Below are 144179 nucleotides of genomic sequence, written 5' to 3'. Positions count from 1 at the left end.
AAATATATGGCTGTTGTATCAACAGGTCTTAAAGGTTATGCCTTTTCGAAATTTCACTGACTTTAAATGGGATCTTAATACATGCAGAGGTGGTTTTTTGAACTGGATATCCATGCTCACACAGATACTGGACATAACGCTATGCTTAAGACATTTACAATTTTGATTGTAGGGAAATTCAGCATTCCCATCTACCCTTGCATTCACAGCTCTCCTGATACATCCTGCATTGATGGTGCTTACAATACTGTCTGCGCTACACCGTGTTTCCAACAAAGGGAGCAAAGAGAGATTAAGTATTTTTTCATAGATTTTAGGCCAGAAGAGAATTTTTAAAATCTCATTTACTGTAAAGCCCAGCCCAAATAACTGCATGCAATGGAAAAATCATTACCAGCATCTTGTAGAAACTTCAAGGATGTAGTTGTACCCTTTCTGACTAAAACTTCCAGTTTATCCTTCTAAAGAAGCTGCTCACGCACCCCTCATTTTATGGAAATTTGCTTGGGCAATGTTTTGTCAGGTACTTAGTGTAATTGGGAGGGGGAAAAAAGCTATAATAAATCTAGGACTATAAAATCAAGCATCATAAATTAGTTCACCTTGATCAGCTACTGCACTCAATTACTCCAAATGATTACGTTTGCCCCAGGCAATCTTTGCTTTGGCCTTCAAGAACTGCGAATGAGCAGCCGATGGCTCCTTTTCTCTCTTCTCTCTGGATGATTTTTCATTGATCAGAGGATCCTCTACATGTGGGGTGAGCTGCTCTGGACAAGGATGTTTTGCTCTCCTCTGAATGCGTATAGCTCTGTAGTACAGGGGCTGAAAACAGGGTCGCTGCAACTGTGGATGCTCGTGCAGTGGTGGGCACAGACTTTCTGGGCAGCGCTGATGGCAGGAGGAACCACGACCATTTCTGCCTAGGCACGGCTCTGGCACCAGGGTGTGAGTCCGCACTTGACTTCTCAAGGTTATTTTTGCTGTGAAATTGTTTGTTAGCACAAAACACAGTATCTGCAGGGAAAAGCCAAGGGTTTCCAAGCTGTCAGTGGACCTGTCAGAGGTGTGCACCCGTACTGGTATTTTACTGTGTGTGGCTGAAGATTTATTGCTCACTTATGATGGTGACACTAACAACAGCCTTTGATATCCTTGGTGAATTCCCTGGAAACATCTAGATATGTGTCAGCTGCATAATGGTAGCATGAGAAGTAATCTGGAAAGTACTTCAAAACCCCCACACTACTGTGGTGGCCAAACACAGCAACCACAAAACAAAGTTCTTTGGAGATGTATAATTTCCCTACTATTCAATTTTGTACTTCTACCATTTAACAAACAAAAACCACTGAATATGCTGCACTTCACAGACATCATTTAATTGTATCTGTTAGAGCTAATTAGGCTTTGTGTTCAAGCAGTCCCACCAAAGACTTAAAATCCCATCTGACTGGGCACTCTATAAAAACACAGCACCAGACCTTAGCATTTCATAATGTTGGATGAAAAGTGAGTTGCCCAAGGAAGCCTGTAGCTGAACTGAAAATTGAACTGAGCTCTCCCCAAAGGCTGGTGTACTCTTTTTGGAAGAACAATAGGTACCTTCCATTCCGTACTGAGCCTGATGGCATAGACCCATCTGTAGTCTGAGTGTTATCTCCTAACTGTCCTGGGAAGTGAAAGACAATAGCTGGTTCTTTTTCACAGTTTATGGGAAATAAAAAAATCTCTTCATAGTGCTCATGGAACTTTCCACAAGCTGAGATATTCTATCTGCACAGCTATTATTGTAGAAGAAAATACTTCAGGCATTTTCTTAAAAGTTTTAGCATTGCTCGCTCATTTTTCTTTTCTTTTTGCCTTCAATTCCTTTCTGTCATAAGAATAAAAAAAATCCATTGAAAATGGAACATTTTCTTTAATCCTACAAAGAAGGACTATAATTGATTCAACTATAAAATTTATAGGCATGGAATCAATGCTTATTATAGTCAAAACATGCCAGGTCACTTCTCTGTGGCTGCTTTAAAGCTGTTCCGTTAAGTATAATGTCAAGTGAAAATACTTTAGTCTAAACATGAAAAGGTTAGATTATATTTCATCTCTACAGCTCTGCATGACTGTTAGTATCTGATTTCAGGGTTTCACACAGAAGACCCTCCATTGTTTTCTTTGTACCTTCTCTCTAGGGCAAAACTAACTTCTGACAGTCACAGTAAGTAGCTGCTATAATGTAGATATTAATTTAATTGGGAGCTGTATTACTCTTTAAATAGTTCAGACTTTGCCTTTACATTTTGATGGTCATGAAAACAGTAAAAAATTGAGTATGAATAGAGCTTAACCATGGCAATGATGGCAAATCTTTTCAGTCCCTTAATTTTCCTGTTCTCAGACATCTACCTTCAGGGCAAATTGAAACGATGCAAGTGTTATATTCAGCCAGCCACTCCTGTAACAACAGCTCTGCTCTTCTGACTGTATAAAACATTTCTACACACTTAGATTTTGCAGTTAATGTACTAAACTTTTACGCAGACAATTTTTCTAAGCAGCACAGTGTTTACAACTCTTCAGTTGGCGTAAAATAATACAGTAATATAAATATAATTGTGGAACATTTAGCAGGTATATTTATTAGAGAGCAAGATCCAGTCAAACAGAGTAGAGAACCTCAAATTGAGCAGCTTTCCATTTCCTTAGTGCTTTGTTATTTCATCTTCACGGTGTGACTGGCATAGGTGTAATGCTCTGAAACAAAGCTGAGGCCAGCTTGTGACTACACGGTGTGACCATGCTCTGATGCAGCAGCATCTCTGTATTTTAGCTCCTAAGCCAAAGTTTGCTCGTGGCTCAACAGGTGTAATTCTTGTTGAACCAAGCAGGAATTCCACAGTTTTAAATAAAAACAGCTCTTGGCCCATTATCCACTTACGTACACTATGCCCAGGGGCCAAGACACATAGAGCTGACAAGTGATTGGGGGTTCCTCAAGAGCGTGAAGCTTTACTACACAGGATTTAAGTAAAGCAGTGTTTCAGACAGCAGGGAGCACATGCCAGTTTCATTTGTCTGAATTTCGTCACTCAGAATAAAGGCCCTTAAAATCACTAGTCACTTTCCAAAAAACCAAACCTCCAAAATTATAAATCCAGCAGTGTCAAAGCCTAAATAAATACATACGTCAGCTGCCAGGATCCTGGATGTCAGTCTTCAAGGCATGTATTGCCCCAGACTAGTCTGTAAATAATTTTTATTTTTATTCGGGACTTTAAAACCACATCACTAGGGGGCTGGACTTGTGGTTCTTCATTTGCATATTCTATGTTTTGACCTAAATTGAGTTAAATGCAGAGGGAGAAGAAACGAGGGTCAAATTTCATTAACAAAATAAAGCAACTCGTGTGAAATCAACGTCTAGTGATGGAAAAATATGCAACCGAACTAAGCCCTTCACTGGTTATTTAACTAAAACAAGGTCTCCTTAATGACAAACACTCCCATCTTCAACTGCATCACAGACACTAATGGAAAATCTTGGCATCTCTCACTGTATGGGAATATGAGGCAGAACTGGTGAGGACTTTTTTCTGCCATCCCCTTGCCAACTGTACATTCCATCTGACTGAGAATTACTGATAATTTTTGGCAACTTCGTGGCTACAGAGGACTCTTCTGTACAACTATTTATTTATCCAGGGCTTCAGGAATTTATTTTTAACAGAACTTTAAAAAATGCTGTAAACACAAAATACGCTAACTGTGTTAACAAAAGGATTCCTACACCAAGCTTTCTCTTTTTTTTTCTTTTCCAAGCATGCTGTGGGGCCAAGTTGCTTGGTTGGTGTAAGCTGGTAGAGCTGCTCTCACTGTGGTGGACGCCTGCCAAATTTACAACAGTTGAGGATCTTTCCCAGTAAAGCGAAATGTGTATAAAAATCCGAACAGAAGAGAGTATTTAGTTGTATGTATATTCTCTCCTTAGTGGTGGTACCAGGGAGCCTTTTACAGCCATGTCCCTGCAGCTACATAAGGGGCAGAGCCCCTCGCAGAGCTCTGATGGCCTACAGAGAGAGAACAGGCCAAGGACATTATTTGCATTTTACAGAAGAAAACTGGAGGCAGAAAAGCAGTTGACACATGACTGAGAGCATCTCTGAGGCTGTGGCTGTGCCTCGAGGGCAGCCTGCAGACCACCTGAGTGCAGCGGGTGTAAACGTGCCTCGCAAGGCCTGATAACCCACCTGGCACTATGGGGTCCAGCATGATGGAGGCGCTGCTCCAGCCTTCCACGGGTTGCCCCTGGCCACAGCCCTGGCCCTGGGAAGTGAGGGAAGGAAGGAAGGCGGAAGGAACCGCAGGCAGGCAGCACGGTGTCTGTGAGGAGGGGACAGCAGTGACACAGAGCTGAGCTTGCTCGAAGTGGTTTCGAACCGCCTGTTTGTCAGCTGGCTTTTGTCTTCTACCAAACCAGACAGAGCCGACTCCAGCGGAGCCCTCGGCCACCTCTATCGGGGCATGCAGACATACCCAGTTGGATTGTGCAGCTTGTCAAAACCCTCTGACAGCGCCGAGGACGGAGCTCTGGCCTCCTGCGTCCCCATCCAGAACGCAGCCTACTATTCCCTAAATGTCCTGGAAAATCTCAGGACCAGATTAGAAACTATTACTTTCACCACAAAAAATTCAATGACAACTTTTTGGTTTTCAGTGACAGAAAGCTGAAATGTTTTAGTTTTGAACGCAGTTCTTCCCCTCCGCTTTTGGGTACTGAAAACCAAAGAATTTTTACAAGCAAACCTGATTTTTTCCTGGTTTGAGCAGAAAGCATGCTACCCAATCAGAGCCTCACAATATTTTCAGAATCTGAACCTGAACATTTTCAGATGTACTCCTGACAGAAAAAAAAAAAAAGCCCAATTTTTGACAAGACCAACCTTTCATTAAAAATCGCAGCAGAGGAGGCAATTCTCTCTGTTTCCTTCCCCTTTGCCACCAGCCCTGTGGGCAGTGCGGAGGAAGCACGAGGCTGTCCCAGCAGCACCGCTTGAGCACAGCGTTGGGAGGCCAGCAGCTGGGCACAGCACTGCCATGGCCCCGTGTCCACACCAAGCTGCCTCGCACGCGGCAGGTTCACCGGCCTTGGCCTCCTCGGCCTCGGCTCCTCAGCAGCTCTTGCCTCCACAGGGCGGTGGGTGAGCACCACCGGGTGCTGCTGCAGCACACGGCGAGTCCAGCACAGGCAGGATGGCTGGGCCTTACCCCCGGCCTCCTTGAAGGGTTGGGCAGTGCGTTTTTTTGCACTCATTTAACTTTCAAGGACTCCTGAACTATTTTTGGTGCATTGTTACAAAGTTTGTGTGAAAATTTGGAGCAGGATTTAGAGCAAACAAGTCAGGCAGTAAGCAGGCGGTTAACGGTGCTCTGCCTCTCCTATGCTCCACTGCAACCAGGAACATGAAACTCCTCAGTCAGGATTCCAGCTTGTCTACCTGACTTGACTGAAGCTGGGCAATAGAGCTGGCTCTGCTTTAAATCTCCTGTGTTCGGTTTTCAAGTCAGTCAACGTTACCTTTGCTTTAAATTAAGAGTACATGCACAGACTATGACTGAAGCTCAGCACAATAACCGAGCGAGCCATGGCTGCACCAGCACATGCCTTAGTGCTGAGTAGCATGGAGGCTGGCTCACACGGGGCTGTGTCGATCTGAAGCAGGAAGAGCATTATCTTACAAAGGAAAAAAAAAATTAAATAAAATTTCTCCTTTAAAAGATTTAATTATTTTTAAATGTAAAATAAAATATCTATAAAGTAACCCAAAGAAATTAAATGTTCCCTTTGAGGGAAATTCTCTCTTTTAAAAATTATCCCTTTTTCTAATAAACTAGTAATTTATGTAATCCTTATAAAACCACTAACACTCATTCTTCTATTTTTAAATAACATTGGAGAGTTTTCCCAAGGCTTATTTTATTTTTATGAGATGGATTAAAAGTCATGATGGGCCAGATTCTTCCCCACGTCTATCTGCGGACAAGTAACACGCTCCTGCCATAATCCCAGGGACTAGAAGCTACGGATGCGTCGATGTGCCTAATTTACACCACTCCATTGGCTGCCCGGGAATAATAGCAGGCTGACAGATTCACTGCTGCGAATGCAACACCATCTGATCTGGAGATTGCTGAACAAGCCATAAATCAAGGGATCTTTATGTCTCTAGACAAACATTTCAAGAAAAACAAGGCTAAAGGTTCTCTATAAGGAGCTATTTGTCCTATCCAGTCTTAATATTTTTATTTCTTCACAACGAGCCTGCATATGGTGATTTGTCTAGACTGCCCAGATAGAAGGAAGCTTTATCCTTTCAAAATGAGTTCATGCCGCATCCCTATTTTTTACCCAGAAGAGGATGATGGGAAGAAACTGCGGCTGAGTCCCCATGCTTCCTGGGGCTCGTTCTTCCAGGGTTACTGGTGTGCTCCAACACATACCTACACGTGCAGAAAGCGTAATCCATCCAGAATTAACTGCACAACCATGACTTAACAGTGCTTTAGTTTTGGATGCAGTTTAAATTGCGTATTAAGCGCAGCAAGGCTGGGTGAATGCACGGTACTCGTAACAAGACAGCATCTTAGATGGCACTGCAGACACAAAGCGAGGGGAGCACAGCATCCTTGCACCACTCAAATGAGCGGTGCATGAAGCCTACTCAGATAAGCAAATCCCTCCCGTGCTCTCATACTTTCCCTCTGCCCCTTATTTCTCACTCAAATAATTCAGATGTTTTAGCCCTTCCAGACAAAACTGGACCTCCAAATTAAAATGTCATCTGTTAGTAAAGAAACCAAGCTATGTTTTTCATTCCTGAGAAAGGACTCACTTATGCTTATAACTATAAGTTGCTAGTGATTAAGCAACTGGTATATTTTCACACTCATTAAAAGAAACATGGTGTGTTCGCTTTTCTAAGAAAAGGCATCTTGTTTGTAATACTGTAATACATTGGGAACACCTTCTAATTGGCTTCTAGTGCCCCTTGCCAAAATTCAGACACAAGTTTGTTTATTTACACAAGGAAAAAAATAAAACATTGTATAATTAGTTGAGCAAAGGACTCCTAAATTCAGCAACTCGGAGGTATGCAAAACTGACAAACTTTTTAAGATTCCGTTTTGGTTTATGAAATATCTCAATAGGTAGCCCAGACTGCATCATGGCTATTGTAGCAATGTGCTGCTCAATGTGCTGTTTGTGTTGAGATGGAAAACTTTGACGTTTGATTTTTATGCAAGTCAATTAACTTGTTTTTTAAAACTGTAAGGGCATGCTTTGCAAATAAGATTACTTACTATAAATTATGAGAACATAGGGCTCCATTCAGACAAAAATGTTACACACCCCTTACACATGCATAAGTCTGCAGAATATAGTTCTGCACCCTGACAACCTATTCAGCTAGGGGTAGGAGCTTATTTTGGTCTATTCCATGGGGGCCTTCCTAAAAAGATATGAACAAAAGGGGATAGAGACTTAATTAGAATGTCTCTCTACACCCCACCTTCCTTTGCACCACCCAGGCAATTCCTACAGGCCAAAACCTCTCCTTATGTGGTGAAGGAAGAATTTCTTTTTTCAGTTAAGTCAGCCCACAGTAGAATTAGCAATGGTATGTCCCCCTAACCACAGTACAGACAGACATTTGGCCATTCCCACCTGTGAGTTCTGCTCTCAACACTCATGCTTAGGCATGGTCTCTTGACTGACTGCAGTCATGCCCATCTGGTAACATAACGCCCATTGTGCTTGGCCCCAGCTCAGATGGGACCCTTAAACCAAGACAGCAGGGAAAAGCTGTCCCTGGAAGAAACAACATTGAGCAACAGAACCGACACGCGACTAGCACAAGTGAAGATGCCAGGGGTATTGCAGCCGGCAAGAATCGTTTTCATTTACTGCAATAGGCATTTAGTCAAGACTTCTCGCTTGCAAAACAGATTCTTCGATGGGTGCACGAGAGCTCAGGATGTCTATTTGGCATTCAAAACACAACATAAAGAACTGCAGATATGTACTTGGGGCCTGAAGGCAACCACAGTGCCAATACATACACAAAGCAAATCCAGAGACAAGTATGAGTCAGAGAAAGAAAAACTGCAGAATTTTGTCCAGGTCCTTTCCACTTTTACACATGCAGAGAATCTTCACCTAAGCAAATCATCCCATTGATTACATATGTGAGGAAGAATTACTTGCATGGAGAAAGGTTACTGGATCTGGGCCCTGCTCTATACATGTTGGGATAAAAAGCCAACTCTTACTAAGTCCAAGATTCGCTCCTATTAGTTCTGAATATTAGGTTAAGGCACAGGAGACCACACAGCAGAGCATTTTGTCTTCCTTGCCAGTCTGTCTAGGTAATGAAGTCATTTTTATTTGAGTTTGATGTTAGATTGTTGGTTCTAATTTAAAGTCTACACCACAGATAGTCCGTAGTGCAGATTACTCATTTCCTTGAAATGTCTTTTACCTATACAAAAAAGTTAAAAACAAGGAGAGAAGCCTGAGAGGATTAAGGGACAAATGGCTCGCCTCCTCCCCTGGAAACATTCTGGGAGAACCCTTCCCCAGCCTGTTTGCTATTAGAGCTCATTTTCAGCTTTGAGTGGCAGCTTCTACCCTTCGAAACAGTTACACACATTCTCAGGAACACTTGTGTGCACATTCACGTTTAGAAAATGACTTTCAGACAAAAGACCTTCCAAAGTCAGATTCCCGTTATTGTGTTCAGAATCAGGGAAGATGCTAGTCTGATTTGAAATCGGCCATGTCATGTACCAGAACTGACCTGCCACGTAAGGGAAGATACCTCCCATTCATCAGGAGAACCAGCGTGGCTACGTGCCTCTGAGCAGCCTTACAATGTCGGGTCAACTGTTGTTACTGGCAAGACACTGCTGTGGAAAGCCTGCAAGAGAATCAGGGACTCATCACTACCAGTATGTGTTGCTATGGACACCATTGAAGAAAAGCAAAATCATTTGAGAAGGAAATAAAAGACTCTTTTCCACCAATAGTGACAGGCACTCTAATAGGTTAGTGATCCTGGTGGAATGCTAATCAACAGCACATAGAGACTTGGAAGTCATGCAACTTTTAATATGCCTAGCGAAGGAGTATAGAAGTAAATTCATGTAATACATGGCTACGCACACAGGATTTATTCTAATCCTTAGTAGTGAAAACACAGGCATCAAATGTTAATGCCATGGATAAATCAGATAGTATTTCTGTCTTACAAGTCTTTCCTCTCCAGGATCTCAGCTGCAAGCCACATTCACCTGAAGAGCTCATCCGCACAGTTCCACTGAACCAAACACTGAAACGGAGCTGGACTCCTTGCCTGCACAGAAGTGAACAGCTTGCCCGACACCAGCAAAGCTCTGCTGATTTACAGCAGCTATGGATCTGGCGTCTCATTTGAGCTGTGAGACAATCTAATTTTTCCATTCCTCACAGCTCTGGTGGATAATTTAAATAAATGCTTGGAGGCCACCAAAAATAATACATTTTCAAAATTTTTGCTGAACTGAAAAGTAAGAAATACTGGTTTAGCACTACACAAAATGTTGTGCTCAATCTTAAAGAGTTTAATCTTGAATGAGATGGGATTTTTGTCTTACATAACTTAAAAAGGAATGGATTTTTTGTAATAGAATTGAATAAGAACTTGGAAAATGTAAAACCATTTAAAATAAAAAAAAAATAATCAACAGGTATTACTCTGAAAACATCAAAACAAAATATGTAGATTAAAAAAAAAAAAAAGTTTAATGATTTCCAAGCTGGAAAGCAGTCACATTTTTCAGCTCATATTTTCAGTCATATTTTTCAGATATGAATCTGTAAAATGTTACATTGCCACTAGGTCACCATTTTTGCCCCAGGAAAACTGTTAAAATATTTTTCACAGCTGTACGAGTAGATAAATCCATTGACCTCAGTAACATGATTCGCATGAGCAGGGCCAGGAGCATTTACTGTTTTAACAGAACCTAAAGTACTCCAAGCAATTTACAGCAGAGATAGAGAAACAGGGGCATTTTCTCAAATCTAATTCAATATAATTTCATTTGCAGTACAATGAAATGAATTCAAAATACTAAGAAGAGGGACAAGGGTTACAGAATAAACTGGAGGGCTGCTCAGTAAAGGCTAAAGGGCAGCAAAATAATTTGAAATTAATATTTGATTCACGCATTGCAGGTACTTTAGCAAAAATAATGCTCAAGAGTATCTGAGGCAGGAGAAAAAATGGGGATGATTGCAATAGGTCTCTTTAATACCTGCAGTAGAACTATTCAGGAATTCAAGAGCTTCAGATCTATTACTCAGTGCCATGGTAAAGCTTTTTTTGTCTTTCAAAGAAAATTAGGTTTACTAGACTGTGCTGCCTATGTGTCTGTATTCTCTCTCAGTTATGAATATTAAATTCCTGATGGTGATAAAGAAACAAACAAACAATAGCTATACTGGGAAGAGAGATCTAGTAGCTCCCACTACGAAGGTAAGCTCAGCTGTTATTAAAAATCAGGGAACTACCACTGCCAGTGGGACAGCCGGACAGGCCGGGATTCAGGACATGCCTCTCAGAGCACAGCTCAGCTTATTCGGAGTTGATGTCACCTGGCTTGCAGCGCGCAGCAAGACAACGCGCCCCAGAAATGGGAGGGTCAGGGTAGTGCTGTCCAGGTTTGGCTCCAGATCGATTTGGCAAACGAGCTCCAGAAATTTGCTTTCAAGACATAAATCCACAGGAAACCAGGTTTCACATGTTCCATGGCTTAATATATTATAAATATTGCTATTTCCCCTCAGTGTTCAAATTATTGTTTCCAATGAGCAGCGCAGCAGGTCATTAGAGGTTACAGCAATAGCTGGCCCAGACTCGACCACAGGAAGACACCTCGCACACTTGGGAAATACATACATTGCATCCTGCTCTGATGGCAAGTCTGCACAAAAAAGAGAAGCCTCCTGCTGCTGCCAGCTAAGAGTTTTCTTCAGAACAAGTGGCAGCACAATGCACAGACACTACAGATCCTGCTGCAAGATACTGACAGGGATTGTTATTCCAGATATTGTAATTAGCAGTGAAATACCTGTTTTGTTCGGCTCCTTAACACCACTGCTTTACGCTATGAAGTGACCAAAGGCGTATGTTTAATTGCAGACTTTCATGTCAGCTCTGGCAAAATTGCAAATTGCAATTCCTGGAAGTTCCTCATGAGTTCAAGAATGGGCAGTATAGCTTCAGAATCCATTTATTTTACAGAAAAAAAAGGATGACCAAAAGAACCCACATTTTGCTTTGCTTTTACAGAAAGCTAAGGAAATTCCATCAAGCTAAACTCACAAAAGAAAACTTGCAATTTCATAAAACATCTGCTATTTGGTCAAAAAATATTTTAATCACAATATTATGAGCACCTCCAGGGAGGATATGTTAACAGACAAAGAGAAACTTCACTGACAGCTAATTACTCTGCTAAAGGCAGAAAACTTTTAGGCAACAAGAAATAGAAAAAGGGACTTCTGAAAATACTTCCTTTATTTTATAAAACTGAGATCTCTGATCAGTATAAAATATGTGTATCTAAGTCAATACATCTATCCACTCCATCTGCAGGAGCTGATGGAGAGCTGAACTAAGAAGGGAGGGGACTCAGGCACTCCTTCAGCCTGTGACGGCAGCACCCACACTGGTGGGAGGCAGGAGGAGGGAAAAAAGTGACGAGAGGGTAACGCTGCCTGAGCTCTACCTCCCCCATCCTCCCTTTTTCCCTACAAATCCACCCTGGCAGAAGATATGGCTTAGAATCTCATTATTTTGCTTTATGATTTCTCTTGCCTGTGAGAAACTTTAAATCCACTTCTTTTTCTCAGGGTTTCAGAGTTAAAAGATTTGAAAATGGGATTTTCTGCAGCTCCCAGGGAAGTTATGTACCTAAATCCCACATTTTTTAGTGTGCATCTATCTCTGTCGGCTCTTTTTGATTTTTATTTTTTTGAAAATCTTACATTAACCAACTATAACCTTCATGGTATCAGATACAAACTTCAGCAGTAAGGCTACATCTGTTGTTTTTCACTGAGTGGAATATAATCATTGACTCCTACTAGGATGTATGAATGTCAGCAACCAAAACTCAAAACATTGTGTGTTGTTTTTTTTTTTTTTCCCCAGTAGGTGTCTGATTGTTGAATAAGATGCCGCATCTTACGCACCCAGTCTTGAAAATGTTAACCTGAAAATCTGTTGGCATCTCTCAAAAGCTGAAAAGTAAGAGAAACCTAGTCTGGCTGTCTGAAAAGTTTCATTCAGATTGCTTTAAATATTTTGTGGATGATTACAGTCTGAACATTTGACTACATGCCACTTCATTAGACTTACCCGTTTTTTTGTTCATACGATAGATGGGAAATTAAAAATGATCTATTTAAAAACTCTGATATTTAATTTCCCATAAGATATGAGAGATATTCAGGGCAGTGTCTGGAAAAAAATTAGGATAATAAGGTGTATAAATCTCTGCTTCATTTGAAACAAAGCATAAAAGCCAACCCCACATTAATTTTTTTGCTGAAAGAACTTCAATAAGTTTTAAAGTAAGTGTTTCATTTACTGCCACATGCCACACATACATGGCAAACAGTTTATACAAACCACAACACTCAGCTGTTCCTGGTTAGGTAAAACAGCCCTCCCCTGAACACCCAAGCTGCTCTCGGTTCCCTCGGGACTCTCCGCTGTAGGGTGCTGGGAGAACTTACATAGGGGTTTGACTTTAATCGGGTGAAGAGTCTTTCAGGGGAAGTACTCGTGACGCCCAGGTTGAGTGTGTGGTTAGGATTTTGTTGGCTCAGACCAAAGTGCTCTGCATGAGCTATCACACGTCACTATCCCTGGCCTGGTGGTCTAGCAGTAATGCCTTCTGTGCATAGTTCTTAGTGAACCTCGTTGACTTTTCAGCTAACTAGGAGAATGCTCCACCGTGTATACATGCAACGTCAGATCTGGCTCCAGGAAGCTACCCGGTGAAAAGGGGCTCTCCACATCCTTCTGAAGCCAACAGCCTATGAGTAGACACAGCAAGACAGAGAATAGGTACCTTAGAGTTCCTAAGGCCACAGAAAAGATTGGTAATGTAGCACTTAAACTTAATTTAGGGCTTGACTATAACTAAGATAGTACAGCTTATTTACAAAACCGTCAAGGTTCAAGTCAATGACCTCATTTATTGTGCATGTACTACCTACAAAACAAAATTTTAGCCACTTATTCCAAAAGGACATGATGAACTTGGAAAGGCACTCAGTTTTTAGAGATATTATTTCAGATGTCCTCACTGGCCTATAAAGTCCCCCAAATAATTTATGCATGTTTACAATTATATATATGCACTATTTTTTAGTCTTCTGTTGCTGTATGAAAGACATAAAGTGCCCTTGGAGGGTCAAATCTATGCAAAGGTCAAAATAAAACTGACTAGATATGTAGTATCTCTAAAAGTCCAAAGCAAACAAGGAGTGGGAGTGAAGGAAAATATTTTCTGCCCATTTTTCACTCACAGACAATATTATGAAGTGTTTGGAATACCAGAAGGTTCATTTTGAAACACAGGAGTGATGTTTACACCAGCCCTTATATAAATATGTGTTGGTTTTATGTACTTGTTTTTCCTAATACTTGAAGTTAAACTCAGCTTATGTACTGCTGAGAAAAGGTGCTGGCTTTTTTTATTGCACCAAACAGGTACAACACAGCAGCTTGGCAAGCATATTCTGAATCACAGCCTGTTCCGTCCTTTGTACAGTGAAATGTGTGGTCAAAGAGCTGCATGACTGGGGTGCTATGCAAGGGTAACCTCTTACCTGAGCCTGGCAAAGTTGCACCACCTTACCTAAAGCAGACCAACCCAGCAAACAGAATGTATGATTAATATAAGATTAATTTACTGGAAAATAATTTGCACTGCACTGTGTAGCAGACACTCCTGATTTAACAGCAGAGTAGGCCCTTGCGTTTGCTGCATCCTCCTCTGGACCATGGCTTGCCATCCAAGCCAGGTAAAAAGATGCCAGGTGTAGGTCAAGTATAAAGATATTACTGTGTGAGAAGGAAAATGCTACATACTATTAGCATTGTATCCATATAAGGGGCTATACTGCTTATATTCTCCAATGTTAACCCCCACCCTCTGCTCAAGCAAACAAACAAACCCCCCAGACAATACACCCTTATTGCTACTAAATCACAAACAGATCAAAGGTCCTCATTCCTGTTTCATTTTGCTCTTTTGATTGAGAAACCTTGCAAGCATGTCAGTTCTGGTGGTGGCTTTGTGATCTGGATCCTGCTTGGTAGGATCTACGCTGAGACCAACAACTCATTCTGCACAGCCCACGATGCAGGCATCAGATGACTGTGGCTTTCAGTTACTACCTCTGGACTGAAGCCAGAAGCCTAGCGGTGAAAAGCTCTTTATACCATTACCAATCCCTCGAGCCACCCAGTCCTTCTCCATTGCATACAGGTTTTTAGTGTTGTGCCTTAAGAACTGTTCTGGTTCTGAGTAACGTTCTTTGTGATGGGAGTCTTGCCACTCCCCCTCTCATGAGGGGAAAAAAAAAATACAAGGAGGGAGTGTGAAACCTATTTTCAAACTCTGTTATGATTATCTGATGCAGCTCGCACTCTTGACTCTCTAAGAGAGAGACGAGATTCCTGGGGAATCTCTGCCTTAGGTGAGGAGCTGAGATGTGCGTGCCTTCGGTCAGTGCTGCTGGCTCTAGCTGGTGGGAGCTCTTGCAGCTCTTGCATCGGTGCAGCCGCACAGTGCCAGAGGAGGCCCTTACAGGGACGCCTGCTCAGCTTTCCGGGACATCTGCAGGCTGCCTGGGCATAAGCACATGCGCAGGTTGGTCTGGTCCTGAGCACTGCTGCAGACCCATACTTAAGGGCAGCATAAATACATCCCAGTGAGGGCAGAGGGCTCCACCAGTGAGCCCCCAGAAGGTCTCCTCTCAGCTGCTTTCCACCCGCAGTATCCACCTAGGGAGCTAGAGGCTAAATACTGCCACCACTGCCGTGCCTGTCCTGCCGCTCACCAAAGTGAGAGGCTCACTGTGAAATCGCACCCATGCAGATTTTTCTTTCAGTACCGTTTCCCTCAAACTCTTCAGAAAGCACATCACATACAGCTGCAGCAGCTTTTCCCGACGCAGGACTAGCTGCAGGAGACTTAACAGTAATACATTGGTACCCAGCCTTCACGAAAGAGCGCTGTAAGCTGCTGATCCTGCAATAACACCTCTACGGATTTAGAGTCTTTAATGTTGATTGCTGAATATTTCTGTTCCCCTCTGAACCATTCCAACAGTTGTTTCAAGCAAATGTATTCATTCCCTTCATTTTAACCATTGGAGCTTCTTGCTGGGAGCAAGGAAGAGGGAATGAAAGGGTCTCTTCAAATTTGCTGTAGCTGCTCTCTTAAAAGAGAGCATTGACATAGATTCTGCAGCTCTCGTGTGTAGTAAGGCTCCCAGAGGACTTACACGCACAGAAAGACTGCAGGATCCTTGTGGGTACTGCAGGAAGAGTGTGGCTATTCTCCTCCCCACGCGATGAGAGTATCGTATCTATTCCTAGCATGGATCTACCAGGTGGCAGCATTCCCCTGCCAACATACCTTTGGTTTGGCTTACCTTGAAAGCGATGATGTTACATTATATGATGACGTCATTATATTTATTTCAACTTTCAGTGAAGATTCCTGGCAAATCTCCGAGCTGGAATATCTTCTTTTTAATGGATCCAAGATCCAGCCAACATGGTGCAGATTACATTTACATAACACAACCCAAGTAAGGTGAACTGCTAGGAATTTTTTAATGGCTGTTGACGTTACTAAATTAAGATTATTTCTCTGTTAAAACTATGGAAGAGGAAAAACTTGTCCAGTATTTATACAAACACTACTGCTCTAATTTCTGGCTGTAGTTATTTTTGTGATGACTACACCATGCACTCAGGCAATCTCGAGAATATATCTTTGTAGTGGTATTTTGAAAAGGATAAAACAAATCAAATATATTTTTTCACTTAAGTACAAGTGCAAGGACACCACCCTTTAATGGCACGTATAACAGTTTTCTGAGTCGGTTCGTTTTCTGCATACTTTCTGGACTAATTTTGAACGAGCTTATTACAAACTTTTGGACAACTTACCTCTGGTCTATATTTTCATCCTTTCATCAGCCGTGTTGCTTTTGGCACTTTCAAATTAGCCTACAACACCATACCTTTCAAGATGTCACATGCTTTTTCTGATAAACAGAAGTATAAGGCATTTGAGAATGCTGCATAAGCTCCTGCTCTGCACTGGCAAAGATAATGCCTTGGGTGCTAAGTCCGGTACCACCAAGGAACCCCACCCCAAACAGTGGGGCTTACTCCACCAGATTTTGAATTAATATGCGGGATGAGAGCACACATTATTCTGGACAAAACTAGCTACAGAGACAAAGGAGGCAAGTCCTGTACACTCCTCCTAAGGAACTACGGCACATAGGTTAACGGACTCACCCGAGGTTATACGTTCTGTGGGGGAGGTGGAAATTAATGAAAATTTCCAGCGTTACACTTTAAGACACTAAAATTGCAAAAGAAACCAAAGAGTAACTAAAAGCTCACTTTCAACCTTTCCCTTCTTTTTTCTTCCCCACAGTGGTCTCTGTGAGGTCTTATGATGCCACTACAAAGATGAGCAAACAAAAATTGGCTGTGTTATGAATTGATTTCAATTTAAAAGAGCCATAATTCAATTTTGCTTTAAAAACATATTACAAAATCTAATATTAAAAAGATTTGCATAGAAACATTCATCAGAAAGATATTTTATTTGTTTGGCTTGAAACACTTCCACTACAAGCCAAACATTTCAACACTAGGGCAGGAGGACCAGAAAGTGAACCTGACCAGAAACAACAGTGAAAACTACTAGTTTATTTTTGCTATACCAGCTGACAAAATTTAGTTATTTATTTAAAAAAATAAAATAAAATCACAGGCTCTGTGGATGGTGAAACTTGATTTTTTTTAACCCAAAATATTCTTGTAAATGTATTAGTACCAGGCCATTACTAGTTGAGAAAGGCTGTATGTCCGTATACCTCCCTGACTGCAGTGACTACCAGGTTAAGAAACCAGACAGATATGGTGATAGATATACCAACAACACACTTATTTGACACTCACGTAACACCCACAAACACACACATCTCTGCACACGTGAAGTTTAAAATCCTCAAGCAAACAGGCAGAGGTGGTTTCCAGATGAAGCCTCTGTTTGCCCCATTGCTCGGATCACAGACAGATAAATCACTGGGTGAGTCCCCTCCCTATGTAGTGGGAATATTACTTTAGTAAAGTTTGCTAATGGGGCAAAGGACCTTGTATTGTAATCCAGTGACATTTTCAACCTTCGGAGAACTTTTGTTGACATTCCCGAGTCCCTGGCTGCCATCCCAGCATGAAATAGTTTCTGTTCACATAATTCTCGTGTTTACCAGTCATGAAAAACTCTTGCTTTTGGCTTTTTTTTTTTTTTAAATAAACTTTTTTTTTTGCAAGTGAAACTCTGTCTAAAAAAATATTGGCCCCAGGCATAGAAGGTTTTGCATAAATTCATATGTGATGAATGGCTGATTTTAATGTTATTTGGGTATTTGTCAGAACCTAACAAATATACATGGTAATGGTGGTTCATAAACTTAAACATCTCAATATCCCCTTTCTTCTAGAAATAAATTACGTTTGTTTGCCCTGCCTGGAGTCCTAAGGTAGCCGACATTAGGAATATTTTAAATGTGATCATCCATCCAGCATGTCTTTCAGGCGCCACGAAGATTAAATGAAAGAATCATAAGATGAAGGTCTTTAACTTTTAATCCTTTTACAATGAACCCTTAGATAGACATGGGGGCAGGGTGCCTTCTATGTGAGTAATAATGCCTCTGTTCCTCTTCACTAGGTTAATGAATACCCTAAATGTCCCAAGATCTGATTTTTTTTTCAAACTATTGAAATTAAAAGCAAAAGAGACGGATGGTAAAACGTACCGAAAGAGTGCAAGAGGGAATGAATATGCATTCAGAGATACGCGAAACAGAGGAAGCAGGGCTGGGCTGTGTCAATGAAAGCCCCACGGGTTACAATAATTAGCATAGATTCGCTGGGAGGTTTTTTTTTTAAAAAAAAAGTTTTTTGATTCCAAGATAAATAAGGAAAAGGCTGTTTCTGCACTGTCAGGCAGCCTTTGAAGAGCACGTGGCGAGGCTGTTTGTGCAGTCGCTATCTCCCAGATACTACCGGCGGCTCCGGCAGCCCGCACGAGCCGAGCGCTTCGCTCACTGCGCCGGGGCCTCCCCGCGGCAGCCCCGCAGCGCCCAGCGGAGCCCGGGGCCGGGGGCGGTGGGGCCGGGGGGCTCCGGGCGCTGGAGCCGGGGCAGCGGCGTCCCGGGCCGGGCCGTGCCGAGCCGGGAGGCGCCGGGCCAGCCGTGCCGTGCCCCTACGGACCATGCCGTGACCGGGAGGATGCCCCGGAGGCCGGCGGGTGCCCGCAGGGTTCCCGGGTTGCCTCCGGCCGGGGAGGCTGTGCGAGGCTGTGCGAGGCTGGCAGAGGATCAGGCTAACGCCGTGTGCGCGCTCTGCAACCCCCCAGAGCCCAAGGGTCAAGTTTCAGCAGTGTCCCACCACAATGGTAGGTGTGAAAGACACGTGTCCCGCTGTAAATGAAATGTCAAGCGGTTACAAAAAAAAAAAAAAAAAAAAAAAAAGCAGCAGCCCGAGGCCGGCGGGCGGTGCGGGTCCGCCCTAGGGGCGCGGCGGGCAGCGGGCGGCCTCACGCGGGGCGAGCGGGAGCCCCCCGGGGCGCTGCGGGGCTGGGGGCGCCGGGGGGGCCCTGCTGCCCTCCGGCCCCGGCCCCCGGCACGTTCCCACCCCCCCGGCGCCCAGCGAGGGGAGAAGAAGGTGGCCCGTGTGTGTGTCCCCCCCCCGGGGGCGGCCCGAGCAGAGAGCAAACAGACTGCGGACGGCTCGTGTTTTAGTGGTTGACTTTAATTCTGCGCTGCGCTTTTACTACAGGGATATAAAGAATAAATAGCAGATACTCTTCATTTACATAGGATAAAGTCATTCAAACTGTTCTCTCTATTTACAATAACATTGTGCTCTAGGCGTTTATTCTTTTTTTTTTTTTTAATCTAAAGTCCATAAGGAGGAAGAAGAAACACACACACACACGCTTTCCGTATAATGGAAAATAGCTTTAAAACGTTTTCTTATCAAAAAGTCTGGTTTGTATTTTTTAATCCTTTTATTAAAAAAAAAAAAAGAAAACACAACAACAACCCCAACCTACTTCGCCAAAGCGAAGCAACTTCTCTCTGGAATATAAATACCAAAAAAAAAAAAAGATACATTAGCAACGATCAGGGTAATAGTCTTAAAAATACAGTAGACGCTGATTATTTCACGTATAATACTGACCTTTTAATAGTATATTAAAACGGTGCCATATATACACACAATATACATTCTCCTACACGTTACAGTGCATTACAACGTTAACCAGAAAGCAAGTGTCTTTTATTTTTGTTGCAGCAAAGGTCCACGTGAGTCCGCCAGGCAAGGGGCGAGAAGGGCGAGGGGCAGCCCTAGCAGGAGCACTTGCACTCCGAAATGATGGGGTACTGGATGGGTATCCATGTGCACCTCTGCCCTCCCCGACGCTGGCACCTCCACCTCAGGATCGTTAAATGCACGGACTTGGCAGGTTTGCAAACCATGCCTTCTGGGACTGAACAAGACCTTTTACTGTAGCAGCTGCCCACTTTGACGTACCGGGGCCAAAAGCGGCTGCCGAGATCGTTCCACGTGTATAGGACCGGGCAGAAGGTCTGGGACCAGAGCCACATCTGCAGCTTCCTGCGCAGCTTCTTGCTCAGCCTGTGCTTCTTGCCCGGCTGCAGCCCGTCGTAAAACTCCAGCCCTTTGATTTCGCTGGGCATCGCTCCCGAGGGTCTCTGCCTGAGCAGCAAGTCCAGCTCGGCTAGATCGTCCACCCCGAGCCGGTCCTCGGGCAGGGAAATAGCCATAAAGTTAGGGTCGAAGTGTCCGCCCATGAGGTTCCTTAGCAAGGTCTCGTTAAGATCCTTCTCCTTGGGGTCGAAGATAGGGTCCGGGTGCTCGATTAGATCCACCAAGGGCAAGTTGTCGCTGGGAGCCGGTCGGATGTGCAGATAGTGCTGGCAGGCGCCTTGATCTAGCCGGAGACCCAGCAGAACCACCAAGGCGTATATAGTCACAAGGCACTGGGAATGATCCATCCTTGGGAGACCGGTGGGGGGGGGGAGAGGGGGGCTGGGTTCACCAAACGGCAGGGGAAGAAGGTGCGAGCAAATGCATCAGAAAACTTGTACGGGGATATCCAAAATAGCGTGTCTTTACGGGGGATCCCCTCCGCTCCCCGCGCCACCAGCAAAGACGGCCCCCGAATATGCCAGGAGAGCAAGCCCCCTGCAAACACGCTCTCTTGCAAGCCTCTCTGTAAAATTTCTCCTGGTGGAGCCGCTCCAAAATTCTGCCGCTGCTGCTGCTTCTCTTCGCCCTCCCCGGGCAGGGGAGATGCCGCTTTTTGTTGCGAATTCTGCTCGCTGCTGCAGCTCCGCGTCGTCTGCCCGTGCGTGTGGAAGAAGTTGTTGCCGATTCTTCCTCCCCGTTCCTCTCCGCCGTTCGCAAAGCAGCCTCCTCAGCAGCAACAGCAGCCACGCACGTTGGCACCAGTTTGTCTGCTTTGCAAGGACCCAAAGCCTTTAAATTTCCTGCACTTTCAGCTTCATCTCCATGGAAACCACAGACTCTCTTCTAACCCACCCCACCCCCCTTAAAAAAAGAACCACCACACACACAACGCAACCCCCACTCCCACAGAAGTCCAGGAGAGCTTCCCCCTTCCCACCCGGCAGACACCCTCTGCTGGGGAAGGCTGCACGCGGGAGCCGCCGCCGCCTCCCCCCCGCCGCCCGCCGCCGCCGCCGCGCCCCGGGAGATGCTGCAGGGGCTGGGGCTGGGCTGGGGCTGGGGCTGGGACGGGGGCAAGGACAGGGGCAGGCGCAGGGGTAGCAGCAGGGGCAGGGGTAGCAGCAGGGGCAGGGCTAGGAGCAGGGGTACGGGTGGCCTTGGCGCCGGTCACCCCATGGGCGCAGCGCTGCTGGCGGCGGAGCGCAGCCTGCCCCGCTCCTGCTCCCCTGCCCCGGCCTGCGCTACCTGGCCGCTGGGGGGGGAGCCCCGGGGGGGTCCCTGCTCTAATTCCCACTGCGTGCCCGGCCGGGGGGCCGCTGCCGGCACCTTCCCGGGCGGAGCGAGCCCTCTGCTGGCGGCGCCGCTCCGCTCCGCGCCGGGCACGGGCAGGGCGAGCGGGGCCGCCCCGGGCAGCGCCTCCGCCGGCAGAACGGGGAGCTCCGGGGAGCTCGGCTCGGCGAGAGAAAGCAGCTCCGGGAGGGAAGCGGGGGGCCGGGGGAGGCGGAGAGGAGAGCCCCGGGTGTGCCGGGGCTTCTGCGGGGGCTGGGTCCGGGAGCTGCGCAGAGGGCATGCCCCGAAGCCCCCCAGCACCGGCGGCAGGAGCGGGCCCGCGGCCGGGGTAAGTTCCCCTCCGTCAGGGCAGGCAGCCGGCCTGCTGGCAGGGGAGGCGATCGGGCTGCTGAGATCTCGGGACAATCGCCTAGAGTGCTTGCATGCCGTTGCTGCAGGCTGTTAGGCGCTCGGGAGCCTGAGTTTAATGGGGCTGAAGCTTTGCCATTTCTCCTAAATTATTTATGCGTCTGTTTAAATGTTACTCTTCGAACTTAGGGTCTTAAGGAAAGCAACGTATAGACTGTATTACCCAGGGTGAGCTGTTTGTCTAAGAGTTATTTTCACTCCCTAAGCTAAACTTCATGCGATGCTGCTTTAAATCTTACTTTTGTTTATTCCTGAGCAGGTAGGGCATTTTATAAACACTACAGAACTGAAATAACTGACATGAAAAGGATGGAAAACCAAGCCACGCTCTGCACTGGAAAAGGAGCTTCACGGTGACACTTGCTACTACCATGTCAGCGCAGGATCTGCTGGAGTTTTAGGAGGTATTTTTTCACCTGGTAGTTCAGGTCTCTACCTTCATCCAAAACCTGATGAATGTTCATCGCTGAAACTTGGCATTCAAGTTGTCTGTGTACTAAGGGAGAAGCCACACCTCCAGTCTTTCAAAATAAGATCCCCCAAAATTCAAGGAGTAGCAATTGACCAGGAAATGAAGACAGACTTTGTGCTGGATTTGGTCTTTAACTGGATGTGACTTGGTTACTCAACTGCCTGCCAGCAGGACATGGAGGTGCTCAGGTCTGCACGGACCCAGCAGGTTGCTCAGGCACTGCTGCTTCTGGCTCAAGTTCTCGCTGTGGGTCTTGGCCTGTTCATGTGCTGGTTCCACTCCTGCCTGCTGGGAGATGCCCTCTGGAAGCAGCTCCTCTGTCTCAGAGCTGAGCTGGTGAAGGTCTGTTCACCTCCTTTCATTCCTTCACCCTCCTTTTTTTGGTCACCCCACAGGACAAAATGGAATTGCGTGTTTCGGAGCCTAAGCCCACACTCAGAGCTCATCAGCTGATCCACTTCCCGGCAGTGGAAGAAATGCTGGGTTCTGTCAAGGAACAAGGATGTGAAACTGTTGATGTACCTGCTCAACTGCGCTGCTGCAGCATCGCTCTGTTTTGTAGTATTGCCTGGCGTGCCTGATTTCAGGCAGGAGAGGTGGTGAGGATGGGTGATGAATCCTAGCAAGGGGTTAATGGTTTTTGGGTTGCCTGCTTGTCTGGCTCTTTCCTCACTATCTTCCCTCCTCCAGCAAGTCTCATTTCACAGTGAGAACTGGAACCATTTGGGGAGGGATTTCATTCAGGCTGTGACTTCTGACCAACTACAAAAACGGGAGTGTGCAGTGTTACGTGTCCGAGGAATAAACTGCTCCTCCTTGGATCCCCTCCTCCTTTCTCCTTCTTTTTGGGAGTCTTTGTTGACACACTTCCACTTCTTTCTAAAAGAGTTCTATGAAAGTAGTCAAATATTAGGTTGGATCAGATCGTTTTCCCAATGAAATTACTGCGAAAATTTGCTGCTGGTATGGGCCAGTTCCTCTTCGTTGTGTACATGGCAATGCTGGCCAAGGAAAAGCTGGGAAAGGTTGTAACCTGTAGCTCTATGCAAATGTTTGCTCTTAAACTGCCTTGTTTAAACAAAGGCACAAAACCCAACAATAGGTTAAAGCACAAGTGTTTTGAAGAGAAAGCAAAAATTCTGAAGTTACATCGTGATGTCTTGTATTTCTCCTTTAATAATAAATTTGATTTTACTCAGCTCAGTTAAAAACACTTTTTTAACTACCCGTCTCAGAGTCTAAAAATAAAGCCTATAAAGCTTGTGTCCTGTCTGCTTCATGCCAGGTGTGTGTTTAAGATTCTAATTCAAAACCACGCTCCCAAGGAGGCACTCAAAGCCCTTACGCTGCCGACCCAGTTGCAGGTAGGAGGAAGGACGGACAGGCTGCCTCCCTGACGGCCGGTGGTCCTGAGCGGGGCAGGCTGGGGCTTGGGAACTCCTCCGATGCAGGTGCCTGCGTGGGGAGCACCACACTCCTGGCAAGGCTGCGAGAGCTCGAGGGAAGCAGAAGTGACAGAAGTCGCTTGTGGCCCAAGAATTTCTTGGTGGAATGGCTGATAGCAGGACTGGGGAAGAGCTGCGAGTAACAGCTCTGCCAGAAGCCTCTGGGTCAGAGGGAAAAGAGATTTGGATGCCCATCAAACGGATTCAGTGCAGGGTTTGCTGAAAACAGCAGTAAATGAAGCTCAGAGGTAAAGGGCCTGATCCAGACTCTGTGTATGATGCCAGCCCTGCCTGGTATAGGGAGAGAGGCCAGCGGCTCATAGAGGCCTTAGCTGGTCACTCTACTGGCAATGGAGCATGAAGCAGAGGAGGAAACAACTCCTTTCGCCTCAGCTTTATTGGTTCTGGAGTGCTGACAGTAGTAAAAATGTGTTTTTTCAGTAGACAAAGCAAATACAACTTTCAAGGCACGCAGGAAGCCAATGTGGGCAAGGCTGAGATGCTGCTTCTGCAGGGTCACATCTCTGATGAGGAGAGAAGAGGTATGCAGCCTGCCCCATTATGACTCTGGAGGCACAGCTCTGAAAACACATTATGTAAGGATCTGATTTCAGTCCACAACAGCAAGGATGCACAGAAAGAACTCAGGAGAGATTTGTTTCCCATTCAGTCTAAGGGAAATGGCCCTACTTACCCACCCAACCCCGCACTCAGGGCCGCCACGCTGCTCTCAGTGCATGGGCTTGAACCAGCCTGGTCTATAAGCAAGTAGCACGGAGCAAATCCCTCAGAAAGTAACAAACCACTACAACACCGGGAGGAGGAAGAACCATGCCAGGTGCACTCAGAAAAGCTGTGTCTTCCTTAGGAGTAGGAGACTTCCTCACAACCATCCTTATTTCCCTTATACTTGAAGATTATTTTAACACAGATCATGAACTCATTGCCTCTCACTTCTTATTTTCAAAAACGTGCTGCCATATGAGACGATGGTTTGTTAAATAAAGCAAAACCAACAACACAACCAAATAAATCCTCTGCATAGCTCTCATGCAAATTTCTCATGTGGCTTTGGGCAATACACTTCCTAGCTTTCTGCTTTCCTTATTTGTAGAGCAGGAATGCCAGTCCTTGCCTCCTTCACGGAAATGCTGGAGGGCCTGATTAGAGTAAACCTGTATCAGTGCAGAGGAGAGTCCAGTATCTTACGAAAATTACAGAGGAAATCTGTGACTGACAGAGCAGACAACTGATTTCAAATATTACTCTTATGTCCTAGTTAGCTGCTAGGCCAACTCCCTGTCCCTTTGTCACACCCCTATACATTTTGTAAGAAACTCCTTAAGATTTAATTTTCAACTTTTTTTTTTAAACTGTGAATCCCTAAAATATTTCCTAAGGAGATGCACAGACATTCGATGTAGCTCATATATGCCACATGACATCTACCCAACCCACATTTTTAGCTATCGCAGGTCACGTGTGACCGCACCCAGCAATCCATGCACCACTGCTCCACTGCTTCCAAGCTGCATCCGCTACTCCGGAAAGGGTCAGGGAGATGTAGCCGGGCCTTTGAAACACAGTGCAGCATCTCAAGGTACCTCGTTCACTTCTCTCTCCCCTTCCAAATTCGCAAAAAGGGCTGTGGGGTAAGGATTGTTTTAATGGACTACACAATGCTAGTAGGTGATCAGCTACTCTGAAAGAAAACAGTTATGGATCACACGCTTTGGAAGGTAAACATTTTTTTTTTGAGAGAGTGAAGTTCTGCCTTGAAATCCCAATAGAACAGAAACAGGGATGGATGCATTTGGCCAAGAACCTGTATCTGCAGTGATAAATGATATATAAATAATGTATTTTGAAGCTAAGCTCTGCAATGAATGTTTTATAGTGGAGTAAATCCTAGGGTGACTGATGCATTAAAGCAATAAAAAGGAAAAAAAAAAGCCCCCCAAATAACAAATACAAGTTATTTTTTAGTCTTCTCTTAAGTACAGCTATATGTAAAGAACAGACTTGACACTTGCCAAATGTATACATTTCCTTAAAAAAAAAAAGAAAAAAGAGAGACAGCTGTGAAAGAAGAGAAAAAAAATCCTGCAAGGTCCTTACAGAACTGCTCTATTTTTCCCATTTCATGATTTCATGTCGTTCGTGCTCTTCAAATACTGTGCCTCCCTGATTCTCAGCCCGCTCTCCTCTTGCTCCTGCATTTTTCCTAAGGTATAGACTTTTGTCTTGAGAACAGGGCTTGTGCATTCATCTGCTGATAAACTGTTTATCTTAGCTTTTATGAGGGCGCCTTGCTGCAAGCCAGCCAGAGACAGGATCCTGGGTGTTTGTCTTTTTTTTTAAAAGAGGGTCCGGGAAGTGGCGGGTATTTATACCTCCCCTTGGCTCTATATATCATGGGAGGTGGAACTCCACTGTCTCTGTCTCTCGCTTTTTCTCTCAGCAGTGTTTTCTGCCGTAAATCTGAATCTCTCAGAACAGTTTTCTTGGCTGCAACCCCACTTGGAGGAATTAAACATTTTATTTATTTATTTATTTATTCCTGCAAAAGGTTTGCAACAGAAGAAACCCAAAGCTTTTTTAATATCCTCCCCCTCCTCTTACCCCAGCTAACCATCCTGCTTTTTGTGCCAAATATTAACATCTCAGCAGTCTTCAAGAGAAGAGACCGAGCTGGCTGAGTGTCTCGCAGTTTACAGACCAATTCATTATGAAGAGAGAGGCCAGTGGGAGAATTGGCAAAGATGAAACAGAAACCAAGGCATTTTTTATGTTAAAAAATGACACTTACATTTACAAGCTATGGCTCCTGACGGGGATTTGATTTTCCACACAGGCAACATTGTTTATCCAAACAAACTCCCTGTTGCAGCATATATTACACATATACACACATGACAAGTAGGAATGTATTTATCTTTTTTTTTTTTGCCAGCTAGCTTATTAAGATAAACATCTACTGAGGTAAACCAATTTTTTATTATTCCTTTCTTTATAAAACAGCAGAGACAACTGAGTGACAGAGATTCAATGAAGCGAAAAATACAGCAACCCCCCCAATCAAGCCCTGTGTGCATGTGAGTGATTCATTGATGCCAGCTACTGAATAACCCTGATACATAACATTTCCCACCTCTGATATTTAAAAAGACCCTCTCGCCCTTTTAGCACCAATGGAGCCCTTGAAATGTTTTATTGCTAATTGTCTAATGCTATGTGATGAATGGCTGCTTGACTGAAAATGACAACCCCTTTTCTTTCAACTACTTCATTTTCCTGGCTCCAGTGGGGGCGAAGAGGAAAAAATAAATCCGATTACATCATATTTAGCCACTTTGTTGTGAATGAAGGAAAATTAAACTTATTTTAAAAGTATTTCTATCAACTAAGCCCAGAGCCCCCAGGTTCCCTGCACCCAGTAAATGTTGCCTCAGATACTGGGGCAGAATGTTCCAAAAGACTCACGGGGTTTGTGGAAGCACAAAATCCCTAAGGCAGGGTCTAAACCTGACCAGAGAGCCAGGGGAAGTGGGATCACAAATATATTGAACTCAGAACCCCCTGACCAAATCTAGAAGGGCTGCACTTTGTGAACACAAGAAATATTTTGGCTACAGAGTACTCAAGGAGTACATTTTTACCCGAATATCTATAAAACAACTGACTATAGTCTTGCCTCAAGAATAAATGCAACAGAGGAAGGTCCCACAAAGTGGAAATCACTGCCTTATTAAAGCATTGATTTAAACATCCTTTAAATCTGCTCTGGCTAGGAAATTGCAAGAATGAAGGATTTTTAATAACTAGAAAAAGATTAAGGTGCACGTCTTTCCTCAGCATTTCGTATGTACCATTTCTTTTCTGCTTGTTATGCTTCATCCCTTTAGGGAATCTGATCTCTTCAAAAAGAAGTAGATCACCATGATCAGCCAGAGATGTGTGCATAACATTATCTTTGCAGCCTCCACAAAATGTCACAAAATACAAATTCACAGTGACAGGGTTGGCTGTGAAAAGCTGTTATGTTCAATGGGATAATTTTCAAAGGAACTTGTACCTTTATTGGCAAATGGAAAGACTTCCACTTTCTCTCCCACATGATGAAACAGACACACACATGGGGGTTTCTGATTAATTCACATACAGAAACAGACACAAAAGAGACATATTCCAAACTTGCCAATGTTCAATAGGAACCTCTGGGACGTGTTCATTTGGCTTGGGAGTTTCAAGTCTTTGCTTGCGAGGGCAAAGGGACCCAGGCGAGTAAAATAATGAATCTAGGCTTCCCAGACACAGATCTGACATTTGCTCTCTCCCTCTGACTCAGGCTTTGACTGGGTTCAGGGATTAATTAGGCCATGCAAACGAGTTAGGTTCCCTCTTCTGGCAACCTGGTCACGTAGGGAACCCCCACCCCTCCCCTTCCCCACACTCTCCTTCCCCATAATGAAGCATGACTGTAGTAAAACAAGTCTTTTGATGGTGCCTCTTCTCATCACTTTCAAGACAAACAATGTCTCAGAAGCCCCCCAGCTGCTTTTATTTTTCTTATATCTACAGTTACATCTTGGGTGTGTTTACTCATCCTCATTAAATATGTCTTCCCCCCATCCTTTTTAATATCCTTCCTTTATTGCAGTTTACATAACACATCAATTACAGCATAGAGTTAAAAGCTTTTAGAGCCATTTTGGGAGATAGTGCAACATCCTACAACACCACCATCTCTGAAAGAGAACTGACATGGGCTGTAGGAGGAATATGAGATGAACACCTCTGCAGCAAACATCTCCACAGCAAAGAAAGAGGTGGTCGCAAATTACTAGTATGCTCAGAGCAAAGCATCCCTTATGTTTAGTCAACTTCCTTCAGTAAACCTGAGTGAGGCGTTTGGCCTTTTTTTATCACTCAAAAATATTCACAGGTTTACTACTTTCCTCCTTTTAGCACAGATACTTAGAAAGCCTACAATGGCACAGTAGGAAGAAAGCACCCATCACAGGACTAACGATCAGCTAGACCTTCACACGTACACCTTGGTCTTAAGATCATTTTCTTTCACGCAAGGTTCAGATAATGACACTTAACTCAAGTTGCTGTTTTGCGCCTTCTGAAGTCACACTGACTTTTAAAGGACTTGTTTTCACAATAAACACATCAGCTGTTCAATAAGATGCAAGGCACAAATTTGGTTTTGTTCTCTCTACGAATACACGTGCATGTGTGCACATGGGTGTGTGTGCACGTGTGTGCGATTGCTTCCCATGCAGGAACAGCCTCTCCATTACTCCCGTTCGTGATGGGATAATGTCTCTTTGGAACACTACTGTGTTTTTATTTACAAAAAGATCAAAACCAATCAAAAAAGAGAATTGCCGTGACAGCACTGAAAGTTCCACAAGAGTTCTGCATACTTTGAACATGAAGGTTAACTTCTGTAAGCACACTGAATGCTTTAACTCAAATATTAGGGATTGATTTGGACAAGTGATTCGAAGAAGAGACCTGCCTTTGTGACAGAGGATGTCACACTGCTGCATTTGGTGTCTCATGGCAGAGCTGCCTTCTTATGCCACTCGAATTTAAGATCTCTCCACTCTTCTCATCAAAACAGAAGGTACGAATAACCTTGCTTTGCAGACCCCAACCTCAATCACTCACTCCAGGGGCACGACTCAGCTCCAGGCATTGGAGTTTGCCTGTCATCGTTCTGCGTTAGCTCTCTTCAACAAATAAATAAATAAACAGCCTTCCCCTTGTGTGCCTGGGCTTAGCTCTTGCCCGGTGGCTTACTGCTGCAGGACTGGAGCAGGGTGGGGGGCGAGGTGGGGGCGATCGCCCTCCAACACCAGGAACCGTTTGTAAATTACCCTAAGCTTCCCTTAGTCATTATTCCATTAACTGCCTCTTGGTAGATCTGTCAGTAACTAAGCTGGGTCTTATTTGTAGAGAATCAGAGGCTATTTGCTGTACTAAGTGAGCCATGAGAGCGAAAGGGTTTGGGATTTATTTGTAATTACAGTCGGGATTTTTTTCTTCTCCTTCTTGCCTGGACCCCACTGGTACTTTCATTCACATTCCCTAAGCTGACGCTGGCGCCAGGATCACAGGCTGGCCCTGTGTTTATGTCATTGAGACTAGGACAATATTTCAGTGTGGAGCCAGACCGCAGGGATCCACTCTATAAAACCCTCACTAAAAATAGACAGCCGCCCTGCCCCCAGGCCCGCGGGCCGCCGGCACCCCGCGAGGCGCGCAGCCCTCGGCTGGGCCCAGCTCGGCCCTCCCGGCTGGGCCCCGGCAGCCCCCCGGCCCCGCTCCCACCCTGGCGCTTCCCCCGGCCAGGGTCCTGCCAGCAGACCCCCAGACGGCAGAGCTGCTCGGGCTGCAGCATCCCGAGCACCCCCCTGCGCCCCACAGCTCTTTGCGGGTGGATGTGGCACCTCGGGGTGCCTGGCGCCTGTTGTTCCTGCTGCCCCAAGCCCCTCTTTGGCTGCAGTCGCTGCCCAGCCCTGCCAGAGCACTGCGCATGCTGAAATGTAGGGCCAGTGAGGGATCCCACAGCTGGGGTGCTGCGGCTGGAACTGGCAGAGAAAGAGGTACCTGAAAGTATTGGTGTCTGGGATGCCTCCTCTCCCTCTGCAGCTTGTGAAGGCGTTCAGAGAGACCCCGGCAGGACAAAACTGGGTCAAAGACTTCACCTCTGTCCGATAAATCTTTCCTGCGGCAAATTAAAAAAAAAAAGAGCTGAACATTTCCATCTCATAGCTGTCAATTTTATTCAAAAGCATGAACCGGGGCAAATCATTCAGCCTTTTCAATGCCAGTGGTGCGTGATACCTCAGCTTGGGAGGATAAATGTAACCAGTAAAGTGTTTATTGATTAGCTCAACAGCTATACAGACAAGATACAAGGCATTTAATGCACAGATTTTCAAGGTAAGAGCCTGATCCTGCAGCTTAGATCCTGACGCTGGAAAGGGCTTCATTCCAGAAGCCTGTGAAGGGACAGAAAAAGTTCACGTGGATTTTAATGGGCAGCAGAGCCTTCCAAAAGACAGCAGCAAAGAGCAATCAGGTCTCCTGATTCCCTCATATCCCTGTTTGTTCGGTTGCTGAAAATGCATACCCAAAGGCAGCAGCCGTGTGTGTACTCACACAAGCAGACATCCAAAGGAGGGATGCTGCTGCTGAGTGCCAGTGAATGCTAGCCTCCCGGGGCAGCAATCCGCTCAGGGAACAGCTTCCTTCCAGATCCCTGCCACTGAGTCACTGTCCTGGCACCGGCCATGTCCGTGAAGCCAGCAGGAAGCAGACCAGGCATGCACGCTTGCTCAGAGCAGTGGCAACACTGCGGTGTGTGCAGGGAAGAGCCAGATGCTGAGCTGTGATGCAGGGCAGCTGGAAATGAAGACAGGAGTTTGGTTCTGTCGAGGACCCTGTCTCACCCTCTCCATCAAAGCCTGTGCTGGCTGCTGCTGTCCTGCGAGGCTCATTCCAGATACAGGTGTGGACAGACACAGCCTGAGCAGAGGTGGTTGCATTGATCTCTGACAACCGAAAACCAAACTCGGGGCTCTGAAATGCCAGGTACAGCTTTAAAACCCTGCTGTGCCACACCAGGTGCTGCTTATAATGACATTTCAATTTGATTGGCTTCAACTATGCCATTCACTGGGCAAATAAACCGTTTTGTAAAAGGAGATAAGACTATTGTATTGTGGGCTAAGAGCACAGGGAAATAATGGCTCCTTGCTGAAAGGCTGCTTTGAAAATCCTCAAATTGTCATGAACATGAATAGAGCAGCGTTGGAGGACAGCTGTGGTTTCGTAAAGAGATTTATCAGAGACTTTGGGAAGAGAATCCTTCATACAAAGTAGCACACATTTTCTGCATTATGATACGTGTACTTGACACTGGCTCTGTGATTATTCTGTCAAGTTCGGCTTCTTCTGTCAGTGGCTCACTTTGTTTTTTCAGCCAAAAGTACTAGGTGAATAATGGTGCGCTGTAATCAGGATCCCTCTGCAGCAGGCACTATGCTTGTACTGAAGGGTGGCTCAGGGTATGCATTCTGGATCACCTCAACAGATGACACAGACAAAAGGTGAGAAGATAAAAGCACGCAGAGCACTATAGAACTGGCTTGCCCATGGTCACAAAACAGCAAAACTGAGAAGAGGGCTCACTGCTTAGAACAAGTTCTTAGCAGCAAGGTGTTGGCAGAGGCAGGCCGCATGGCCTCACGGGCTGGATAGCATCTCCTGATTTCATTAGAGCGGAAGTTATCCATCAACTAGAAAGGGAGATCCCAACCACAGCTGCATGAAAGGCAGTGACAGAACTCCGCAGTGCTGCTAGCAGTGGCCTTATCAACTGGCAATGAATACGCACAAGTAAGAATGTAGCTCCAGAGAACAGTTGTGCACCATGAAATACCGGCTGCTCTCTGCACAACTTCTTGAAGTAATCCACACAGCAGGAAAATACCACACGGACAAAATTTAGTTTAGAAGCAGCCTTCTAAATTTAACACAAGTGCTGCTTTTGGAGGGCTCCTCATGGCTTTATCTGAATAGTCACCGTTTCTTAAACACCAGTCCTGGGGACAGAGGACCCTCAACATCCTTCAGTCCGCAGGGCGATATATAAAGGAATGAAGCTGAAGGGCCTTTGTGTGAGCATGGAAGAAACATTTTTGATAATGATAATATCAGGTTATATCAGGTGCCATTACAGTCTGAGAAACAGCTCCCCCTCCAGAGCTGTCCGCACACGTTATGCTACAGCTTTCACCACAAGAGCAAACGCCGTTTGTTCCCCAGGTACTTCTTTAGTCACTGAGTGGCCTGGCTTTGTCCTCTCTGCAGCCTGCTGATCGTGCACCTGACACTGGGGACACAACAAAAGGAGACTTGCAGAAATAAGACCCTTACAGGTCCCTTACAGGAATTAGATGCTAAGTAGCGAAGGAATCAGAGGATTGCAAGAAGATAAAGGCAACTCTTGCAGAACCTGAACATCACCCCAGCACAAATGTGTTCTCCCTGTGCTCTGCCAAAGAATCCCAGCACGGTAGCATGTAAGCCACTGAAAACTTTCCACAGGTGGCCACTTAATGTGTATGTCTCATTTTCTACAATGCTTAAGCTATGCAGCCTCAGTTGGGACGCCATTCATAGCAGGGCACGCATCCACAACAGCTGCAATTCAAGCCAACTGGAGCTGTGCTTTGAACATGTGAAGTACTGATATGAAATATCGGCTCCTAGGTGGCTTCAGCAAGCACACCCACAATTAGGGGATACTCAGTAGTTTTGTCTTACTTCTCCAACCATAACAATGACATCACACACATGATGATACTATTAAGATAACACATATATATCCTTTCAAAGATTTATCCTAGTATCTAAGAGCTTGGACATGGACCGACCATGTTTGGTATTGTACAAATGCCTACGAAAAGGCAGTCCCGCCCCTACAAAAGCCTACAGCTAAGTTAAAACCAAGAGGCAACACAGCTATGAGAGGAGAAAGACAATGAAACAGTGCTGTCTGCTGCTCTGCTTCAGCACACCTATGCTTGGCTCAAGCATTTTGCAGATAAAACAGAAAAAAATAAAGAGTTTTAAAATAATGCTTAAAAAACCTATATATACGTGCTAAGATACAGAAAAAAACTGTACAGCCCATGCACGAGGCTATGCAGCCTGCACTCCATATATTTTGATGAACAGTCTCTTTCAAAAAGTCACTGCAGTGAACTGCCAGTGAATCTAAAAACTTTTTTAAGTGCTGAGTGATGAAGAGGTTGCCTTCAAACAGAAATGATCACATAATTAAGAAGTTAAAAAATGCCTTACATATGGTATAGAAAGGTATGGTGATTTGAATTTTCCACAGAAAACAAAACAACATCTCTTCTTTAGTTATTTGTTCATTCTTTGCGTTGCTACCTGAACAGTCAGATATTAGAGCCCACTATCTCTCAAGCCTTACGGATGCATATTATAGGGACTGCTCCCACCACAAATACCTCATGTGGTGGCTTCCTCGCCTAATTTGAAATGCAAGCATTTATCTTAATTTGAAAAGGAAAAAAGAGAAAAGTTGTTCTGAATCTGAAGATCTCTGCATTCTCATCGGGTGAACAACACAATCAGAATTTAGCAATCAGCTGGACTTCATGCATATTTTCAAAGTATTGCAGGTATCTGTTGCAGGAGCAATCTGCAGACTCCCTTGGAACAAGTTTATGGAAATGTATTCTTTCAAATCCTTACCCAGCCCTTCTCCCTACCCTCTACCGTTTCAGAACGGGAGTACATATACAGTTCTCTCTTTTCCTTGGCATCTGGACAACTCTTCTACTGTCACTGCCCTGTAGTCCTCAGCTGGCATAAGAATTCCAAAGTAAATGAATGTGTTGTAATCAGGAGAAAAATATTGTGTCCTTGTGGTGTTGATGTTTTTGCAGCTAAGCTTTTCAATGGCCACCACAAGTTGAGCTGCATATTTCTTTACAAAAATATGCTTGCGTTGGTAACTTGGCGGGCCACTCGTTGAATAGACATTTAGCTACTTAACTGCTTACTGTGGCCAACAAAGTTCTGTTCAAGAAGCTGAACTAGGGAAGAAGAGGCACCTTGACAAACAGCACACAGTTAGCAAGCAGGCAGTCTCTATGGCAAGCAGTGAAGAGAGTTTTATGAGTTTCTGCGAAAGCCAAAGGCTAATAGTGAGAGCAATACATTATAGCAAATGTCTTTAAAGAGACAAAGATACTGACTAAATATCTTCTAAGTCTAAGCATGTTTAAAGAAAGCACATAAGCAAAATAAACCTCAGCAGATAATTTATAAATCTGCCTACAGACAACTAAAGAAGAGCATCTGAGGAAGAGCATGAGTCAATATTCAAAACCAGCATGCAAGTACTTAAAGGTGTGCTGCTATGTAAACTCACACTGCCTGAGGGAATGTATTACCCACAAAACTAAAAGGGCAGGGATGGGATTTTTAAAGCACTCGCTGTCAGCTTCATTCTGCCAACCTCTAGCCCAGTCAAACTGAAGCCAAAAAGGCAGCTTTTATCTGTGCTCGTCTCCCAGAAGCTCCCCTCTAAGTGGGGCTGTTCAACTTCCAGTGTCCTTCACTTTCAAAAAGTGAAGTCCTGTCTCAACTTCATTTCCGAGCACAAAGTCCCAATTTATTTGTTCGGTAGCCTTAGTGCTCCTCTAAGTGTTTTTGCCTGTCCCCCATTAACTCACACCGAGGTATCAGCAAACTCTGCTTATTTGCTCTTTCAACCTGTGCCTTCTCACCAGGCTAGAGGGTATGGGATAGAGTCAGCGCCATGTATTTGCTCAGGCTGGAAGATTTAAGTAAAGATCACGCAAACTGCCAATAGTTTTCCAGTGTCCTTCCCACAGGTCTCAGGGAATGCCAAGTTCTCCGGCCGCTGACTGCAGTGGACTCAGCAGGGAGCTGAAGGATTCGCTCCCAAAAACAGGTGGGCTAACATACAGGCAGTGAGGTCAGTCACTGAAGCGCTTGCTCCAGGTGGAAGAGAACACGACTGATGAGAACACCTACTTGTTCCCTGAACTAGCCAAGCTCCAGGCTATTTGCAGCATTTTCCAGCAGGGCTCTGCAGACTGGGACAGGGACAGAAAGGACAGAAGGACAGGTACAGCCCAGCTGCCCAATTTTTTCCACAGCTGTTATTTTTATTACAAAAGGGCAGTTACTTTTGTGAAGTCCACAAAATATCACATTAGTAATAAACTGCTAAGCATCACATGGCAGAATTTGTGGAGTCTAAACCTTTTAAGTGTGAAGTATACCTCATTTCAGTGGCTGCTAACATGCAGGCTATTAGACTAATTAACAATGTTTATTGAAATAATTTATGTATGAATTAAAGCAGGAGACATCTGTTACACCACCAAGACTAGCTCAACGTATTCTGAAAATACCTAACATCAAAGGTACATTGTGAAGTTATAAGGGAATGGGGACAATTGGTTCTTTTTCCACTAATCTCATGTTAAAGTAGGGAATTGCTACACTACATCATCCAGTATGAAACAGTATTCAACGGGTATTTTTGAATTTAAAAAATGTCCCAATACAAGAGACATTTTCCAGGGACAAAGTTCAATCCATTCCTCATTTTTTCTTATTACTTTGCACATAGATGTTTTAAGAAAGCAGATCTTGGGCCCACAAACTAGGCTAACCACCTAATTGATTTTTCTTTTAATGACTTTTTTCATTTCCCTCATCTTTCGCAGAAAATATGAATAATACATGTATAAGGCCAAATGCAAACTATTTTGCTCCTCATAAAAATTGTTCATGGGAATACATGCTGTGGTATATGTATCTTATGGCATATGTATTAAAGATATTTCTAGAGATCATCACAAGCCTTTTTTTTTCTTTTCTTTCCCTTACTTAAAAAACAGTATCTGGGGGGATAATTAACTTTTCCATGTCCAGTAAGAAATGTGAATTTAGAGAGGCAGTTCAATGCAAAGGGCACATTGATTCTCAGTAAAGTTTCTACAAAAGTCGCTTATACTCGCTATTTCTGCTCAAAACTTCAGTATTCAGACACTGGGTCTCACAATGCAGTTTCTTGTCAATTCTTGTCACAGGTTAAGGCACCTTTACAGTCTGAAGCATCCATCTCACAAACCTACACACCGAATAGGAGCTAACAGCTCTTAGTCACCTCTTGGTTAAATGAACTAGAAAGAGTTGCTTAAGTATCTTGCTCCAAGGTATGTTTTCCAATCCCTGAATCATTCTTATAAATCTCTGCTGATCCTTCTGAACCTTCTGAAGTCTGAACAGGACGAAATACTTTACTATGTGTATTAATATGCATTAACATGGACCCGTATGTGGTAAATCTGGTAATTTGGCGAAGAATTAAAGTTAAAATAATTCATTAAACCACAAGTAGAGGAGACATTTACCAAGAAAAATACCAGCGAAAGACATTAAATTTGCCACTTCAAATGAGATTTTTAACATGAAAGCTGAAAACTAGATTATTGACTACTTGGAATGTAATCAGGTAGCTGCTGCTCAAGACAGCTGACTTCTCTCCAGCTTTCATGGCTTCAGTAGATGCTAAAGTGAATCCTGTTTGTTTTTAAAATTAATTGTCAAAACTAAAATATTTTTCTCAGCATTGGTTGAGCTGTTTTTATGTAAATTGATTTAGCAAATAATGTAGGACTTGTTGAAAGTGAAATAATAAATCTATCTGTCACAAAAACAATGGACCTCTCACCAGCTTGCTCATTAGTGGGCCCAACAGCATGGATCTCATTGACTTCATACTTGCTCCAAAGTAAAAGTTATCATCAAGTACATAAAGAATACTCTACTCATAAATGATAACTAAGGCACTTTTAGTATTATTTTATTCAATGGATTTTAAAGATACAATACTGAACATTGGATGAAATTACTGTAGAACCCTGAAATTACTGTAGAGACCTGTGCGTGAGACAATTTTCTTCTGAAATGCTCTTTTTCCTGATACTGTGGGAGTTTGCTAAGCTTTACTTAAGGAAAAATATTACCATACAAACTCCAGCTGTGTAAATGTGGTTTTAAAAGCTTGTTGCATTAAGCCTTTATTTTACTCTGTTTTACCTAACCTCTTACCCAAATCCTCACTTTACAGATCTGGATATCATAAGAACTGTGGTCTTTGAAAAAGTCCAGAACTGTATTTTCTATGTATCACCTATTTATATTTTAAAAAATGATACAGTTTCAGGAGCTGAGTCCTTTGAAAACGTTTAGGACCCAATGCTAACACAAGGCTCAACATAGAAATAATTATTATCTGAGATCAAACATGAATGAAAGCTCAATTTCTTTTCAAGTAAAATGGATTAATGCAGGAGCAAGTCAATAGTGCTAAATTAATCCTGAAAGTTAAAAGCAAGGATTGCAATGACATTAAGGGTCAGAGATGAGTTGACCTGCTGTGGCCACGGCTATTTAATTTAATTAACATTTACATTCTAAAAAAACCATTTGCAAGTACTAAGTAATACGGTAAATATGGAACAAATTATCAGCAACAGCAGGGGAGATTTAAAATATGCATCTTGAATTTGGAGTCACTCAGAAACCTGCAGTGATGCAATCACTCAGAGTAATCTTTATGAGTTTAACTTTGCCAAGAATGCATGTACAAACGGTGTTCCAGAGGCTCATTCAATGCAGATGACACACAAACTGCCCCGGATTGTCGACATACCTCATCCATGTGGGCCCATGCCTGAACGTTTTTGCATTTCATGTGTTTCCTAATGACTGAGCGCAGTGGGTTTTGATCTCTTTTGATTTGGAAAGCTTTTCTAAGGCAAGATGCGGATCCCTGTATGGTGAATCATGGCTGGTGGCTGTGGCCATGAGATTGAGATGCTGTGACCCCATGTTGAGGTGCTGAGGGGACACCCGCCAAGCCATTTCTGTCACAAACCACTGCATTTCTGTCAGAAACCACCACCCCCGGGGACACCACAGCCCATCTCCCCTGAGAGCCCCGAGCACAGTAACTACCTGGGGGGCAAGCAGCCAAGGCAGTTGGTGATGGGGACGCGATCCACGCAGGCCAACTTCTTGTGATGCACCACCATGTCCAGCGCACGGCCCACTGTCAGGCCGCGGCTAAGTGACCTGGAGCTGTGGAAAACACGGGAAGTTTGTTGCTTTTTTTTTCACCCCGCTCGTTTATAGGTACTCGGATTAGCCCACGCGAAGCCCACAGAGCACGTTGGCACACAAAACGACCCGCCGGGCGCCACAAGCCGAGCCCGGCGCCACCGTTACCTCAGGCTGCCCAGGAGAGGGCGCGGCGCAGCTCCCTCCCGCCGCCATTTTGTGAGGGCGGCAGGCGAGGCGCGGCGGGAGCGCGGCCCGGGTCAGGCCAGGCCAGCAGCGCCTCGACAGGTACCGCGGCCATGCGGTCAGGAAAACCCTGTAAAAAAACGTGTAAAACGTGGTTTTTTTGGAGCTGCTGCGGGTCTGCTGGTGTCCAAAAGACCCCTCGACTGTCCACACAAAAAAGCGTTATCGCACTGTGTGTTTGTTGCTACAGCAGCAGCAGAGGCTTTGGGCTGCTGGGGTGTAAACTGTGTGGCTCTGCAGAGCCAACCCAATGGGTGTATTTAGTAGCAAACTAGTTAATAAGGTCATACTGATTAAGGCCAATAAAAATACATTCCTCTTTAACAGAAAGTTAAATTGCAAGGTGTATTAAATTGGCTTTGGGGTGATTTATTTATGATACACAGCAAATGTAAAAGCATAAGGTAGGAGTCTGGTCTCTAGAAGAGGTCATAGCTATATTTGTATTGAAGTGGAGCTCTGCAAAGCTGAGCAGCAAAACTGGCTTGACTTCAGCTAACCTGCTGCCCTCGGTAATGGCCTTTTGTAAAATTCACATCTCTGGGCATTTAAGACGGTGAGGCATCCTCAAGCTTTGTCCATTCCTGAGCCGCAGCACACAGCAGTGTCCTTTTTACGTAATTACCACCTGTGGGGACAAAGTCATAAATGTTCATCTGTTGTCAGGCTAAAGAGTCAGCTGCACGAGTGTGGATTCAGGTTAGGACCATGAGCACATGGTAAAATGTTCGTTACACACTTCTATCCAAATAGAAAGATACAGCACTGCTGAAAATCATGCAGGGGTATGTCCACCTCTGTAAGACGCAGTGAGAAGTCAGTGGCACTCTGTGGCTGCTCTTAAGCGGTACCTGAAACAGCCCCCTCCAGCTGAGCCTGTGATGCATGCATTTGCAGTTGGTGGATCTTACATCTGGAGACAAGCAGCGTGTAACTCGTGTGTTGGATCAGAGCCAGGGTTAAGCCCCCAGTAGTTGAAGCTGGATCCCTGGTAGCACTCGTGATGGGAGGTCAGGCGCAATGAAAGAGCCCTAGTAGTTTGAGACGGAACACACCAGCACCTCTCCTGATGGGAGGTCAGGCGCAGTGAGCAGGAGGGCCCCCCTCGTGCTGGCAGCTCCGTTCCAGTGCTTGGCTGGACTCCAGAAGATTAAAATAGAGCCTTAGACTGTCCCCTCGGCAGCACTGCCAGCCAGAGCCCTGACAATCCTGGGGTTGTACTCAAACGTGAGTCCCGCGGGAGCGTGGGCTTTACCCTAACAGCTGAGGCACTGAGTAGGTCGAAGACGGCAGCCTTATTGCTCTTGTGACTCAGACTCAAGGAAGAGAGGGATCAGGATGGAGCCACGAGAGAGAAGGGGATCAGAACGAACCCACAAAGCACAGAAGGGGGAAGGAACAAGTGTACCCCAGAAGAAAGCTTGAAAAAATCCTTGTTCTTCTGGGGCCAGGTTCCAAGCACGTATAGCCACGAGAATTGGTTATTAAACTGTTCAAGCCGAAGTTCTGATTTAGCTCCTTTCTGTCACCATTTCAGGAAAAAAAAGCAACGTTTTCCTTTCTCAAGCATTTTAAAAGTAGTACGGGAAAAGGTGAAGGCCATACAGGTTCTTGTGAAGAACCTCCGAATAGGTGGCAAAATCTTCTGTGGTCCAGAAATGATCACAGCTGAGGGGAACTAGAGCCACATTCCCGTACATATGTGACTAGTATTAAGCACTTAAAAAAAAGGCCTGATTTTCAGAAATAAGGAGCACTCCTGAGTTCTGCTAAAATCAACAGCAGTGGCAGATACTGGCATTTCTCAGAGAACGGTATTTCAAGCCAGTTATCTGTTAGGGATTTCTCATCACTTAATGTAGGCATCCACACTTAACATGTTTTGCTTCAATATTTTTCAGAAAGTGATTACAAACAGCAAACACTGGACAAAACATTTTGACACTGCCTTTTTTTTTTTCTGGGAACTCAAATTTGGTTGACTGAATTTTTAAAATCATTTATTTTGAAAATATTACATTGTTTCAGTCAAAAGAATGCCCACCTCACCAAATTCAAAGATTCTATTTTGATATTTCCAAAAATAAGCATTAATATTTACTGGTAAAAAAGGCTGGTTTGTCTTTAAAAGGACTTTACTATTAGTTTATAAAACTCAAAAATTGCTGTTCAGTTTACCATTTTTTTCTGTGCAATTGAGTGTGTATGTGAGTAGAACGGGGTGGAATTCTACCTGATTTTTTTCCCCTGCATGTTTGCTGTAATAAAAATCAGAATAATTAAATCTGTAATTCAGACAGATAAGTAACAGGAGTCCTACTGATTAATTAGGACTAATTAATTAATACTTAATATTTATTTAAAAAGCTAAGAGAATAGAAAAAAATTAGTAACTCCTTTCAAAATGAACATATATTTCTTTGAGATTTTAAACACAGTGGTCTGGGGAAGGAAATGGTGAAGCTTATTAATAAAGATTTTTTGTGTGTGTGTTTGCAAAATAAGCAAGCAAAAAAAAAATCAACCCCCAAACTTTTATTTAAAGACAAAATTAAAAAATACATTAATAGTTCGCTCAGAGAGATGACAGTTTATATAAGTTAATACATTTGAATGGAACAACAAAATGGTTTTCTTTTGCTGTCAGTAGAACAAGTCAAAAACATGCCTATAAGAGTTTTTTAACTTCTTTCCAGTTGGTTTAAAAGCATTTCAGTAAAACAGCATAGAACACAGAGGCAATTATAAAACAGCAATGTCTGCAAGAAACCATGGCAAACTTGCTATAAAGGTCTGTAGGAATCGCACTGTTCACCTACTTATCTTCTCATGTGAAGATAAAATCTTAGCTCTGGGCAAGCAAAACATGTGAACAACCTGGCCCTAAAAATGCATGGTACATGCAAAAGTGCATCAAAGTCATTTAAGTACATGCACACAAGAAATCCTTCTCTATCTTGTGGTGTTTCTTATAGTTAATTTCATAGTAGTACTGTACATGACTAAATGCTCGCATTTGTTTTTCTCTTTTACTAACTTAGAAGACGTGATAGCAATCTTAATGTTTTGGAACTAAAAATTAAGGAAGCAGAAATGACTGACAGTCACATTTTATCTTACATTTTAAGAATTATTTTGCTCTGTTGTTTAACTCCACTTTGGCTGCATTTTAGTTAAAATATTTTCCATGTGTGAAAGTATCCACAGATACTCCAGTAGGATGCTGTTATTCCGAAGCTTGCATTGAATTGGCATGTCATGGCTGAAACACAAACATTCACCAACATTTGCATTACCATATATACTTGTGCACAAGCTATGGATAATAGACTGATGCTGTAGTAAGGATACTAGCCAGAAAATTGTGTCCCTGCTCTGTCACAAGCTCTCTGTGTGACCTTGGGCATGTCAGTTATTCCAGTTATGGCATTATCTGTACAAAAGGGAGAACAGTGCATGAAACATTGAAAGGCTCAGACAACATGGCAGCTAAAATACATTTAGCAACCTGCCCGTCTTGGAACCAAAGTGAACAATTACCCAAAGCAGAATCCCTCCAATCAACATTCAAAATGGGATTGTTCTTATTTCTCTTGCTTACATAGAGTAATGCAATTTTATACTACATTAGAAATGTTGCTGTGATTTTCTCTTCCTTGTATAAGAATATGTGAAAAACAGAATCACAACAGAAGAGTGTGTTTCACTTTTATAAGGTAGTTGCCTCAGTAGGTAATATCTGGGGTGTTTCTCGACTACAACCAGATTATATATACCCACAATACCGTATGTTTACAATGTGGCTTGAAAGCATAGATTCACACCAGAAATAAACAGCAGATTCTGTCTGGCTGTCATTGTAAATAGACAGCTGAAAGCTACAGAGCCTGTATGAGAGCCTTCAGGCTCAGAAAAAAAAGGGCTCAGTCTGTCAGCCTGCAAGATTTTTATGCTGTTCATTTCTTTGATGTGAAGATGCTTGTATGCCAGCAACTTCTTCTGCAGGTATAACACACAGATTAGAAAGATGCCACTTCAAATCCGATTACCCAGATATCACTCTTGTATTAAGGCATGTACATTTATATAAAATGATTTTCAATTTCTGTTGATTTTGATGGGAGATTATTTTCACCCACAAAGTCTGGAAGCCATGCCCATTCAATTTAGATTTCTGACAATGCAGATCAAAATCAAAATTTGGAGACCATATTTCAAAGCTTGGCCTTAGAAAAATTTCTTTTCCAGTAAAAATAAAAGAATTCAGAGAAAGAACACAAACTACAGTCAGATTTCCATTGATTGTAAGGCTCACATACATGGATACTTGATGATGGTCAGAACCTATTTAAAAAAATACAGTTTAAAGATTATACAGAAGTACACATGGTATTTAGGATTATGTGAATGCATAGACTAGCATTTATTTTTGTTAATGAGGGAGAAGACTTGAAGTACATGATTTTAGTAGATCATAGGAGCTGTAAGAATGCAAGAGCACTTCAGGTCTTCTAAAGCTTAAAAGAGCTAGGTTTCTATGATATTAGATCAAACAAAAAATTCTGTTAAGAACATTTTTATGACAATGATTCACTTGAATAAACCTAAGATTTCTTTTACCAACCAATCTTTTTTCTAAAATAGTATTTAATATCTGAAGTTATAAAAAATATTTGTAGTCTTGAAAATTATTTTTATTGTCTATTTTATGTACTATACATGCCTCTTTCAGGAATTATTAAAGAAGCATGAGTCATACGGCACTCATTTACTCTTGGCTCATGGCCATCCTCAATATATATTTTGCTATTTTCAAACCATTTGTAGGTACATATGCATGAAAATATTGTTGTGTCAAGTCCCTAGATCACAGTTAGCACAACATACATTGTTCATCTATATATTTACAAAGTTTTAAAGCACATAAAATTGTGCATTATTTATGTACCAAAGTTTAAACTTTAACATACGCTTGGTTGCATATATAGCAACAAGTTACAATAAAAATCTGAACAAAGACAACCAATAAACAGCCAAATTGCTATGTACAAACAAGGCAGGAAGCAATTAAACACTGCCTTGCACATTTCACTTAAATTACTTTTTCTCTGAGGGGAAAAAAACAAACAACCCCTCTTGCCCTCCCTCAGGCCCCCAATAACCCTAAACAGTCTTCATTTTTTTCAGTGAAATAACTGGAACTCCCATTGCATTCAGTAGGGGATTCATTTGCATAATATGGGGGAGAAATTTGGTCCCTATTATAAAATGTAGCAGTATGTTATGCCCTATGTGTTTCCTTCCCAGTACCACACAGCAGCAGGGTGGGCTCGCTCTCTGAGCCCTTCTCAGACAACAGTGCCTTTGACATCCAGGGGAATATCCCATGAGATAAAAACCCTTTTGTCTTCCTTACATGTACCACTTTTTACACCAGTGTAACTGTGTTGTTTTTATGATGACTCAACTGATCCAGATCCTCGGCTGGTATTGAGCCAGCCTTGTGAGTGAGTGGAGCTCTGCTGATTTATACAAGTTGATGAATACCTGACTCAGCTTCAGTGGAACTACTCTTGATTTACAATGGTGCAAAAGAACCTTGAATGAGGTCCAACAAGAGCAGAATTGGGCCCAAACTGACCTTTATATAAAGTAAAACACAAAAAGTCTGCATGTTTACCTTAAAATCTGCTTAATAAATTACTACAATTCACAGTTTGAAAGTAGATCAGTTAGTGATACACCAATCACTTTCTCTTATTTTAGATCATGTAACTTTTCAAAAAAAAATAATAATAAACATAAAATTCTGTTATTATTTGATCAACAAAATAGGAGGTTTTATGTAGCCTAGTCACAGAAAGCTTAATAACACTTTACCCTTCTATAGGATGACTGGTTTAAAGGCTAAATCTTGCCCAAGATGCTGTGATACAAAAAGGCTGAGGAAAATATTCTAGCGTGACTCTTACATCATCCCTAAAGCACAGTATGAGAGACAGTAAACTGGGTAAGAGCTCCGAGCTAGTAGCATCTACACAGCTTCCAAAAGTATATGGGGCCTGCTCCAAAGTCCAGTAAAATCAACAAGAAAATTAACAAAATCCTAGTGACTTTGCAAACACTTAGAAGAGATGCATGTAGTTTGTGTCTGCACAGAAGAGGGACAAACTACTGGCCAGAGCACATTTCCGGAGTATAACTCTTCAGCCCTTCTTGGGGAATGTTGCTCTTGGTTTTTGCAGAAAATATACTGGCCAACAGCTCTGCCTCACACGTCTGGGCATGATTTAGCCTTATGAATTCTCCTTCATGAAATCAGAAGATAAATTATATTTAAAAATAAAGTATTCTAGCTATTTAATGTTTTGCTGTAGTAGAAAAATCAGAGACCTACCTTGATGAAGTCTCTGTTGTCTGAAAATTCAAGGCCCCTTTTCTAAAAATACGTTTTGCTGATGGCAAAGTTCAACACCTCAGAGAAATTCAGAGTAAGTTTCCAAGTTGTATACCATATTTTCAAATACACTATACCCTTGTTGTTAATAAGGCTGTATTGAAGTTTTACGTAACAGTCATGAGCCATGTGTTTGAACACCTTAAAATGAGTTGACCAGCAACTTAATGCATTTCTTCATACCATACGAAATGTAAAGATGCACCATCTCTTTCCAAAACACTCTAAACATAAATGCTCAAGATAAAATATTACATCCCTTAGCACCCCCTTTAATGCCTGTATTTAAAATATGCATACTTCAGCAATGAAGTATTAATTTATAGATTTCTCTGTGTGCCCTTACTGTATAGAAAATCGAATTGTTTATTAATATCTAAAGGCAAAGCAAAAACACATGCAAGTATGGGAAATAAAGGCTTTTTAGCCACAGGTATCATCAAACTGTCCACAAGCGGTCTGCCTTTTTGTATACACAAAGAATTGTTAGTGTAAACCTTGCAGTTTACCTATATCTAGCTTCCTACCAGCAGAAACAGGAATGTTGCAGACTGCAGGAGATATAGGTCTACTGCTTTTTTGTAGGGTTATAATGTTTAAGCATTATGTTTTTTTCTGGCCAGTCAAGTCATGCCTAGAAATTAGGAGGGACTGGGTTCAACCTAGGCAAAGATAAACTGCCTGAAAAACACAGGACAAAAGTTCTGTACCAAGATGTAAGAATAAGAAAGATAGATATCCAGAAGTTTGCAAAACCTAAGTACCCACTTCAGAGCTGAGCTTCAGCTGATGTAAGTGGGTACTGACTCATTTGAATGAGCTGTTTGCTGACTCACAGAATTCTAGTATGCTCTGGGCTCTGAGCCTCAGTGTTTCCTGTGTCCGTGCAAGAATCCTCAGGGAGGGACCCTAGCTCCGGTTGGAGGAAGGATTCCTAGTGATTAAAGCAATGGTCTACGTTCTTAATTTTAATTTGATTCCTTACTTTGAGCCTTTACTCTAAGGTCTACTCAGAGCAGTCACTGAATCCTTCTGTGCCTCTTTGAAGTGGGGATAAAAGTGCTGAATTTCACAGGATTCTTCTGAATTGCTGTAGTTGCTTGTGAAACATGAGAGTGATCTTCCTAAGAGAACCACAGAAGTATTATGATTAGTATTATGACAGTGCTTGAAAGAAATCTCTTTCTACTATCTATTTATCTCTGGGTGTTCATTACTATTCTTTTAAGGAGCTGCTTTACGCTGACTCACTGAATTGGCAGGAATAGCAATTTAGAACAAAGACAAATCTATATATAGATTTAAAGATATATATATCTTTCAAAAGATAACTCAGTGCTTTATAACCAAAAGTATTTCAAGTCAGAACTATCGTTTACTATTTTGACTGTTAAAGCTTTGGAAGAGCCTCAATAGGATCAAGGAAGTATGCCTCATTGACATCACGTAAACACCACTTCCATATAACAAGGTTAAAATCGAGATGGTGTAGACTGTGGCTGGCATTTGCACTCCTAGATTCAAATTCTGTCTTAGCGCTTGCATGTAGGCAAAATTATGATAAAGACAAGCCCTTTCTGCCAGCAAAAAATCCAGCTCTTTATTAGATACTTGACTACTTCTGGAAAAGCCCAGCACCAGGAGTAGATAACAGATTTTTACATCCTTATCTACCCAGCAGTGTGTACCAGTTCTTCTGCTGTAGATTTTACTACTCTTGCCCTCACTGTTTTTTGTTTTGTTTTGTTTTGTTGGTGGTGGTGGGTTTTTTTGTTTTGTTTTTTCCTGAAGAGCCAAAGCAAAGCAAGGTGGGTTTCATTTTAGGAACATCTTTTATCTCTTCACTTTCTGCAAAAACATATGGCCTCAGTATATTGTTATTTTTATTCTTTAATAAACAGTTACATGGCAGTTTTGCTTAGAGGCTAAACAGGTTAGGGGAGCATGGGCTCGATGCTGTATACTAGAAAACAATGGAAATTATTTTGACTTCTGAATACAACATTGCTCTGGCTCTCCCTGGTAAAAAGCCCTCTGCTAATGAACGTAATCTAATGTAACAAGCTGTTGCTGCCTTCAGTGACAGTAAAACATCACTTTTGGTGCTATGGTTTGTGAGTTGGGTTTTTCCCGTGCAATTTCATGTGGCATAAAACGTACACAGTGTGTCCTTATAGCTGCAAGTTGGCACTGACACTTCTGCTCCCCCATCTTCTCACCCACAGGAATTTTCAGTATGGGTCCCATTCAAAGCTTGTGGAGGTGAACGGCAGTCTTTCCATCCTCGCTGAGAATTGGATCAGATAATGAATATTTTTGGTGCAAAAAGCTAACTTCCCTCTCCCCAAAAAAAGAGAATTTAAAAATGTAAATCTCTTATAGAAAGGTTTTGCCCTTATATCACTGCGAGGACTCTTCTTGGCTTCTGCATACTGACCAAGCATGAAATAGTGAATAACATTTATTTTTGAATTTATGGATTGAGTTCACAGGGATTTTAATAGCACTGGGGTTATGGAAGTGCTATTTTAATAAGGACCACAGATCATGGGCCCAAATCCTTACCTTCACCTCAAGGACTTGTAAACTCAACTATTTAACTCAAATCTCTTTATTGGAGGCCTTAGAATGTATCCACCTGGAGGCTGAAAAATTGAAAGGTAGAAGGCTGCACAAACATGGAGTGAGGGAATTTAACCAGCAGGAATGTGGCCTATAAAATTAAACTTCAAGAACTGTTTAAGAAAAATTAAAGCTTGTGCAACAGCTGGGGTTTCTCTCTACATTAGTTCATTTCTCAGTGACTCAAATGTTATGGTTCTCATTCATTTTTGAGATCATCTTCTGTAGTACTATAAGTCTTATTCTAGTTGCAAAGGACAAAATCGTGACTCACTGTGATCTGCCTTTAGACAAACATGGAGTGCTAGAACACCATCTTCTACCCTGCTTGTGATATTAATATTTATCAGTGGCACAAATAAAAAATCTTAGATTCAAACTGCACCCCAAATTTCCCTAACTGGAATTGCCAGAATATACCAATTTCAGACATAGAGATCAAATACCCCTGAATATACACTGAATACTCAGGAACAAAAGTAGGTGCATTTCTTTCTAAAGGCTGCCTGAGAGTGCCTGCAACATAAAGAAATGTACTCCTGTGTGCTGGGCAGCAGAAAAGACCAACCTTCACTTTGATCTTACTTAGACCATGCATATTATTCATTCAGAGCTCAGCTTCATTCTGTCTGTTCTTGACCTCAAAGCTTGACTGCCTTTTAAGCCTTTAAAATAGCCTGCCACCTTTTTTGAAATCTAAGCTCCTGAAGGAAAAAAAAAAGAAAAAAAAGAAAAAAAAGAAAAAAAAATGCCCACACCTCAAACAGTGTGATAATTATTATATCAGGCTCTGGCAGCATTCAGAGATGGTGCATGCAATATCAGTGATAACTTTTGTATCTTCACTTCTCTGTAACTGGCTAGAAACTCTGGGATAATTATATTACTAGATCAGTTAGCACTTTAGTTACATGCAACCTATATATATTCAGGAGGGCTGAGAAATAGAAAAAAATATAGGAAATGGTGGAAAACACATTAATAGAATATTAGGATACAGTCCTAACATGAGGACACCAAGGATGTTACAGAGTCTGCTACATTGCAGTCAGAACCACTCATGCTTAAAATTTTGCATGCTTGGAGATAGGTGAAAATCAAGAGAACTGCAAAAACTGATTACTAGATTTGCATCCACGAAGTGTTCTGCTATGTGGTGACTGTTAGGACCCTACCTGCAAAACTGCCAATGCAAATAATAATGCTTGCATCGTGACAGATACCGCTGTAAAATGATTAGGATTCTTTAAAGTGACACAAGTTGCCATTTTCAGCAGCTGGATTTTTACACGTGATTTTGAAAGCATGGCCCTATTTGTATGATGCTCACTATCTCCTTGTGGAGCAATGGCAAGCAATGTAGAAGTCTGGGGTTAAAGCGTGCTGCTGAATACTTCTGAGACAGCAGAACCCAACTGATCATCTGGATCCATTTTCTGTTGCATAGCATTGTGCACATCTTTATGTTCTACAGGCTGCATGCTCGCTCCCCAGGAATTGTCCTCTTCACTCAGAAGTGTTGTTTTATAAGGTTCCACATATATCCTATGGGCATTCTGCCTCGATTCCTCATACTTGCCTTTTCCATCTTCTGGAAGGCTGGATGCATGAGGTAAGAAAGTGCTCTGAGATCCATCAATGGGAATCTGTAACTGCTCACTGGAGGTAGGTTCTTGAGATAAATCTGAAGATCTCATGAGATGCTGAGTATATACGCCTTCAGACAGAGAGGCAGACTGTGTCTCGCTGTGCACACGCAGCCAACGATGATGCCTGCTGAAGTAGTTGTAATGTTGATGTTTCCCTAGCTTTTTTTTCCCTAAAAAGCTCAATGGCTGCTTGGAGCTAGAGGACTTGTCTATGCTTTTTGATGTATTCCCTGACATTGTTAGATTGCTCATATACTCTGTGCAATGTTCAGCATTAGTATCAAAGGCACTACACTCTGTCAGGCCTTCTTTCAATGTTAGGCAAGGCTTCATGTCATGGACTTGGAGAACATCAGGTGCACTACCACCCAGGCCACTGCCTGCCTGCTGGGATATGTCATGTGAGGACGAGTAAATCAAGTCTAATTCTCTGGGGCTTAATGCATCGCTGGAATCATAGTCACTGTCAGTTGGAAGGAATACTTCAGAGCAGCCTTCTTCATCTGAGCAGGGCTGGGAATCTGCAAGAAGAACTCATTAACACTAAGAAGACGAGCACAAGGGAAAAACTGCAGAATTTTGTATGGGCCTAGGTGACAGAAAAGACTAGTCAGGGAGTTTTTACAGATGTGTTACAGAGGTGGTGGCAGAATTAAGAAAAGCAGAGAGGATTCATTTATTCAACTAAACAGAGGGAAGAATTTGAATTTGAATTGGAATTAAGTTCCGAAAGGATGTGTTTTCTTTTACCTTGCCTTCACCACATTTCATAGAGATGGCTATTTGGGAGACAAAGAAAATCTAATCCAGGTTCTGGTTTTATTAAAGATGTTGGTTGAGTTACTGCAGATTGATACCTCTCTCTGTCTGTGAGTAGGGTGCAAGTGCATTTATATACCAGAAGCTTGAGGCAAGGCATGGAGGTAGATGAGCAAAACTACCTTTTTCCCTGTTGGCTTAATTATGTATGTTCAAGCCCAAAACCAGACACACACAATTCAAATGTGAATTTTGTTGAAAAAAACTCACACTGGCATTGAAATCTCTGCTGTCCTTTCGCTACTGAAAGACCAATAACATAATAAATAGTGGCATATGTGATAGAACAGATTGATGCTCCATAGCTGTGGATAGTTTGTAATAGATCCAAAGAAAAAGCCTGTAGATTTTATACAGTGCTGGCTATTCACTTTGACCTAGTATAAATTACAGTATAATGCAACAATAAAGAATCAATCCCGTGCAGGGCAAGATAATCCTGTAGGTTACATGGTGCCAGAGCTAAGGATTATTCTGTGTTCATGATCTGTAATACAGGGAAAATTTAGCACAAGGTGCTGAGAAAGAACACCACCATGTAATGGAAAGAATCAAAGCACTATCATCTTTGGGTTTCTTTCTTTTTTTTTTCTTTTTTTTAACCTAGTCTAATCAGAGTAGATTTATATTTTTTTCTTAACTGTAAGAAAGTGCCAATTTGAAAAAACAAAATAAAACAAATTATTATTACCAAAATGGTCATGGTTGTTGTATAATGCAGCATCTATTGCTTTTGTTTCTACTGTTTCATTTATTCATTGCTTATAGACAGCTCAGAAGAATAAGGGCTTACATTTTTATGCAAAGTCCTTCTTCTGTTAGCAAATTAGGTGCTACTGTTTAAGTTGTTTCATTTTTAGTCGCTGTGATCTATTTCTTTCATCAGTTTAATTTTCCAGCTGTTCAGAGAAGCAATAATGGCCAATGAAGTGGGTACTTATTTGTGTAATTTTGTGTTTTAAAGTGCTTGGCTAAAGCACTGAGAGCACTGAGGTATGTGAAAATGGCTGTTGAATCAAACTGGACTACTGGCACTAAAATTTGCTCTATCAAAACAAAGCAAGAGGAGCATAAGAATGAATTGCTCCAAAGCAGAGGAGTAGTCAAATCATGGAAAGAAAATGGCTATATTATCACAGAAACAGAAGGTGAGAAATGGATATTATGGAAAAGTTTAACTTAGATTCTGGACAAATTGTTAGAAACTATGATAAAGAACAGACAAATATGTGAATGATGATAAAGAATTTGTAGCTTTTGTTTAGTAATTTATATCTCACCAATCTAGTAAGGCTGTGAACATATGCACAGTGTAAGAAGCACTAGTATGTAGGCATCCTTACATATCTGAAGAGCTTTTTGAGAAGGTTCTTTACCAAAGATTCTTAAGAAATGAAGCTGTAATTGAGAAAGAGGGAAAGCCCCTTCCATATATTAATAGCAGATTGTTGGTGAAGACAACAAATGGAATAGGCAGCTTTCACTATGGATGGACTTTACTAATTGTGGAGAAGTCAGTGACAGGACATTAAATGATCTGGAATAGTGAGATGATAAAGTTGGCTGATGATGAGCAATTATTCTGAGTAGCTGAAAGGAAAAAAAAAAAGTAAAGGCTATAGAAGGATCTCAGGATAGTAAGTGGCAAATTGATTGTTAAAATAACCTTGGCAGGTATTGGAAAAAATTATTCCTTTTATAAAATGAAATTCAAGAACTGTTATAATTAAAAGTGAGTTCAAAAATTTTGCTTGATGAACAAACAAAATTCTCTTACCACTCACAGCTTTTCTCCTCTGGCTTCTAGCCTCAGGTGAGGGGGGCGGTGAAGGAAGACAATCTAGATGTGAAGAGGTTGAACTGATTTTCTTTTGAGAGTGTTCTGAAAGATTCACAAGCTTCTTTATTGGTAGGCCAGCTGCTGGCTGCTTGTATCTGGCATACTGCAGTGCTTCTGTGATCCATCTCATTTCCCTCCAGATATCATCAATTTGCTTTTGAGGAAAAAAGAAATGATGAAAAACTACAATTAAGTCTGTATATTAATTTTGTGTAAGTAAGTGTGTAGTTTCAAGTGCCTAAGTAGGTGAGTAGTCACTGCCAACAGACAGCAGACAAGCAGGCTCCCTGACAGGAGACTTCTGATTTTAGATGGTCTGAACTGCCTTTGGTTAGGTGCTTTTTCTCGTTCAGCACTGCAAGGTCTGCCTAGGACCAGACTTTTAAATTAGGTACCTCAACTAAGAACTTGGAGATAGGATGGATGAATCTAGGCCTAAGCTCTGACACAGAAAAAAATGATAATTGTCTTTTGATGGAGCATAAAGTTTGACTAATTTTGTAGCACACTTGAAAGTCAGTTTTGTTTTGTATTGGAATGAAATCAAGATGTCTCAAGGATTCTTGTGAACCCAGGATTATGTTCAAAAGCAGAATGCTCAGGTCAAACCCTGTTTTTGAACAGAAGAATATATGTGCATGTGTATAGCATGAAGGGTTGCAGCAAACCTGTGAGACAAACTGCACGTCTGCTCCCTTATCTTTTTAGCCTGTATGCATTTTAACAGTATAAATCTATACTAGGACAGTTCTAACTCATGCCTGTTGATGGCAATAAGAGACAAGTGCCTAAATCAATGTCAGGATACAGCGTTAAATATCTATACAAAGATGCTGTTTAATGTGCGTCTTGTGAGTCTTCTGATAATGAAGACTTTAAATTTCTTCACGCAATTCAAGATCTTTGACGACTGAGTAAATGTTGCTGCAATCAGTGAATGAGATATAGCTGTGAATATAATATACATCTGCTGCGGTATCCTTTCTAGAGCTTCCCTTGTGCCTCTCTTCTTGCAGAAGCTTCTGCATTTAAAGCAGTGAGCCTTCATATTAATATTGCAGTGTTTAAAGGAAACTACCTTGCAGTTACACAACCTACATTCTGAAAGAATATAAAGGACAAACAGCCTTGGGTCAGTAAATGGGCAGGCAAAAGTGAGTGGTACTTTGTGCAGTGAGTATTACCAAAAGGGAAATAACTGAGGGATCAATGAAAAAAGGAGACTGTAAACTGATATATTCTAAGACCAGTTGTCCAGCACACCCTCTTAGCTGGAGATAATTTTTCACAAAAAGCATAATCAAACTGTGGATTTCTTGCCAAAGGATACTGCAGATTAGCCAGAATAGCTAGGGTATTTCTTGCAGAGCCCTGTTGGAGATAGGATAACTGGATAGCTATTTTAACCTAGTATGCCCATTTTTATGTAGAGGTGAAATCCTGGCTCCAATTATGTCAGTGCAAGCCTTGCCAGTGAGTTAATTTGGGCTAAGAATGTATACTGATAAGAAAAGCAAATGCTTCATCCATAATCTGCTTTAATTTCAAGACTTCAGCATAGCTCCATGAATAAAATACAATTGTGTGTCCAGTTAGCAAACTTCTCACATATTTGATTTTGAGGATCTTATATTTTCTTTCTGTAATCCTCCTTCAACTCCAAACAAAATCATACTGCTTCCAGTTTATGAAAATGTAAATCTTGTTGGTTCTCTCCCTGATGCCACTCTGTAGTGCCTTACAGTACAATGAACCAGTCATTTTAATGAAGTGTAGTTCTTAAATAATTTAGGAACATTTGAAGCATTATGCCCTGTAAATTACATTTTAACTTCAATTTTAGTTTCAGTGATTGTAAATTTCTTGTATTACTGACTAACATTCTGGTAAAGATACTGATTATCTTATCTGCTTATCTGCTGTTTTTTTTGTTGTTGTTGTTGTTGTTGTTTTTAACTTTTTAGTTGCCCTCTGACTCCTTTTCAGAACTGCATTTATATAGACTCCCTTGCTCTTTACAATGTTTGGTTTGTGTAGTAACTTCAACACTGTCTTAGATCTAGGATCACAGAACTGCTCTCGCGGTTTTGTGGTCACCACTGAAGATTGCGGTATGTGGTAGGCTGAGATATTTTTGCCAATAGGTGGAATACAGCTGGTTTTCATTTGAGAGGAAACCTGACAAGGCTAATACACTGTCACAATAATTCAGCACAAAACACTGAAGTTTAAAATATTCTCCCATATTTTCCCAGCATATGTATGTGACTCAGACACTGGAGAAAAGGAACATAGAACTGCCTATGCAGTGTATATGTACATACATTTATTTTTGATGTGAAGAGTAAAAATTTTGCAGATGCTCCTGCATGCTGGGGAGAAAACAGATTTTCTAAGTGTGAGAATAGGAAGATGAGAAGGATGGAGATAGTGGGGATGTGCAAGCAAAATGGTATATTTCTCTCTGCTCCCCTGCAGGTTTCCAACAGCTCTAAAGCAGATAAGACAAAGGGGATATGAATTCAGAAAAAGGAGGAACAGAGATATTATCATCTTGTTCATAATTATGGAGGGCCAAACATGTTATCAATAAGTGGTTGTCTTGGCCCCTATTTCAACAGAAGGTTGCTTGTATATTAAGAATATAGAGCTGTAAACTGATCTGCACCTCACTTGTAGAAAGACAGATAACTGGGGGACTGAGGCAATATTTCTGCACGGTGCTGTACAGACGTACGAACACTTCCAGGGTTAGCTTGCCATCTTTAACACAGAGCTGCTTTCTTCCCTGTGATACTGTTGATAAAGATTGTTTCTACAACCTAAGATGAATTTTCATTTTTATTTTTTTTTAATTGGCAATTTATTGTGGTGAAAAATATCCTCAATCCCCTAAGACAGAGAAAAACTATTACCCAAATGAATGCCATGTACTAGCCAGGCACTAGCTTACCTTGCATTAGATGAGAGTGAGTTTTACAAGCAGACTGACACAGTTCTGTATAACAGTCTAGTATGACTGTCATTTGATTTTACCCGTAAAAATCCTTGTATAAAAGCAACAACTAAGAAAATCATGTTCTGGGCTTGAATTTCATAAAAGCAGAATTGCACTTTTGATACAACTGCTCTTTTTATGATGTCTGTAAATAATTCTCCATTTAGATTTCACATTACAGCCTTATGCAATTTTTAAGAAAGCCACCTTAAAATCTCATTGGAATAGTCAGAAACAGACTATTACCTGTATGTAGTCTATAACTTGCTGGTGTCTTTGTTTGGCTGCAGCGACTTCACTGTCTGAAATTGCTTCCCTTAGGGATTGCTGGGTTTTCAGAGAGTCCAGCTCTATGACAGCAGAAAGGCGGCAATACAGGCTTATAAATTTTTCCTTGTAACAGCAAAAATGAACTGTGAAAAGACCAAGTGCAAAGGAAACACTTATATTCTGGTTATGAAATATGAAATCCTTAGCTTTCAGAACACACGTTTTATTAAATGTAATTACTAACTCTCTGGATGGGTTACTTTAAGCTAGAAATAAATAACACAGGCTCTAACTCTCCTCTCATTTACACTGGACTTACTCTGTTACTTCATCGATTTCAAAAGAGTCATTTCTAATTTATATCTATGTGAAGGGATAATCAGGCTCTTAGTATGCAACTGCAGAGGCTATGTTGCCCATGATAGCTTAAATCAGCAAGGCTGTTTTTTCTGAGGCTCATCATTTCTTTCATCAGGCAAGCAGTGACATGATTGTAAAATGGAACCCATCTTTTTGTTTGTTTGCTTGTTTTTAAATTGAGTATTTCAGAATGAAAGTATCATTTTGGAAGGTGATAACTTTCTTTTGGCCTAGGCTAACATAAATCAGTAACTCAAATGTAAATGGCAGCATTAAAAACATTTCAGTGATATCACAGTTTGAGTGAAACAATTATAACTTGGATAGGTGTTATCACATAGCATCCTCTGAATTCTTGTGCAAAAGAGTAACACAGAAAGCTCCAGACTGACATCTTGCTTTGTGTAATTTGACTTCGTGGTAGCAAAGAGCTATGTGAGCTACCTCTGAAAGAGCTAAGAGACAGAACAGCTATGAAGCCACGGAGCTTCACAAATGTTAATTTACCTGGCCTCTTAAAGCTATATTGTTCCAGAACCTGCATTTGCTCAGACAGAACTTGCCAGTTATCTTTGCAAACTGCAGTATAGACATACGAATCTTGCTGAGGGAGACCAAGTTTTCAGAAATACTTCCCCATTCATTGCAAGCATACAGCATGATCTTATTATAGCAGTGAATGGCAGCTGGATACTGCTACTTTTCTGGATTGGGGCATGATATTTTTCAGGGTATTTCAAGTGCAAATGCATACACTCTTCTTATCACAAATATTAAAACAGAAATAAAAACAGTGCCCCAGATCTATTTATTCCTTGCAAACAACATGAGAAGAAAAGTTAAGAATTTCTCAAAATAAGAAATCTGATCACAGAAACATGATTAATGTAACAATAAAGGCCTAATCTGAACACAGAAATCTCACCAAAAAAAAAAAAAAATAAGAGAGAGAGGGGAAGAAAGAATTCTACCTTCTGGTTTCCCAATGATGCCTAGATATTGCAGGGATCTAGTCTGAATAGTGTGTGGTCTTACAGTATATATGCCATATGTGGTGGACTCTTGAGTGAATTACAGCCGCGGTTTCAGCTTCAGTGCTGAAGTTTCTAGCCTTTGTGGTTTTAAGTCAGACCCTTTAATGTTACTTTAACAAATGTTACTTCAACGTAGTCTTTTGTGGTTATGCAATTATATAGTTGGTAGCCACCAGCTAATGGGGAATGGAAGCTTCTAATATTTGAGATGTGAATCACAGTCACTTTATAGAACATCAGGGATACATATATAATAAGTCATATAGAAAATGTCATCTGCCTTTGGCCAGATGACTGCTTACTTTAAAAAAAAAAAAGAGGTAAAATTCAGCTTTCCATACTGTTCTCTCTGACATGAATTGCTTCCCCACTGCAGCAACATTTCTAAACAGAGAGGTCTACACCCAGACTGATGTTTTAGAGATTACTTTGTTGCATGTTTATCAGCACCACATCATCTTGGTGTCTATTGATTTGTCAGCCCAGTGCAAACTACCTTCCAGAAGTGAGCATGGCTCCTGCCCATGGTTTATGTACCACGTGATGGGAGTTAAATAGTTTGCAAGACCTCTAATACAAAGATGGATTACACCAGAGATGAATATACTTTGTGCATTAATTTGCACAGTGAATGCAGTAGTCACCTCTCATAGGGAGAAATAATATGCTGAATACACAGAGTCTAATTGTAGACCTCAAGGTTGCATGTCAAGAAGACAGTAAATCTGGCACTAGGGCACTACAGCCACATCAAATGCCACAGCCATGTGACCCAAAGCACTGAACTAATTACGTTAGTTTTCTGTTGAAGGGATAACTTTGCCATGGCAGACTATACACCAACTCACGTATTGTCTGTCTGTACCACTCATAATTTTATGGCAGCTCAGCTGTTATCTGTCCTCCCACAACCAGCATAAAAACCTAGAGTTGTCATGGGCACCACTTTGTGTGCTCTGGCTGATGTGACATAAACACAATCATATGTTCCTGCCTGATTCAAATCAAATTTGGGCTGCTGGATGATGGTAGGTCACAGATCTACTATGACTGCAGAACCACAGCTTTAGCTGAAAGACCCTCCATTAATTTCCAGCTACCATTCCCCTGCATTAGTGACTCTACCAGCACTCAGCAATGACATATAGGAAATGTGGTGGTGATGGTATTGGTATCACATAAACACTAGACAGATATATCACTGAGGACCAAGTTGCCACTAGAGACCTATTCTGTAGTGGCTCCTTGTGGACTGTCTCCATCAGTTTTGGCTCTTACCATTCTCTCTTCTCCAAGGCAGAGTAAAGAAATGACAAGCAGTTTTACAGGCCAGAAGGAAACAGAGGAAACTAATGCATAAGGCTCAGCAGTCCTTACTCATCATACTCTTTCTAAAAAGAACTATGAAGTCTTTGTGGGCTGCTTTCATGTGGAGCCTTTCTTTACTCTGTGGACCAATGAGAAAGAAATGAGAAATAGAGGAGCTTAGAGCTGAAGCATCTTCTGCTTTCAGTTAGACAGTTGTAAAACCCTGTTTTGGAGGATTCTTACCTAGTCAGCAATGCAGTTCAACAGGAGGAGCACAGCACAGTGCTCCCTAAAGAAGTAGATTCAAGTCTAGTACTTTAGCATTTTTCACAAAAACAGGCTTTTCTTGCACCACAGCAATAGGACTGAGTCTCCCACATTTTTTTTTCCAGAAATCAAAAGGAAAGAGATGACCCTGAACTAGAAACTCCACTCAGACCTTTCACAAAGTTGTGAGGGAGTCAGACCTTGAGTAGGACTATCTGTAAGCAGGAGCTGCAAAAATTCTCCTCTTCAAAACTGGTTATTCTTGTGACAACTTAGAGGGATGGTTCTTTTTTGCATCTGCTTTTACACTCCAAACTTGCCATGTTGTAATTTTTTGATTCTGTTTTTTAAAGAACATCGTCTTCCAAATAAGCTTGTAGACATACTGGATAACTGTGGGCTTTGCTCTATGCTTTGCATTTCAATAATGATTGCTTCAGTATATGCTTTAACTGCTCTGCTCCCTCTATAACTTGTACACAGTTATAGGTAGTGTTGTTGCCAAAGCCATCATGTGATTTATTGACTCTCCACTGGGACAAGGGGGAAAACAGATACAACTTTGTGATTTTATTATACGGAGACTGGGTTAATATTTCTAGGTGAAGCAAGCTACTATACCAAGTTCAAACATCTGAAGAGGGAGGTTAAGAAATCCTGAGTGTGGGGTGTAAGGATTATTCTGTCCTGGGGCAGTGCAGACGTCGTCTGAGGCGGGGAGCAGGAGAAGAAAGGAGACATTGTGACCCAGTTCCAACACCTCCTGTGTATACAGACGGAAGTGCTTAGCCTGTAGAGGGACACGCGCGGGGGAAGAAATAGGAGAGAATTACAACATGGCACTTATATAAACAACACCCCAAATGATATAAAACATTAAAGAAAATTTGCACAACATCAAGCTCGGAATTTTTATAAAACATAAATATTTGGGGGGGGGGCTCTAAATGTGGGTTCATGTCACTACATAAAATAAAGATTTAAAGCTGCAATGTTCCACATTAAAACAACACACACAGGCACAACCCCCCTGAAAACAACATTTATGTTTCTTATTAGGCAGAAAATGATCACATGCCATGTGCTTTTCAAGATTATGATTGCATAATTATGTGAAAACATGAAAATGGATTCAATTAAAAACCTTTAAGATTCAATTTAGGGTTGGTTAAGAGAAATATGCAGCTCTCCCTCAACATAGCACTGAAAAGGTTTAACAAGTGCTGCAGCAGGAGAAAATGGCACACGCTGGATTTGGCCCGAGGCTGCTGTATAGCTGCTGTGTGCAGCATTGCATTTTACACTGGGTATCCAACAGTGTCACTGTCCATGATTCTGTTTGCCCCAAAAATAATAAAAATACCTAAGTAAATCTCTTGAAGCAAAAATTCAATTCATTAACAAAGAAGTTTGGTCCTGAATCATCAAAACATTTGTAACTGTTTAACTGCAAGGTCATGTTTATGTCTATCCCTCATGCACAATAGATGAACTTAAATGCTTGGCTGAACTGCAGCCTAAGGAACAAATTGCACATTGATTTCAGTACTTTAGTCCCTAGCTTAAAAAAAAAAAAAAAAAAAGATGCACAAAAGCTATAACATCCAAGAAAATACACTAGCATAGAGACCTGTACAGAGCCCTATTGAATTACTGACTGACCACAAGGCAGCACAACATCTGTCTTAATTTTGGATTTACTTGAATCTTGGCTCTTCTTAGGCTAGAAGGTGCAGCACTGACGGATTCCTTTTTAAAAGTAAAGCCTAAACCTTGCAAAATCAAGAAATGTAGAACCAGATTCATTTATTTTAAGGCCACATCTTTCTAGCTGCACAAACAGATCTTGAAATGAAATATAAAGATGATTTATTTCTACTGTAAGACCTCTTTACCCTTGTAGACCAAAATAAAATGGAATTCATGTAAACAAGAAACAAACTCCTTAGCTTATTTTTTCATGGATCTTTCACATCATAGATTATCCTCCCTGACTTCTTTATTTATTCACATATGCATTTCTTGTACCTAAATGTAAAGCCAGAAGCCAGATACCTCTCCTCACCCACAGCAATCTGGAAATCTGGAGCTATGTGTTTTAGAAGTCTTATGTCTATGTGTGTGTGAAAGAATTGCAAAGTGCTGTGTCTTCAGCAGGCCTTTCACCTTCAGCATTACATCCAAAAGAACAGTCAGTTGCCATGCTTCACTGGGAAAATACCTGTCTGTCTTTGCCAGCTGGGTGAAGGTGCTCACAGCTACTAGAGTTTCATGAGAAAGTGCGTATTTGCACCTGCCCAAAGTTGCACAAATATGCTAACAGATGCAAAAATAGAAGCTTTTTAAAATTAGTCTCTCAATCCTTATATGTTCAAAGATCTGGGAAAATAACTGTTTACTTGAAGGTGTTTTTCTCCCTCAGATAGAGTAATTGGATAGAAAGCTTCTCTGCTTTTCTTTTCTTGCAACCTTAAGATTTAATTCCTACTTGAAAGTTACACTGTTTGTAGCTTATAGTTGTGTTCTTAAGAATCAGTTTTTAAAAGGGTGATAAATACCACAAAGGAAAATACCTGATGCAGAGGTAGATTGATCTGTTTAAGGAGAGCTTTCACTGCCATCTGGAGCTCATACAAGAACAATTGAGTAGGGCAGTCTGAAGTATGATCCATACTTTCCATAGATTCTGAGCCAGAAAGTGTTTGGATCCATTCCCACTCATCTCTGTATGTTGAGTTGAGTTAAAATTAGAAATATAACAAAAGTTCAGTGCACAAGCAGGAATTCAGTGTATGTGGGATCTGTTGATAGTTTAATCCTCATATAGCAAAACACTCTAAAATTGTGCAATCCTGATTGTTTGTGGTTAAAAATCTAAGTTAGAAAAGTTTAATTTTTCTAGCACATGTACATCAGGCTGAACATTCCTTTCTAACATCTGAAAGTCAAACTGCCTTTGAAATATTTCACTAAGACTTCTCACTCCAGGTTTTCTTTTCCACATATTTTATTCCATATCTACTATAATATTTTAAAAAACATGAATAGGAAATGACAACAGTGACAATTAGCAGGTTTAATTTCTGTGACAAACTCTCTTGTACGCACTAGAGCCAAAAAACTTCCTGGTTTTGTTTTGTTTTGCTTGACATATATCTATTCTAGACCTGATAAACATACGGATCATCTTTTTAAGACCAAATCCTTAATTCACCCTGCACTATTCAATCTTGAAAGGCATCCAGCACTGAACGTTCAAGAAAAAAATTACAAGAAACCCCACTGCAAGATGAGTAATATATGTGGAACAATCTGCTCCCAAATAAAGATCTGATCTTAAACTCAAGAGTCAGAGATTGTTATAAACCCTGAAACAGTAGGTTTCATATTCCTTCCAAAATTTTTGTTAGTATTAACTTCTACATTCTGGATATCCTTGTTATCCATATAGATATCCAGTTCCTCTTTGAATCATGCAAAATTCTCAGCTGGTTGCTGAAATGGTATGGGATTAAAAATATCCACAAAAAAAAAGAAGGGGGGGAGGGGGGCAAATAAAATGTGTTGCCCACTGGGCAGGGACTAGGCACTGGAAATACATACACATGCCCAATAGATAAGGGAAGCAGTGGACAAATGGAAAATGGCATTTCTGATGCACAGTAGTTCAATGGCTGACAGCATTTGTCTAAATAGGCTGTATGTTTGCTGTGTATTAGAGTGAGAAACCAGATATTACACAAAAGAATACACTGAGGAATCACCAACACCAATACCCCATGGTCAGGGAAAATTGATTTCACTGAATTCACTGGAAGCTGAATCAGGGCTGCAGGCTATGATGTTCCCAAAAGACATATAGAAGATCATTACCACTGTGTAAAATGTGAGCAACCACAGAATACTGTCCTTAGAAACTAACAGGCTCATATGTATCTTTTCTGGATAGGCCTTCAGAATTGCTGGAAATACACAGGTGCACCTACTTAGTTCAGCACTGATCTCTATGGTACACACCTGAGCCACAGTTTGCTGGCGGCTACAGTTCTCCAATGGCAAATTGCATTAGACTTAATGTTCTCTCTCTAAATATGTGTGTGTAAATACGTGTATATTCACTTACTTGGAGACGTTGCTGTTGTCTCGGATTTTGACATGACACAGGACATTAGGCAACTTCTGCAACACGAGAACTTTGATTTGATCCACAGAACTGCAGAGTTTAAGGTAACCCAGATATAAGCCAGGAGGAAGGCGTTGCTGACTTCGTTTGTGATAGGAAAGTATGTCCTGTTTTAAGGAAAACAGTCCTACATATAAATAACAATTTTTTTTCCACATAAGCGGAAGAGTTTGGGATCAAAAAGCAACAAATGCTTTTATAGCTGTCTTCTTGTTTCAACAGTGCTCCCAATTCACAAAGTATTTAAGCACATGATTAAGCATATAAATAATCTCTGGTAGTTTGGATGCACTTGGACAACTTCCTGCTCAAAACCATACACAGGTTCTTAAAGCTCTTTGAGGCACTAGCAGGCACTAAAAACTTCAACCTTCTTCAACTGTTGGATTTAAACTAGCTTAAACAGCACCCACCTCTGCACTCTTGTCTAACCATTTCTCCAGTGAGCTGGGTCAGGGAACTGTTTCAGGAAAAGAAGCAGTTGTTTTTCAGCCCAGTCAGTTCCCTGGTTCACTTCTGGTTTGTAACTAGCACAGATGGACCAGAGTGGCATTGGGGAAAAGCTGTCTGCTGGGAAAAGTGGGACAGAGAGGCTGCATAAAGCAGTACTGTCACCGAAGAAATGCATGTAGAGTCACCACCTAAATCTCTTGAAAACCCGTTCTGTATCACCTGCTATCAACAGGAAGATCTCTGTAATTATAGGAGTTGGTGGTCTGCAAAGTTAAATTAATGGCTCTGTTTTGTGAACAAATATCTTCATCAACAAATAGAGCTCAGAAAGAATTAATACTGATGGTGTATTTGCTGAAGGCAGGAGAAGTTTTTAAGGCTATGTATAGCAGTCCCCAAGACGTACTTTAAAGAAAAATGATGTCTGCTGCCATCCTAGAAATGAGTGCCTCTGCAGTGGGTGAGGATTAAGACACCTGGCCATACGCCTTTACTCTTGGAACCATCAAATTATCTGCCAGTGCTATGCTTGGCTCTGACCAATGCAATTAGACCCTCATTTTCACAAGCACTTCATGAGCAAAATACCCATTCGATGATTAAACAAGTAATACAAGAAAGGGTGGGCATTAGATAGGAATGTGTAAACCATTAGGGGAACATTTTTTCCACTAGGATCTCTGTGGAAATCTGATCAGGCCTGTATTTTGGGTTTCCTAATATAAAACTTTTGCCCAGATTGACATTTTTCTACACCTTTAACACATTTTAATACAGAAAATCTAACATAGATCAGGTAAGTTTTATTGTCTTTTGGAAATTTTTTAACGTTCCTAAAACCTGGTAATGCATATTTTGATTGCCTGTCAGTTTCCGGTACCAAAAGCACAGTCTCTGCCCAAGAAAGTGCCTCAAACTCAAAAATTAAACTCAAAAATTAGTCATTGTCTAGCTGAGGTGAGAAAAGATGGGACTAAGACAATAATTTGTGTTGTAGTATTTTGGGTAACTATGCCACTCAGTTGTAGAGAAGAGGGAGACTGGCTACAGACATTTTGTGAGAAATAGGTTGCTGTTACCTACAGAAAACATATAAGTCTTACTTTGAACTAAGAGTTTACAAATACCCTGACTCTTGAAGGGCTGAAAACCCACACCTCTCAATGATGTTAACTGAACTGATAATGCTAAACACCCTCTAGGATCAATCCTTACCTTGGTATTGTTCTAAATGTGAAGTATGGGGGCATGTTATATGGAAATTAAAGGAGAGTTATGGTCAGTAAAGAATTCTTTAGCAACTATACCAGGCTCCAAGGAACTCTGAACCCCACAGAACAAGTTTATTAAGTAGAACAGTAAGGTTTTAAACATAGATTTAGTGTTAAGGTTTGAATGGAAAAATCTTATGGAGTGTAGAAATTTTAAGTGTCTGTATAGGTGCTTAAGAACATCACAGAGAATTTTAAAGGTTTTTATATCCCTTGCTAAGGAATGCTATAGCATGGCTTCCCGAAACTGATAGAAACTGTACCATTCTCTGCTAGGACTTTGATGTAATTTCTTTAGAATCTCATGGATATTTTACATATTAAGGATATGATCCCAGCCCCCTTGGAAGTAATATAAGTCTTTACTTTCAATGGGAGCCTTGCCATTAGTTTTATTGGGCACTGGATTAAGGCCTAAAATTCTACAAGACTCTTCCAAAATCAGGGCTCTGGCACAGGCTTTACAAAAGCAAATAACACACAGTAAGAGAAGCAAAGCACTACCTGGATTGTTATAAGCAAAATGTCTAACGCTGTTGGCTCCTCTGGAGTTGAAAGGGATTTCCTCTGGCTTTGTAGTTTGGATACCTGCATCCATTTGCCATTAAAAAACGAATAAAGACTCTCCACTTCTCTTATAGTAACTATCAGTATATTGCCATGTCGATCTTTGATGGGCTCATAAAAAACTCTGCCTAAGTTGTGAGTTCCCAGCAAATTCTAGAAAAGAAGAAAATTATAAAATGAAAGTTATTTATCACATATCAGGAGGGTGGTATTTTTTGAAACTTCCCTTTGTGCTCACTGATGTCAGACCTGTTGACTTCAATAGAAACTAGACATAGTGTTTCTTAAACCCTTGCCCAACAGTCACATCATTCAGTGGCAAAAGGAAAAGTTTTTTCCCTAGGTTGTGTTACTGGATTGAATTATGGATCTTCCAGTGTATTTGGTCCAGTAGTGTTTAGTCCAGCATTTGATGGGGAACATTAAATAGACTGTTATGACCCGGTACTTTTGTAAAAGGACACACTGCAAAGTAATTCACCTATACTTCCCCTTTTTGCCTAGTTATGTAAAGATAAAGGATGCAGTTTTCAAAAGCACTCAGTGTTGGTCTAGTGTTGATTCCTTTGGTATCAATGAAGCCCTTCTGGTTTGAGCTTACTGAAGAGCTAGATGCATGCTCAAATGAGAGATGCAGTGCATATCAGAGATACAAAATTCTTCTTCTATGCCTACATCATTCATTTTGGAGACTTCAAATGTTTTCTGGTAGGGTCATTAACTATCATCTCCATTTTCTGCTCTCTGTTTAAAAAATATTATTTTCAGCAGCAAAAGCAAGAGGCACTCATGTCTGCATTGAATGTAAATAATTCTGGAGCTGAACTGTGGGGTGTGTTTGTGAAGGAACACAAAGGAATTTGAAGAGACACGGACTCTTTTTCTCTTATTTCAGATACCAAGAATGTGCTAGACAAACCAGCAGAATCTAACAAACTACCAAGGCAAAGCTCTCCAGGAAAATATGTGAGGATTAAAGAAAAGTAATTTTAAAAGGCTCCACATAAAATACATATTTTGGTCAAAATCCCTTTCCTCACACAGTAAGGCATCTGCTTATAGGTGCAAACACATTCAATCCAGTGACCAGCCACTGAAGAGATTCCCAGATGTCTTAAAGAAAAATGCCTAACATTTAAAATATGCTCATTACTTCAGGACTTTTCAAGAGATCTACAGTGAGCTGGATAGGGATGGGGGTTGTTTAAAATGAGAACTTGAATTCACAATGTAGCACACTGTACATTTAGGGAAGTGCTGTAACTTTATGACATTGTAAACTGATAGATTATCCTGAATTTATTTATCTGTACTTAGCAGACAATATTTACTTATAAACTTAATAGTTAAATTATTTATAACCTAGAGGTTATAACACAGTGGGGCACAGTGACTGCCCTTTATGCAGCATAACTTAGCTACTTTAGCTCTATGCATCCCTCTCCAGAGCACACTGTTGATGTCTATATATCACATCCTCTTTTTCTTAACTGCCTGTTGAGGTTAGCCTCCGTAGCTGAGTAACACTGGGTGGTTTGGCTATACATTTTGTATTAATTCATGTGTCCACAGATGGGACAAATCATTGCAGGTAGATGTTTAGCCATCTAGTTGTGATGTTAATTTCATTACTGCAATATAAGATTGTGCCTAGGTGGAGGCAAATAGATCTTTGCTGTCACTGATGACTATATTCTGAATGACAGTCCAGAAAAAAGAATGGGGACACCTACTTATATACTAAAAAAGTTTTGTGTCTGCTTAGCTTGGCATCCCGTCGCTTCTGTTTTGCTTGCTTAGTTGTCTAGTGGTAACAGCAGGCAAAATTACAGTCCCTGTTGTCTCTGAATCCACTGATCTAGTCCCTTAGCAGCTGTATTATCACTGATCTTTTCCATTCTGTCCTAAATTCCTGTGGAGTCAGACTGTTAACTGCCTCAATAAAATGTATTCAACCACATAAACTTTATTGAGATCCTTCCATTGGTGGATCCCATTAGGCCACACACTGTTAAAGGTTGGCAGGTCGGTGACAATCCCTGTGTTCATCAGGGGACCAAACTAACAGAACAAACGATAAGGACAGTAAATTTGCCGCAAATTCAACAGAGCAATATACCACATGGGCACATTTGCTGTATCTCTGTGCTTCAAGCTCTACTCCTAGCATCTCCGGTAGCAAATAATAATGCAATGTACTAGGAATCTTGGTTATCTCAAAGTGCAGTCTGTGCATACTAACAATGCTCTGTTACAGGCAACCTACACAGAAGGAATGAAACTGAGCTAACCAAGGGAGTCTGTGCTACCTAGGCTGAGCTAACCACACCAGAGGGACCTTTCAGCAGATGTAGTTAAAACTGTCTCCAGTGAGAGCTCAAAGGACTGACAAGCAGCTGCTGCTTAACACAGGTGGTCCTTCAATAAAGGTACAGCAGACTGGCATTCCATGTATTTCGGGATACTTTGGGGAAATCAATCAAGACAGGTGGTTGCCCAGGAAGGCTACTCTCCTGTACAGCCTGCTTTGCCAAAAGATGTAAAACAAACCCCACATGGATATTCTTAATAACGGCCACAAAGTATCTGGCTCTCACAGCTGCTATAAAATCTAGCTTATTGCACCGACTGGCAATAAGAAGAGGGGTGGCTGCATGGCTGACACGTGAGCCAAGCAATATGAAGATCTTCATTAATTCCATGACTGTACCACAGAGTTTTCTGGGCAGCTTTGGTGACTTCATTCAAACAAAAGGTAGTAGAGTGAGGTCTGGGTATACTTTTTCTGTAGGAATCATGCCCACATATTTTTGAACATGTATTTTACTACAACAGTAAACACTCATAGAATGGTTTGGGTTGGTAAGGACCTTAAAGATCATCTAATTCCAACCCCCCTGCCATGGGCAGGGACACCTCCCACTAGACCAGATTGCTCAAAGCCCCATCCAACCTGGCCTTAAACACTTCCAGGGAGAGTGAATCCACAGCTTCTCTGGGCAACCTATTCTAGTGCTTCTCAGCCTGTCTTCAGAGCAGAGGTATTCCAGCACCTTGATCACTCAGATCGTATCAGTATGGAAGGAAACCAGGTCTCCTGAAAGTCACTGCCATGCCTTAACAACATGATGTGAATGTGCATGTAGTGCTGCTGTCCCTACCACTCTGCTGAGGGGTCAGCAAAAAATCTATGCACCACTTCACCTTTCTTAGTCTTTAAGAGTCTATACAAGTTTCTGGTTGGTTCTCTGCACAGAGGTACATCTCAGATTCATTCATACTGAATGACCAACCACAACAACATAGCCATGCTGTTGGTCAAACAGTGTTGCTCTGGCCTAGAAGCTGTTCTGAAGTAGTTTGTAAGCCACAGATGAATCAAGAGTCATGTTCTGGCAACTTCAGAAGTCTACTTGTCCTTCCTTTTGGGGTCAGAAGCTACCTACTATTATAGGTGTCCATATAGCACAAAGGAGTGCTAAATCTTACTGAGAGTTTAAATGCTTCTCAAATATATTAATAATTAATAGTTAACAGGCTTTCTAAGAGGTTTCTGAGCAGTGAATATTAGGATTGTAACCTGTGAACTCCCAATCTGCAAACCCACAGCATTATCTGGGGTTGTTATTTACTGGTTCATATCTGTTTCTTCCTCTGCCACTATTGTTTCGTTCCTGTCTTTTTCCTACTATTTACTTCTAATGTAACTGCTTCCAGCTGGCAAGACAGAATCAGTAGCTCACTTCACTGTAGATAATAACACTGCTCCAAAGAATAGGCCAGCACGGAGTGGTGAACCAAAGGACAGCTGGCAGTACTTTCCCTTAGAGATCAGAGAGTCACTAAGTTAATAGCTGGAAATATGCAATGAAACCAACCTGTAGCTGTGCTGCTGCAGAAAGCATCTTTTGCCTGGCTTGAAGTGTTGTTGATGAGGACACGGATATAGACATACTCTGCCTCAGCCATCTGATGTCATCCCACATACAAGACAACTGCAAAAATATGTCTAGTTCAGTCAATTTTTGTTGTCAGCATTTACAAAAGCAGAAATGAAACTAAAAGCATTTTGGACTTAGAAAAATCAGTGGATATTGTTCATTTTGAGTTCTTGTGGGTGGCAAGGAGTTGCCTAGATAAACAAGAAACAGATACAGAAGTCATTCTGTAAACATCACGCACCTATTTCAATTGCCTTTTAGACTACTGTTTAAAATTGATTTACTGTTCTTTAGGAAATTAAAAATAGTGTGAAGGTATCTTGAATGATGGTATAACCATAATACCAACTTCAAAACTTCTAGTTACTTTTTTTGTGTTCTTCCTCTAAATGTTCATAAAAGTTTTATGTTCCTAGTTTGCAATCATTGATGTAGGATCATGCATTTAAAAGTTAATTGTGCTACTGTGAGTGACCCAATCAGAATTTAACCCATATAAAGGGTATGTGAAAATTAAATTTTGACATGATTGAAAGGTAAAGCACTTAATCTATTAGCTTTTTAATGTGCTCAGAATGATCAGCTAAGGTTTATGCATGGCTAGCAACAAAATTGTAAAAACAATATACAAAATTAGGCTCCCATTACCTTTGTGAACCACAGGAAATCCTGCATAATTGAACTACTGTGAGAGTCATCAATTTCCACAATTGGGATTTGATCTTCATTGGTTACTAATAAATTGTCTTTGTAAAAAAATATAACAGATAAGTAGAGTCCCCTAAAGAAACAAAAGAAATATTGTCAAACAGCTTTCATGTCTATTGATATCCGTGCCAAATTTTAGCCAACGAATCATAGAGTTTAAGTTCTGAGGTGGCAAATCAAGTCATCTGGTCTTAACTTTTGTGTTATTATAGATCATGCAACTTCAACCAGTGAATTCTGAAAAATATTTGGGAAGCTTATCACTTTAGATGATGTACAAGAATTTAAGGAATTATGAATCTATGCAAGCCAATGACATCAGTTTTAGTAAGAGTTTTGCCACAGTAAACGGTACCCAATGGGAGGGGGATGGAGGGAGGGATGCTTTGCTCTCTAGAAATCAAAAATTTTACCAAAACATTTTTATCATTATTGGCCTTAGTTTTGCTCTCATTACTTCAGAGTAAAACTGAAGTAACTCAGTTGAAATCAGGAGAGTTATTATGGATTTACATTAGTGTAATTGGGTGTAATTTGGCCAGCATATCTGCAAAACTGTTTATGCAGATCATTCCTTTCAATATTTACCCTTGCAATTAGTTGCATACATTAAGTAGTTGCCTTAGGGAATTTAAAAACTCTGGAGAGCTCTTCTGAAAGAATCAAACTCTTATCAAAATACAAAGACGAAAAAGCAAACTGAATATCCCTGGCAATGAAAAAAGAAATAATCCAGTCTAAAAAAACCTTCATTTGCTAAAACTATCACGGCAGAGGTTTGTTTGGGTCACACTGGGCTGCAAACCTAGCTAAAAATGTTACAGAATTCTCAATAAGTTGCTTGTGGCCAGTGAGATATTAGTATCTATTAGAACATGTTGTCTGAGCTCTGCATTTTATATTATGAATGAAATAAATTCCATGGTTTCCTTATTGAGCAGCAACAGATGCAGTACTTTAACAATACCTCAGTAACTGCACTGTTGTGTTTGCACACAATACTTCACTTTAGTAAGCTCAAATCCATTTCCAGCAGTAACTATCAAAGATTGCTAATGATTTCAGTAGGAACTGGAGCACTATTTTCCTATTAGATGCATGTCTCACACATATATAGTTTTATCAGGTTTATTTGGATTGATTGTTGTTTCATTGGGAGTAGAACCTGCTTACATCCATTTTTAAGGTGCTGTTCGCTATTACATAAAAGCAGCAACTGCTAGATAAAACTCAGAATGTTTGGGAGATAAAATGAATGACAAACCGTTTCAGAGTCTTCACAAATTTGTTCGATGAATGAAACAGGTGCTTCAGGCTTCTAGACACTGATTGCTTGCGACCAGCATTCTGTAATTTGGAACTTTCTGAAATGGAAAAAAAAAAAAAAAACAACTAAACCCAGCTGTTACATTTCAGTTAATAACACATAAAGAACCTTTGTCTCTAGAACCACAATACTAATACTAATCAGTTGGTGTCCTCTTTATTCCTTTCAACAGACAACATTTAGGAACATGCTCATATACAACTTTTTTTTTCTTGTTTTTTCATTCTCTTAACAATATTGCACATCAAGCAATTTCCTTAATTGCAGCAAATTCAGAGTTGGTAAAATTGTTGTTTGTTCCTAGGACAAGTATAGCTTAAACCAGTATCACATACTCTTAGTGTTCAGGATGGATATGAATTTTACAAGTGGTCTCAAAAACACAAGAGAATCAAACCATCAGTCAGCATTTTAGGATAATGTAATTCCTCAACATATGTCCATGAGACCTGCTTTGTGTCTGCAAGGATCTCGGACCAGCTCTCACAATAGAAGAACAGACTCAAAATATAAATATTTGCCCAATATTAAAAAACAAAGAAAGTTTTGTTTATATATTGGATAATTTTTTATTTTCATGAATTTCACTTAATGTATTTCCTTCTCTGATATATGGCCGGAGTTTTCTTTTAAGCCAAAAAAAAATCTTCCAGTGGAACTGAAACTCAAGCCCTGTGAAACAGCTGTGACCACCTGTATACCTGTAAGTGGTTTTTAGAAGGTATGCCAATAGATGGCAGTCAGCAACATGCACTGTACAATAATATTAGTATTGTCAGAAGTAGTTATCTACATATGGCTTGTAAAAAGAATGGGTGCTTAAAACTTAAAAAAAAAAAAATATTTAGGTATTTCCTGTGATCTGAAAAGAAATACCAAAAGAAAAATCTATCTGTGAAATTATATCTCAGTCTTCCAACATCTGACTGTTTTCTGTTTATTTGGAGGAAGTACAGATACCCATCCAGACTGAATCACCAAACATTTCGAGGGACAACCCTCTCCAGTGGGGAAAAATATAACTCATGAAAGATCTTACAAGAAAACTATTTGTTGAAAGCTGATAATCAGTCTGCTTAGGTGTATTCAGAGTAACATATTTCCCACATACCTCCAGTGCAAAATAGGAGGTGTCTATCTGTGTCTCCCTAGCAAGTTCTAAGTTTGAAAGTTTAAAGAACATCTAAATTTGCTCTTGTCAAAACCCCATCTGTGGAAGCACTTAACATATTTTTAAGTGATGAATAAATTTGCACCATAATTTGCACATTGAAAACCACAAAAAGAAGACACATTGTTAGCATAATTACCACTCTGCTGAACAGCAAGTACAAAGAGAGCAAGGTTCTATTGGGGTGAAATAATACAATTCAGATGTATGAGACTTATTAGATCATCAAATCCATTGTCTTTCCACTGCAAACTTGGTCTCCATGACATATTCTCCAATGCAATGTTCATTTTAGTTTAAATAGACTCGTTCTAATCTGTGGCTGCTCCTTTGATGCAACTGATCTTTGTTTTCTTTGTCTTTTTGAAAAAATAATTTGTTTTTCTATCCATATCTCCTCAGATCATTTTTATTTTACTCTGAGCTTTCTTCAGTATATCACAGTAATGTAAACCAAATGCTATATGACAACTCTTGTCTTACTGTTTCCTTCTTTCAAGGTTAAGACCAATTTAGGAATATAAATTTCATGCTAATTATGCAATTTTCTCCTATATTAGCAATGGATGGAATGGAAGAGGAAATTGCTAAAAGCAAAGCAACATAATTCTGTATTAAACACCTAGAGACTGCAGCATTACAGTAAGAGGGCACATTACAAGTGAATATAAGTTATTGGGCTATTCAGTGGTTTGGGTTTGGTCCACAGCTTCTTCGAAGCCAACAGCAAAAGACATAATGCAAAACTAGAGGGAGACTGTAAATTCTTCTACATTGCTGTTTGCTTTTGTTTTACAGTACAGTATGTCTAGAAGCCAAAAAACATGGAGATGAGATTAGAGGATACTTTGGATCTATAGGAAATGAAATTTTAACAGTCTGTTATTTAATTAACTAATAAATAACAGAGTAACCTTTGTACAGCAGCACCAGGAACAACAAAATAAGTCAATGCTAATAAATGATACGGTAGAGCTGTGAGCTCTTTTAATAGTTCAGAAGCAAACATATATTGGCCAAGATTAGAGAAGTTCCAGTGAATATATTTAGATCAGAAGCTTTCACACTGGACAATTAACTGTGTTTAGCAGTTTTTCTCTTGGGTAGGATTTATAAATGTTTCTTTGCAGTTCACTTAAATACAACAGATACTTAAGAGCAACCTAAGTTGATTGTGGAGGAATAAGAACAAAGTTGCATGCTCAGCCTGTTAGCATGCATCTGCTCTAGAGGAATGTCTGTTATGCCGTGCCATTTCTCCGAGAAGGAAGATCATCTGGAATTCTTTGTCCTATCTCTAGACAAACGGGTGCCTCTCCTCAAGTGGGGCAGATGTGAAGTAAATGGAATTACCTCAGTGCAAAATTATCTGGGAAGAAATCTTAGCCCCACAGATCAGACAGCCTGTGGAACAGCTAAAGATCATTAATGGTAACACTGAATAATGAAGCAAATTAGCACAAGAGGAGCTAGATCCCATTGAAATCCTAGCAGAGGGCACACAATGGGATTTAAAGTTTTTACTAACAATGCAAGTTTACGAAAACACATCCAATAACTGGAAGCTTCTGGGAAAAAAAAACACAACATACTCAATTTAAAGCTACATAATTTTAGCAGTGCAGATAACTGACATTGGGATAATATGCACAGAGGCATAATTCCATGCAGAAGTTAAAGGCATACATAGCAGACAGACACCTCAATAGCTTAAGACCATCATAGATTCCATATTACCTCACCTCAAGAAGGAATGTCTTTCAAAGAAAATTCTGTATCTCATGAAGAAGCTATAGGCGTGACAATCATATTACTGAGTGGTGTATTTTGGAGTATAAAGTCATGCTCAACAGCTGAAATTTTAACTTCTTAAATTGTCTATCTGACCTTCTTAGTCCATGGCCAAGTTCTTCAGACTGTTTTTGTATATTCTCATAAAAAAAATAAAATCTAAACTTTTAAAATGTGTCGTGGAATCAGAGATCCTTCTTTTTGTTAAATGCAATGAAAATAGGCTCTCTGATTGTGAATCAAGTTATGATTAGAAAAAAAATTATTTCACTTCTGACTTCTCTAGTAAAATACATTTCAACCAAATTACAGAAGGAAAATATCTGGTAAGCATTTTACTGAAGAGTTGGGTTCTTTTCTTAATGAAGCATCACACAATTGCTTAATCCACTCAGAACTGTTTAGAAAGAATGATCTACAAGCAAAAAATACTTAAAAAATACATTTGAAGTGTTGCCAGGACATACAATTGTAGTAATTCAGTTATGATCGTCTGTAGCATGGTATTATGAAGACAAATGGATGACTGTTGTTTGTAATCATCAGGGTTTTCCAGAAGATTAAACATATGAAAGCAAAGCTTCCTAAGTAATTCCCTAGGAGATTTCATCATATCACAGAGCAGGTTCAAAAGCAACAGCTGATCTAATTCCAAAAGCTCTTAAACTCACTGTACATTCCAATGTATTCTTCCTGGTATTTTTGTAAGCTTGTTTTCCTTAGTCCCTGAAATGCAAAGCATAGGGGAAAATGCAGGCTTCAGTGCAAAGCCTGAATGAACAGACCTGAGCAAGAGATGTGTGGAATCTGGGTGATTTAACCCTCCCAGATCACGCTGGAGCACTAACACACAACCTTTTTCATGTAGCTCTTGCATTCTGAGGCTTTCACGTATGTTATCCAAATAATCTTAGACCTTCTAGATGGACTATCCTCTCCACTTTTTTCACCTCCTTTGCACTCCTCCTCCACTCTCGTTCAGCCAGCCTGAGCACCATGCATGTGATATCCTGCTGAGGAATCACTTAATGGAAGGCCAAGGTGCCAAGGTTTCAGCTTTGAATCTGTCTCTGTCTTCACTTAGCTTTAATTCACTGCAAATCAGTGGCTGTAAGCAGATTCAAGGATACTCTTCAAACAATTTCCAGCTATTTATTGACATCTCTAAAACAAATGAGGAAAACAGAGGTTACAATATGCACTTTCTCAGAGGAGTGTGGTAAAGAGAAGCATGGTAAAAACTGATTAAATGTATAAAAAGCATATCTGTGCTGATTTCTGTCCATGACAGTTGAAACAGGCTTCTGTATTATATTAAATGAAAAACTTTATGGGAGCTTTTCAGTCACACACAATAGCTTATCTCAGATCCTTGATCAGATTTCTCAGATTTCACTAAGACTGACAAATAACAGAATCAAATTTCAGAGTCAAAGTGATGTCATAATTCTTACTTTTTCTGTAGGGTTTTTTTTTTTTTGGTCTTGATTCTTTTGCAAATTACTGAAATACAACAGATTGACATTAGTTGTATATTTAAGGTAAGTTCCAAAGGCTTTCCTATTATGTTACAAACCTGATTTATCCAAAATATACTACTGTATAATGTTAACATTACAAGCAATTATGAGATTTTTATTTGGTTGGAGGCAAGGGTGTTGCTCAAGCTGACTCCACAGTGTAGTACTGCCATATGTAATTTCCCACATCCTCTTTCTGACATGCAAGAAAATGTTCTGAGCTAAACAGATTTTCTATATTGTTGTTATTTATTATTTAAGGAAAAGGAGTTAGGAAATCAGTAACAGAATTGTCTGCGCTTTGCTTTGAGACTGGAGTTAATTTCTGGAGCAGTGGTATTTTATAAGAACCAGGCACTGGTGTCAAATTCTTAAAAGAAGGGATTTTCTGCATGTTGTTTATAACTGCTTCTTTTCTGGGCTGGAATGTCAGTAAAACAATTCATACTAAGAATATTCTCAGATGTTCCATCACTTATTCTCTGTTGACTAGGAAGGTGGCCTGAAAGACCTGAGATATGTACTAACTTCAGAAGGGAAAAACTGTACCATGGAAAAAGACTTCTTTAATAGCATGAAAAAGCTACATAAGAGATAGAATACATCATTTTATTTTCACTACCAAGGCCACCTGCAAGTGATAATGCTTGCATGGATTTTAATTAGAGAAACAACATTTTCTTGCAATATCTCCTTTCCCTTTCCAAGCAACATAGCTGAATAGTTTAAGTTGCTATGGTTACAGTGGGTTGTGGCAGACTGTGGATTGTCATGATTGTGGCATATTTGCATATAAAGAACAAAGGCTGCATCTTTCCAATTCAGCCACATGATTTTAGCCCTAAGTATTTCTATGATTTTAAATCAATTGATGCAGCTTGAAATAACAGTCATACTACATGGAGAAAAATGAAAACTTCATGGTAGTTCAACTTTTCAGTTTAAAATAAGTTCCTTTGCAATGAGGGATTATTCCAGTTAGAAGTTTATTTTAAGAAAATAAATAGCACTTTTCAACAACCCATATAGAACAGGAGTTTTTATATATTCTTTAAAAAGAATGCCAAGCTGTTGCCTTGGCTCTTGAGCTATTAAAGGCACAGTCTGTTTCTCATGAATGAAGAGCAAAGAGCTGGCTGAGATTCGAGCTCTCTCCCAGTTTTGATCCATTCTATTTGAAAATGTAGCAATCTTATCTTCCCACTGCATTGTGCAACTATTTTTCATTATAGATTGGCATCACATCCAGTAGAGTACTTAGTGTCTTCCATTTGGAGGCAGCCAAGTACCTCTTTTGATCCAAACCAGTTGTTAAATGTCTAAAGTATTTCTTTATATGAAAAAATAAAAGAAAGGTCCTTGAAGCATTTTAGCAGAATCCTGTGTAAAACTGATTTGTAGGAATAAACAAATCAATAGATGCATAGGGTACAGAGGGAGAAAGGGTGTGTCTCTGCTTGTGCACATTCTAGCTTTCAGATGTTTTCATCCAACTAATTTCAAGGGTTAAGAGCAAGATAGTATGCTAAAGTGATTCCAGATGGGCCAATATTAATATCTTTCTTTTCCTGATGAATGAGAAGGTATGACCTAGTTAGAAAACTGCTAAAATTACAGGCGCCACGGAGGCTTCAGCTGGTGCCCTACCACATAGATATTTATCCTTACCTCTGCAATTATAATGCTGATGAGCTGCTCGAACCTGCTGAAGGAGACGTTCCAAGGCCTCAGTGTGTCCCCTGTGCCGAGGTTCTCTTCCACTGCAGTCTTTCCAGTCTATTGAACAAAGGAAATAAACAGAAATGAAACACAAAGGAGCAGGAGAAGGTTTTAAAATATTTTCTTGCCTCTGATATTTCTGGGCTTTATGGGATTCTTACATCTGGGCATACAGGAGAAAATGGCAGTTGTTTTTAAGTCTGCTGTTGTTACTTATACAATAAGCTTCCTTTGCCTTGTGCCAGCTAGGTAATTAATCATAATGATTATTAACAAAGAGCTCACAATCAGCTCCCAGTAGCTCCTGTAGTGACTGACTAGACAATAGCTATTTCTCTTCAGTACATAAATGGCCTCTGCTGCTTTAGCGTCAGAGCTGCTCTCAGCCTGTACCATCCTGACCCTCTCAGTACCTCCGTAGGATCACACTACTGCTCCTTCTGCATTTTGTTGAAGCACCAGGAGGCTAAATGACTCTCCTGCAGTTATATAGGGAACTTCTTGCAAAGCAGAGATTGAACATCTTCCTACATCCTGAGTTAGCTCCGTAGGCACAGAAACACGCTCCGAGCAAAAGAATTTCTGAAAATCTACACCCAGCAAAGAGACCTGAATGAACAGTTCCTGCCCTGGAGTCTACAGTCTGCTCAGCACTGCACTCAAGAGGCCAGAAGCTGCGGTTTCTGTCCCACATCCCCTGAATCTACAAAAGTACTTGTTTCACTGTTATTTTGCTGCTAGCTATAAAACTCAGTCTTGATTTTAAAAAGCAGACAATCCTTTCACAAACTGGTGGATGAAACTGTCTATCGGAGAAGAGCTTTTTTATTCCAGATTTGACTATTTTTATACTTTAATTATAATAAAAAAAATTACACTACAGTTTCCTGACTCAAAATAATGGTGGATCAGGGTATTAAGAAATTTGTCTCCAAGGGAGTTATCCAGATAACCAAGAGTAGAATTTTCTCCCACACTAGCACATTTTTGTTTGCAAACAGAACTTTTCTTTAGCATAGTTATAGCTTTATTCTGGGGTAAACTAGAGCAAAATTGCAGTGAAATGGGACAATGGTACTGCAAACATAAGCCTTGTTTATCCAACCCTCTCCATTACCACCATTGAGACTAGGTACAGCTTGCTTTATTTTCTCACATTAGCATGCAAGTTTATTAAATTGTTACATTAGCCTAATAAAAACAAGTGCTAATGCAATAAAATGAAAACTCCCACTTTACTGCACTAATCAATACAAGGGAAACTGTAATATGCTGAGCCAGTTCAGCAAGGAACACTAAGCCTGGAAAAGTGTCTAACAATAGAATGTGATTATAATAGATTAAAAATTACAAACAGAAATTTATAGTCCTAATGGAATCTGAGAATACCTGCTATAAGTTTGAAACAGAAAAAAGGCTTTTGGGTGTCTGGAACATTTTTTGTGTTTATGGGCTAGATTCTACCAAAATGTGTATCCACACTAGAGTATTTTACATACTGCATGCATCCCACAGCTCCACCAACTTCAGAACTGAAATCTATAACAATGGTTCAATGGATAGGATCTATAATGCTACAAGACAGAAGATAAAATATATGTGCAAGTATTTTGGTTCTACCAGTTTGAATTTAAGTTTTGATCCATTTATGTGCTGACAAAAGAAGTTCCATAAAACTGAACTCTCTAGAAAAAAGAAATGAATGTCAAAATATTGGTTTTTTGTTTGTTTGTTTTTTGTTTGTTTGTTTTTTTTTGGTAATGTTAGTGACTAGAGAACAATGTTCTGTTGAAGGACTGGAGAAGAATAAAAGATAAGAAAAATGAATTAACATATCATATTGGGGAGGGGAGAAGTGAAAGGAGTTTGGTTATATTTATTTATTTATTTCACTTCTAAATGACATGTTAACTAAATCATGAATTCCACCATATTTGGTTTTTTTTCTTTTCTTTGAAGAGCCAGAAATTCTGATGAAAGCAACATGAATAATCAAACTGGGAGCACAAACAAGCTCAACCTACTTGAAGGAGAAGCATATGCAGGAGTAGATTTGCGTGGAGGTCCCCATCCTTTCATGTTGTATGCTGAAACATGAACGTAATACCTCTGACCCTGCAAATGGAAACAACTGGAGTCAAAACTTGCATTTGACTCAAAATCTTGGCTGTAATAACTAGAGAGCAGTCCCTCCCTAAGTTCCTTTCTTTGAAAATCTCTTAAGTAACTTTCAAGGGTGTCAACTGATGCACCATGACAGACGGAAGAACAGCACAAAGATTTCAGGGCAGGTGATTTGCAGAGGGTTAACAGAACACATTGATTCCAATTGACAAATTGTAATCTCTTCTACCATAGCAGAGTCCTGGGAACAATTACTTCAAGAATAAGGAAGTCCCATTTCTCCTTCTTGCTACAAGCACAGCAGCTGAAGCTTCACCTGGCTGCCACTAAAATCAGTCAGACCTTTATCACTTATCTTGATGTGTAAACCTAGGCCAATGGAAAGTACTTCTGAAAGTTTAGTTTTCATTTACAGATGTTGTATACTCTGGAGATTATAAACAAACACACCGTAAGCACTGTTCTTAAGCATGCCTAAGAAATTGACTGTGCAAGTTTGCTTGATTTTTAACTTAAGAAATTACTTTGTTTTGTTGCTGGAAAATGAAAAGCAGAGGAAATGTATATTGTGGTTCAGCTCCCTAGCAAACAGCCTGACAAATCAAAGATTTCTCCAGAGAAAAGGCTAGGAAAAACAAAATATATATATAAAAATTTTCTATTCTATTACATAGAATTGGGGTTTTATACTGTGTCCATTTCTTAGCCTTTAACGTTAATTCTCCCATTTTGAGACCCTATGTATTAGGGCCCTGGCCAACGGCTTTTGAAACATGCCTCCCCTACTATCACTTTGTAGGCCTGATTCAGTGTGCAGTGAGTTCAGTGGAAAGACTGAAGTTCACTGGATGCTGGGTTGGGCTGCTGCTGATGTTTCCAGTGGAAATAGTAGTGTATATTTTGAGCAAGCTTCATTTTCATCAGGTATTTTGTGAAATTAAAGTTGCTTGCACAAGTGGTCCTGAACAAGCAGTAGAAAGAAGGTGTTCAGGCACATGGTCTGAACTATTCTGGTTAAGAATACATGTGAATATTCATGAATTTTCTTCATTGCTGACCCAGGTCTTATCAGTGTAAAATAAGTATACAAAAATAAATAACAAAAATGAAAATGACTGCCATCAAATGTGCTCCTGAAAGAAGTAGAAGAGAAAGAAGTTATTTTAGTTATCTGTCATCAGAGTCAGGACTAGATCTTTCATGAGCCTTTGATCTGCACTAAGATTATCCTGTGATCCAGAAAACAGCAGCTTTCATTCCAGTCCTTTTGGCTCTACCCTAAGCATGACAACTTATAAACCAGTTCATGCTGTCTGTCTATTCCTTTGTGAATTTCAGATTATGGATACCAGACATATTATGCTTAATGACTGGAACTTGCTGTTAGAAGAAAGGCACTCTGCAGTTGTTACCAACAGGCATGGATGCAAATTATCAGTGCCTTTTTATCACCGGGGCAGCAGGGGGCATCAAGATCTAAATGAATCATTTGGCACTTACTGTTCTGAGACCTGTGATGGAGCACCTCAAAGGCTGAAGATTATCCATAACTATTTCACCAACCAAGGGAGAAAAGTCTTCCGAACAGCTCCATTCCACTAGGAAACAAGTAGTGGGAACAAACTGAATCAGATTACAGTCCAAGAAAAGAAATCAAAGTACTTTAATCACTTCACAGGTTAACTCTTCTTCTAGCAGTTTACCATTCCATGTGGATACTAAAAGTCCTATTTAGCAATAATGTTTAGGAAAACTTTACACAATAATTAAATTATAACTGTGTGTATGAGAGAAAAGCAAAATATTGCTCAAAAGCTTTTTAGGAAAGAATGCTTAAAAATACATTGCAATACAAAGTACATTCAGTCAACATTTGCTCTCAGTTAAACAACTTCCTTTTAAAGAAAGGGAAGCAGTGGAAAAGAGTAGGTAGAGGATTTGGACCTGCTAATTCCATTAGACAGTTTATATATCCAAACCAACAAAAAACACAGTTTTGCAATAATATTTGCATGGATAGGCATAGGCAGAGAGTCCTTTGGGCTCCACAGGACCACAAAACCGTAATCACCTAGCCTTGGCTGCTCTGTGTAGAAATACCCTCCTTGGATAGATCCAGCACTCACTATTCTCCTTGTTGATTTCAGTGGGCTCTGGCTCTCTTGTCCAAGCCTGGTTCTGCTGTGGTCACTGAAATTAGAGTTCTCCAAGGACCTATCCCTTGTTTTATCCACTTTTGAAGCGCACTAAGTGGCTCTGGGCTGGCACATCCCTCCTAAACTGTTTTGCAGCATGAATTACAAAGGGCACCTTCACCAAAGTGCTTCCATCAACTTGTACAGGCCACGGTTGTTGTACAGTTTCTACTTATGGGGTCTGAAATGGCAATCCTGCTGTCAGTATTCTTCCTCATTCCTTGCAAAAATTAATGTGACTGTAAAATAGTATCAAACAGACCATGAAAAGCTACCACAAGTTTTTTTTAAAAAAGAATATGTGCAAGTGGGGAACTGATGGCTGCAGATAAGAAAACAACCTCTCTTTCTTAAATTATATTTTTGTAATGACAGCTACCAGGATTAGAGTTAAGGTTAATCACAGAGTCATACCTCTGTGCTTTAATAACTTGTACCTTCAGACTTAAACTTTCAGGCAAACCTATCATAAACATAGTGAAATTCATCTCTTAATAATTCTACTGTAGACGGGGAGAAATCCCTGCAACTTTGTGAATGAGCAACCCATCATGAAGGCATTGCTAAATCTTTGCCTCCTTTCAAAGAGAGTGTTGGGAGAGACTGCTCTGGTAGTAAACAAAAAGTATCAGCTATCTGAGTAACTCTGAAGTACTTGGGACTTTAAGAAAGAACAAAAGGCTGGTTGCTTCAGCAATTCAGAAGTTCAATATAAAAATATGCAAGTATAAAAACCTGAAGATGAAGAGGGTCCTTTATAAGAGCCTAGGAACAAGAGCTGGTCTTGTAGACTGTACCAACTGTGCTGTAAAGGACCTGAGAGCTGTTGGGTGAATTAAGGATGGAGCATGTTCCAGTCCTGTTCTGAACACCCCAAAGGCCTGCTTTGTCATGAAAGCTGAATGTCTTCGCTGTTGCGGCTTTCCATCTGACACTTCACGTTATGTCAGAGCAGGGGTTTTTTGTGTGTTTAATATATTGGTGACTATGTGTTTTAATGAAGGTGCCCTGTATTCCAGAGTTAGCAAATGCACGATGTGTTGCTGCGGTAGCCAAGATAAGTAGTAATTTTTAAATAAACAGCAGTATAAACAGTTACATAAAACTCATGTAAATTGCTGGCACATAATTTTAGACTGGCTTAAGTTATGCAACCTACTTGTGGCCAAGTGTGTTTTTTTTTTTAATACTCAATTCATGCACTTTAAAATAAAGGGGTGAGTTTGTTTTCACCTGTTTCTTTTCCAGTCACTATATTTCTGTTATATTGAATATGCCTTAAATGGCTTATCAGACAGACAAGAGACAAAGTGATGGTACAAAACACCTCCTGACTCTTTTGTAGATTCATTCAGGAAAACACCTTCTCCTGAGTAAAGTAAATAGCCCAAGCCACAGCAGAATTTGTCACTTCTCTTGGCATTTGTTTTTGCTTGCACTTAAATTATTCACTGAATTGCTGAATAGATTAATTAGACCCAGGAACATAACTTATGTTGCTAAGTTGATGGTGTTTACTGGATAGTGTACTGAGTTGGGATTCTGGATTTTATTCTTGCATTTGCTACTGAGTTGCTGTGTGACTTTGGGCAAAGCACTGTGCCACTATGACTTTTAACCCAGATTTTTATGCAGCAAGGATTCTCTCTCCTTCCTTTCCTTCCTGTGTCCAGAGCCTAGGATGAAGGACTCTGTGATCTTAGCTTGTGTTCCCAAGGGTCTCTGAACAAATAATTGCATTGTTCAATAGCTTCCTTTGAAATGTAAAACTGAAACAGAGCCCTAATGCCAGAAATCCCTTCACATCATCTTTTTCTGCCTGCTGATCTTTATGAAATAATTATAACAATTTATACTCATAATGTCTTGCCAATTTAAAGCAACAAGGCAGCTAGGAGGAATCAGTGTGTTGGTATACACAACATCACCAGCTCAGATGGAGAAAAATGTTCTTGATTTTTTTTTGTTTGCAGTATTTGGTCAGCTCCTCCTAACTCCCTTGACCTGCCCTTCCAGGCTGAATTAGGAAAGGAACCCAATTTTTGCAGGTTTGAGTTCAGGCTCTCTGTATGCCTCTCATGTTTGGAAATTCTGCAAAGAATGATAGCAGGGAGACAGGTCATACCAGCCGTACAGAGGAGTTTTGATGTGTTTCCATGTATCTTTTTTTTTTTTTTTTTAATATTCAATTCATGCACTTTAAAATAAAGGGGCAATATTGCCTTCCAATGTGGCCAATGGTCAAAAAGCTACAACACAACGTAGCATTATAATAACAGCCAAGATTTGTGTCTCAGCCCTGGTATGACCAACATCACCCAGTCTGGCTGTGAAAAGAAAAGTGGGAGAAAATACATGCTAGAACTGTGAAAGGGGACTGGAGAATAAATGGGGTTCTTATGCAAAGACTTCACGCCCTAGGAACGTATAGCAGGCTTGGCTCCGATTCTGCAAATTTCCACTCCCAGTGGGTACATTTCACTCATGTAATCTGTGCAACCAAGGCCAGCAGGGGAGCTTATGAAAGTAAGGACAACTCGTTTGTGTGAAGCAGGCATGGGTTAGGTTCAGCTTCTTCCCAAAATATAATACATCAAAATCTAATTAATAGTGAGTAGTTGGTCAGATGCAAACAAATAAGTCATCTATCAAAATGTACAAGACAAACTGGAACACTGCATAGCACTGTTAACAAAGAAAGTAAATATGCAAACCCTAATTCGATTAATCTGCTTAATGGGATTCCACTGCTTTTCCTCTGGTTCTCCTGTAATATATTTTTAAAGAGGGACATTGCTGAATAGACGTTAATTACTCAAGTTTAAGGCTTTTATTCCTTTATAAACTAATTCCCTCAGTAATTTAAAGACTTTTCACCTCTCCCTAGCACTGCAGCCAGGTGTCAAAAGCAAAACAGTCTTGATTTGTAGAATTTTTACTTAATTTAATTTATTGCCAATTAATCTATTCACTAATTCAGATGGAGAAGAAAGAAAACATAAACAATTAAGCAATCACTTAAGCAAACACCCTTTCCCAGGCTCAACTTAAGCCAAATACTTATCCACCCCTTTCCTAGTCTCAACTTCCCTTGCTTCCACCAGAGGGTTACACTCGGCAATGGGGTTTTCCATCAGTTTCAGAGCCAGCTGGGCCAGCTGTGACCAGCACCCTCCAGTTCCTGGCCTCCTCCAACACCCACGGCCCCTGGCTACCGAAATCTGTCAATATATGCCTGACGTAGTACTCAGGCATGAATTAGTGGGTGCTCATGCGTGAACTAATTGGGTGCTCAGACATGAGTTATTAGGGTGCTCGTGTGTGAGCCAGCTGGGCGATTATTAATAAATTAATTGGGTGCTCATGCATTAATTGATTGGGTGTTCATGTATGAACTAATTGAGCACTCATGCATGAAAACAGTAAACCCTGCAATTTATGTTCAGCACACAAGGTAAGAGCTTGAAGCAGATCCAAAGACCTGATTCCAACTTTATGTTTATTTATCAGTTCTGTGGGTCTGATCTAATCACTAGAGTATCAAGTTCTGGTTGGAGAGGCAAAATGGCTTAGTTTTAGACCCTTGTAAATGAACAAGAGAAGTCCATGATGGATCAGAGAAGACTTCAGACAAACTGGAGACTAGGAACATGTTGCCACAATCCCTTTAAGATATTCTGTTGACTTATCTATCTTATTAGCAGCTTATGTTGGTAAGTCACCAGTGAGAAAGCATTTCCAAACCCATAGATCAGAAGATCTGCTAAATGAGGAACCTCCTTCATGAGAGAAACTGAAGGCCTTGCGTTCCAGACCTGCCACACTACATGAAGTTCACCTCTCCTATGCCCGATGTATAAACTGGAAGCTCTAATGCTTAGCCATGTGCAAATCATTGTTAAAATTATATGTTAATGCTAGCAAATCAAAGCAAATATAAAAAGTAAAATAATGTCTAAAATTCAGCAACATCGAGGTATGAGCCTTTTTCTTAGACACCAAAGATGGACAAAACCAGAGTCTATATGTCTGGGTTTTCCCACAGCCATTCATCTTGGACTGCTGTTTAAAATTGTTATAAAACACAAAGCAGAAGGAAAGAATGACTGGACTGAGTAATTGCTGTCTGATCAACTACATTAGATAACTACACCATCACTTAGTAGGTAATCCAGGCTCAAAGGTACTTTTAAATACACAGCAAACAATGTAAAGTTTAAGAACTATTTTTTAAGTCCAACACATACTACAAACCTTAACAGGAGCTAGAAATAGAAAGGTTTGTTCTAACATTTATACATTTTTATGCTTGCTAGGCATAAAAATAGAAGTCAAATTGCACAGTCCTGTTAGCTACCAAAATGTAACGTGCAAATAAATTGCCCAGGAGACCTAATAAAATGCCATAAATGAACTACTGTAAAAAATATCAGACCACACCTATTCAGCAGGATAAATTCAAATGTCTTACAAAGGAAAGTATTTTCTTTCAATTTTATGGAACAAGAACTGTTTCAGGGAAAGAAAGAGTTTCAGAATATACAAAGAAACTTTGAATAATAAGTGAAAAAGGTTTCAAGATCAAGTTGAATGCAGAATAGTAGTCAAATCCACTATACATTGGAACAGGATCAAGCAGTGATGTAGCATCTACTGTTCGAAGATACATAGGTATTACTGTTAAAGCAACACAATTTCATACCTAAGATTGACTTCTGCAAGCATTCAGTTCCATAACCAAGGTTCTTCTGGAAATCAAACAAAGCAGAGGCTTGCTGTTTTCGCCTTTGATACTACTATGTGACCAGTTAGTTGCCACCAAAGTGAAAAAAAAAATAGCTGGAGATTTTGTAAATATATGCACTTAAGTCTTTGTGTAAACTCTACCTGCTAGACTAGCCAAATCTGTCTGGAGCGAAACCCACTGTGCAATACTGGATGGATCACTGCAGGAAGCCTGCTATGGAACAAACCCAAACTCGATCAAACATGGCAATTCAACTACTGATAAACAAATCAAATACACAATTACAAAGCATACAATATATGAGTGTTTGTACATGCTCACAGGGACAGAGACACACACAAACTGACAGGATTATTTAGTTGTGAAAGTACTGCTCTTGAATGTAAAACATGCAGAATCACATGAAAATCATAGACAGTTTTTGTAAAATCTTTGAGGTTTTACTCACCAAAATGTTCAATGAAAGACTTCCATTGACATACTGAGATGTCAGTTAAAAATCTCAAATACTGACTTTTTTGAGCTACAGAACACATATCCTACAGGCCCAACCTGGTGAATTTCCTCATCTCATAATCTCAGTTGTTGGCCCTTAATGAAAGGTGGCTCATTTAATCCTCTGGTTGAGATTTCCAATGATAGCACCAAATTGCTGGATAAAAGTACTTGCCTATAACTGACACACATCATGTGGCCATCCTATAGCAACATACTGAGGCTAATGCATTTCTAACTAGGAGTGAACCAGTAATTTAAAGACAATTTAAGTTACTCTAAAGCAAAAAATTCTGAAATGAACCACAATTGCCTTGGAGGAAAGGAGGCAGGAAGTGACTTTGTCAAAATTTAAGCAAGACATAACTCCCTCTTTCCTGATTCAAGCTGTCTGCCTCTTATTTTTTAGAAAAGCTACCCTGACATAGAGAATCTTCTCTCCATCCAACAGAAATCCTAGAAGGCAGCTGGGCAATCCAGACTAACATGAAATATTCTGCTAAAATAACAAACTAAATAAAAAGGTAACAAGGGCTAAAGCAGCCTAGACAGCTTAGCATCACAATCTGGAAAATAACTTGGCATCCAAGTCCACAGCTACATCCAAACAGAGAGAAGATCAGCTCTGTTTGCTACATCAAACATGTCTCAGATTTTTTCTGTCTTCCTCTCTCTTCAAACATAAATAGTTCCAGGCTCTTAAATAAATTAGCTCAACTTTGGTTATACAAGCTGTTTCATTTTTCTCCAAAAGGGGATATAGATGTTTGCTTAAAAATTGTAAATAAAATATAAATGGAGATTTTCCATTGCATAGTGGTCCTTCCCAGTAGGTAATGTTCAGCACTGTGTCCATTTTTCTTTCTTATCCTATACTTGGGGATCAGACCACTACTATGACTATTTCTAATGGAAAATTGATGAAAAATAGTATTCAATAAGACAAGGTTAACCTGTACTTACTGACTGTAAAAGCAAAATAAATACCAGGTTTAGAATACATAGAAAATAAGTGCAATAAAATTACTTATCATCATATTTTGTTCCTTTAAATAAACTGATTTTTCTATGTGTATGTGTTGTGAACCCCAGAAAGGCTCATTATTGAAAGACAACCGGTCTTAGAAGTCCTACCAAGTGTTTACTAGTCAGCTCTAATAGAGATGTTCCTAGGAGTCAAGTAGAGCCTAGGTAGATTATGTTGTTGCTGGGATTTTTTGCATCAAGATGGTTACTGTAGCATAGCTTTAGGGTAAAAACATATCATGCAGTAACAACACAACACTTTAAACAAAATGTTGTATAAAAAGATTCACCCTAGCTTCAAACTGTAGCGTTATTTTGTATATTAATGTGGAACATTTTGATTGTGTTTACAAAAATGTAAAACTAAAGCAGGTCTTAAGTACTCCCATGATGGGATGTAAAGTTTGGCTTTAGGGCATGATTAACCAAGGGCATGGGTTTTTCTTCTCAGTATTATAGCGATGCTTCACATCCTTCCTAAAACTGGCTGGAGTGAGGTGTCTCTGGCTTTGAATCTTTCTGTAGCATGGAGTGGATTATTACTATTATTATTGATTTATGGCATGCCTGTCTGCTTCCAGCCTCAAAACACTTTACTAAGTTACAATATACATAGGAATCATTTCACATCAGCCACCACCACCTTGTAGCCTTCTCTGGAGGGAAACTGAAGGGAGCCATTAGGATGGTGCCTGCAACATTAAACAACAATCCAGGAGAGGAAGTAGAGAATACTCTGGCTCCTTAAAGCAATGGCTCAACAGAATGCAGTCACTGAACTGCCATCCGGCTGGGACACCAAAGTCAATACTCATTTACTGTGTGTGGTTAAAATTAAATCTTCTAATGAAGTGAGATGGTTTTAGTGGTTAGAGAGTGAGTGCAAAGTATTATTCTCCTGTATTATTATTTGTAAGTCATACAGCTAACAAGGGAAAAGATCACACACAGGAAAATAACAGACAGTTAGATAACGTTTCAAGCCTAATTTCTAAATGACATTTGAGCAAGTAAAGTTTGGAAAAATATGTTTAAAAAATTACAGAGAAAAAAAAAAAGGAATTGGCAGCTTCTCAATGTTTTTAGGGAACTAAACTAAACTGAACAGAAGTGATGTCAGTTTTTATCCCCTATAATTCTGGTCCATAGAAAAGAACATTATTAGCTTCTGTTAATGAGCAGGTATTCCCTACACACTGCTACAAATGCTTCTGATTTTTTCTTTGCTTAGAAAAAGAAATGGTAAAGTATTGAGCAAAATAAAACCTAACATTTTATTTTTGTCCCTGAATTAGCAAAATGCTTAGATATTTTTTGTATAGGAGATTTATACATGTGACTAAAAAGATCCTCAGACAATGTTATCAAGCTCTCCTTTCAGGGTAATTGCTAGCTGGTTCTAATCATTCCTACAAGAGATCATTTGAATGTTTCTTTTTATGACCCCTCAAACTAGCACACAGAATCTCACTCCATAATGTAATAAACAATTCTACAACCAGTGCTTAATTAATTCCCGAAAGTCACCAAAAGCAGCTATTAATGATGTTTCTTTTTATCTAACCATAAATATGTGAGTCTCTTGGGATAAAGTATTAAAAAAGAACATTCTGGCAGAACTAACTGTCAACTTGATAAAGCATAAAATGATCACCAGTGAAGGTAATTCAAAATATGACGGCAAGGCTACCTAGTCTGATTAGAAAGTTAGGTCAAGTTGGATTAAATTTCTCGTAATGCTGTGCTTACTAAGAAGAGGACAGAACTGACATGGTGCGAAACAGACTTAATCCAAATGAATAAGCAAGATAAAATACCACAACGTTTAGAAACTGTTTGTAGTATTCTGATTTAAAAATCAGCTCTATATGGGAATTTGCTTTATTGTGAAAATATCAACATTTATTGTGAAAATATCAGCATTTATTGTAACAAGAATGTGGCCAGTGTTTCAGGGTTGTTTAAACCTGCATATCACAAAGAGCAGGCTGATATTTTCAAGAGAACTGAAGTGTTTCAGAAGCCCAAGTATCATTTTCACAGGTAAATCAGGCAGTAGGAAGCCCTTAAATGAAATTTAGTTTCCTGGCAACCCAACCCATTGTTGAAAATTAGATTTAAGCTCCTAAAGGGCTTTGATGTTTTTGCAAACCACACTTCCTGCAGCACTGCACAGCTGACTAGGTGTAATACAGTAATTTACCCTTCTGTTGAGGCTATCAGGAATGGAATCACTTTGATGGTTTTAGTGACGTCTGGCATTTTGTTTGTTTGTTTTTGTTTTTTCCCCTTGCACTATGAAAAAAAAAATATCTGGGCATATCCAGTGATGACTGGCATCTGTGATCAGAAGTAGGGAGAGAAGATCGAGAATGTGCCTTTTCCAAAATAAACTCATGCACTCCTTTGTGTGCTTGTGCCTGATGACAGTGGAGCCTGTTTGCCTTCAAGAGGAACTCTTGAAGTGAAGGAGGTGTTCCGCCTTCAGAGGAACTCCATGAACTATTGGGCACTTGATGGACTGCAGCTTTCTGAACCTCTCCTGTTGAAGCAATCACTGTGACACCTACACACAAAAACATGAAATATACTGATCTGGACCCACTCATTATGGTTCTTACTACGTGAATGGAAATCCAAGGTGCAAATACCTATAACAATGAGGTTTTAGTTATTAATACAAAGGAACAGATACAACAGGAAACACTGAGAGACACAGTGGGAAATAATTTCAGGCTCTTTCAGGCTCTGCACTCCAATTCCCCCAAAGAAGGCCTTGGATCTTCAGGACAGTGCTTTCAGGTCTCTTGACCTGTGGAAGGATGCAGGCTTCTACTGAAGATGAAGACTGCTGGTTGCTGCACTTAACATTGAAGAACTTACTGTTCCAAATATTTTAGAAAACCTGCAAGTTCCTTTAAAGAGGAATTTTTAAAATTTAAAATTTCTCATTTTTGTTTCAATCTTTGATAAAACTTCTTTTTTTTTTAATATTGGGATTTTCTGTGAAAGAGAAATTCTGGTTTGCAACTATTTGCTATTCAACAGAGCCATTCAGATGAAAGCATTTTCCTATTCATTCCACTTTGCAACTAACTGGTGCCACCCCATATGTATTGCTCTTCCAAGAATGATGTGGCAGCCCTGGAATAGCTAATTAGTTGGGCTGTATGATGCCTCTGCCAGAAGTATCAGCTTCCAGAGGCATTCCTTTACGCAATGGTGGTGTGGGTTTGGCATTTGCAAGGATACACACAGTTTCAGAAGCCCACAGGCACCAAAAGTTAGCCTGTGTTTTATAGCTGGCTCATTTCAATCCAGTCACTGAGCTGATGTCCTAACCACAGTAAGTCAAGCAAACTCCTTCAAAGCACTCAAGGAGAAAGCTTTTGGTTAATTTATTTTTCCTTTTTAATAAAATCTTGTCTTTGAGGAATAATACAACTACAGCTATTTATTGTGAAAATAATTAAATTCTAGTGAAAACACCTTTCTCATTTGGCCCTCAAATTTTCGTAGGTTGTTAAGGTAAATGAAAGATGTCTAAATCCAGTACCTTTATACTTGGTCACCACAGCTGAGTTGACACTTAGAGGTTCTTGGAAGGTGACAGTGAGTGATGTACTGCTTGTTACCATGAGACAGACATTGGTTGGCGCCTCAGGGGCTCCTGGGAGAGAAGAGAAAACATCAGCTCTTCAGCACAACAAATCCTATTCAAACAATGTTTCAGAGTCTTCAAAGAACCCACTGAAAATCACCCTGCTATTGTGAGCTTTGGGTTGTAGGTGTTTGTGTTCTCTACCTTTTGAGAATTTTAATTAGTGCTCCTGCTAACAATATGCTGCAGACACCATTTGCTTCTATCATGCTTTTTGGCTCCTTTCAGTTAAAAATATCTTCCTGAATATATGTAACCCAATAAAACAGATTCATGCTAATTATGTCAATGAAAAGCCCCTATAAATCTCTTGGGGTGGGTAGGAGGAGAGAGAAAGGACAAAACCACAAAGAGCTAATTAAACCTTTATGGTTTCACTAACAAACTCAAATATATTAAATGACAGAAAACATTTTTACATTATTGTGATGCAGAAATTGCAAATTCCACAAATGTTTCAATGCAGCAGTTCCAAAATACATTTGTCAGTTGAGGCCTAACATTTTGGAGAAAAATAAAAAAGTTTAATTCACAGAATATCAATCAGACTCAATTCAGAAATCAAACAATGTCATTACTTACTGCTGGAACCGATTTTAAAAAAGTCATTATATGAACTTACAATACTGCTGTATTTGCTATATAATGTCTAATACAAGGAGCACTGCATCTCTCTTGAAGAAGTAATATTAGAATACCATAAATTTGAGAAAATTGTTTGTAAGTACACATATATAGAGATGGCTGCAAAAATGTTTATAGCAATGATTATATTTCATTTAATAGGATAGAGCTAAAAGATCTAAATGTGAAACAGTTCAGCCCTGTTTACTCCTTCCCACGGGCCCAAATTCACATTTACTTTGGGTAGACTCACTTGCAGAACTGTTTAAAGTGGCCAAATCTGTGACTACACTGATGAAATTTGTATGTAGATGCCAACAATAAAATTATGTTTTCATGATTTTATATGAAAAATAGTCCTTTTAAAAAAATGTTTAGAACAACTCCATTATTTTAAAACAAAAATGTTTAAAAAAATCAGAATAAAACAACAGCAAAAAAAGACTAATGTTCCCCTCCCTTTTTATCCACATTCATATATTTTTTCTAATTGTCCCATTTTAAACTTTGATTACATGAAATGAAATCCAGAAGTAAACGTGAAGTGAAATAAGCAGGACAGAATCATTAGATTCTGAACCAAGAGTTGTAGATCTCATCTCATCAGTTTTACACAGCCCACTCCCTTCAGGAGCTGTGTGCTTGCTGCTCTCAGATATTTGGTCCTCTCTGGTCCTAACAACAATTTCTTTCTCATTCTGTGGAAGACTATTTAATTGTGTATGCCTTAGTTTTCCCATCCTAACATTCATCTACTTCACAGCAGTGCTGTGAGGATCAGTTAGAGCACCCTTTCTCAACAAAGGCAGCGTTCTCAGTTGTAGAGTTCTCGTCTTGAACTTTGCAACTATTTTCTTCTACTTACTAGCATGCTCGTAGCCTGCCTTCATGCGCCTGTATAGCCTGTATCTCCATTCCCATGCTCTTAGTTGCTTCTGTTTTTCTGTGTTTTCTGTACCAAGGCCTTCATTCATCACTTGTGCAGACAATTCAGTAACTCGCTGCTGGGCTTCCTGAACCAATGTACTCAGATGCATTGACCTGCTTTCCATGTCAACAACTACCAAGAAAAGGGAAAAATAAAAAATTGCTTGAGGGACTCACATGACAAAATTGTGGCCTTATGAATTCCAGCGTAACCCACGTAAGGTCAAATCTTTGAACACTCTGCTTTCCAATAGATATTTTATCATCAGCTTGATTGGAGGTTGGTACTGGTTATTGATAAACACATACAATATATAAATGTCTACAAGAGAGATCTAATTGGCAAAGTGAAGAATGAGAATTTTATGCTTAAGGGTTGTGGTTGCGAAACAAGGGTTCTCTTTCCAGGTTTTTCTTGTGCCTCAGTTTTGCCCATGTAATATCTAATTAGTCCTCTGACAGACTTGACAGATAGCGAGCAGTTTGACGCGTGGAGATTGTTATTCTCCAGTGCTCAGAATAATTTTAATTCAAAATTTAGCAGTCCAGATTGCCTGTATGAACTATTGTGTACTATATAAAGGTAAAAATGACAATCACATTGATTACAAAATAAAAAAGTTTTGATTTGAGCCCAAGTCTACAAAACTGCCCTAACCCAGCCCCTTGATTATATAGAGAAATGTGATGAATCAAGCACTATTTTCAGAATTGCTCTTTGTCTGAAATTGTTTAAATCTATTTACAGATTAGAAAATAGGATTTGTAAAGCTATTTAATCTGAGAAGAAATGCAACAACTGATTTGATGTCCAATATACAGGATATAATGTACAAAAGGAATTCTGAAATCACAGAAAATAACTTTTCTCTGGTGTCTGGTAATTTTCAGAAGAACTCTGAAATAATCTTAATTTAAAAGACTTATTTGTCCAAGACTCTTCTCTGGCACAAGTCACTACTCTTAGCAATAATAGGGTGTTGCTGTCTAGGGACATGCAGGCTGTTAGTTTCCCTGAGGTTTTTATAGGAACAGCAGCAGTGTTGCACAGGCTGCACTGATCATTTACTTGCATAAGCCAAGCAGTAACCATTTCTGAAAACATCAAACTGTGCCATATAAGGGACTAATACTCGGACTGGCTTTTGACATCAAAACACTTTATGAGCTCTAGACCAAACTTCTTGTTCAAAACAGGGCCAGCTACAAGGTCAGGCCAAGTTACTGAGGGCATTACCCATTCTGGTCGTGAAACCTTCCTAGGACGGAGTCTTTACAACCCCTCTGGGCAACCTGTTCCACTGCTTTACTGTCCTTATGGTGAAAAAGCTGTTTGCTTTATCCAGTCTGAACCTCTCTTGCTTTAACTTTGCCCACTGTCTCTCATTACAATATCACAATTGAGTTTTATCAGATCTAAGTATAATGCTACATATTAACGTGAAAAGTGCCATGGGATCTTTAAAACCACAGGAGGAGAGAGAAGAATTACTCAACACCTCTGACATCCGAAAGGTTGTTTTTGAAGAATGTTTGTTTCTTAGACTTTGCTTTCAGAAGCTGGCTTGTAGCCATCCTTCTTGAAGTTTGATCATTCTTCATATGGACATCAGAGACATATGGCCAGGCTTACTGGAATCTGCTGGTATCCTCAAAACTGCTGTTTACTGGGAGGCCAAAGGTGACAGGGTTTCCTGGCTTCATGCCTACAATAAGCATGCAACACATCTGATAGCACAACAGGACTGAGAAAGGAGATTTTATGTGCTAGATCTTCAGGTGATTGTGAATTGGCATTGGTTCAAGTTCTCACTGAGGATCTGTTCCTCTCTGATCCACAATTGTCAGGTCTTGGAAATGTGTCAAATCAGCCACTGGAAATTTTAATCTAATTTATATTTAGGTTCACATGAATAAGACTAGCCAGACACTTGAATAAGACTAGCCACATATGATGAATAAGGATAACTGAAAAGATTGATAACAGTAGACTTTGACAACAGCAAAAGTTTTGCCTCCTCCCTGCTAAATTAATATTCTAAATGTTGTATTTTCTGATCCTACTTACTTTAAGAGATTCTGGGTTCTTGTTAAGATTTATACAGTCTGAGTTCCATGTGGAAATGAAGATCATAGTTTTACTTTCTGTTGCTTTATCTGCTGTTCTGCCTATTGCAGGCAGCAGTCCAGGTGATACAGCTGGAAACTCTCTCTCCTTCAGATCCTTTCTACAGCTTTGGGGCTACAATGAGATTTCGGCTGGGTCACTGGTCACTGATGCCAGGGATTTCCCTGTAGGAAGCTTTCAGTGTACACTTGCAATGGGGAATTTCTTTACCTTGCAGTCTCCCAGGTCTTTGCATTTGTGCTATGCAATCACTTAATCAGATTAAGAGGTACTTGTGTCCTGTCCCAAAACTGGTGTGAGTCAGAATTTTACCTTGAAATCCCCCCCATCCTACTCAGCCTGGAGAAGTCTTTCTCAATTGCTCACCACTCACTCACCAGAGAAATGAAAGTGCTCCCGCTGGGTGCTGAATCATGTTCCTGAAGGCCCGATATACAAACAGAATGGGTTTAATTCTAACAAGTTTGGTTAAATAGAGAAAGCAAAGCAGAAAGACTAGAGAAAACAAAGTGACCACTGTCAGTTCCACAAGAACTAAGTCACATACAAAGTTGCTCTGGACCTTTGTTTTGAGAGCAAAACAACTTTTTGCATTTTGCTCTTAAGTAGCAATCATAAATCATTAAAGTAAAAAAAAAAAAAAAAAGAAAAATACCCACCACCACCAACAAATACAAAATCATTTGCTTTTTATTGAGAATACTTCTACCATTATTTCAATCTGAAAAGCTAAAAATCAAGATAAGTGAAGTGGAAATTTGGTGGGTATATTTTGAAATGGAAATGAGGTGGTTATGTATTCATATTCTCTGTGTTCATAGGCATGTTTGCATTAATTACAGGAAATGAATACTAATTTATGATTGCCCCTGCTCGCCATCAGACTGCATTTATTTACAGATGAGGTCAATGAAAAATTAGTTTAGTCTTTTTTACTGCTGTTTAGAACACTCAAGACTGTGTTTTCCTCTAGATTTGTCATGGTTAATGAATGTTGCTTCAGCAGTCAATCATGTACTCTAAATGCTGTCACACTTTTTTTTAAAGCCTCAGTCATGAACCATGACAGAAAAATAAACAAATAAATATAAAGCTAAAAAACTCTTTTCACTGAGCAGCTACACTATGCAAAAATCTCCAGGGAAGGTTAAAGGAGGCCAGAATAAATGATAATATAAGTGCTGTGGACATAGAAAAGCAATAAAGGTGTACCAACACTGAGGGTCTGGCAAAAAAACTCAGCACACACACACACGCACACACACACACTGCAGTGAAAAAACTGGCAATGTTAGTAGCCTCAAGGTGCAATTTCCTGGAGCACTGAGATTGACATGCCAGCACTAAATGTTGTTAATTTAACTAACTTCAAATTAATGGCAGAGTCTGCAGTGGCCGAACCCCTCAAACACAGTCTCATTATAGCCTTGCTGGGAATGTCCTAAATATAGGCATTGACAGTTTGAAACAAATTCGCATACATTGGTGTATTTTTAGACATAAGTAAGGCGTCAGAGTTTGTGTCATGGTTTACGGTTGATTAATTGGGTTGGTAAGCCACCCTCCAGCCCACAAATTGTGCATAAAAATGCCCATGAAGGAATACAAAGGATAGTTCTATAACTACAATATGTAGTTATAAGCAACAATGGTATTCTAGTAATGCGTGAAGGCCTATTTTGTGCTTAGATATCCTCTGGTTCTGTAGAACTTTGAAGTCTCATTTGACTACAATTTTAGTCCATTTGAAGACCAGGGATGAGGAGTTATGAGCAGGAATCTGAGGTAATGGAAATGATAGATTTCAACACAATCATTCTCCTGAAGGCAGCATAACCAAGACCAAAATAATCAAAATAAATCATAGCCTAGATAACCCATAATCCTTTCATTTTGGATGACAATCTCCATTTTCATGTCATGATCTTGTATCAGCCACTCGCTCAGTACCTGTTTCCATATTTTTAAAGATTTCTTCTCAGCATTGATATTAACTCAGCTGCCCCACCATTCATTAGGTTATAAATTCAACCTGACCGATCAGTTGGTGTATCAAAAACTATCTGCTGAGCACACATTCAACAAAGAGATATTTCTGCAAATGTCCTCGAGCACTGTGGTGCTATTGCTGGTATGATTATCTTCATGATAAAACCAGTCAGATTTTGTGTGTAATGTAATTAATTTCCTAAAACAATAGCAAACATAATCTCTTACAGGCAATTATCTAAACCAATTCAGTATGTGTACTTTACTTACAGTGTGGGCTTTCCTTTGCCCCAACGTGTAGAAGAGTCCGAGCAATAGGGACATTGTTTGTCAAAATGGCAATATCCAATGGAGTTAGTCCTTCGCTGTTTGGTGTGTTCAGGTCCAGTTCCTCCAGTGTGTATTGATAAAGAAGAATCTGAACAGCATCCAGATCTTGCTGTTCTACGGCCTCAAACATAGCTTCATTGCACTGGAAATTCTGTGTACCATTTAAAAAAAAATCAGTAGAACTTTTCAAGTGTCAGTATTTTAAAAAATAAATTGGGAAAATTTGAGTTTTGAAAGATTACTATAAAATATTGAACCTTCAGCCCCATCCTATGTTCAGCTAGAAATATGGAAATTGTTTGCAACAAAACTGAACTTGCTCTGCCTCTAGAGTTGTGTACTTAAACTTGGTTCATGGCTGTAGTAAGATCAAGACGAGATTCAAACAAATCCAAAACAAACTCGCTCTTATTTAGAAACCTGTCCTGTAATTGAACCATATAAGAAATATTATATGTTTTTGATGTGAAACTGGAAGAAAGACTATGATTTGGACAAGGTGTTGGGCTACTTATTTTTTCAATCTCTAAATTTAAAGTTAAAATCTGGGGTATACAAACCCAAGTAACCGAAATTCAAATCAAATAAGTCATTCTGGAGAAAAACTTGCACAGGTGCAGTGTAAGCTATTAACAGGTACTGTTCACTCCAACACTTCAGTCATTTCTAGGTGCTTATGTTTTTGCATTTAACTTGTAAATGGAAGAAGCTTTGAAATACATCATCTTTAAATAAAGTAGAAATGAGACTGAATAAAATAACTGTCCAGTGAGCACATTCAGAAAAAGTGTGTATGAACAGCAGAGAATATAAGCACAGAAGCAAGCAAAATCAAGAACATACATGGCAGCAGCTCTCAAGCAGAGAGATCCACTGAACCTTTTTCCTTACTGATGACAAGTATATGAAAGAACCATAAATACAAAGAAACCTATCATTTCTTAAATGAGCTGGGGAGAAGCAGGTGCAGGAGGGTAGCACAGCCTGCAGGTTTCTGTTATGAGAACATCATTCTGGAGCCTACAGTAATGACATGTTATTTGCCAAGATTCTTTAAATTCCTTCCCAATGCCCCATTGCCATAATTACCCAATAGTGTGGTGTTTCTTTTTTTCCTCTTAAGAAAGAATTAGTAGAAGCAAGAGGCCCAGCTAAGCAAGGAGGGCTCAGCATGTGGTCACATAAAGGAACTGAGATCTATGTAGGCATATCGTGCCAGCAGGCACACCAAAGAACTGTATACATAAGGGACAAAGTGATCCAGATACATTATGTAAGCTAGTTTCCTGTATCCTGAAACCCACAATAGAAGAACCACAGTGACAATTCTTATACAATAATATATATTTTTTTCAATGATACGAACTAATCTCTGAATTGAAACCATCTTCTAATGTGATTAGACATTAACATTTCAGCCATATTAAAACACCTCATTTTCCTTTTTTAAATTGATGTAATTTTATTTGGCATTCCTCTGCCTAAGTTCTGCCTTCAGTGAAACAATACTTTCTGATAGAGCACTGATCTCCTGGAACATCTTTCAATTCCTCCTAAAACAAACAGACTAATGGTTTGAAAGTGGTTCTGAAAACTTGAGTCCACAGCTACAATTTGGAACTTGTTCAGTTCTTTTCAGTTCAGCTTGAAGTTAAAAATGTCTTTAAACACTCTCTGAGGCCTGACAGTAAACTTTTGGTCTACTGCTTTGCATATGAAGTATTCATATCACAGTAAGAAATTGCAAAATGATGTTACCTTAGAAGTTTTAATATACTGAATATTAGGGATCAGCAGAACAAGTAAATATGCATAAGACGTACCCCAAATTTTCAATATAGAGAAATGAGACACCTATGTTAGAGGAATATTTGAGTATGAAATGAACCGTGCGACAATAAATTGAACCTAAGGAGACTAGTGCAGACTTGGAAATCTACCTTTTAAACAATTAAATAGAAAAGGTAACTCACTTTTGAAGAAGGAAAAAAGTTCTGGTCTTTTGCTCTTTGAAATTTCATTATTACGGATACAGAACTGTGAAGTGAAAGACTTTTTTCATATGAATGATTAGAAAAGCAAAATATATTCACCAATTCTCCAAAAATATTTATCTTATCTACCTTCTAAAAAGCATTAATTTCATCTTAGTTTACGCCCATTTCAAATTCTTTTCTTACTGATTTTGGAACTTCTCCTATAGAGTTGTATTATGAAATAAAGGGGGAATTATGCTTCAGAAGCATATCCATGTTGATGCAATTAGAAAGCAAACAAAATCATATTACTCTTGCAGCTGATCACAGATAGAAAAATTTACTTAAGAGTGAATTCACAGATAGCTTACTACAAAGGGAATTGGTTGAAGTAAACTGAATGACTGCATTAGTCCCCATTTCTATCAGTTAAGTTCATTTGAGGAAACACTGGCAAACAGCTGGGGAGTAGAAGAAAAAGGTAGCACTGATGATATTAATCAATGACAGCCTTGTGGTGGGAGTTCAGGACAGGAAATTAGGTATGTCTCAGATCAAATATTCACTTCTGTGGCAGTGGGTTCATGCACAATTTCTCCCCTTTCTGAAATCAGAATAGTCATCCTCTTTTAATTGTCCTTATGATTGTGCATAAAGTTTAAATGAGGAAGCATTTGTAGAACGCTACTGTAAGTGCTGAATACCATTATGTGGCTTTAATTCCAATTCTGTGTGAAACTCAATAAATCCTGTACTATATCAGAAATTTCTTGCATTATACAAAATCAAACAAAAACCTGTTAGATAATAATGATAAAAGCATAGCTAAAATCAGCATTGCAGCTGAAATTAACTCAGTGATATGGCTGACAAAAGCATTTGGTCCTTTTCCAAATATTTACATATACTTTAACAGAAGAGTTTACCTATCTGAATGATTCCTTTAAAATTATTTTCCAAACTTCAATTTGACTTGTTATTTTTGGATTATTTGTCAAGATTTAGACCTGCCTAGATGTCTTTAAGAATGCATCTTCAGATTTTTGCTTGCCAAACCAAATAACTAAAGTATTTCTGAAGTTTTCTCCTTAAGTCATTTGCTGAACCAAATCTAAGCACGTGCTTAAGTTAGTTCCTTATAAATATTCTTGCCAGCAAATCTGTTGGCAAGAATGTTTCACCAAAAATGCAAAGATACAAGAAAATTTCTATTTCTTCATTTCATTAGAAATCTGATTGAAAAGGCTGCATTCGTTTAAAAAAGAAACAGAGCATGAAGTTTACAACCTACTTCATCCAATGCAAACAATTCTGAGACCAAATTGCAAATATCAGGTTTTCCAAATGAACAATTCAGACGCAACCAATAGTCTAAAATATGTTGGCATGTCTAGTAACTTCAGAGTGTAAAAACATGGAATTGTGATATGATGTTTCTAACTAGGCATTCATGTATCCCTTGTCCACATAGTAGCGCACATCTAACCATAACAGACTTATTTCAGTCAAAAAACATCCTCATGAGACAGCAAAATATCTACCACGTTTTCAGCCATGCTAGTAAATTGCCCCATTTGGAAGCCTGCACCAAGCCCAGCTCTCCAAGCCTAGAAAACCTTCTACAGTACTCACTCACTTTTCCACAACTATTTGCTTTCACATAGATAAGAAAAACATGTTTGAAGATTATATTGTTTTCTGCAAAAAGCTGATCATATTCTATATAAAAGACTCTAGAATTGCAACATTTTTCAGACATTTACAGTCCAGGGGTAAGAAATTCAAATGGGGGGTAAGATGTAGCGTATTTAGTCCCATGTGCTCGATTTCAGTCCAGTTGATATAGTCACAGATACTAAAAATACCTTCTAATTTCTACCTTCATTTACATCTACTAGGTAATTTTATTCTGCTCTGGAAAGACGAAACCATTGAACTCAAAGAGAAACTGAATCACATTTAAAACGATCAGGTATAGTTTAGGGATAATTTTCGCATTTCTTTTTCCTTAACTCAGTCTTGTAGCCCTAATCATTAGCTAGACAGCTGTGCTATGTGATTAATTTATTTAGGTGTTACACTAGTGCACAAATGTATATACTGAAAAGAACTACAGTATTGCTTTGCAGTAAGTAATAACTATGTTCCAGTAAGTGATTCAGTGCTGGAGTGTTTAGAAATGCAATCTTATGTAGCTTAATTAAAATGAAGTACCCCTTTCAAGATATTTGCTCTAGGTTAGCCTGAAAAAGTCCACTATGCGCTACTGGAGTTGGAAAAAACGTTAAAGTAGTTTCTGCAAAGTCTTGTTTTGATAAACATGAGTTCAAGAATAAAGCTATTTTGGGACATTGCTATGTCTGCAGCAAGACAACAATTTACTGAATGGAAAGTGTTGCACAGCAAGAGAGAATGGAAAGAAAACTCCTCACTAGCCAAAGCTGAAAGAAAACAAGTTCTAACAAATGTTGTTCACTTGTCTGGAGACATGATTTTAGTCACTGACTTGCCTCTATACCACAGAAACTCAATGATTAGAAAATACAACAGCTAGCAACTTGACCTGGAATATTTCCACCCCTTCACTGACTGTTTCATTGCCATTTATTTCCAGGGAAAACTATAAAAAAAAAACAACACACCACCACCAACAAAAAAACAACTAGGCAGAATAGACAGAATGGCTTTCAAAGCCTTTTGAGTTCAACGGGAGACTATTCATTGACTGTTGCAGACGCCAGCTCAGACCCCAGACTGGTAATACCTAGTGGTGCCTGTGCCCACAGTAGGTCATCAGCGACAAAAGCTGTGTCACTCCTACAGCAGTGTAGTGGTTGAGAGAAAAAAGTTAACTGAAGTCTCTATTCCATTAAACTACCATCAAAAAAGCAATGCATAATTGATTCTCCTCATTATGACTGATTGAATAGGCGCTTCCACAGCCTGATAGGTCTGTACTGAAAAGGGAAGAGAAGTGGGACTGTAAGTAAATAGCTCTGTTGATAGCAGAGGATTCAAGCCTCATCAAAGTGCTGCTCCTCAGTCTTTGGGCTATCCTCATTTGTCATTTCTCATCAGTTAAGTATGACAGAAGACCCCATATTTGAAGAAATACATAATTAGAAGTGTGTATTTAGAGAAACACTGGTCAGAAGATATGCTAACAGACTGGCATTCATTCAGTCTACATGTCAGTCTGCTCTGGCATGGTCCCCAGCGCTAGTTTATTTTTAAATTTCACTCAGTTACAGACAAACTTGCAATTCAAAAGAAAAAGGCAGGAAGGATAGTAGCAAGAAAAGATGACCTAAGAGATCTTTTCCCACAGTTCACATTTAAATAGAGGTCCAGATTCAAATGATCTCCAAACTAAAGGCACCTGGAAACACACTGCCACAAGAGCACAGCTGTTAGCTACTATGCAAAGGTCATTGTTCTTCATTAGTGGAGAGACTGAAGAGTGGAGTGGAATTAGTGGAGAGATGTGTCTGTTCTTCCTACTTATGGAAAAGGAGACTTTATTTTGTTACGGCAATATCAACAGCAGGTTCATCTTGCTCCAGCAAATATAAAAAATTCTGATGTGCACTGATCTTGTACTGTTATTATTTCAGGAACACCCCATTCTTCAAAATCTATGTGATATGTTTTGTGTAATTTTACCAGCACTGGCATAAATAGGAGTGCTCTTGAATGTTAAGACCAGCAGGTGCTTACATGTTTTCCTGTACCAGCACTAGGATGCCTGGCTCTGTTCAGTCACTAGTGTAGAGGACCCACGCTTTACTGCTTCCTGTGTAATCTTTCTCACTATCTTATCTAGCAAACACCATCACAGTCTGTGACCAACCTTAATGCTAAGGCCTTACTCCTAAAATAAAGCAACACCAATGTAAGGCAGCTTTTCTTCAGCCTTCAGGAAGGTCAGACACAGGATCATAATTTTAAATTTGAGAAGAACGTACAGCACTAGTCAGGGAATAGGCGAAGTAAGATGATCAGAAGTGTACAGATTAATAGGAAGGAAACCGGCAATTTGATAAATATCAAGTAATTACCATTGAGGTCTTACGGAGACTGAGCCGGTCTGATCGAGCTCGGAAATATGCTTCGTCAAAGGATGTATGACTCCCCTTCAGCTTCTCTGACAGGTTCCGATACAACCGCTTTGCAGCATTTGGAGAAGATGGCATGCTGTTCTTTTTAGTCTGGAGGAGACTTAAATTATGCATTTGCTGTGTCATTTTCACCTAGTAGTTCCTAGAAGAAAACAACAGCTGTTTAACAAGGTTTTGCTACACTAATGTCATTGATTAGAACTGTATCACTGAAACACATTGCAAGATTTCTGTGGCAAAAATCCCTTTCACACACAGTTTTAGAACACTCGAAAGCATATTTCTAGGCCTTTTCAATGACAATTCTCTCTTTAAGGAATTAGTCCCATGGATATCTATGGCAAGGGAGAATTAAGGATAGAAAAATAGACCACTTCAGAACTATTCCCTAATTTGTGTAAGAAGGAGTTTCATTTAATGATGGAAATGGACTCTTGACAGAGTGAGTTCTGGTAATGCAGAAAACAGACTTTCTAAATGTTACTATACTGTTAGGGTAACCTGCACATTTTGCCTGAACAAAACTGAAGTAACCGAAAGGGAATACATCAGGTTACTGAATTTTTGAACTGGTCAAGTGACTTAAGTTTGACACAAGCACAACCAGGACAAGACAGGTGGCTGAAAGTTCTTTGCTACAGAGACCACTTCTTGTTATTAGAGTTTTGAGGAACATTTGTCAGGGGAGAACCTGCTCTGTAACCAGGACTCCTAAGGCATGAAGTTATAGCAAATAAATGAAAGAAAAGCTGTTTAGGTTCTGTTATAGGCATTATGAGAAATACATGGATTTTTACTTTAAACTTCCAAAGGCCAAACAGTGTTCAGGGTACTGCAAACCAAGACCTTACATGCTATATTTTACAGTTAAAATAATCTGGGATCCTGAGTGCTGCTGTTTACAGTTCCATACTGAAGGAACTGAGTTCCATACTGAAGGAACTGAGTTCCATCCTCAGGGATGTCTGTAAGTGAAAAAGTGACAAAAATGCACAATTTCTTCACATTTCCTTTTTCCCTGCCAAGGTCATGTAAGGATTTCCAAGGCAGAACATCTCTATCAAAGATGTCACAGTTTTAACAGTAAACCTGGCTACTCTTTCAAACTATCTTTTCCTGGAAATAAGCTTTAGATTCTTTGTACTATGATACAAATCCTGTGCCTTTGTTGTTCTGGTCTCTCAGCCTGCATGTGAGCAAACCAGACAGCAGGACTAGAGTCTAATTATTATTTACAATCATAAAAGCTTTCTTTACTAAATACTCACCCTGCAGTTGGACCTGCTCTTTGGCATGAATTGGTTCCTAAGACTAAATACACCACCCAGGTCTCATAAATCATTTACATCTTACTTTCTCATTTGCAAATGGTGGTGAAGCAGACATCCTGAGTAAACAAATATCTGAGGACAAGTAATCTCATATATTCTCCAAGCTCATGGGGCATTGAAGAGAAATCAAGTCAACATACTTGTGATATGTGATGAGAAAATTTTGCTAAATTATAACAGTGCGTGCAATCAGAAGACAGCAATGCTGTGTGAGTTGCATTCATGAAACTAATGTGCAAAAATGGATATAGTAAGAAACAAGCTCTCTGGGACTCAGGGAGCAGCAGTACTAGGATGATTTTGGACTGTCTTTCTCCGAGCTTGTGGAGAAAAGGTAAAGTGAGGCTCACACACAAGTAACTCAATTCATCCTGCCTTTTATTACATGTGTTTCAGCAGTGACTACAAGGACATCTCCTCATGAAGCTTTTTATTCACTGCCCCCAACAATAAGCCTGCATAGACTAGACAGAAAGGCTTAGTGGGAACCAAGGAACACAGGGAAATATGTTTGATCAAAGTCTCTGTAATGAGAATGTGCTTGTTAAAGTCACCTAGAGCAAACACTAGAATTCAGATAACCAACTTACAAATGTTCCAAGGAGCACTAGTATTATTTGGAACCATGTTCTGGAATCAAAGTAACTTAGACCTTACCACATGGAAGTTGCCAGTAAGTGCTGAGTTTCAGTATTGGACAACCTTTGAAGGCAGCCTTTTGTTTTAGAGTTGTACCAATGGAATAAGTCGGAAGTATAAACATGGAATAAAATGTGTTTTCAAATGGTCAAAATTTTTCATTCACATGCAACTGTTTAAAATAGCTTCAATAATACAATTTATTTTCAGATATTTATTTTAAAAACTTTAAAAATAGCAGATTACCAAAGGAACTTCATCTTCGACTGTTCCACACTATTTCCATTTTAAGAAATTCAGCCATTTACCAAAAAATAATACATTTTTCAGAATAATCCTCTCATAGTTCATATAGAACTACAGATTATCCAACATAAACTTATCCTCCTCTTACCTTAGTTTTCACCTGGGTGAAGCTAACATCAACCAAGAACTTCTTTTCATCAATAAACTATGTTCAAGAATCAGTCCCAAACTGCAAACAAAAACAGGCCAATTAATATTATAGGTATGTTTGTAAAGAAAGTTTCAATTTCCCGAAGCCATTTGATTCCAAGAGTGGAGTTATTGAACACCAAATTATCACACTTACGAGAGTGTATGAGAGAGAACAATTTGCATTCACCATGCAAACTTAAATGTCATCAGGACATGGACTAAAAAGCCAAGTAGATCCATCCAATACCTAATTCAAACATACCTCAACATACACTACTTTGTTTGCTTTGGGATTTTATTTTTTATACCAAAAGCAACAGGTTTGGTACCTCTGAGTGGCATAATATTACATAATGAAGCTTGGAACCCCTCCATAAAGCCCACAGGCCAATATGGATATTTACTGAGAAGCTGTGTAGACATTTAGCAAGTTTATATTAAATATATTAGGCTTACGCGCTTAGTAGGGCTTCTAATACTTATTGTGGTATTACTAAAACCAAACAACAATACCTGTTATTAAAGCTAATACAGCTTATGCCTTTATCAGTCCACCCTAGGTTATTACATCTTGCTGGACCAAACTACATGCTTATCGACTTCAAGTCCCTAAGTTATTTGTGGAGAGGAGAGTCACTGAAGAGACTTATTTACAAAGAACACTTTGACAGAAACATTTTCTTTTATGAGGAGAATTTAACTTAAGAGAATAAAACACCTCTCAGTCTTTGAACAGTTTTCCAAGAAATCTGAGGGTTTGATAATCACATCTCCCAGTACACATTCAAAATTCAGTTTGCAGGTCAGTTCCATTTCAACATGCATACTGTCAAAAGAAACTTCTAAATATGCTATAGTTCTCTACGAGGCTGCCGTTGTCTCAGGACCAAAATAAATTTAGGTATCATTGAGCTGCTGGCCTATGTCTCCAACCCTGAAAAGCCTAGCAGCAGTTTAATACCAAGTCTGCTCAGACCTTTTCACCATGGTGTGGACTACTGGTCACATTGACTGTACCAAACCTTAGTTTGACTCCAGACATTACAATCTCTAGGGGTTAGTGAAGTCCTTCCCACCTTGATCTGCTCAAAGAAACAGGATGCATATATTCAGAGGAAAACAACAGAGCGTTACTAACCATCTAAACGATGACTTCCAAGGACTCTTACAATATGGCTTCCATATTATGAAGCGAAGATTTCTGAGTACAGAGCCAAAGCAAATCCTTAAGATTAGCATAAAGGTAAGAAGGGGACTGAATCTTTTAAAATCTTTTTTTTTTAAATGTTTCTGCAGTCAAGAGCAGGTAAATGTATAGAGAAGCTAGATAAACACTGTAAGAGTTGCAGCTATTCAACAATACTACGGAATCGATGCACCAGAAATTACTTGAAAAATACAAATATGCATTTTTTTATGCTAACCATCAGAATCCTGAAGCAATGCATGGAATAAAGACAAAAAACAAAGCAACAGCTGGCATAACGTAAGACAAATGCACTGCGTTCTTGACCACTGAAACAGCAAGATGCAAAACACTGCTGAAGATTATAATACTTAACATACTTTCTAGTCACATACAAGGTATGGAACGAAAAAAGGAAAGGTAAATGTAAGCTGCATATTCTGGAAAACTTCCTTTCAGTATGATCTTATTAAGCTGTAGAAATGACTCCTGGGGGAGCAACTGAAATGAGATTGGGTAAAATCAGGAGTAAAATACATAATAAGAAATAAGGAAAACAAAGACATATCAACTTCAAAAAAAAAAAAAGCAACAGAATTATGTAACTGGATGTTGGCATTTCATTATTATAGGTGCAAGCCATTTTGTAAGAGCAGCTTTATGCTCCTTTAAGTAATTCATGCCTCCTGCCCCCCTCCCCACTCCGATGAGAGGACACAGTCTTCACATCACCAATCAGGTGAAATCCAAAAACATGCATCCACTGAAATAACAAATTCTGCCAGTGAAACATGCCTGACCTGAGGATATATCACTGTGACAACTAATATTGTTACAGTACATCAGACAAACAGTTTAGAAACAGGTGATGTCCAGAATGGACCCATTTGTGATTTTCATTGATGGAAACCTCTGCAAATACCTAGCACAGGTCAAAATGAAATTGAGAAAGGAGATCTCAGTATGGTTCAGAGCAGCCCTATGTGGTCTCACTAGCATTCTCATAGCAAGTCCTGAACTACAACAAGCATGTTACTAGGTTTCTCAGTAAAGGCCAGAACTATACAGACTAACAGCAGCAGCTCCCCTTATAACTGGTTGTTAATTAGCAGTAGTTTGCATTTCCAAAAATTAAAAAAAAAAAAAAAGAAAAGAAAAGGGGGGGGGGGGGGGGAGGGGGGCGGCTTATGGCAGTGGTTCCAGGAATAAATAACCTGCATTCTTGGGGAAAGTTACTGTACTATCCTGGAAATAATCACCAAAGCACAGTCTCATCTGCATAACTACCACCCTGTTATAGTATGCACCAAACCAGTGACAGAAGTCTTCCTACACACATCTCATGCTGCACATGCGGTAGCTTGATCATTGTGAGCAGATTTCTACTTCCACTTCTAAGCACTGAAGTAACCTCTTCATTCCCTAACAGCAGGGTGTTTTAAAAGTCAAATTCAAAAATAAATATTAATATGTTCTCCTTGTAAAAGCATTTTTTTGATTGGTAAGTACTCACATAATATTCGTGTCCTTTTAAAATCAGATTGCTGAGAAAAAAAGTCTAAATTATAGATCACTGTCTGTTTCGTGTGGCACAAACATGCTGCACTGTATAGACAGGTAAACTAGATGGACACAGCATAGCTGTAAAAGAATTACCTTCAGATCTTAGGAAAACAACAGACAAGAAAACACTCAACACTATACATATTCTTAAATATGTTTATTAAACAATTTTATTCTTGAACTAATAGTTAAGAATATATGTGTTAAAAATAAATTTGACTTACCAGCTTAGGCTGTCCAAGGCAAAATATGAACAAGTTGGTGGTAATTGTCCAGTATCTTCATTTAATGAATCACATTGGCTTTGCTGTCTCTGCTGGTTCAGCCTCTGGGTAGAATGAGTAAACCTCTTCCTTATACTGCATGAATGATCAGAAATGAAAGAATTATTGCTAGCAATTGGTATTAGTAGCAATTACTGAAGTACAAGATGACTGACAAGCTCTCAGAGCAAAATAGTATTTAAAGCAAATAGTGTTGTATCACAGGTAAAGTATCTGGAGTATCTGGTGCCTTAACTCTATACTGTTTTACCTCTGCAGCTATAGGAATGACTAATATCTAAAGCTCTTGCCTCCGTAGTCAAAGATGCCATGACTTCTGTATGCTTTTAGCTTGTTGCATCCCTTAAAATTGATCAGCAGCACAGCATGCAAGTAGAACAAATAATTACTTCCAGAGTAAACAAAACTGCAATTGTAATTAATTTGCCATAAAGTATGATCAAAAAGGCATTAACGCAGCCATCTTAAAGCAGTTAGTTTTATGTTAAATCAATAAAAGGAAAAAAAGAATCACAGTCCTACAGTCTGTCCAGTAATGCATGCTGCATGTGATGTATTGTTTCTTCTTTCTTCAAGCAAGCTACCAGTACAGCTGTCTGCAATCATAGCAACAAAAGCAGCAACCATATCCATAGCTATGGGACATCTGCAAGATCATTTGAAAGCTCACAGCCTGAGCAAGTTATGCTGAAAAAAAGATTACTAAATGAATAAGAAATTTTTTTTTACTGATGCCTACATTTCAGCTAAAAGAGATCCTGTAACATTAATATATCTGTGGTAACGCCTTCCAGAACAGTAGAATGGTGATATTTCAAAATACACATTTTTTACAATTGGGCAAAAAATACTAACACTGGATCCCACAGAAACCCGCAAAGATGTTAGAAAGTCAGAATATGGAATTTCACACAGCCTCAGAATTCCAAAAATAATGTAAGTGATGAACAAAAGTGAACAACCATCTAAACCATCTAGAAAACCATTAACCTCCCCGGACAGTCCACTGGGTTCATGTAACTGGAATACTCCTGTTCAATATCTGGCAGCAGAAAAAAATTGACATTCTCATTCTTGGGTCTGTCATAGCCATCTACAGAAGAGTGTTTTTTTGTTTGGTTGTTTGTTTGTTTTTGTTTGTTTGTTTTTTATTTGATGTTGTTTTGTGGTGTTTTTTTGTTTGTTTGTTTGTTTGTCTGTTTAATTGTTTTTAAAGAGGTCCATTCCAAATAGCATCCTTTTGCAAAAATAGGTAAGCTAAAATCTGGCCCTGGACATTGATTTCTCATTGGACTTGAACTTCCATACTTTTTATTCTATACTATTCTATAGTATACTTGTTATTCTATACCTTTAAAATCAATCTGGATATGAGTCCTATTTTGAGGGAGATATTTTCTCTATGCGTTAATATATATATAGATATATCCATGTCTGAAAACATGCATACATCCACTTCAAAGACATATGACAAGAATATCCACAGTCCAAGTATCTGCATGTTTTGCTGCAGCTGACACAAGGTGCTATGAAAATATGCTACATGCAACATTACTTTTCCTATGCAGTGACAATCACAAGCTTGAAGTGTAGAGGATTCCCTCTTTTGTCCTGTTGTTTCTGAGGATCATTAGTCAGCAGTCTGCAGGACAGCTGACTGAGCTTACTGCTCCCTGTCAAAAGGAGAAAGATTGGAAATCTTTCGAAACCCCTGAATACCACTTTAACAGTGGGATACTACTTGGAGAAAAAAAAAATGCTGAAAATCTGAAGTGTCTAGGCATAAGTAAAATTAGTTAAACAAAAGCATAGAAATTCCATTTTCAGTGCTGTCCTGAACAGGGATGCTTCTTCTGAGTCAAAAGCTCTAATAGCATTTTTTGGGCTGCATTAACCCGTTTATGGAACTCTCTCATGAGGAAATTCTCACTGTCCAACTGTTTTCACTAGAAACACTAAAGTTTGTTTACTAGAACTAATCTATTCTTAAACACTCTCTAGCAGTTTCTCATTGTGTGTCAGTACTCCCCCTTCTCTCCTTTGCTTTCTCCTTTCAGCTTGGAGGAAAGTAGAACTTTTGTGCTTGCCTTTTGCTTAGCACTTCTCTATTGCTACCCAAATACTGCTTAGTGGAATAGTGGAATACAAGACGTTTTCTTGCTCAAGCAAGATCTTTAAAAGATATTTTGTTTATATCAAGTAAGCATTATCATTAATCTTCCTGTCATATAGATTTAGGTTCATTGTTAAAGTGCTCAAAAGCCAGAAGACAAAAAACAACACTCAGTAAGGTAAGAGAGTTAATCGTAAGTTTACCGAATGATAAAACAAGAAATTAGTTACTAAAAGTGATGGCTGAATGTATCCAAGTCCAAGCCACACCTACATGTAGTTCTAGAAATGGAAAAGACTCAAAGATTTCCAGAAAACAACCCCCTACGTTTACGATAAAACACATGTAAGCAGACCTGTTAGCCTGATCTCGTACAGAAACCTGCACATCCATAGTATTTGGTGACTCCAGGAGATGACTCAGATGTCAGCCATTTATTGTTTCACTTGCCTATATTTCATACTTAATTAGTTGAGCAGAAAATTTGGTTTGCTGTACTAAAACTACTTATTTAAACAGCTTTTTGTGACAAATTTTCACTCCATATTTGATCACTCTAAAAGTTTACCTACCTGTAGCACACACCATGAGCTGATTCCAGAAGCTATTATTTTTACTATTCCAAAAGCTGCATATTATTATTATGAAGATGCTAGTTTAGCAATACATTTCATTTGAAGAAACCATGCAAACTGGCTGATTAACCGGCACATTTACCAAAATATTTACCCTATATTAATCTCAGCTTTATACACAACAGATATTTTTAGCAGCTAAGCAGCACATTTTACTGGCCATTTATTCCATTTAGCAAACTGGTAGTTTCTTCTGGAGACAGGTAACATTTCTGGAATGAGGGAGGCTGTTTTCATGTGGAGGGTGATAAACTCGCAGACTCTTCTGTACACACACAGGGTGGCTGGGAGACATTCACTTTCATCTCGTCAATCAATAGGTGGCAGTATTCACCCAGGTCTTCCAAAGCCTGGTGCCCATGGAGCAGCAGCCACGCACAGGTTTTATTACTACACTGTCCCTAGCAAACATTGTCCAACACTTAATTGCAGATGGTAGGTCAGCAGCAAGCACATTCTCCCTATACAGAATCTAACATCCCTCTTTTATATCTCCTTGCATTTCCACTCCATGTGAAAAACATGGAGTGAAAAACACTCAGTAGACCAGTGGAGTCCAGAAATGGCTTTTGAAGTTTGGACCTGAGAAACACTCAAATGTTTGGAGTTTTAAAGCTTCACATGGAGCTTGACTCAACTTCCCAGTCGGTCGATGGCAAAACTCATCACTTTTAGAGACAAAGCTGTATTTTAGGCTGTTAATAGTCCCCCGAGAAGAGCTAACGCTCCTCAGACATCTAGCCTGGCTTTCCATGCACTGCTGCAGCTGGGATAAGGCAACGCAGCCCGGCAGATCACCAGTCTGGGAAGAAGGTTCTCTGGCCTCCCTCCCAAAGCAGCACAGGCAGGCCAACTCTGCTCTCTCATTTCAGAAATCTGTGACTAAGAAGGTGGCTGAAGTGTTCCCTGAAACCAAATATTGTGGTTTCTTTTTGTTTCCCCCCTCCCTGACCCCCACACAGCCAAAAGCATATTGTGGGAAGGGGAAAGCCCTACCCCACCGACAGGCCAGTAAATCTTGCTGTATCTTGCTCTGCTCCTTCACTTATTCTATCTTGCAAAGTTTCATATATACATAAACTGCCGTAGTAAATTCCAACTCTGGTTTTGGCAATATCTGCCCCTCTGGCTCTGTGTTTACCTATCATCTTTCACACATACTCTTTGGCCAATTTGTTAATTCTCTGTCCTATTCCCTGGTTTCTTGCGTTTCCTCAAGGACATTGATCTGAGTCTTACTGTTTCACTAGTTCCTTTAGCCAGTGTTCTTGATCCAAATCCATAGCAAATAACCTATTATCCACAGAGACACAGAAGTATTCAGTATTTTCATAAAAAAGACGAATATTTCCCAGTTCATCAGTCATAGATGTGATCAAACTCAAGAAATTCTGAAATTGTGAGTGAAGAAAAATAATTGTGTTTGGACTAACTCTAGAAAATTTCCCAATGAAATAATTTTTCCCAAGTGTTTTGAAATATTTGAGACACCCGTGATGTAAGCGACTAAAAGAAACTGAGCTTGGCAGCCCCAGCTCCTCCAGGCTGCCTGCCTTAGCCATGGTTCCTGGTCTCGAGTCCTCTCAACCCACCTTGGATTGCAGCACAGCCAGGCTCTGCTGCAGGGCTGAAGCTGGCAGAGCCACCAGTGTCTGAGGCGCGCAGATTCCCATTTCCACAGGAAGGGTTGTGGAGGCCAGGAGGTCTCTGGCTTTGGGGCAGCCTACATGACAGCAGTGCCTTGGAGCCGCGGACCCTGGCTGCTTATATTTCAGAGTACTGTTTCAGATGAACTAGCAAGAAACAAGCACTGCTTGGTTAGAATTCTTTAAAGATGGTGTGGCTTTTTGTTGGTGGTGGTTTTTTTTTCTTCCCCTGGTCTCTTTAAATGGAAAATTCCTGAGACACTTTATTCCGTGAGTAGCAGAATCAGGCCTGAAGCTACAAAACACTGCTTAGTCAGTTGGGATCATTTGGAGTGTAAATTAAGGTAAACAAAGATACATTAGCATGAAAAGTTCATCAGATCCTTAAAGATGTCACTGTTTTAAAGTAGGAATCTAAGAGCAGCTGTTGTTGCCCTGAGTGATCCACACACAGAGCAGAGCTGCCCACTAGCAGGGCTTGGAGGAGGTGCTGCCCGCTTGGAGAACCAGCACAGGCCAAAGTGCCCTTTGCTACTGGCTCCTGCAATTGCTCTCTGTATTAGGAAAACCTGAACTTGCACAAACACATCCATCTTCAGAAAGTTTATAAAAGTACATGCAGGCCATTAGACCTATCTGAAGATACTGCTGCTCCTCAGAAATAAATTACCCAGCTGAATATTGTGGAAATAATGAAGTTGTCAGCAACAACAGTGCAACTGTGATGTTTCGTCAGCCTCATGTTGATTATGCTATCTAGTCAGACACTCCATATAGAGATAATTTATGCCATGTATTGTTTGGCCATGACTACTCCCAGCTGCACTGCATTTAATCCAACTTATAGCAGAACATTTTACAAACAGAAATTAACAAGCTTTTCATAGCTGGCAATTTCTAGATTAGGAACGAATAAAGAAAAAGTAGGATTTACTAAAATTGAGCATAGAACAAAGCTGCACAGAGGCAGACACATGATTCCAGAAAAGTGTTTTTTTTTTGTTTGTTTGTTTGTTTTTAAACTATAAAGTTTCATACTCCAAAGAACAGAAAAATTTTAGGTTTTGACACAGTCACTAGAAATACCAAAACGTACTTAAAATATATATAGACAGGTTTCTTTGTATCTTTTGTATGATTACAATAATTAGCAATCTAATTACTAATGTAAAGCTTATTCTGAAGGTAAATCTTCAAAGCTGGATGCATTGGAGCATTTATTATAAAGCTAAACACTATGCATTTGACACACAGTGACACTAAAGAAGTGCCATTATTTTTCATGCTGAGCAAAGAAACAACTTTGATAACAGAAGAACAATTTCCTACTATTCTGTGAACCCCAAACATTGTTTATTGCACTAAATGGATGAAGAGCAGCTTGTATGTCCCAATAAAAGAACAAATCTGTTTAGGGGCAATGATCTCTAACAAATATTTTATAGTGATAAAATCAGGCATTTCAAAACAATGATAAAGTACCATTTCAGAAAAGCTTTGACACTGAGGACGAGGAGAAGGAGCAGGGGGGTTATTTTCAAAGCCTAACGTTTACCTGGGGAGAATAATCTTTCTAGATCCTGATAGAGACAGACTATTCCAGATAACAATTCAACCCAAAAGCCTATTTCTCTGCATTACTGGAGAAAGAACCACAAGGAGATCTGTCTCACTAGACCAGCTTTTATGAATAGCCCCATGGGCCATCTGTAATAGAGAAACATTACACTTGCTGGCTATGATAGTTTTGCACAGGCTGGAATTCATACTGCAATCATTTAGTCTGATGTGACTGTTCATTTACATTTCAGTTAGAATGAAAATAACTCCAAGGAGTTCCAAACCAGTGTCTCACAGGAGCAATACAAAAACCTAAACAGAATAGAAATGATTGCTGTGAAGTAACTCCAGGCTTCCCAGTACAATTCTATTTCACATTGAGTTGAAAAGCACATTTAAAACATTCATTTTTGCTGAACATTTATGCTAGCTTTCAAATCATGAAGATTTGAGGTTTACTACAGAGGCAATTTACATGCACATAAAAGAGTATTTGTTAAACTCTTCTTAGAATTTACAGAGACAAGGACATATGATTATGTTTACTTTACACGGGGTACGAGGCACAGCAAAATCTGTGCAAAGCTCAAAATACATGACTGTTCTTTCCTGAAATCCAACAGTTCAATAAAAGTAAAAGAAAAATGCAGGAAACACATCCAAATCTTTCCTGTATAGAATTTAGGAGATCTGTAACATTATGCCAAAAATCATTACTTTTTTATTGCAGTGGTGGCTTTTAAAATATGTAGCAGTTAGAATAGCAGTTCATGAAAATATCCTCTCACCACTTTTCTTAAGACCTAAAGCTGATGAATCTGTTTCCTTTCAATTATTTATGTCAACCTCTCAGTAAGCAATAAACATTATTACTAGTCCTCACTTTGCTGCCACTTGAATCAAATCTCTACCATCTCAAACCAGAACAGAAGAGAAAGTGATCATTGCTCTCTAACAACCACATCCTACTTGGATGGATTTGCTTCACAGCTTCTCTTTCATTCCTCCATCTTCCTCATGTCCTGACTAATGCAGCCTTCAACACCAAACATTAGAAATGAATCTGAAATAAATTCCTACTTTTCACCTTTCATGGCAGGTTGCAGCAAGTCATTATTCTGTTTTCTAGAAGGTCAAAGAGAATCTGATTCAGACCATAATACTCTTGGTTTTATTTCCCACATTCTCAGTCATCCTTAAATGAAAAAGAACAGTGCTGACTAATCTCGGGGCAGAAGGTGCTTACAACACAACAGTGCTCTGGGTGGTACAAGTGGCACGGCCTGCTCTGTCCTGCTCTGGTTCAGTCCCCTGCTGAGCCACGTTTCAAAGTACCTTTGTTCTTCAACTTGTGCTGAAACATGTTAGTCCTAGAGTGCAGAGACATTGGGCGGGAAAGCCTTCACGATATGAAGCTCACTTACCCTACAAGTTTACTGCACCAAGAATGTTTTGTTAGTTACACGTTCACTTCCATTTCAGGTACACGGAGCAAGTAGAATAGAACATTAGAAACTGACTTCAGAAAGTATAGAAAAACTAACAAGCTGCTATAAATAACTACTGCCTATATTTTTTTATATATATAAATGAAGTACTTAGAAAGTGCTTGTACCTCACCATCCAGATATTAAGTTAGTTGGAGTTGTCACAGAAGACAGATGGGGAGAATAATTTGCTGTTGTGTTAAAGGACTGAATATTGATTTGAAAACAAGGACTTGTGGTCCAATGAAACAACATTCTCTGCAGCTAAAAGTGCTAATCTGACTTCAGCTGAATTGAGTTAATAAATATTTGCAAAAGCAGGCAGCTTAGCTGGCTTAATTATGAAAACACTTGCTTTTCACCTTTAGGAATTCATTTCCTCCAGGGTCAGAGTTTGGTGGTCTTATAGCTATCGCACAAACTTCTATACAATTTGGAATGATTAATGACCTCTGTTCAGAAAAATTATGAGGTGCTATAAGGAAAAATTAAGTGAATGCACACAATGTGAAAACTCTCATTGAGTACATTTTCTCTGCATTATTTTATTTTTATAAAACCAGGAACATGTTCTGTGAACGTGCACTTCATGGATAACATGTATATGAGTAACTTACAAGCCTGCACAGAGGTAATATCTTATATGGCAAGGTAGTCAGTCTCTCCTGTGGGCAGATACCTGAGGCTTGGTGAAATATCAGATGCCAGACAAGAGAATTCTGCAGCATTTCACACAATGCAGATCTTTTGAATGATTATATCTGAGAACATAATTTGTCTCTCTGAAGATACTGTTCTGGGCCAACTGCTACACTGGGCTTCTGTTCACACTTCCAAACAGGCACTGGTGCAATAGACTCCACACAACAGCCAGTGCTGCTGCTCAGCCAGCAACAGAGCTACACATTTGAAAAGGGAATTTCTTTGTGATTAGTTTGTCTTGTACAAAAATAATTTGAGGAATATTGGCAAATATACCTGTCCTGTGCAGAAAGTGCTTATTTTTCCTCTTCTAGTGATATGTTATTTATCTCCTAAAAGATGATCACAATCATGCGTTATGATACTATTAACTGAAACCAACTCTATGCTGATGACCGTCTGTTAATTTAACAGTTGGTAGCAACAGCTTTTTAGGTAGAATAACTGTTTCACTAAGAGAAGAAAGGAAGTCATGAAGTTTGATGAACAAGAGGAAGGTTCAAGAAGTCATATAGCTATATTGCATTAATACCAGAAAATTTGGTCATTTTTCCAGCTTTATCTGAGTTTTTTTCCAATTCATCTATAAACAGTTGAATGATTTTAGTATGCAGCATCCTGTCCAGTAGGCTCTTGGGAACAGTAAGGAAAATAATACAACTGGTTACTTCTAGCTGGAATAATTTATACAGCCCTCATGAAAAAATAAGTTTAGGCTTTAAAGTGAAATGAATCTTCTCTAAGTGCAGTTCCACAGCTCCAAGCAGCATGCTCTTTGTTCCATAATAGGGGCTCGTATTTGCTAATAAATATCAAGCACGCCTCTACATCAACGCCTTTTGAGATATCTGCTAAAGATCTAGATCTAAGTGGTTTGGAAACTACCTTAGCTCTCTGGTGTTAGGTTTGGATAGTGGGAATCTCTCATTAGGGTACAGATATGAAACATCACTGCATATGAGATGTATCTACTCATTTCAACTTTAAATTCAGCTATTAAAACAGCTAATCACAACAGAAACACTGCTCCTATCAAACTTTGGCAGTACTGAGCTACTGCTGTTCGGTGTTGTCAGTCAGTTGTCAAAACGTAGAAGAAAGCTGCTCCTAAGTTCAGATAATATTTCCAATTATACACATGGTGCCTATTTAGATGACAGTGTAAGAATTAAATGTCACTCACATACCAGAAATAGATTTGAAATGTGAAGTTAAATATAAATCAGAGATCACAAATATGCAAGAAAATTAAATAGTTAGGACTGCAGTGGTAAGTTTTGAATTTGCAGTAAAAATTGCCTGAAAGATACTGTTCTGGGAATACAAGCTACAGAGCAGAGAGTCAACTCCTTTGACTTTCTTTGGTCTGCCAACCCAAAGAAGCATCTGAACTGTATTGCCAAGCAAACAATAAAAGAAAAATAAATGACTTCTCATAGATAACTAATGAACTTTCTTCAAAAAGCAATGCAGAAAATAATTGATCTTTAGATCCATACATTCTCTTCAGGAGAGAATTTACCATAATGAAGATTGCTATATCAACACCATCAATACCTGTCTACCCAGAAGAGCTAAAATGAGGGGAAAAAGTGAAATACACACCATGAGCTGCAGAGCAACTGCATTTCCCCAAGTATAACTACCACATAAATAATTTTCTGTAAATATCACTTGAGAAAACTGCAAATAATTTCCAAATAAAAAGAAAGTTAAAATTCACCCATGTGTTTACTTCAAATTATATCACCAACTAATTATCAACTACTGTTTCTCAATATGGAATAATTAATACAACTGAAGAGGATACACAGATGGGTGAGACAATTAAACTTATGAGTGAAATATGAAAGTCAGTGAAGTCAGAGTAATTAGAAAGGAATTTTATTCCATCAGTTCCATATAAAAAACATGAACTCATTTTCACCTCTGGCTCTAAGATGACAACATAGCCTGCTAACATATAAGTTGACATATTTCAAATAACATAGGATTTTACACCTACTAATAAAGGAACAAATGGAAACAAAAAACCTTTCTTTAGAATTAACAGGTCATGATTGAGAAGGTCAAAAATTGGCATTTGCATTATCCGTGCAGTTTTGGAAAAAAAATGCTATATTAAGATTAAATGGTGCAAAAAAAGTCTTCTAGAAACCTCAGTTAAGGACAAATGAAGACCAATCATGGATCAGAAATCATGATCCAAAGCTACTGACCACCATTAACTGCAATAGCATTTGAGCCAATCAACTGTTTCAAGAGCGAGTTTTAATTGGTTTAATTATTTTGCTGGACCACACATCAGGCATGTGGAAGCATTCTTACCTATAGGTGGAACATTTTGCAACTTGTTCCTATTACTCACAGCTCATCTGTCTATGTTCTTTTATTGGCATCTTTCATGAAATTCAGACACCAAAGCTAAAAGCTTCTCTAACTTCCATTGTTATTATCTTAGCAACAATAAGCAGCTGTCAGGGAATCAAAATGTACAGCATCCACCTATTACTGCTTCAGAAAGGGATTTATTTTAAATATTGAAGCATGTTTGGTTTAAAAATTGCAGATGTTAACAAATCAAGGAGGAAACTTATATTGCATCTATGGTATCATTCCAAGATCCAGACCAAGATGGAAAGACAAGATAATAAGATAATTCAGCACCAAAGGACAATAATTCAATAGAGAAAGGATAGATTAGAGCAAGACTAAAATGGGTGAATGTAATTTCAATGATGGAAAAATCCCCTGCCTTTCAGGTTGCTATACTTTTAGGTAACTCTTACTAGTTCAAATGGATACAATTTCTGTTAGTTAGTACAAGAAATCTATCCACAGTTTTGCTTTTGCAAGTCCCAGTAGATGTATGTCTGAATCATTCAATGTGAAAACCTTAAAAGAAGTGGTCCAGAATGCATCAACATATCTTTATAGAACGGGTTTGTGACAGTGTCTGAGAAAGGAGAAAGATACATGGAACTTCTAATAACTTGTGAGCATACTACCTCAATTACAATAGCATTTTGTAAACAGCTGAAAAAATGGGACACACTCCCCATTGTCATATTCTGTCACAAAAGAAATAGCAATTTGCTTTTGCTAAAGCCAAATAAAGTACAATTATGCAGACTTTATGTAACAATGAAAGCAACACTAACGTATTGTATCGTGAAAGTATCAACAAACAACATAGGATCTCCACAATAAGTACACGTAAAACATTTTGTCTTTTTGGAAATCCTCCAAAGTCTCTCTCACCTGGCTGAAGTATTACCCTCAGAAATATAAATCATACCCTTTTACTGAAGAGATAGACAAATTTTTCAGTAGCTTTGAGTAATGAAAGAATATTACAAATTGAGAAACTTGTTCAACCTGCAGTTTTACATTGCAATTCAGCAACTGTTTATAGCAGCCTTAAGATGCCCCAGTTATTACCTGTCCGGTTGTAAGGTAATAGCAGCCTCATCTTTTTTAAAAGCCGCATCAGACTTTCTAAGGGAAATATTCAGATAATTGTTAGATTGTTACATTCTTAGAAAATCAGGATCTTTGTTTTCTCTTGGCTTTGATGGCCACCTTCACTGCAACAAGCCTGGAAAATACAGATCTTCAGAGAGTGGAGATAAACGGTTCTGCCAGCTCTTCCTTTTATTTATGCTTTGTATTGAAAGATCAGAAGCATGGTGCATTCAGTAAGCACTCCCAGAATCTTCAATTCATGCAAGCAATTATTCAGAAAACAAAGCTGACTCTTACGCAGAAAAATGTTCTTCTGTCAATTTGCAATAAGCTAGTTAAAGCAAAGCAATTTAAAAAAAACAATATACATAGAAAAATTTATTGCAATGATGAAATTGTTTTCTTGCGTTTGGAATTACATGAAAGCATTCTTAAAAAAAAAAGGAAAACATGAAGTCTTTCACACTAACACTCTACAATAAAAAGTAATAATTCAGAGGACTAGCAAAATAGTACTGTGGAATGACAGCTCTGATGAAAATACAAAGTGTTGGTTAATATCTTGTTAACTTTGCTGCTGCAGGAATGAACTCTTCCTGATCACCATCTAGATGAAAACATCCATTTTTATTGACTTAATTATATTAAGTCATAAAGATAAACCACAACATTAATTTTATAAGTGTTGGAACATTTCTCTCACAACAGAACAGACGAACTACCCTCTTACATCTACTCTTCAGCCTCTGAAAGAAAAGGGAAAAGATTGATCAGATGAACATAAGAGCCACATTCATGATAAAATATACAAAATTATCAGCAGAAAGATGTTACATATTAATGGTGTCCTCAAGTAACCTTCTGTAAATCTGTATGGTATATTGTTACTTCAAAGATTGGGCAACTGAACATATTTTTGCTCCAATTTATATAACAGGTTTTCATGCAATTCCACACAAGTTTGCTAGATTTTTAGCATTTGATTTTAGTTATTAGTAGACGCTACTTTAAGTTTCTGAAACAGCTGAAATTGTTTCCATTCTAGGAAATAAAGCTAGAAGAAAGAATCTTGCTTCAAACTATATTTTATGCTTTTACGTCCTTAGGGCTTGTTTAAGTTAAGATTCTTACAGGGGAACCTAAAACTTCTATAAATTATTGTGAAATTTAGACGGACAAATGTCACTTTCCCTTTGATCATTCTAGAGTTAGGATGCAGGAATGTGAAACGGAAAAGGGCAGTAGAAAGGATTTCTCAGAAGGGTTTCCTATTTGTGAAGCACCTGGGGAGTTATCTCAGGAGGTAGGAAAAACTAGGCAGATGGCTAAGTCAGGCCTTTCACAGATTGCAAGATGAGTGGCAAAGGCTCTCACAAAATACATTTGCTGCTTCTTTACATAGATACATATTTCTTTAAGTGGCCTCAAGTGTGTGATAGCAAGCCACAGGCCCACAAGTAGGCACAATACAAAAAAAGGGAGGGGATTTGCACGTGTTGAGGCTAACCAATTTGAAAGGCTAAGTTTTATTAAAGCACTTATACAGCCATTAAACCTCGTGTTCCTTCACCACAGTCACTTTCCTAGAGACAGCAGGAAGAAACTGTTCTTTGAGTTCCCTGGTGAATGAGACTTGTTAGACTTTTTTAAAATTATTACTCTTGTTTGCCCACCCACTTGCAACTTCACCCATAATAAGCCCACTTATGCAAACTACTGCAATGTAAATTAAAACCACATTTTTGGTACGCATACACAAACCCAGCAATCTGCTTCATAGAGCAACCATCTTTGTGCATCATAAAGGCACGGACTGCTGTGTGACAGTCCCATGGCATTCTACCATTTAATATGGACCTTTTTAGCCTGCTTTCAAAATTTGTGTCATGCAGCACATGGCATTGATTAACATCATTATGCCCCACAGCTGCTCTTCAGCATCAGGATCGATGTTCCTGATAAACAGGTGAAAGTGTCATGCAGAATGCAGTGATTTCCAAGCACATGTATGACGCCACAACTCAAAGCACTGTCATACTGGCTATCTCCTAGAGCTAGGTACAATGTCAGATGAATTTATAGTGGAAGTCTTTCCACTGAATTTAACACTAGCATACATGCCAATTCATTCAGGCCTCAAGAAGGCAGTTACTTCATTCAGCACCAGGGCTACAACTGGATTAATAACAATTTGTTTTTAAAGTTGTTGAGGAACACTGATTTACAACTTACACGAGCAGTAACTCAAAGTGCTTCTCTGAGACAACAAGCAATTGTTTAAAGACAAGTGGAGCAGTTATAACAGATTGGTTTGAATCTATAGTGCTATAAGTAGATCACTAAGCTGGTAAGAGAAGTTCATGTCATCTTCTTAATGCAGATCTGAAGCCCGTGAGTTTTTGAATTACTCCTTGTTCTGCTTCTTTCAGAGAAGAAGTATAAATATGGATTGGAAGATCACAAATTCAGTGTGCAATGATCAAAACTTCTCATTATTTTTACATTATTCTTTAGTCAGAAATTCTACCCTAAGCCTGAGAAAATTACCAGTGTTGATACTCAATTTTGAGAAAAAGGCTTCAACTTTTATAAAGATCTTTCCAGGGAAAACTGTATATTAAGAATCTCTGCTTAGCTCTTATTTAGGGTGGCTGTGAATGCACCATATTGACCACCCTATGCCAGCTGAAAGACAATCTCAGATGAGAAACAGAAGCTTGGAATATCCTGCAACAGACAGAGAAGTCTGAAATAGAGAAAAATGCTGCTGAAATCTTTACACTTTTAAGATATGAGCAACAAAGATTTACATATCCTAAATAATGATCAACAAGCATAAAACTCTCATCTCTCTTCTTGGGAATCCTATGGAAGATGAATAAACCCTGAAGGCTGTTGCAGGAACTCCTGCCATACCATATGAGAAAGCTTTCTTTTATCCCGATAACAGACAAACATTTTAGAAACAGACAAACGCATTTAGAAAATTTTCCAGTATATCCACAGTTACCTGCAATTTTTTAAACCATTCAGTTGTTTAATTACCAGGCTCAACAAGGAAAACTATAATTTAGAAAAATAAATTCAAATCATTTAAATTTGTCAGTTTCCTTGTTCGTTTTTCCACAATGGTCCTAAGTTATGAGTGGTTATTCCCTCCTCTCTTCAGATCATTCTTTAAGTCCTCTCATCAGGATTTCAAAGTTAGATGATCAAATGTGCAGAGAGGCACCTAATTTCTCACCGGCACTTCTGAAAGCTCCTGACTAGGTCCACAGTGAACACTTTTCTTTCTATCCCCCTGCCCCCATCCTCTTTCTGGCCTTTGATCTTTAGAAAGCACAAATGCCATTACAGTGAATAAAGTCATAGCCCACAGAGTCAATCCCCTGCTATTTACTTCTTCTCCCTGCCCCCCCATCCCAGCCAAGACTCCAGCACGACCAAGCTAGTTAAGTTGGGCTAAGATACAGCAGCAGGTATCATCAGCACTGTGACAAATGAGAATCTGTGTCAGGGGAGACTGTTTAAACAAACAGTTGGATGCTTGGGAACGCAGACGGAAGACCTAAGATCTCGCTCTTTTTTCTTTTTCTTTCTCCCTCTGTCTTCAAAACAGAAGATTAAGTTTGCTGTGAACATGAGCTGATGAAAAGAATTCAAATAGCGCTTTGAATAGTGCCACTGGGAGTGTCACAGGAGAATTACAAATTGCTGCTGGAGACACCAGTCTCCCTTTACAGAAAGTTAACATAAAAGTACACATATCTTCTTTCTATAAGGTACTAACTTGTAAATTAACCTTTAATGGAGTATAAATGATGCCCTGAAAGAACTGCTTATGCAGCTATATTTATGATCTAGAAAATTGCAAATATTTACAAGATTATAGGTGTTAATGGTCTGTCAAAAATGTTTGTATATTGTACATACATTAAACCTCAGTTTAAGACCACCCTGCTATAAAGACCACCCCATTTCTTGTCCCATATAGAATTTCACTTTGATTTCATATATTCCATCCCTTATAACGAGGCTAGGCCACAGCACACAACCACAGCACTCTAGACAAGGAACTCCTCCTCCATAGGATCCACTTATTTCAGTCTCAACTCCAGATGCTCTGCACAGCCTGCGGCTAAACGTTGTCACTGCTGTTCACTTCCGGTAAGAGAGCTGGAGAACATTCTAAGTTGCTCCTATGCTCGTGACACGCTCCAAAGGCCCAGCATCGCTGGAGGGAACACTCTGATGCAGGCTTAGGAGAAGCAAACAGCACTTCACTGTGTGTGATACAAGCCATGTCACCACCCTCCAACAGCACTGCCTTAGTTTCCCCAGCCTGATCCAAGCCAGCCATACTTTTTAATGAATCTTCTTTGGTATCACAGTATCCTCCTCTGTATTTACTGTTCAAACATAGGTCATCAATAAAAAAAAAAACAGATAAACCAAATCCCACAGCCTGGCCTCTCTTAAGACCTCTGCTTCCAAGGGCTGCTACTGCTGTCTACACAGCAGGTGGACCAAGCAAGGCCTTTTATCTAGCTGGTAGAGCAAGCCCCTTTCCCTGACCCAGCACTTCTACAGCAGCCCCCTATTCCCTACAGCTCTCTCCCAGCTAAGCTGCTTGTTGTTCTTTTATCTCACCACCTGGGTGCAGCTAATTAATCACATGTGGGGCTACACACCCAGCTTCTTAATACAATATTCTCTCCCTGTGGCTCAATAAAATTCAAACTTTGCATTTTGTACATTCAAATTGTAGGTCTGTGCTTTCTTTTTCCGCTAAGTTTACTATTTAAACTGTAATTTGCCTTACAACCATTTTAATTGAGGTGAAATAAAAAGAAATTTTAACTTTTTGACTTAACAGTAAAATCCGCATTTGTTTCTGATTTAATTTTCTTTAGTAAACAATTATTAATACATCATCTCCAAATACAACTTTATTATAGCATTAATAATTTCAGAAAAAGGTATTTAAAGTATTTGTTTGCTATTCAAAGTGAGAGACAAAATTGTCCTCTAATCTATAACAGTTTCTGTTCTTGGCAACTGAGTACCTTTCTGTGTCAGAAATCTGATAAGAGAGCCAGATTTCTGAACTTAAATTTCTCTTTCTGCAAACATTTTCAAATAAAACAGCTGGAATTTGTCAACTGTGATAGTGAGACTTCAGAAAGACTGAAGTTTGAATTTTGAAAAAGGAAAAACTTTTTTTTTTAAATGTGTATAACTGTAACCAGTTTCTTCCTCAAAAAATATATTTTCACGTACTTGCTAAAGAAACATCAGTATATTCAGGCATAAATATAGCTAGGGAAAAATGAATATTTTAGGAACAAATACTTGGGGGTCTGCCCAGGTTTTATCGCAACAGATTATTTTGTTTTGTAATTTATCATTTGTTGCATGTTTCCTTGCTCAATGACCGAAAAAAGTTCTCCTTTAGGGTAAAAAAAGTCAAAGGGAAAGTTGAAAAAGCTCTGTCCCCACTGACCTCATGCACGTTTTTATTGATATCAAATTGCTTGTATTTTTTTGCTTTGCCATTTTCATTTTTATACTTGCTAGATCAGATCTTCAGCTGAGGTAAACTGGCATCTAATGATTTCAATGAAGCTACGTAAGCTGAAGATCTGGCATTAATTATTGGGGATTTTCTGATATCCAGTGAGACAGTGTAAAATCATTTTCTCTCTTAACTTTGAAATAGAACTATCCGTAAGGTGACTATTGAGATATGTCTTAAGTGAACTGCTATTAGGTAGATCTTCAAACTATCTAATTATTCTTACGCCATAATCCTTATCAAGAAAATAATGATTCTTTAGTAGATCAATGAGATCATTTGTTGCACACAAACACTGTATGGGTCATTCAGCTTCTAACACATATTTCCTATGTAAAGCAAAAGCCGTATAAAGTCAGCATTTATAATTCTGATTATAGAACAAACAAGCAAACCCTCCACACAATCACAAGGCTGGGTACCTGAATTGCAAGTCCTCTAATGCTAGCTTTCAAGGTCAAAGAGAAAACTCCAAGATCTGCTTGACTGGATATCTGAGACAGTTCTTCATTTTCTCTGATTATCAGAGCACTGTGCTATAAATTTCTAAGAATATAGTTAGGTTTCTTGCTGCCAATAGTCATCCTGGAAGAGTGTTTTCCAACTGATAGATGGAAACATCTTGATTTACCATATGTATTTATTTGTTACTTATTTATATTATTATGATTTTGTTCCAGAATTTTTATTTAGAAGCTCCAACTTTGTTGTCTTCCCTCCTGATACTTATCCAAGAAGCGATCATGGACTTTGAATCAGTTTTTAGATGATTTCAACAGCAGTTAAATATCTGTGGATCTGAGCCTTCATGTTCCTGCATTTAAGATTTTCCCCGCGTAAAAGAAGAATAAACAATCCTTCTCTCACTCTCTGTGTCCATGTTCAGACTGTAAATTCTTTAGGGCAAGAATTCTGTTACTAAATGTTGATTTAGCGCCTACTACAATGGGTATCTGCTCACAGTGGGGTACTACTGTACTATTACTACTACTAAAAAAAAAAAGTAAATATTACTGACAGTAAAAATACAGCTCATCGACTAAAGGTGCATGAAAAGAATTTTGTCCTGTAGGACATCAAAGTTCTTAAAAATTCATATGTCAAGTATTGCCATCTGAACTAAATTAGTTTTGTAGAACTAAGATTTCATGGCAAATAAAAATAGTATATCATCTTAATAAAAGCATCATGTGCAAAGGGAAAATAAAAGCAAGAAAGATATAATTTTAGAGTACTTCCACAGTTCTTCTTACTCTGAACTGAAATTCAAAACTACCAAAAGAAGCAGCCATCAGCAGCCACATAATCAATCTGCTGCAAAGCTGGTGCTGGTCTCCAACTCATTTGATACAAAGGACAGTGGAAACAATAGGGAAGTTTGCAGGAGTGTTGTAAATAACTCTAATGCTTTGAATTGCAAAGGGTAAGCAGCCTACCAAAAGTATTTATCAAAGTCAGATTGGAGGAAAGAAACATCACCAAACAGAATAGTGCAAGCCAGATGCTTGGAGATTAAATGGGGTCAAAAATGCAACCCTAATTTTCATAACATCCTCATAAAAATTCACAGGAAACTGCTTTCTGAACCTGTTATAGAAGATATTTTTTGAAAGCTAAAGTGGAGCTGCAGGGTGAGATTCTACCAAATAAGATCAGAATTACAGAGGAAGGGGAAAACAACCTGTTCATTAAATAAAACTAACAACATGAAAACCAATACAGAACAATGGCTAAAAGTAGCTGACAGTTATGTCTAGACTTGTGAGACCAGATTTACATCTTTCAATTTGCACTTGCATTGAAGGTTCAGATCAGAGTCAGAACTTTAACCCCTTCAATGAAGGAACTGGAATTATTGCATACAAGGGAACCAACATACTTGACTTTTGTGAACTCTTCAGACTTGCCCCTAAAAAAGGCTTTTTTAATATTTGCAGCTCCTTTCAACTCTATGTCACCCCCTCTTTATTACTGCACACCATCTGCTGAGCAAACTGAAATCACATAATTGAAAATCAACATTATAGGGATTAAAATGAATGTTATTTTTAGAAGTTACTTAGAAGCATAAAAAATGTTTAGCTGTATTGATGATTTTAATCTCTTTTGTCTTTGACAGTTCAAATTTCAAAGAATGTTCTTATAAAAAATATTTAATTTTTAATCTGTTACACAATGGGTTAGAAAAAAAAAAAGATTTTTCCATCTAACTTTCAAATTCAGAAATATTAGACCAACATGTTCTTGAAATTCTCTGAGACCTTCCAGTTTGGGGTAGTTTTTATCTACATTAGACAACAAGATTCAATTAAAAACCCATTATTCATCTCTAAGAATTCTTATGGCTTTCAGATGAGCTGTTGCTTGCATTTACCTGGAATTTTGAAGCAAGTGCAATTACTTTTTTCCTGTAGAACTAATAATAGAAGATGTCACTATTCTTATTTTCTCACTGGGACTATTGACTGTATAATTCAAAATATAGAAAACACGGTCACCTGAATTTTATCAACGAGAACTCCTGATCAGTCAGGCTAGTGATGCACAACACTCAATTTCCATGTGAATTTCTAGAGGTAGAAGCATCAGTAGGATGTTGTAGGATATTTAGCCAAGACTGCACTTGCACTGCTGATAACCTGTATTATCATTATATTAAATCATAACTGAGAAAGTAAAGAGGGGTGTAATAGATAAGGAACTGAGGGGAGAATGTGGGTATGGGATTGGATCAGACTCAGCATATAGATACTGTATTTCTTCCTCACCCTTCAGTAATGAGGTTCTTCAGCTTCTTTAATATGAACACAGATATAAAGGCTAGGCATAATACACTAACACTGCTCTTTTTTGTATAGAAAACCCAAGTCTAAAGTCCATTGAATATTATGGAAGATGTCCCAGGTTTTTTCTATGGAGTACAGACTGCAAAAGAGAGGATTTTATTTTCCAGGACAAAATAAGACGGAGTCTCCTCACATGCAGTGCCAAGATACCAGAAGCCGGAAAAAAGTAAATCAAGGACATATTATTCAGTATCTCTTAAATATAACGAGTGCTAAAGCACACTAGAAATAAATGGAAACATATTTTTAAAGTCCTTATCACACAATTTAGCTGCCATTCAAATACTCAGGAAAAAGCCATCTGACATTTTCACTTACCACTACCAGTTCCAGTGCCAGCAGCACTAGGACAATGCCCAAAGCAGTGACAGGCATTTAATTTCCAGGCTTTGATACCGCAAAACAATGCAGCAAAGAGAAATGAAAACTTAACAAATTGGTTGACAATTTTCTTTTAGACTCTTCCCTTTCATTTCTACCATTCCAATTTACCTCCTGCTGACTTGCAAAAGAAACAGAGTATAATTAATTTGCTTTAGTGGACAGTGGAGGAATACGGAATGCAAATATGGGAACCATAGCTCTGGCATATTTTGGCTGACAGTTTAAACTGTAATTATTATCTGCCAACCATTTGCACAAAAGTGTAATTTTTAATGCAAATGAATTCTTGGCAGAGCAGACAATGAAGTTTTAAGCAATTAATATACGATAACCACATCTGAACATACTGTCTACACTATTTTTGTAAACATAAATTTGAATAAATTGATATATTGATAAGACATACAGTATAAATAAACCATGCATAGGAGTGACTACGTTGTAATTTATTTCTATCAACAATTAAAATATCTCCCATGGTTATAAAGCTCATCTTTCTACATCTAAGGAAATTCAGAAAAATTCTGTATTTCAGAAGAAAAGTCATGTTACCATAAAAATGCAACTGAAGCACAAGTTGCAAACCTAAATATTCAAAGCCACTATGACTGTAAAGCATGGCTGTGTTTAGTGTTTCTGCAGCCTAAGGATGAGTCTATATTTACAGCTGCCATGCACAAATATGACCTGTGTATCACATATACATTGCCTAACACTTCTGTAAGTCATCAGACCTAGCGCACATGTGCTGCATAGACTGTTCATGATCACATTGCCCAGTCTGATATGTTTGATTAATGCGCGTGCTTGAAGTTACTCTACGACACACGTATATAAAGGCTGTAGCACCACAAGAACTTTCTCTGAATGCAGAGATGATTTGAAGTGTTTCTACTCCACCTCCCTCCACAGAGCAACCATTCAGTGCCCTGTGTTCTGCCACACCAACTGTTTGTGATTGCAGCTGTTTCAGCTAAACATAAGACATAGCCTTCCCAGGTTCCTATAATAAGTCCAGATTGAAATACTTACACATGTGCTGTGCAACACCTGTGCAGCCAGCTCAACACCTTGAAAACATCATGTCAGACCTACTGTATGGGATACAATTGTTATGCACATGGGGAACAGAGCAAATCTTCTGTGTGTGCAAGGAAAAAATACACAGAACTTGTGGAGCAGGTCAGATGCTTCCTGAAAGACTTGACTTACTGAGTGAGTGTGGCAGGAATTGAAAGCACATGTGTGGTGGGGCAGGTCTGTCCAAAACTTCCGGAAAGTGTCAGCTCTATTGCAGGCAGACAGCAACTGTGCAGTGCATGCACTCTAACATTTCTTGAAAGAGCCAACTTACTACATCAGATATTGCAGCACAGGATGCAGTCGCTGATGTTCCAGTTGGTTTGCTGTGTTACCAGAAATTCTGGGTAAATGAATATCTCAAAATCTTCATAGATAAAGTTTTTATTCGGAAAGAAGAAAATCTGGAGGTGTGGTATGCCATATTTCTTCTTCAGTAAACTCTGGTGTGAAGAATTGTGTCCTGACTGAAATCCTTTAGTCACCATAACAACTGTAATATTAAAACAGTTGTATCCAGTCTGACACATGACCTTTGTATAAGAAGCTAAAAACTACTACTGAACTGAGAGATGTATACACATGTACTACAGGACAATATTTCCTGTAACTGTGGGATGCTTCATCTCTCTTTTCTACACTCATTGCAGCATAAACGAAGTAATCTAACTCCTCCTCCTTTCACTACAGCCTTGTATCGTTGCATGTTTGATTCAGAACTATGAGACTGACTTTCTTCTTTTACAAAAACACCCCAGCTTATTGGAAGAGGAAGGGGGTTTCCAGGGAAAAGAGTCCTCAGAGATTATGATTTAAGCTTAAAAGCTAGTAAAAGAAGTTATTTATTCATCTCAAAACTAAAAGAGCCTGAAAAGAGGTTTTCTTTCACAATTATCCCTAAATCTAAAAGCTTGGCTGCAGAGACCACTAGTCTATCGTCCATCCCACACACTACCGCTCTGTCTGTGAAGCAACTAGAAATGCAACTTTAAATCTATTATACATATACAGGAAACAAAGAGATGATAAAATTGTTATTTGTGCCAAACTCTTTTTGCTTAATGTGCTATTTTGATGTTAAAATGCAATGGAATGGTGCTCTCTGCAGATATGACTAGAAAGCTGACCTAGGCTTGCTCTGTAACTTGCTATACCTGCACATTTAACTTCCTTACTTAAAACTTTGGTGGTGCTTATTGTCATAACCAGGTAGGTGGGCTCAGGTTTCAAGCAGTGGTTGAGCTTAAGAAATAACTAAGCACACAGATGGAGAAGCAGCATGGAATACTGGATAACACACTGGGTTTTGGAGTGAGGAGACTTCGTTTCTATTCTTGTTATATGACCGTGACCAAGTCGCTTCCTGTTTCTCTGACCCTTTCCACCCTCATCCATCATCTGTCTGCACAGCAAGCTTGCTTTCTTACCTAATAAAATAGGGCCTCTAGGTGATCCTGTAACACAAATAATATCCGTACAATACTTCTTGCCTGTGTTTATTACAACATGTTCCCTCTATGGTAGTGATTCTAGAGATGGCAACCTATAGCCATCAAACCTCCAGAATACATTATTATCGTAATTCCCAGGGGCAGAACGTTCTTACAAATAAGTGAACCATTAAAGATGCCAAAGGCTTTTTGTTTCATCTGTGCTGTCTAAAACTCCTAGGACACATCAGATGCAAAGATATTTTCAAGCATCAATTAATGTATTTTATCTTACTTGTTTGTGTGGAAAAGTTGGTTTCTGACAATGTATTGGACTACAGCATCTGGCTACTATGTTTTATATATTTTTTTAAACCCACAATTTAATACACTGTAAGCATGATTCTTCTTTTTCAGGTGGGCTTTGATTTTTATAGAAAAGGCTATCAGGACTTGAGAGTTTAATTTGCTCAAACAATTTGTTTCCTTTCTGAACAGTGCAAAAAGGGAACAGAACTTATGCTCAAAGTAAAATGAATAAAGACTGAGCTGAAATTTTTATTACCGCCTCCTAAGAAATCTGAACAATAAGAAAAGTGGAGAAAAGAGTATGAAAGAGAAATACAGCTTTTTCACCATTATCTGAAGACCAAAAATACAACTTTTATTACACACAACCGTAGCTATAAGCTGCCATACAGTCTTTTTTGAGCTACATGCCAGCTCTGATCAAACTGTAGAACAACACGGATAACAGCTGGCAAATGTAACACACACTCCCTGGTTAAAGTTCATGTCATCGGCAGAGTAAAATGCATAGTGCTAAACCCTAAAATGTGTTTAGCATTCTGGTCTTAACCCTGGAAAGCATTAAGCACACAATTTTCCTTAACCCCTCAGAAGTCTAGGCAGTTCCATTGAAAACAATGAGACCACTTAAATACTAAAAATTAAGTGCCAGCTCAGGTAGGCTGCTGGATCGGGACCAACAGACTTTGCAGATCCAACCACTAATTCACATCCTTGTTTTCAGTTGCATGCCCTTAGATCACCAAGCTGTGCACAGCGCCTGCTCCAGCAATCTGCAGGTAACTGCAAAAGCACTACTTCTGTGAAGGGTAAATGATGTTGCCACAATAAATTCACATAACAGGGGTTAGACCTCACTTATTAGTAGCAAGACCAAGTTTGGTTTATATCTCATATTCTATAAAAATTGCATATATATATATATATATATATAACATTTATATAACAAATATGCAACTTTAATAAGGTTCTAATATGTTAAATCATATTAAAAAATTTATAAAATAAACCTAAATAAATGATACAAACCTAAACCTAAACTAATGACAAATCTATCCTGAGCAATGAGGAGATTATATCCCTTAAATATCCCTAAGTACATAGACTGTAATAAATAATCATTGACCATCCATCTTTAAGATGGAATATATGCGTTAAAATTATTACTAAATAGTGAGACAAGATAGTTTTTTACATCAGGAAATGTCTGTGCACTGCCATGTTTGTGACAGAGTTTCTTGGGGAGAGCTCTCTGGGTGTAGGTCTGCCCCCTCTGTGAGTCTAACACATCCTCAAAGCATCAAAGTCACTATGGATGTGCTGGTGAGTGATCTGCATACGTACAGTACCTTTCCTCCAGGGCTTTGAATGTTCAGGAATCCTGAAAAAAAAGTAGTTCAAACTCTATTCATTCTTCTCCAATTAATTCCCAAGTGAAACTAAGTCGGACTCATGGGTAAAAGTCATGGTTTCACATGCTGCCCATCATGTCTAATGTTTTCTGTTTGGATAAATATATTATACATCTTACTAATCTCATAACTGATTTTTTTTTAAGTATAATTTACCCTAAAATTTACTACTTAATACCCCATTTAAGCAAATGTCATGACTGGAAAACTCATAACAAAATCTCTTTTTAAATATGGCCTCTTTAGAACATAAGACTATTTTACATGTTTGCATTTAAGAAGTAGAATATAAAGCTCGGCACAGCCGTTTAATGGGAACAATCTTAAGGCTTGTCCGCACAGGAAGTTAAGCTAAATTAGCTGAAAGGTGTGAATTTAAAGTGCATTACGCTAAAGTGAACTACGGTCACTTTAATTCTGAATGAGAACATTCACACCAAGCTTTAATGCACTTTAACTAATATACTTTAAAATCATATCTTTAGTTAATTTGTCTGAACTTCCTGTGCAAACAACTCCTCTCTAGCACTTACTGAGAGCCACAATATAGATTGATGTGGGTACATTTATAAATATGCCTATTAACCTTAAGACTCCAAGTCAATAAAATTTGGGACATTAAATAAAAATAAGAAATATATCCTTGACTGAACTTCCTAGTGAATCTCAAACATGTCGTGAATTTAGCCCTAAATTGTATAAAACCATAATACCAACCCAAAGTCATTTAAAAAGAAACACTTGGGTATTGTAACTAATAATATTATTAATCTATTTCTGAAACAAATGAAATGGAAATTAATAGAAAAGAAAGCTGTATTTTATTTATACACAGCATTGTATTGAGATTGACCAAGAAGGGCTAAATATAAAGGACTTATATTTGAATTGGTTAAAAAAAAAAAAGCTTCAAATTTCTTTCTTTTCTGAGGGATGTCTGAATGTCATGGTTATAAAGCATGCCTCAAATTATCCAGAGAAAGCAAAACAACACTTTGCCTCAGATAACCTACAAAATCAATACTAACTGTGTTCCTGCAGCCACTGCTCAAGCTAAAAAACCTTTTCAGAAGCAGCTCTTACAGAAAGAGCACAGAGATACACTTAACACCCATGTATATTTACAGAGTGACTTAGTGCTCTGACAGACCAAGGAACAATGGTCTGGCATGACAACCAGTGTTCAAAGACTGCTGCTGTGCTCTGCAGATGAACACGCCAAGTTCAGCTGCTAGGAGTCTAGCTTGGAAAAAAAAAAAAAAAAAAGATGCCCTTTGCAAGAGCAGGAATATAATTTATTTTCCAACCAACCAAGCTGGCAGACTGACACTGTGTGTCCTCAGCACACAGGCAGCTCTGGATGCAGCCCCACATATTCTCAAGGTTAAACAGGAGCCTCCCAACTCCCTTGGTAGCTTGTAAGTCTCAAAATATTTCTCTCCCTTCATTAGCCAATAGAGAGGACACTTTCAGTTCAAAAGGGAAAAATTAATAGTGTTGAAATCTTTATTTAACTGATGACTTAGAGATAGTGGCCCATGAAACAGATTTTCTTTAAGAATGGACTGCTAAACCGCCAGTACTGATAGTTGCTACAGCATAAACTTTTTATAAAAACATGATGCTATTCAGCACGCAATTTTTGGTTTATAAGTTGACAGAAAGCTTGAAGTGATTCAAGCACTGGATGTTCTGATTCACTAGGCTACAACAGAATAGAGATTAAAAAAGATAACTACCAGGTGATATATAAATAAGTATTTGTAATAGCATAAAAAAAAATTAAGTTAGCTCACAGAAGGACTCCATCAGATAAAAGCTTCCTTAAATGCATTGATAACTTTGCTCTTATGTGCAGTTTTACACCACCTGCAAGCATTGCATTAACACCAGTGGCAGCGCTATAGCTATTTACTGGTCAGCAAAATGTAAGAGACTGATGTTCTTGCTCAGGCTTCCTGGGGCTGTGTACTACACATTACAAAACCTACCCAGTGACAAGAGTATCCAGGTCTTTCTGGTATCTTTTTCTGAGTGCAGACTGTTGCTTAGACAACACACAGCCTTATGCTCTGAATCTCAGTTACAACCACTGATGCAATTCTACCTTCTCGTAGTTCCTCTCCTGTTTTCTGCTTTCCCCTACCTGGGCAGCCCATGCCCTGTACTTGAGCACTCAGTTTCCCACAGCTCATTTTTCTGCACTTTCTGCTGCCAGAGCTTTTGACTCATGGTTCATTTTCAGGATGAAAGCCAGTCACAAAATTAACTCTCATACATAAATAGAAAGGCTAACCATTAGGCTGAGAGTCGCATTCAAGGGCAGAGGGAATGTGTGTGGCAAATTGGAGCTGTTTGTCCCATAGCCCCTGCTTGTGCAGTATTTTACTCCTCTCACATCTCACTCAATATCTTACCTTAATCTACAACATGTTCTCTTCAAAGTCCTTAATTCTGTTGTATGTCATGGAATAAATCCAGGACAAAAAGCAGTTGTTGCTTCTGCCAATACTACAGCAAATGCAGATACCCTTTACAGAGATGGCCTCTTGGTGTTTACTTCAGCAGTGGGCACTCATGAAACCAGAAGGTTCAAGACTGTAAGTGAAAATGTATGGTCACTTCCTGCTTGTGCAACACTGCACAGTCCTAAACTTTTGGGGTCCCACCGTCTTTCTTGCAACTTCCCCCAAATGAGACTGTTAATATGCTCTAGCCATTCTATCTGAGCTGAAGTTTGGTCATTTTTTACTCTCAGCCTTTTAGAACCATGCTCATTGCAACAGCCTCCTAATGTGCTCTTTGTATGATTAGGAAGAAACTGTCAGCTCCATCTTTAGGTTGTTAAGTCCTTCTCTTCCCCCTCTCTATAGCTTATGCAGTGGGGAAGTTGTGTTTGACTTTTTAATTGAAAAGAATTAAAAATAAATATACTTATACAAGTAATTTTAATTTTTAAAAGATTTAAATAAAAACCTAATTAATCTCATGATATGTACAATGGAGCCTTTTGAAGCTATTTCTGCTGTCCCATACTTCTGACAATCCAGGCTTTCACCAAACCATAGGGCTACTTGAAGGAGGGATGCAAATGACAATCCTAGATGTCTTTCAAGTAATCACATGAAGTTTACTTGGAAGAATAGAACTGGTATTTGCAGTCACACTCCAAATGATTATTGCTGTTTGTTCTGCTCCTGGTACAGACATTTGATACTCAGTTCATTTTGGGAAGGAGTGGGGGTCAGAAACAGATTGCTTTGCCATTAATTAAAAAGAAGTCTTCATTTAGTGAAGCAACCCTGCCAGAGCAGCCCATATAAGGCTGCCCAGGCTTTTACAGTAAGCATTTGTGCTTTTGCACAAGAAGAAAGAAAGGTGGTATAATTACATGCTGAACTTCTACATGGTGTAGCATAGCAGGGGTTAAAAGGGTTTCTGTTTTGGTGAGGAAGCACCCCTTTTCAGCCAAAAGCTGAAGCCTGCAGTCTGCAAGTAGACTCTGGTTCAGATGTTATCTCTGTCTCAGGAAGAAAGCAAGGCTATTGCTCAGGGCAGGAATAATGCCCTCCTGAAGTTTACAACAGAACACTGCTGTCTGAAAGAGCAGAGAAGTAGGAGCCGTATTCAACAGGAGATCCAGACCTTGCTTGGACTAGGCTGACTCAGTGCAGCAGGGACAGTTTACTCTTTTGCTCAGAGATATAAGAGAGGGACATAATGTAATCTACAGAAAGTTGTGCATCAATCTTGATCATTCCTGGTATCACATCCTAGAATACAGGAAATCCTTAAAATAGCAAAAACATTATGAGAAAACACACATGATGTATCTAATTTGTCCTGTCAAGCCATGAACTAAAACCTTAACTTCAGTGATTATGCCTCAGACATTTAAATGGTTCTAAATTATAAGTCTAGCAGAAGTATTTTTCTAATAATAAGCCATTAATTCTGGCAGTTTCAGACTGTCTGAAGCTAGGTGCATAAACTGTAGCTGCATCAATCAGTGCTGTGTGTCTGGCTATTTCAGGCATTCCTTGTTAGTGTAAAGAAAGAACAGTTTGTGCACCAAGCACAACAGCAGCTGAGATTCCTGTTGATTGATAACTAAATGCGCCGTAGTGAAAATATATTCAGATAGAGCTGAAGAAGCAGGCACAGCAAAGACGTAATGGGGGCGGAGGAAGGAGAGAAGAAATTGGCCACAACAGGAAATTCCTTCTCACGAGTCTTCCAACTAGCTGACAAGATGGATTTCATTCCTGCAGGTAACAGTGCCTTTATATTTAATCTTCTCCAACATCTGTAACTATGCAAATTCTTCACTACTCTATATGCAAGCCCAATTACTGAAAAATTATTCTTGTTCTTCAGGACATTCCTCCTGTATATTGGTACTGTTTCACGTATAGAATCCACTGATATGAACAAAGCCTGTGTGTAAAAAAAACCATATATATAATAGGAAGCTTTTCTGCCAGATGAAGAATCGCTTATTGATCAGAATGAGAAAGATGGAAATTTCTGAAGTCTAAACTGTTGTATTGAGATGTCTGTAGTATTTATTTGCAAAGAGCCAATGGTTTTGCTGTTAAAAATTGGCAGAAGTTCTCAAATGTCACAATATTTAAGGTAAAAAACCTTATTTCAAAAGCTTTAAATATCTAGCTAGGAAAAGGAGTATTTTCTGCTGTAAATGTCAGTATCAGTATTATACACACTGACAAGTAAAACTCAACTAATTTGCCAGTTTGGTGAAAGTTTCAATTTTTGGGTTCTCAGCCAAATGTCTGTCTGAACTTCTGAGCTTTGACAGCCTGAAAAACAAGCTAGAAGATTCAGAGCAACAGATTTCCACCATTTGCAAACTGTGAAAACTGAAAGAAAATCTAGGCTATAAAGCTTTGACAAAATTTGGCCCAGATCCTGATTTCATAAAGTAGGTGAGCATCATTACAGCAGTTAGTTAGTAACACAACATTAGAATTTCGTGTATATTGGTCTCTCTTCTAACATTCAGTCAGTCAGTATGAAAAGACTTTTTTCCTCCTATGCAGTAAAATATTAAAGTATGTACTTAAGTCTAAACAGATGCAGTCATTGAGTCAATAACATAAAAAGTTTAAAGTGCAACAAATACTTACCAGTGAGGTGGATACCGCTGTAATGAAAATGCCATGCTGTTAGCACTGCTAGAACACATAGCGAGGAAAAGATGACACCCCGCCTTCATTTTAGGTACCTAAAGAGGGAGTAAATGCTTGCTTTACTGTCAAAGGAGTCAGGCAAGCATCTCCAAAGAGTAACTGAGATTAGCTAAATTTGGATGTTACCTTCCTCCATTGAGGTGAGTCTGGGCCACCCTATTTTGCTATCTAAGCTAAGTGGTGCACATATCTTCTGTACTGAAAGTCAGTTACAATCCAAAGGATGGAACCCTGGATCCACAGGTATATCCAAAAACAAATATGGAACTTTTTTCATACTTAGATATATATTATGACATGCAGATTTATTTTATTTTTTATAATAGCTGAAGATTTTAGATGTAGTTAAACAAGATGCTTGAAAGCTTGAGTCTTTATGAGTGGGAATTCACACAAACATTTCTACCCAATTAATTAATCTGCTTATATTTATGCATGGGCTGAAATATCTTTGTCAATTGATACCTGAAAGGGGAAGAGCTTTATATACAACATCAGGGATGTGATTTAAAAATTTTCTTGTGGTAATAGCAAGATTCAGAGTCCAACTTTCCATCAGAGAAAAAATGGAAAAATAACTACATTGAATTATTTTTTACCCTGAAAGACAAAAGGCCTGTAGAAACACTTCCTTATCAAGACAGCTTATTTCCAGATGTCAGTTAAGCTTTCATTCTTATTCCAGCTCATGACTTTGAGTTTTTCTCATTTTTACTTCTAAGTTCCCTGGCATTATTTTCTCTAATCAGTTCCCTGGCATTACTTTCTCTAATCAGTTGTGAAAAGCACAAAATAAAATGATGCAACAGAGGTTTATGCTCTTGAGAAATCAGCCTCCTGGAGTGACAGCTAAATTAAGAAAATAAATTTCTTGTTTCGTCTTTTTCTTGGCAATTTCCATATAAACTAAAAAGATACCATTCCCCAGCCCATCAAGCCACACCATTCTTGGAAAAAGAACCACAACATTCATTTATACAAAAGAATTTGTCTGGAACAAACTAGGAATGAAGATCAGATTTATTTTTATTTCTTCATGAGTTTCTTGCATGACTAATGAAGGGGCACTACCCTATTCCCGTTGAACAGAGTTAACTCCAAGTTAGCTTCCCCTCTTCAACAAGATAAAAAACTAATATTAGTTGATCAGTCTTGCCTAACTGGGGAAGTGGAGCAGAAAGATCACCTTGTCTTCCCCTCACTTAGAGGACTCACTTGAAATATTGAATCCCATTTGGGCATAGCACTTCAGAAATATTCCACGATGATGGGAGGAATTGTACAGGAAGCAAAAAAGCTAGGCAAGATCTAGAAAATTTAAGCTGTACAGAAAGATCTGGAAGAATGAAGGCAATATTTAAAGGCATGAAAAGCTGCTACAAAGAGAAAGGCAATAATCTGATCTTATTCATAGTGATTTGGACAAGAATTAATGGCCTTAGGCAGCATTCAGAAAGGTTCAGGTTGGGCATTTGTAAAGGCAATAAAACATGTCAGCCAATTACTTGTTTGACTGTTGCACTGCAATATTGAAAATATTAAAGAACAGGCTGGATATAAATGTCAGGGGCGACAGAAGTACAACTCCTTCACTGTCATAGGCTCAAACATTTTCTAAACAATATGGAAAACACTTAGGGCATAATAAATATATTTAGCTGAAGCATAGTACAAGGAATTGGAAAAGGGCCAATTTGTTAAATTAGTATAGTATGGCAGTGTGAATAAGTATAAAAGTAAAAATATCGATACATGAAGCAAGAAGCTGAACTCTCAAGAGGAAGCATTGAAGAAGGAAAGTGCTATAGCAAGACATGCCTTTCCTGCATACAGCCTTAACATAGCTTTGAATGATGTCTAGAAAGGATGCTGGTAAGAGACTCAGTCTATTTTGTTATTTCCCTTTTTCTCTTCTGTCTCCACGTTTCCCATTTTGCAATGAAAACCTTTCCTTTTCCCTTTGTTGAAACAATTTTCTGTTTGCAATAAGCTTGCCTGGTGCAGAAGCAGGTGCAGGTGAATAAGACATTTGCTCCCATTCACTGGAGGTAATGAATACAGATAAACCTATGCAATATGCACAGGTAAACCCTGGTATGCCTGTGACCAGGGCACATTTGTGAGATTACATGCTTCCTAGAGGCCTTTAAGAATGAAGACTGATGTTACTGGGTGCTCAAATTTGGGGAGAAGCATCCCACTTTTCAAAAATATACTACTGTGACAACTAAAGTCCACCCAGGAAATGGCCCATACATTTCACTAATGTTCAAATGGCAAGATTTTGCAAAGGGGCCATTGGGATTTATAGAGGTTCCCATTACAGATATCAGACCAATATGTTCAATCCTTAAATTTCAAAATGAAAAGCCAAATAAAATTTCATAGGGAAATGTAGCATGCTCAGGTCCCTGGCTCATGTGAGCCAGTTTTTGTCTTTGTATTTCTAGTTGCAATGAACACACTTAACTGAGGCAGAAAAAATGGCTGTGGAGCCTTTAGGTCCCACTCCTGTATCAACAGCACATTGCTGAGGAACAAATACTTCAGTACACTAGGATGGGATGACATAAAAAATCCTCCCATCTTCCCCCCTACACAGTGACCGCACTTAATTTTCACAGCAGTTAGCAAATACTTTAATTTTACCACTTCTTCCTAAAATGTCTGACCAAATGTACCACATAAAAGCCCTCCCCACGCACTATCAAGCAGACAAGGAAAAAATAGGTAAAAATAACATTTCATTTTCCAAATCTCCTACAAAGTTTAGTCTGATGCAAACTGGGGTGGTCTGTCTGCCACCAGTGATTGTCTTACAGACCATGAAACCAAAAGCATGAAGTTGGTGACAGTCTATTTTTATGTTCCTACCATACAAGTTTGGTCATAGCTTCTCAAAGGATGCATAGCTGTCCTCATGTGAACTTGTAGGAAATCCTCAGTATCCCCTTTTATGGATTAGCTATCCTTTATATACACCCAGATGGAAACTTTTTCTTTTCTTTTTCTTTTCAGTTTTTTTTTCTTTTCAGTTTTGCAGTCTGGATTGCAAGCTCTGCTTCTGTCTGTTCATTTATTTCCGTTTCCTTTTAATAAATGTTGCATTTGTCTATGCAGGAAATTACTGCAAATTACACTGCGACATGAATTTACAGCATACCAATTTGCAGTAATTCCCTGTGTTAATCCACTCCTCATAACCCAAATCCTTAGAAAGTGGAATAAACTGTCTTGTACTTACTGAGTGTTCAAAGTGACCACACAGTGTTACTGCATATGCTAAGGCACATAAACTGACACCTCAGCTTCCTTTGCAGCAATTTTTCTATTAGCTATTTAATATTTTATGTGACATTTCAAAAATATCTTGAGACGTGTATTATGTATCTGTTGGTGCCTGATTTTGCAGGTTAAAAATCCAGTTCTTCCTGTATAGATCTTGGAGTCCAACCATTACGTCGAAAAATGAAGTGACTGTCCAATAAATACAGATTTCTAAAAGTCACTGTTTCAAAATACTGTTTGTACAGAAGCACAAGCTGTTATTTTTTTAAATGCCTGCTGAATTCTCAGCACTCCAGAGAGATCACTGTCACATATACGGTGGAAGTCATTACTAGTGGATATAAAAAAACACTGTAAGAACTTTCAAAAGCTATCCATTCCTCTTCAGATTTAGAAAATTGAACCATTAATGATGAATTTCACCTTTAGAATCATGTACAAACTATTGGTGTTTCATTACAGAGAGGAACCAATTCATCCGATTTTCTTTATAGCCTGTTTCTATAACCCTGTGCCAATTTGTATTACCATCTGCAAGATTTTCCCTAGTCACATCTGAAAGACAAGCACACCAGAAAACTCCAGTAAATCTACTTTGCACAAAACCAAGGTGTCTCTCTCTCCCCAGCCTTCTCTATTTACCAAATATGGTGCACATTTTGTGTAGTAGCACTCAGTTACTAAAAATGACAACACAAATTTAGTAAAACTGAAAGTTTTCACCAGCTGAAAACTGGAACTTTACAAATGACCAACTGTTAATGAATACTTTTATCAACTCTACAGAACAGAGAACTATGAACAGAAACCATAACTTCCAGAAGGAAGAAAAAGGTTGGATCTATAAGAGAATTCTTCTTACTCTTCTAATACAGAAGTATGAAGAAAAAAAAGAAAAAGTATAAAGAGCAAAGTCTGAATTATGATCTGTCGAGATCCTTAATGTTACAGATTGTGGAGTGGGGGAAGGGATACATTAGAGAATAATTAAACTTTTTCAAAATAAAACAATTTAGTAATACATGGAAACATGGAATGGAGTTTTATTATGTTTGTAACCATACTGGTGTTACATTTCAGTTCTTGTGGGGAATACAGGTTAATAACTCCAGTCGGAAAGAATATTGTTGTCAAGTTTAAGGACACAAACCAGTTACTCTGTACCCTGTACAGCAGACAACATGAGACATTTCTACTATAATCTGCACTTGGTCAGCTCTAAAATATCTAATTAAAACAATTATTCTAGACTTTAATTGTTTATTTTTATTACTGTAATATCAAGAGGCCCCTGCTGAAACTGGGGCTATATGTTCTACAGACACCCACTCAGTAAGAGAACTCTTTCCTCTTCAAGGTTTCAGTACGAATAAGTCACAGCAGAAACAGTGATGTGAAGAGATGATAGTTACGTGTGATTATAGTAAGTAGTGGTAGAGACATGATAAACAGCTGACACTGCTTAGTTCCACTGCAATGCAGTGTCTGACGAGTTGTATGTCTTGGGTTTTATGTATAATTTCAACCTTTTCTTTCTGGACAATGATAAAAGAATAGCAAAATGAAGCATGAGCTACTGCATGCCCAGCTGCTGGGTACTGGAAATTTCATGATTCTGATCATGAAGACCCTATGACTTTCAGTACAACATCTTTCCATTGTAAGACAGAAAACACATTATCAGGTTCATAAAAGAGATATCAGTATAAATAAGCTAATTAATTCTCCAAAACAGCTTTCCGAAGCTAAAATCACAGCTCATTGAAATCAGACAAAAAAAACTTGCATTAACTTCAGAGGATTTGGATTATATTTCCTTTCCCTCACAAAACCCCTTTATAATATTAATATGAAATCCCATGATATGTTTAAAAACCTGTTTGAGGAACATAGTGGCCTAAGTAACATGTACTAGACAATCTAGCCACTTGTTGGGAAGCCCATCACTGCTGAAACCAGGTCCTGTAAGGCAAGCTTTGTGAGCAGGATAAAAGTCCCAATAAAGTAGGCTGGGTACTTTGAAAGAAGTATGGCGTATTACATTTTATTCCTAACATGCATACATCGGTCAGTGTCCTGAACACAGCAGTCTTTCTTAACTCACTGATTTAAAGCAAGAAAGACCCAATATGCACACTTACTTATTCAGACAGCTGATCTTGATGAGGCAAGATCCATGAGTAAGCGTTTGCGAGAGTAAGTCTGAGACACACAATTCGTAGATTGTGCTGGGTTTATAACTAAAT

At 39.3% G+C, this 144179-nt stretch overlaps 2 protein-coding genes across 2 annotated transcripts; both read right to left on the bottom strand.

Moving 5' to 3' along the window:
* Positions 1-19786: 19786 nt before the first annotated feature.
* On the bottom strand, positions 19787-20458 carry NOG (noggin). The gene has a single exon (XM_035558902.1). The coding sequence runs from the start codon at positions 20456-20458 to the stop codon at positions 19787-19789; it is 672 nt and encodes a 223-aa protein (XP_035414795.1).
* A 28729-nt stretch (positions 20459-49187) lies between these two features.
* Positions 49188-103491, bottom strand: ANKFN1 (ankyrin repeat and fibronectin type III domain containing 1). Its single transcript, XM_035558821.1, has 17 exons — positions 103291-103491; positions 97197-97407; positions 92748-92942; positions 91154-91267; positions 80635-80732; positions 79035-79125; positions 76960-77067; positions 70747-70846; positions 69423-69555; positions 68712-68828; positions 64771-64986; positions 62483-62649; positions 60933-61083; positions 58981-59149; positions 55367-55533; positions 52060-52276; positions 49188-49984 (listed from the first exon to the last, which is right to left on the bottom strand). The coding sequence occupies exons 1-17, from the start codon at positions 103474-103476 to the stop codon at positions 49188-49190; spliced, it is 3237 nt and encodes a 1078-aa protein (XP_035414714.1). The 5' UTR covers positions 103477-103491.
* Positions 103492-144179: the final 40688 nt, after the last annotated feature.

The sequence above is a fragment of the Cygnus atratus genome, chromosome 18 (assembly GCF_013377495.2).
Source record: "Cygnus atratus isolate AKBS03 ecotype Queensland, Australia chromosome 18, CAtr_DNAZoo_HiC_assembly, whole genome shotgun sequence".
Lineage (NCBI taxonomy): Eukaryota > Metazoa > Chordata > Aves > Anseriformes > Anatidae > Cygnus > Cygnus atratus.
Note: the sequence above shows the minus strand (reverse complement) of the source record. Positions and strands in the feature narration are given on the sequence as shown.

Excerpts from the sequence above, each read along its gene's own strand:
- ANKFN1 (XM_035558821.1), bottom strand. The coding sequence starts at position 103,476 with ATGACACAGCAAATGCATAATTTAAGTCTCCTCCAGACTAAAAAGAAC. Across the intron at positions 91,268-92,747 it reads GGCAGGCTACGAGCATGCTA|GAGCCCCTGAGGCGCCAACC; the intron begins GTAAGTAGAAGA and ends CTTCTCTCCCAG. Across the intron at positions 80,733-91,153 it reads TGTGGTGACCAAGTATAAAG|TGGAATGGAGCTGTTCGGAA; the intron begins GTACTGGATTTA and ends CTTGTTTCCTAG.
- NOG (XM_035558902.1), bottom strand. The coding sequence starts at position 20,458 with ATGGATCATTCCCAGTGCCTTGTGACTATATACGCCTTGGTGGTTCTG.